The sequence below is a fragment of the Psittacula echo genome (assembly GCF_963264785.1).
Source record: "Psittacula echo genome assembly, chromosome: 6".
Classification (NCBI taxonomy): Eukaryota; Metazoa; Chordata; class Aves; order Psittaciformes; family Psittacidae; genus Psittacula; species Psittacula echo.
In genome coordinates this window covers 72993947-73138125 of record NC_137743.1, presented here as the reverse complement: position 1 = coordinate 73138125, position 144179 = coordinate 72993947, and the positions used below count along the sequence as shown (strand labels likewise).

At 42.8% G+C, this 144179-nt stretch overlaps 2 protein-coding genes across 17 annotated transcripts in view; both read left to right on the top strand.

Moving 5' to 3' along the window:
* CARF (calcium responsive transcription factor) overlaps positions 1-43982 on the top strand; it is a 56230-nt gene extending 12248 nt beyond the window's left edge. For 5 of the 16 annotated variants that reach the window (XR_013957254.1, XR_013957259.1, XR_013957260.1 and 2 more), the window contains 13 exons: positions 2920-3109; positions 6630-6750; positions 7621-7764; positions 8201-8434; positions 8830-8992; positions 9984-10059; positions 14426-14556; positions 15477-15843; positions 18055-18733; positions 22956-22999; positions 24336-24403; positions 24955-25003; positions 25592-27405. Coding sequence is in view for 4 of the 16 variants with exons in the window: in XM_080621951.1 (XP_080478077.1) it covers positions 2920-3109; positions 6630-6750; positions 7621-7764; positions 8201-8434; positions 8830-8992; positions 9984-10059; positions 14426-14556; positions 15477-15843; positions 22956-22999; positions 24336-24398 (1533 nt within the window). In the remaining 12 variants the exon portion in view is untranslated. Of the gene's footprint in view, positions 1-2919; positions 3110-6629; positions 6751-7620; positions 7765-8200; positions 8435-8829; positions 8993-9983; positions 10060-14425; positions 14557-15476; positions 15844-16486; positions 16614-17062; positions 17166-18054; positions 18734-22955; positions 23000-24335; positions 24404-24949; positions 27406-39254; positions 39382-43929 lie in introns of those variants that run through there. The other 11 variants (XR_013957258.1, XR_013957253.1, XR_013957257.1 and 8 more) reach the window with 11 other exon arrangements.
* Positions 43983-55568: 11586 nt separating this feature from the next.
* On the top strand, positions 55569-125113 carry PLEKHM3 (pleckstrin homology domain containing M3; the record flags this gene model as incomplete). The annotated part of the gene is made up of 7 exons (XM_080621394.1): positions 55569-56184; positions 66127-67062; positions 79599-79744; positions 84451-84644; positions 96267-96330; positions 113173-113330; positions 124936-125113. The coding sequence occupies exons 1-7, from the start codon at positions 55581-55583 to the stop codon at positions 125111-125113; spliced, it is 2280 nt and encodes a 759-aa protein (XP_080477520.1). The 5' UTR covers positions 55569-55580.
* Between the last annotated feature and the right edge of the window lie 19066 nt (positions 125114-144179).

Genomic DNA, 144179 nt, shown 5'->3' with positions numbered 1-144179 from the left:
TTGGGGTTGGTTTTTGATTTTTATTTTTGTACCAGCATGATTACCTGTGCTTGTTTTCTCTTTTGTTAAAATGCAATCTGTCTTTATTCCCTGTGGTGGCTTTTGACCCAAACAGAACTCTCGGCATTTTGTTAGATGTCTGGAGAACTGTTCTGATGATTGGGATGTTATCAATAGCTAAAATGCATCATAAATCACTTAAAAGGAAGGGAAGGAAGACGGGAAGATTCTTGAGAGAATCTACTCCTTCCTCCTGCCACCAGGCTCTTCCTGATAGATGTTTATTTTACTTTCTCTTAATATTTTTTTAAAGGAAAACTCATGCTTTCTCTAGCTGATTCACCTCTGTAGATACCCCTACCATTTGAGGTTTTTCCTGTTGGCTTGGCCACCGGTAACTCAAAATTACAGTTGCGGGGACTTAGAAATTTAATTTCTTTCTGTATCCACTTAGAAATATTTTTAAAATAGGAATATTTTAAAAATTAACTATGTATAAAAATCTATTTTTATATATATATATACACACACCTTTTATTTCATACAATATATACATCCCGGGGAGCTGGCCAGTACTGTGCTCTGGAGGGCAATGACTACTTTGGCAGTTAGTGCTGCAGGCAAACAGAGAGCACTAAAAGCTGCAGCTTTCAGAGTCAGCACTAAGCTCTGTGTTTGGTATTGATTCGCTGACTGCCTTGAAATCTTCAGCTCACACTTGCCATGCCTACAGTGTAATGTCTCTGGTATCCTGCTTCTGTAGCTCACTCGAGGAAAACTGCAGTCTTGGTGTGTGTACTTTAGTGTAAGCTTTTATGTACCCTTACTGAGATGAGGCCAGGGGAGAGGAAAGGAATTGTCTCTTTTTTTGCTTCAAGCTTTACTGAAGTTAAAGGATTGGAGAGTATCTGATTACCTCAAGGTAATTAAAACACTAATAAAAAGTGGATTTAAAAAAATAGTTATTTTTCTATAACCTACTTAGTTTTCAATGACCTGATCTTTTGCATTTCCAGCATATATCAGCATACTGAAATAGTGTCATTAAAAACTACATTAATTAATATCAACCGTACAAAGCTAAGTTCATTTATTTTTCTGGAGCAGATGGTCTCATTTGTCCATTTGTTCCTACTTTGGAAGTCCCTAGAGAGCAGGGATCTTATGTGCTGTATGATTTTCTTCTCCTCCTACTCCCCTCCCACCAATTTTAGGAAAATGATCTAGCACAGAAGTAAAGCCAGAATAGGAGCCAGTGCCTTAGCTGGTATCACAACAGTTTTATCAGTCTTGTCATCTCCTTAGGATAAGGCCAATGACTTATTTATAGTAACAGGTATAAGACATGGAAAGAAAAATGCTGGTCATGCATTATTCCCTGTGTGGAGTGGTACTGTAGTCCCTCTTGTGAAAGGTGCCATCGCAGGTTTCTGTAAAAAAGGTACTTCTGGTACTTCTCAGGCTGCTTTGCTGCTTGTGGGTTTTTCAGATCAAGTTTTGGACAGAAATGTTCTTTATAATTTCTGGCTGAACAGTTGCCAACTTCTCTTTCTCATCACAGCTATGGAAGTGCACCTATAGGTGTAATAGCTGGAGCAGTATGCTTGCAGCAGCGCAGTGAGCTGCTGAAGAGCAAGAACTGTTATCTCAGAATGACTCATGCATCCGGTGCATATATAATCCTCTGCTTTTGGGCTTAACCTAACAGCAACACTGTGCTGGCCCAGCTCATTCACAAGGTGTTCTTTGTTGACTTTAGGTTTTGCTAACAACAAACATTATGTTTTACTTAGGTAAAAGGCAGGTTTTATAAAGTTGTCCCTAAAGTATTTGTGCAATAATAATCTTAGAGAGACACTGTTGCTGCTTTTGTTGTCAGTATTAAACAACAGGCTGCTCTGTCATTGAAGGTGGCAAAATAGATCCATCGGAGTTTAGTCACCATGCATTTGTCTTACAGATATGCTGTAAGACAGCTGGCAAACTAGTGTTACTCCCAGCTGCTTGTCAGCTTCATCCTGAACTGCATATGAACAGAAGTGAACATGGCATTAAGAACTCTGATGAAAAGCTCTTCTCTGTCCCAGTGCTTTCTCTGCTTGTTGGCGGGCTCTGGTAGATCAGCACTGAACCAGCTGTGATGGCTCTGAGTAGCTGAACAGCTGTCACAGGGGATCCTGCAAAGTCAGCAAGTTGTGCTTTTTTTTGTTGTGTTTTGAGTTTGTTTGGATTTTTTTACTTTGAGTCGAGTTGGATGCTTTTTTTCTGGAGTTGTATGCAGCTTGGTAGAGTTCACTGAAACCATCATCAGTCTGCACAAGGCAAATCTGGTATGCTGTGTTTCTGCAGAATGTTGAGAATTGAGAGTGCCTTGAAGACAGGAGGAGGTGTTCTGTGAGACATTCAATTTGAAGTTAGTGCAGTAAGCAGGTGAGGCAGTTACTGGTGGTATAAGCAGATGGATTCTTCTCCAGCTCAGTGCAGCATGTGTGTTGAAGTAGATGCATAGACAGTTTGTAGTGCTTGAGCAATTCTTAGTGAGAGTCAAGTGAAAAGGTTTGTCTAAGACAAACTTGTCTAGGAGCAACTGAAGCGTGTGTTGGGAGAAACAACAGGAATGAAGTTGTATTGTGGAAATCAGACAGGGTCATTAACTGTACTCTTCTCAGGGGTTCTTGGTGTATTTAGGGTCTTGAAGAGCTGGCAAACTCCTGACCTCAGCGGGGACTGCTCTGGTGTTAGATCCTGTGGTAAATCTATTTGTAAAGGATAATAGTGTGGGGAAAAAAATGATGACATGCCAAAAATCTGGGCCTGTGTCCTCACCTGCCAGGGTCCCTGACTGCTTTTGTTTTCTTGTGCAATGTTCAGCAGTCATCTGGGTGAATAATCCTATTATTTCACCTCCTTTCCATGCAGAAAATTGGGGACTCATACCGCGGCTATTGTGTGAGCGAGGCAGAATTAGAGAGTGTTCTAACGCTACACAAGCAGCAAACACAAAGTGTGTGGGGGACGCGCCAGTCTCCAAGCCCAGCCAAACCCGCCACACGGTTGATGTGGAAATCTCAGTATGTCCCATATGATGGGATCCCCTTTGTCAATGCAGGTAACTAACTTTTATTCTAATAATTGCTTTCAAAATTTCAACATGGGGTGCCAACTGGCCGTGAAGAAGGGTCTTTATGGTGTTCCTTAGTGCTGGTGAAGTCAAGGCACAAACATACAAAAAGAGCAGCTTGGGCTCTGTTGTGACACAGTCAGGAGGAGCTTGTTTCCTTGAAACCGCAGGGTTATGTTTTGCTGTGGTTATTTCTTTTTGTTCTTGAGAAATAAATTAGTTAAGTACTATTTGACGGGAGTTTTTGTGATGAGATCTTTAGGTGGAGGTCCCATCTGCTCTATCAGGATGTGAAAGTTCTTGTAAGGGTAAGAGCTTATTTGAGTAGTCTTGCCTAACTTGGAGGTCCTTTGAAGAGTTTGTTCCGTACGAGCCAATGAACTGTTTAAATGGCACCCTTTGAAAAAAACAAATGTAAAAGAACAAAATAAACATCAGCATACCTCAGCAGGCAGATTTTGGGGTTTTAAAATGAATGCGCAGATTCCATAGGTTGGGAATTGCATATTTAACTCGTGCAATGCATATGTGAAATTACAAAGAGATCATGCAGGTATCAGATAACCAGGTTTTAATTGTTCCATAGAGATCATGAATAACTGGAATGTAGGTTATGTGCATGTGTTTTGGTTCGGGTTTTTTTGCTTGATTGGGGTTTTTTTCTGAAAGTAACTGAGAAAGGGAAATGATAGCACCAATTTTAAAGCTTCAGCCATAAACTGAGGTATAAGAAAGCTAAGAACAAATCCAAGCCAACTTACACTTTTATTTTTTCCCCAAAATACTTTTGAGACCTCTTTAGCTTTCTGTTTTATCTGCCTGAGAGATGAGTTTCCCCACAGTAAGATATCTAGAGCAAAACCACACTTTGTTGGGTTTTTTCCTTTAAAGTTGTAGACCAAAAGAGATTGAGTTTATTAAACTAGTATTTTTTTGCTTTGCTCAGACCCCCAAAGAGGCTTTATGTATATATGTGAAGTGTTGTGTTTCCAATACGTTTAAGTTTAGTTTATAACTCTTCTATGAAAAGCATTCATTAAAATCCTTTCCACCTGTAAAGCAGAGGCAGTAAATATGATGTACTGAACAGCAGTTTAAATCCCAGATAACTGAATTCTAAACTGTGCATGACAAAAGTGTTGTTCTCCAGGAATTTATCCCTTTTGCGTAAGTGGTACCAGTCTGTAATACCTGCCCTGCTGTGCTTCAGCTGTGGGAAAATATAGAGAAGCTGAGTAGCTCCAGTGGTGTGAAACAGGCTGTAATCATCAAAATCTTTATTGTTTATAACTATTTTGTATAGTTGATACTTTTGTAAAACAAGGACCCCATCAAATTCCTTGAGATTTGTATTGGCAAGGACCAAATTAAAGCTCTGTAGTGGTTTAAGCCCAGCCAGCAGCTGCTTGCTTGCTTCCCCCCATCCCCAGTGGGATGGGGAGGAGAATCTGAAAAAAGGAAAAAACCCATGGGCTGAGATAAGAATAGTTGAATAACTGAAATGAAAGTTAATAATTTTTTAAGATGAAATAGTGAGGGAGAGAGGAAGGAATAAACCCCATGCCCTGAAAAAACCTCAACTGATGCACAGTACAATTGCTCACCACGTGCTGATTGATGCCCAGCCAGTCCCTGAGCAGCCATCAGTGCCTCCTGGCCAGCTCCCCCTGTTTCTATACGGGGCATGATGTTCTGTGGTATGGAACATCCCTTTGTCTAGTTTGGGTCAGCTGTCCTGGCTCTGCTCCCTCCCAGCTTCTTGTGCCCCTCCTCACTGGCAGAGCATGAGAGACTGAAAAGTCCTAGATCAGGGTAAACACTACTTAGCAACAACTAAAACAAGGGTGTTTTATCAGTGTTGTTCTCAGACTAAAGCCAAGAGAGCTCTGTACCAGCTACTAGGAAGAAAATTAGCTCTCCCAGCTGAAACCAGGACAGCTGTTGAAGTCTTTTCAGTCCTAGATCTTCAATTTTAAGTTTGTTTTTAAAAATGAAACAAGGTATGTTTGTTATACATAATTCTCTTAATAACTTTAATTGCACTGTTTTATTGATTTTTTTTTTTTTTAATTTTTAATTTTATTTTTTAATGTCACAGTCTAAAGCAATATATCATTGGATATCTTATGGAAACATATCATGTTGCTGTTGTGATACTTTAAAAGGTTTTGGTCGTGTCACATGGTATAGGCAGCTCCTTGCCTATGCACTGGAATAGATGAATTATAAACAAAAGATAACTAAACATGATGTGGAAGAAATTTGGCAGAAGTTCCTTTCTTGACCACTTTAGTGCTGTGCCTGTTACCCTTTTGTTAGAGGTCTGACTGGATGAAGTCACTTGCTTCAAGTTTATAGCTCAGCAGTATTTGTTTAAGCCTGTCTGATTTTTGTGTGTGTATGCCAGAATGAAACAGTGTTACTTAGCAGATAAGGTAGGTCAGACTTGCAGCTAAGATAGGCAGCATGGCCTGAAATATTCATGTAAGGCAAGAGGCTGGAAATAGCTGCTGACTTTTTGTTGTGGTTTTAACTCCAGCCAGCAGCTAAGCACCACACAGCCGCTCACCCACCCCTGCTGGCATGGGGAAGAGAATTGCAAGGGTAAAAGTGAGAAAACTTGTGGGTTGAGATAAAGACAGTTTAATGGGTGAAGCAAAAGCTGTGTGCACAAGCAAAGCAAAACAAGGAATTCATTCACCACTTCCCATGGTCAGGCAGGTGTTCAGCCATGTCCAGGAACTCCGGGCTCCATCACACATAACAGTTACTTGGGAAGACAAACCTGGAATATCCCCCTGCTTCTTACTCCAGCTATAAACAGTATATCACACTGTGCATGATGTCATATGGTGTGGACTATCCCTTTGGTCACTGGGGGGTCAGCTGTCCCAGCTGAGTCTACTCCCAACTCCTTATGCACCCCCAGCCTGCTCACTGGTGGGATGTGGAGCAGAAAAGGCCTTGACTCTGTGTTAAGCGCTGCTCAGCAGTAGCTAGAGCATTCCTGTGTTATCAACTCTGTTTTCAGCACAAATGCAAAACATAGCCCCATACTGGCTATTTTGAAGAAAATTAACTCCATCCCAGCCAAAACCAGTACACCTTTGACTTCAGCTGTGGATTTTCTTGGTCATTTTGGGTTTCTGCTTCTGTTCTGTTTGTTACCGGCATTGTGCTACTTTGATAACTTGCAAGACTGTTCATCCTGTATTGGTGTTCAGCAGGGCAGAATCCAGTATTTGCCATCATATATGCTGCAGGAGTGTTGTGAGGTATAGTAAGGTTGGGAAATGCTTTGAAAAATGGTCTCTCTCCTTTTCATGCTGTGAGAGTAGCATTTGTACTGTATTTGAGTGCTTTCTACACTTGAATGTTCTGCCTTCTGAAGAGTCTGATGGTAAACAAATAACTGTTTTGTAACTCTCGTCTTTCATTTAATGTTGTTCTAATGTAATAACTTCAGTGGTTGTTTGAATAAATAGAGCGCATTACTTTCTGTTCCCAGGAAGCAGAGCCATTGTAATGGAGTGCCAATATGGGCCAAGGAGGAAAGGGTTCCAGCCCAAAAAAGCTGGTGAGCAGGAAGGCACCTCTTGCCATCTGTACAAAGCCACTTGTCCAGCAAGGTAAGAATTGTCTATAAAGCTGGAAGAGCAGCTCGGCATCCTAAAAACGTTTTTTTTCTGTGAGCCTTGACAGAGCACTGTTTGAGGGTGGTAGGTGATACCCACTGTAGCTCTTAGCTTTGTCTCCTTTAACTTGAGGTTGATACTCCTTTAGAGGGAAGAAGGAAGTGAATAAGGCTGAGATTTGATAGGTTGGCCAGATGCAAAGTAGCAGTACATCAGGATATGATGCACAAGTGTGAATCGTTATATACCTGGATGTAGTTACTGTGGTGTCCTTTAGTGACCATTTTTAGTCTAAAACTTTATAGTCTATTTGTTATTTTTCCTTCAGGCTTTTAATTACACTTATATCAGTAATCCTAATTTAGCAGATGTCCTATTTTCTGAAGGAGTTACAGTTCTTCCTGTTCACTGGGGACTTTCTCCTTATCCAACACTAATGTTTTTTGCCTTATTCTTGGGCATCCTCCTGGGTGCTTGTTCAGTTCTTACTGAGCTAAGAGTGCATTTACCTGGACAGTTGCATCTAGGTATGTATGTGCTCAATTCTGGCTTCAAGCTGGCTGAAGCCTCTTCAGAAATGGTGTTATACTGAGGAACAGAATGTTTTTGTTGAGGTACAAAATCACTCTGGCTGAGCGGCTTCCAAACAGCCACAAAAGTTTTTTGTCTGCATCCGTCTGCATCCGTCCCTGTTGATGTGTGCTTAACAATTCTACAATTGTCTTTGGGATTCCTCACACCCTGCAACACTGTTTGAACTTTCCCTATACTAATATCTGGTATGAAGTAGGTGGGGCTTTGCCTCCTCCCCCTAAGGACGAGTGTACTGAAGGAGAATTTTTTTTCTTTATCCTCACCCCGAAGGATCTATATTAAAAAGGTTCAGAAGTTTCCGGAATACAGAGTTCCTACTGACCCTAAAATTGACAAGAAAATCATAAGAATGGAGCAGGAGAAAGCATTCAACATGCTGAAGAAGAACTTGATAGATGCTGGTGGTGTCCTCAGGTGAAACTTCCATTATTTTTTCCTTTATCTTGACAAATGAATCAAAAAAGAGCAGTAATTTTCTTGGTTTCCTTTATTTTTCAGTCAGTTTATTAAGGCTCTTTCTTAATAATTAAAAAAAAAAATCCCACAATGTCAATAAGACTTCTATGGCTCTGGAGTATTAACGTAGGAAATGTCTTAAGCACCAAGCTGTGAAACTTCAGCAGATGTTTTCATGCAAGGAATAGATAGAAATTATTGTATTATCTGGGGAATTGAGCTGGTTTATTTTGCATTGACAGGTGTGAGAGGGCTCTGAGCACTAAAATGCAGTATCTTCCAGCTCAGGGGCATTCTACTTAGGTTGATTTTGATTGTCAGACTGTTCCCTCAAGAGACTGTTTTTTTGCCTTTGCTTGAGAATTATGTGTAGAAACTCTTTCCTTCTTGCTAGGTGGTATGTACAGTTACCCACTCAGCAAGCCCACCAATATCATGAAATGGAAACTTCCTGCCTCCCTTCTTCACCCTCCCAATTTTCTGTGCCTTCTCCTGAGGAGGAGGATGAAGTTGTTAGAGATGAGAACTGTATTCTGCCTTCCCGACTTCATCCTCAAGTGGCAGACAAGATCCGAGAACTGGTGTCTCAGGGAATAGAGCAGGTCTATGCAGTGAGGAAGCAACTGAGGTACAAAACTTTGTCATGTTCTGGGTCTGTAGTGCTGTATCTACTTCTGCATTTGTTTAATTTGGTTTGCAGCTAAAGGGCAGTGCTGATGCATTACTGAATATATTCCCCATATGTCATGAGAACCTGTTTTTCCCAGCTTTTGTCTTCTCTTTCCATTTCATTGTATATAGCTGCTAAGAGCTGTTGTCCTTTTTAAAGTTAATTGAATAAATGGGGATTTCTAATTCCCTACTCTGTAGCAGATGAACAAGATGAACTGAGTCAAAAGAACATCTAGCTTGCTCTTGTCTTGTCATTACAAGGGGAGGGACGGGTAGAAGTGTCTATAACAGTGGGAGATAACACAGTGTATTTTAAATATGCGTATTTTAATGTCCTTTAACATGTGACAGAAAGTATGTGGAAAGAGAATTATTCAAGCCTGATGAAGTGCCAGAAAGACATAACCTGTCCTTCTTCCCCACTGTGAATGACATCAAGAACCACATTCATGAAGTGCAGAAGTCCCTCAGGAACAGCGAGATGGTGTATAATTCAGAAAGTATCCCAGCAACAGTATGTTGGCCTTTGTGTTTCTTTTTGATTTTTCCAGTTAAATACTGGAAATTGTATTTAATTTTTAACCACTTAGCTGTATTTCATCCAAAATTCTCTATGACTTTATGTTTCCAGCAGCAGTATTTTCAGTGGAATCTCTGGCTGAGCAAGATTGGATTAAATATGAATAAAACCATCTGATCTTATTCGGTATTTATCTCATCAGCATTAGATTGCTATTAGTTGATTGACAGATTATACAATACCAGCACTTCATGATGCTGCATGAGCTGGAAACCACATGATGTAGAGAAATAGACACGTCAGAAAATCTGGTTCATGGTTTTGTCATTGTGTTTTGGATAAGTTATTTTTCCATATCTGAAAAATAGGGACAAAGTTTGTCTCAGGTCTAGTCTAAATTAGGGCTTGCACAACATTTTGAATACATAGATATTAATAAATGCACTTACAGCAAGTGAAGTAAGCATGAAGTAGATACTTGAGAATGGTTGGTAACTCTTATGTGGTGTTCCTTAATTTTCTTCCACCTGTTGAGTGATAAAGGATACACAGTGATCCTAGTTTTCCCAGTTACGAAGCTGACTACTAAGGAATTGCTGGTTTAAAATCAGCTTTGACAAACTGTACTATTAAATGATGTTGTGTCATCAGTCTTTCCCCTCTCCTTACACTGCTCTTGGCCCAGGTGAGTGAGCGATCCTTGTTAGTTAGCCAAATGGTTTGACTATTTTCTATTTTAAAGTCTTTGAACTGTTATGAGCAGACTTTAGCCTTCCCTGGTACATTGTAAGTTGAAATATCTTTTACAGGTTGGTTTCTTTTTGGGGGGGTTGCTTGGTTTTTTCTGTAAACCAGGAGCTTCCAAATTGCTGCATTGTTACAAGAAAATTAATGTAGTTTCAAACTGTTTTCCTACGGGTCCTATTGAGCCTGTAAGTAGACAAGCTTGCACCCTCTCTGAAAACTGAGATTTTTTTCCTTTCAGCTGCAGTGGACCACAGACAGTGGGAATGTTCTCACGGAAACAGTGACTGTTACATTTGCCTCGCCACCTTCGGATGGTAGGACTGCATTAATAACTTTGCTGTCTCCAAACGTGGTCTGTTTCATTAGTTATGTCACAGAAGTTCCGTTTCCTTCCAGTGAGGTTGCTGCTGTGTTCTGCTGCTCAGCTGAACTTAAGAAGGGTTATTTTGGTGTATCTATTTTAGCATACTTTTTTTTTTTTTTTAACTCTATGACTGCATACGTCAAAAAATAAGTGTATTGTGATGGGGTTTCCAGAAGTATGAAAATTATAAACTTGGCTTTTGTTTAGCATCCTAAAGCAACTGAAGATTTTAATGGGATGGTTATTTAGAAACAACATTTTACCTTGGATAAAGGTGCTAATAACACCTGTGTAAAGATAATTAAATTGCTACTGAACAGATGCATCTGTCAGTACATACAATACCCAGGACTCATCTGGGTACTTGGGTTCCTTGATGGTTTGTGCTTCACATGTGCTTAACTATCTTGATAAAGAGGACTTGAATGCATATTGGGATTCCTGCTTCTTACAGAGTCATTAGCTTGAGTTCTGCTGCTAGTACGAGGTCCTGAAAAATGAACATGATATTTCTGTTGTCAGGATTGAGAGCACTCTTTTCTATTTTTCCTTAGTACTTAGAAATAGAAATAGAAACCGTGGTTAGTGGCAGCAGGGCTGTGAGAGATGTTTCATCAGTTTTTTACGTGGTGTAATGTCGTTATTAACATGTGAAGCCGAAGTAGCATCTCTTCCCAGCAATTAACCTTCTTCCCACTCTGCATCAAAACCAGAATGTAGATAGTGTAGATTTCGGTAGAAACTTGGGTTTATGAGTTCATGGTTGAAGGTCTGGTTATTTTGAAGATGCTAGTTACACTATTGTCCTTTGTTGAAAGTGGGTTTCTACTACTATTATTTTGACTTCAAAGTATGTGCTAAAACAGATCTACTTGCTAGCTAGTGTAGTTAGAATTGCACATGGGCTGAGATGCTCCATTGGATCATGGTGGCTGATAGTAAAATTATATTATTCTGCCTTTTTCCTCAGGTTTCAAGGACATTTTTTCTAGCGTGACACCAAAAGAACTTTCTGCATGTTTGTGGATGCTTTCCCCATCCCTCAATTAATAGGTTGTATATGAAACTCATGAGAAAAGTTGTTGGCTTTTAGTAGGGATATGATTGCAGCAAGATGGACGAGTCTAATTGTTTGCATGCATTAAGATAATGCTGCAGGCTTCTTAGATGTTTTTAATCTCAGTGGCATTGCCAGCTTGTTTCCCCACTTAACTGGAACATGGTGGTGGGTACCTTTTGTTCCAGACAGCTGATAGTCTACAGGGACCAAAGAGGAACTGCCACATTTTTCATGTTTAAAGATCTACTTCTGTCAGCAGTTATTTTCCACTGTGGTTCTTCCCAGAAGTCCTGATGTGTTTGGATTTCTTTCCACTTTGCCCCCTGTTGAGATAGGGGAGTCCTAAGATTTAAAACTGTTTGCTGGTTGGGTAATTAGTTCACATTGTTAATGTAATTAATGATAATATACCTTAATCGCATTGTTAGTGCAGCCTAAGGGTTAACAAAGCGTGGGGCTTAACACGTATGAAAAGTTAGCTACATTTGTAACTCTTGAGATAAGATCAGCCAATCCAAGAGGAGACTGAGCCCACAGGTGTAAGCCAGCTTTGTGGTTTGGACACAATCCAGGGAGTAACTGAGCCTGCTCAAGACCAAAAGGTTACTTGCGGTGACAAAGAGGAGCCGCTAGCCTTCATCCCCATAACCCCCGACCACCACCAAAAAGCATTACGCATGCACAGTGGGAGGAGTTTATGGAAATACTAATTATCATACGAAGCAGCAGGGACAGGTTATGAATATGTATAGGCAATCTCATGAATATGTAACCACAATGCTACATACGTTTGGAGGATGAGCGGCTGCGGCATGCACGACTTTGGTGGGATACCCCCGTGCTGCCCAGCGCTGAATAAACTTACCTACTTTACAACTCTAATTGGCTGATTGATTGTAAAGTCCTTTCTCCTCACATCACTGTCACTTCCTGACCTATTTCTTATCTTTGTTGTAGCAAGAAATATAAACCCCTAGAGGTTTAGTTCACTTGTGTGATTTCTCCTAAATGACTTGGTGAACCTGATTTACCTGATTTATGTGCCAGTGTTTGGGCTTTGTCTTGGGATTTTTTTAACTCTTATTTTAGCTGTTGCTGCAATGAATCAATTTGAACTGAAAGGCATCATGCATGCTTGGTGCTCTTAGGGTAAGAATTTTGTTATTGACAACTGTCAGAGGACAAAAGTTTTTAAGCTCAATTTGAATAGTGTCCCTCTTTCTTAAGGAAGCCTGTTTTAGGAAAAAAGAAGTCTGCAGTATGAGCAGACCTACTGTGCTTAAGCTTGCATGTCTGTGTTCGTCTTTGCATTACTGCACTTTTATGGAAAGACACAGAATAGTTGTGCCTTCAACAGCTGTGATAGAGCTCAGCAGGGATGCTTTTTAGTATGTTTGAATACTGGAGAAGATTCAGGAAGATCAATTATTGCTTTCTTTGTCTTTCACAGCCTATCAAATATGTAAGCGTCCATCTAGTGAATTTTAGAGGAAGCTAGAGAATCGGATTTGTTTCCCTTTCCGCACATGTGCACCAAGTCAGTAAATACAAGCAGCTAATCTAATTCCAGCATATCTTGTCTCCCCTTATATATGTGGGTATGTGTTTGTACGCATCGCAAACACATGTTTATAATCGTATTACAAGTCTAAGCAAAAAAATAAGCCTGACTGAAAAATTGAACTCTTGTTAATGTATATGAAGTGGTAACAAGGGAAAACAACGCTGGCTTTTCAAACTACTGCTTGTTTATGTTGGGTTTTGTGGGTTTTTTTGTGGGTTTTGTGGTTTGGTTTGGGGTTTTTTTTGTTTCAACTTGTGCCGACTGGAGACAAATATTTATGAAATCAAATGATAACAGAACTAAACCTAGCTGTTTGTTGTCTTGTTGAGCAGAACTCCCTATTTCCATAAGATACAGCTTTCTCTATTCTAGGTCTAAGATCCACTGTAATTGTCAAATTTGTGTGCTCCCTTTTACATCTTTTATGAAGTATAATGACAAGTGAGCTAAAGTACCTATTCTGTTCGTTTGTTCAATTCTGGCATTCATACTGAAAGCCCAAGCAGTGTAAGGAATGGGTAGATTAGGAGTTGAACTATTTATCTTTATTCCTAGGCATGTTGGTGTAGAATACAATCTAAGAAAAGAACTGCCATCTCTTCCTACATGTGAATGTTGACAAATGCATATGGAGTCTTGAATATTCACATAATGCATATGGGGCTTCTGTGTAGTATTAAAAAGAGCCTAAATATTGGAAGTAGTTGTATTGAAGGAGATTAGTAGAGTATGTCTTATAGTCAGTTATGATAAGGAATTAGAGTTTGCAAATCAATATATATGTTGAAAAATGTATCTCCATTCACTTAGATTGCTGGAAACTTCTGTATGAATTCCTGTTACAAAGCCTTCTGCAGTTGGCCATTCTCATTTTTTTCCATTCACCAAGCTAATCTACATGCTATGGGCAAGCTCTTCTTTTACAGTTACAGCAGTGAAACTGAAATAAAAGGCTAAGCAATGTCTACTTGTGTCTGGATAAATCTGAACCAAAATGTTCTAGATAGATCAAACAGGAAATGGAATTGATTGCATGGAAAGTTTTCTTGCAGAAATCGCTGCAAGCGAATCTCAGTTTTTACAAGTCATTAGGAAATGAAGTCTGTCCTTTTGCATTAAAGAATTTTGAGGATATGATGTAATCTGTAGGCCAAAAGACTTCCAGATAAATGGACTTTTGGTGTGATACTGCATAGAAATTGCCTTAATTCCACAAAGATGTTTGGAAGGGAGTGATGAGACTTACAGGATTTCCTGTGTAGGCTTTTATTTTCAGAGACAACCCTTTCTTTTTTTTATGCCTGTTTATTAGAGCCCTTACTGAGGTGTGTGTATTGTCAAATTGTTTGATTGTTGCTTTGATAGTAAACTGACAGCTTTTATGTTATAACTAGAAATTCAAAGCACAGTGTAGAGTGCAGTTACTTTGCTCTTCAAAATGGATCTGTCAGTGCTTCTGTTTTGCTGTCACCAGGCACATACAGTCTTCCTACAGTATTGTCTTTTTCTCATACACAGCTTTTTTAATTTAGCATCTAAGTTCTTATGCAAAGAAAACAGCATTTATGTATATATGTTTCTTTTATATGTCTATATTGAGATTGAAGGGTTTTGTTCAGTTTGCAGAGGAGACTTTTAAATGAGAAGAAATAATCTGTCATAACGGTCTGCCTCCTCTCTGTTGCACTGTAGGGAGCTCAGCAGGGGAGTCACTTGTCACCAGAGCAGAAGCCAACCAGAGTGGGGAGTCCTTGCTACCAGAAACAGCTCAGCTATTGTCTTCCCTCTCTTCACTTCAGCCCAAGATATTTGCACAACTTCAGGTACAGTCAAGTTGTTTACAGAACGTCACACGTTCTGCACTGGGAAGCCGAACTGAGAACAGCAAGTTCCATCTCAGCTAATGAACCCAAACACTGGCTGGGTAACGCGGCTTTTGAAATAGCTGTCAAGTCTTTTTTTTTTTTTGGCCTCTTTTGCATGTCACATTTAGCATATGGTTGTGGTGCAGGGGACCCCATTATCATCTTTTGACACTTTGAAATTAGTTAGGGTCTCTAGTGAAGTCAAATCAAAGATGATGAAGGTAGTGGGCTTCTGCCTCTAGCCAAGCACCTATTTGTTTTCTACATGGTCTAGCCATTTAATAACAAAAATGCTGCAAAACTGAGGGGAGGTAAGTCAGTCTTATTCCTTTTAAATCCTTCTCCAGCCTCTTAAAATATGTTAAAATCTTAAAACTGCTCCCAGCTCGGATCTGTAAACTTCCAGTTTGAAAGGCTGAAGACTGGGGATAAGAATGTTGTGCTAAAAGAGCTGCTTCTAAAGCTCATCTCCCTTTAAAGGTGGCTCTCTTCTTTTTGAAAAGTTACCTTCATGCTTCCTGGACCCAGTGAAATGTGTGTTCTCTTCCCTAGACATACAGTCTGCAGTAAGGTGCTGGGGTTTTTATCAGTATGCTTTTAGTACCTACCTCTTGTGTGAATGGGCAGTACTGGGAAATTATTTGAAACAAAATCAATCTGAAATTAGAGCTTTGTGGCTGTAAGTAGTCTTCTAAGAGGCTGCTGGATACCATTGTTCTAATTGTTTTCTAATACAACTTTAGCCTAGGGTTGCTGGGATTGACTGTTGAAAAGAGATTATGTACTATCCAGTTCCAGCATTGAAAAATAAATGTCATTAAATGCAAACTTCTGCTGTAAATACTGGTATGTTATTTCTTCTGCCTTCTCTTTCACAGGGATTACAGCTGCAGTCAACTTTTACCTCCACAAATGGATCAACAGCCCTCATAGCTGTAAATAACCATTCCCCTCCCAGCCCTGCAAGTGTCCTAGATTCCACAGGGAGTGCAGTAACCAACCATCCTCTATTACTTAGTCAGGGACACAGTCTGCAAGCAGGTGCTGGCCTAACACAGCATAGCACTACTACCTCTGCTTTTGGGACTCCACCTGGCCCCGATCAGAATCTGGTAACCATGAGCCAGTTGGTAGCAGTTGGAGGGGTGAATGACTCCAGAAGCGTAGAAGGAGGAGTCCATCAGATTTTCCTGGGAGATGTACAGACTATTCCAGTACGGATTGTGGACAGTCATCCAGCACTTGGTAAGTTGCAGTCTTGCCAATCATATGTAAATATAGAAAAGAAAATAGATTTTCTTCTGTGTGTCTTGAAGAAAGAAATGTGTTGATACTGGGGAACTCCAGCATAGACTTCTTTCAGCTGATTCGAATTAATTTCTACTGTGAAAACAGGAGGGGGAGACGGTAAGGGAAGGAAGAAAACCAACCCAAGAGCTAGGTTTTGCTATAAAAAGATGACTTTAGTTAAACTATGCATTACTTACTTTGACCAAATAACCACTTATTCAATGAACACAATTTTTTTGCCAAATGATATCCATTTAGTTAAAATAATCTTCAAAATATTTTTAAAAGGAAAAATAAGAATAGAAAATAACAAATATTGAATCTAGTTAGAACTTTTCGGAAGGGAATGTGGGGGGTTTGATTACTTCTTTCTTTGAACCATCTCAGAGGATTTCTGAATTATGTTTTTTACTAAACTTTTGCTAGGATCCTGAAGTCATCCGTATGCTTTAGAAGTGATCAGTTGGAGTTGTAATTTATTGGAATTTCAGGCTTCTGTTTGAAAATACTCTTTAAAAAATAACACAATAAATAACTTTTTATCAAAATAGAAGGCTCCTTAAAATCATTGTTAAACATACAGTCTTTGGATTCTCAGCCACGAAACCTGATGGAGAATGGAAGCTTGCATTCTCAAAGAAGGATTTCTGATTCTTCGTGAAGAAAGCCTATTAGATACAGAGCATATATAGATCATTGCAACATATCCTTTTGACTATCCAGAGAGTCTAAATGCTAGCTTTGTTATTTCTTTTTATCTTTTCTTATCATCTATGAGTTCTAAAAGGATGACTCTTGAGTAGTTTTGCAGGAACATCCAGGTAAAGATGTGCTAGATCATAGCCTGCACCTTCCTAATGCCATAGGGGTAACTATTTCCATGTGCCCTGGTGACTTTTGCAGGTCAGCAAAACTGAATTTGTACTAAATTCTCTAATGGAAATACAAGACTACATGAAGAAATGAAAAGGAGATAAACAGTATATGAGGGAATGTACTGAAATTCGTACATGTTAAAGTAATATTGGGATATTTTACTGTGATAGTATTGTCAAAGTTAAATATAAGGGATTTTCTGCCTGCTGTGTACTCAAATGTGTAACTGTTTGTGTTTTTTATTCCCCTTTTATAATTGAATTTAACTGCTCTCCTGAAAAATTCTGGTTTTATTCAGCGTAAAACAAGCTCAGAGGTTATCAAATGCACCTTCTTCATTCAGTTGTTTAACCCGTTTGATCAATCTGGATGTTGATGTTGATGCCTCTCAAAAATATTTTGTAAGTGATGAGTGTAGTAAGTGCATTTTAGTAGTACTGGTTTACATAAAAAGAAATGTAATCAAATATGAGATTATATATAACTGTGAGGACTAAACTGACTGTTCCTTTGGGATTTTCTTTTTCTGCTCAAGGTTTCAGTCGTCACCAGCCTAGATTTGGAAATTTTGAGAATATTGGTGCAATTTCTAAGTTATGTTGTAGAGGAGTTGCCTATAAAATGAACACATACCCTGTACACTTGAATTTAGCAGTTCAGTCACAGTACATTTCAAGGTGTTTTTTTTCCCTCCTGTGTGTATGCATTACATTTAACACACATATGGGCTTGGTTAAAATTATCCTGTATGTTCTAGACTTCCTCTTGTCCAAGTGCTAACTGAAGAATAAGCTATTTGCTGCTGGAAATTTACATGCAGTCACTGTAGTGGCCAGTCATGCCTGAAATGTAAGTCACTGAGTTAGTTTTCCATTCCTCTTTTCCCCTGGAAATGAAAAAACCAACCAAATAGCACCAAGTAAGCGGGTTGCTTTATCTTTCCATGGGAAAGAGGAAAGACATGTTGCATGAGCATAATTTTATATCTCCAAATCTACTGGGTTTTTATGGCTTTTTATAAAATGTTTTAAATATTCTCTCTCAAGGGAGCTGTTACTGCAATAAATTCATATCAACTTGCCATGTCTTGTAGCACAGTAGATTAAACTAAACAGCAGTTAAATTTAGTTTGACCTACTGTTTGACCATGAAGCAGTTAACTTCACAGATGCCTTACCTATTAGCTTGGGTTCCTGAAATACTTTTATTTTAAAAGAAAAGTAGCTGAAGCTTATCAGTGGAGTTTGAACTTCAGTGTTTAATTATTTTTTGTTTTGTTTTGTTTTTAAGCTGAAGAAAATGCAGAGGGAGTTATCTGTGTGAGCCAAGTTAAACAAGAGCCAAGAGAAAAAGTATTGTCTGTGGAGCCAGATAAAATCAGAGGCTGCCATAGTTCCTCACCTGTTTAAATCTGTGAAGGCTGGAAGGATTTTTCAAATCAGAGAACTCCACAAGGAAGGTGCTCTCAAAGTAATGCCATTTTTTTTAAATTGTATTGTGACATTCAGACTAGGCATATTTTTACAGTAGTTCTGACAGCTGTTTTGATTTATGACTGATGTGGCTCACTGCCAATGCCAGGTCATTCAGCTGCCCTGTGGAACAGCACCTCTCTCTTCTGTTTCAAGCTTTTGAGTAATTGGATGTTATCCAAATGGCCCATTTCGGTCAACATTTCTGAAGGTCTTCCACAATTTAATTCCTTAGCTTTAGAATATGGATCACAATGCTGGGTTTACTTTTCTCCTTGAGACTTTCGACTGTTATGGCACTACAGAGACCATAGATTCTGCCAGCTCCAAGACCACAGAATCCACCAGCACAGTGTATCTATACAGCAGTGGTTTTGTGACAAAATGAAGGTCCAAGATGCTAAATTTCGAAGTGATGAAGGACATAGATGCTTAAGCAAATGCAGCTTTGACCTGATTATAATGTTAATGGTGTGAAGATCAAGGAGAGGAGAAAGGTGAGATTGCCAGGTGAATATAAAGTGGTATGATGAAGAAAAGTGTGTGAATTGTAATGGTGAATGTTTTCAACTTTGACATCTTTGAACTTATGTTCTGGCTTTATAATGAATTTCAGTGCTGCATGCAGCATTTGCAGTGGTACCGTATTAGCAGTTGGTCATAACTAAATGCAGGAGTCTTGTGTCATGGAAAATGATGCTGTTGTTTCAGCTTTTATCTACCTTTTGCTTTATGCACTTAACGCTGTTAGCTCAGATAAATATGATTTAACGTGCTGCCACTCATGATGTAGGGCTTATGGATACATTTCTAACAAAGAAAGGCCCAAGAAAACAAAGCGAAGTAATATAAATTCAAGCAATGTGTGCAAGTGTGCTGTCACTGTAGTGTTCAGAAAACAAACTTATCTTTTTCAACTGTGGCAGGTCCTAAGACTGGAGTGGTCCATAATACTTTAAATATTACCAGGGATCTTTATAAAAATGAATATGATAAGGAAATCTCTTTTAGCAATACTTAAGCCAGAGCCATAATAAGTGACAAGCATTGAGTTGTGTAATGTGTGAGAGACGTGTTTCTTTAAGAAAAATAAAATGTTCATGTAACTTGGAATCCATGTAAAGAATTAAATGAAACTGATGCCAACATAGATATCAAATTAGACAATGGCATTGTTTACTTCAGATATTGAATTCTTAGAGCAATATTCAGGTGGTTTGTATACAGCAATATCAGCAGTTCTGTTACTGCTTCCTACTAAATGGTTGAGATTTTGCTCAGAAAGTTAGATTCTTTTTTTATTGTTCACATGCTGCAGAAGCATGCAGCCTGAGGACTTAGGAATAAAAATAAATAAACCAAAATACACAAAAAAAATCTGAACAAGATTGGTCCGTTTATGTAGAGATAAAATGTTAGAAGTGTTATGTGACATAAAGATTAAATAGTTAAATTTGTTAACGTACATCAAGCATCATCTAAATAGTGGCAATTTTCTTTTGAGTATTGAAAGCTAAACCTTTCAAAAGTCTCCCACTGAACTTGGGTTCCCAGTGCAGCATCTGTTAGGTGAGTGCTATATCTAGTCTTACCTTAACATATATTAACTTCTGTGAGGTTAACTAACACTGTTAATACTGTTCATTTAAAGCTAATATATATTGGTTAGCTTAAATTAGAATTCTCCCACAGAGTCATGCTCTTATTAAATAAGAATCAGTACTTTGTGATGCAAGTGCATACAGAATCTCCAGTTCTTTGGAGTCTTTCATATTTTGTTTCTGCACTAACTTGCTTTGTGGTATTTCTGGGTAGGTAAAATCCCACAAGGTTCACACTTTTGTTAGTTTTATAGTTGTTAATTGTGAAAATATGTCCAAAATGGATGTTCTCTGCTGCAGTCATAGTTCTGGAGCACACAGGCAGCAGTCACCTTTTCTTTCCCAACTTGGTAACTATGTACCAGAACAGGTACCTGCTTTTACGCTACTGTGTTCAGTGACTCCATCACCTTTGTATTTTCTTAGAGTTTAAACTAACGCATTCCAAAGTATATTCCTCTTTCTCAATAATACTGATTTTTTTTTTTTTTATAATCATTCTGCATTTTTGAGAATGTTTATTCCCAAAATAATGAATTACAGCTAAAGATTATCAGCAAGAGGTTATTTCAGTTTTAGTTCTCTTCAAAGCAGACAATATATTTGTGGTTGGACTAAAAGCTTGATGAAAGAGAAGTTTCATTTTCATCAGTTCTTAGTTCTCTCATTAACACATCTGTTCTTTAACAGTCACTCTTCATCCCAGCACGGAATGAGCTACAGTCTCATCCTGTGCTGAACAATATTCCTGATGGTACTTTTATTTTTGGTTTAATGGTCACAGTTGGAGGAAATACTCTTTTAGAACATCTTGAATTACAGGCTGAGAAATCAATTTTATAATCTACCCTGATTTGCACAGTACCATGAAAACAATAGAACAAAAAGTTGGGAGAAATTTAAAGAAGCAGTACAGAATTAGTTGTTTTTAAAAGCTGGGGATGAGAGTTGCTATTCTGTTCATTGAGCAAAGTTGAAATGCTTCTTCAGGCAATACTCAGATTTTTGGTTTCATTTCCTTCATTTTCACAGCATTTCAGTTCTTTGTCTTCCAAATTCCATATTCCAGTTTATTATTGTGTTGGTGGTTAATTTAGAGTAACCTTTCCTCTTTAAATATGTTTACATTTGCTTTGTGCATGTTGATAATGAAGGAACGTGAACTCATTATCCATATCCATTCTCTAATTAAGCTTAACACCAGTGTTCACTAAAGTCCACCTGAATTTTACAGGAAAGAATCTTACGTGTATTAAAAAACCCACAAGTAAGCAATAATGCTTTCAGATCAACTAAATTTGTTTGAATCAAATACGTAAGGTTGATTTTTCAGAGAAAGCTGTGTAGCTTGGTGCAAAGTGGTTGATTATTACTGTGTTGGAATTGTAGGTGTTTTTCAGATGTTTACTTTGTTTTCTTGTGGTTATGTTCAAATGTTTATTTTGCAAACCCGGAAATCCTGAGCTCCTGAGTACTGTAAATGAACAAATTCTTCTCCAATTTATCCTCATTGTTGGTTACCCATAACAGTGCTCAGTTGGCTTTACAAGAAGGGCTGTGCTTATGTATGTGCATACAACAATAATTTTTTACTGAAATGTGCAGAATACATAAAAAGGCACAAGTCCATAGCTCTTGTTCAGGGCTGGTAGCCTCTTGGATGGAAACCAGTAGTGTTAATGAGTCCTTTTTGTGGTATAAAGGTTGTTGCAATTTGTACAAAATTTAGAGAGGAATATATCTGTATATGTATGTGTATATCTATATTTATATAGTAACCTAATGTATAACATTTCTGTTCAAATGTAAACTACTTTTTCTTTTAAAGTAATGGTCTGTGTTGTGGTTATGGGGTCCCATGGGGAGAAATGCAAGAGCTACGTCAGGGCAGTGGTTTCTGGGAATGAAGGAGAACAAGTAGGACAACACCAGGGAGACCAAACAGAAGTTCCTGAAGGTGTGTGAAAAGCAAGGGTCCTGTGGGGAAGGGCTGGAGTGGGCTGTGCTTTGAGGGTTCTGGGGCCCTGGAAGAGAGATTGTGAGCACATTGGGAAGGCTCAGTGCAGCTCCTCAATCTATGCCAGCAGTGCATAGGGTGAATTCATGGTAGGAATTTAAAGGAATGGAAGAGTCCTGCCCCCAAAACCTACGAAGCTGCTTGAGTTTTGGGGAGTGCTAGAGGCAGGTAAATGACTTCCTGTAGTCTGAGCCTTCTAATACGAAGAAAAAAATGCCTCTTGGAGCTTCAACCCTGCAGCATAGACTCTTTTCCTTTACACGTTACTACAGAAAATACACCTTTTCTTCCCAACTGAATCAGCTTGCTGCTGTCATCCCTCTGGCTGCAGCTCTACCTATCTCAAGCATGGACCACCCAGGTCTCTTTTCCTTCACACTTTGTAGGGTTTCCACCCAAGCCCTATGCCCTCAGGCCCTCTGCTTCTCCATGTTTCACTGTTACACTGTTGGAGCTGCTGGTGAGTTCACAAGTAAATAGTGGTGACATTTGCTCCTGTAAGTTTTTCTTCTTGTCTCCCCAGGATCCTAAGTGCCTATGTTCCTTTTAATTGGATTAAGTATTTTCCTTGCTTTGGGGCTTATCATCCTTACCTGGATGAATATCAGGCAGCTACATTTCACAGGACACTCTTTACATTCACAGCAACTGAAAAAAATTGAGAAAACAATGAGAAAATTGTAGCTGCTGACAGCTCTTAAGACTTTGTATTGAGAAACTGGCCTCTTTCACATTTGAGTATCTGATTCTGGCTGTGGATAGTAGCTGGCTGTTGACTTGTCTGTTGGCAAACTCACAATTTGCTGCCTTAATCCTGTTTGAACAGATATGTTCTCAGAAGATTAGGGAGGAATAATCTGTTCTATTAGGGATAGAAAGTGCGATACAGCTGAGGATGGTGCTGTGAAAAGTTACTGCTCTTTGTGGGTCTCTGGTGAGAAAATTCTCCTTGAACTGCTCTTCCTTTCTGAACAAGGCTTTCACAGGAATCAGCTTCAGAGCCTATCCCATCAGTAATGATCATCTTTTCCCAGCAACAGTGCACTTCATTAATGATGGATCCAGCATTGTGTAAAACAGGCTATGTTGATGTTTTTTTAGGTCAGAAGCTACCCAGCAGGTCTCTCCAACAAGCAACAACTAAGGTATGATGTGGTGGAAGAAACAGGGCAAAGCAAAAATCTCATCACGTGGCAGGAGTGCATGTGTATTTGGGGTTTCTTTTGCAATGTAAGCTGTTCCACCTTAGCATCTCAGTGCATTTCTAATGCACGTGACAGATGACATGTTTATTTTCTGAAGGGACTGGATGTGTTTTCTGGAGAGTCTTTAAAGGAGTGATCATAAACAGTACTTGCTGTATCATAGAAAGTATTAGTGGGTGTTTGACATCTGGGACCCTACGCTGTTCTAGTACAGAAGGGGTTTTAAAAGCATGGAAAGCTTTCTGAGGACAAATACTGAATGTTCTTGTCCTAAGGAGTCTTCCCTGCATGGAAGAATAGGAGCATTGGATGCTGTGGGAATAAGTCTCATCAGTGGTCTAATAGCCTCTGCTAGATAGAAGAAACATTGCAATAAGGCATATGTATGATAATCTCTTTATTGAAAAAGTTACCTTTGGTTCCTTAATAGTTTTAAGTTATATATGCATATGAGATTGTATGTATCTGAAGGAAAAAAAAAGGAAGAGAAAATGGAGATATGAATATAGTTGTTTATGTGTAGTTCTTTAGTTTTAATTACACTTAACTGTGGTTAAATGGTGCAGATATTTTAGGGCACATGTAATCAGATCTTTTAATATGGATAATTGGAATTCATGTTTTTACTACAACCATCCTTAGCTGTCTGCAGTGCAGCTCAGTTGGTCATTAGGCATGTATTTGGCTTCTGTAAATGAGTCTGCCTGCTTAAACAAGAGCATGCTGTTCTAAGCAAATTAAATTTCTCCCTCTTCCTGATTTTTTTTCTAATAGAGATTGATAAGTCTTATAGGAGAATGAAAATCTGCCCATAGCGTGCTGATTTCATAAGAATTGATTTCTGGGTCCTCAGTACAAAGGAATGAGAGAGCAAAAACATACATGCTATTGGATGTGCCATTTGGTCATTTTACTAATGTACTTGGATTTCTACAGCAGGGCAGTGTCAAACCAGCATCAACTACCACTAAAATATTGTTAAAATTTCAGCTTTGTCATTTGGTTAAATATGATAGTTCAGTGGCTCTTGGGAAGAGCAGAGGCTTGCTCCTGCTCTTTGTAGAATAGTCTTTTTTTCTAGACGCTATTTAAAATGTAATTGGGCATGGCAATCAAATGGCAGTAGGAGAGCCAGAAACAGAGAGGTGTGTGTTAGCAGATCAGTGGGAGAGGGAGTTCAGTCCTGGTGTCCTCATTCCAGACTAACTTTCTCTATGCTAGTCCTGAATGCACCCTTTGAGAAACAGTGATTGTTTGTCTTTGTGTTCTGACATAGCTGTTCTCTCTGCTTGCCCACTCAAGAAGTTGTACAAGCCTTCAAGGGACATGGAGCTCATGAAGAAGGTATGTAAGATCTTGTGGGAGGACGTGCAGGAACAGAATGGAGAAGATTAAAAGTTGATGACATGACTTCGATAGAGCCCACATTCTTTGGTGGAAGAGGATTTTTCAATAACGAATAAAAGTAAATCTTTTCAGAAGTATTAGGCTTATTGATCTGCCTGACAAGATGCCGAGTGTTTAGACAGATTTCAGTGAGTGTGTACCAAAATATTAATGAATGTTTATCCATGCGTTACCACCTTTGCATGTTATACTGAAATTGTAGGCCAGTGCTGCCTGCTGATCTTTGTGTTGTCTGTGTGTGTTTTCTTAAAGTAAATGAAAGCTTGTTTTATTAGGGAAAAAAAAACCAACAGTGGAGAGTTTTTGTCTGAAGTCCTTTCGTATGTTCTTTCTCTAGAGTAAGCGTTAACTTGAAGTAGGTGATGATGTATTTCTGCAGAAATTCCTCATGAGGAAATATCACAATATACAAGGGTAGAAGTATGTACTAATAACCTAAATCAACCAAAGCCTTTTCCAATTTTTTTTTTCCTTTTTATCCAGAACAGGAATCATTCCAAACTGTCTTCCAAAACCACCGTGTTCGGAGTCTGAAAGGTGTGGCCCTTTTCTTCCTTTATAGGTGATTCCATCTATGCTGCAAATCACTGTGTTGAGGGTCTTCCACAAAAATAAAAGAAAAGCAATTATAGAACCAGACTCATAGCAGGGGAAGGGGTGGGGCTAGGAACAGGGATGACACCAGAATCTTTACCACCTCTCTCATTACATGAGGGCACTTCCTTTTCATTTGCATGATCTGACCTGGTTACTTGGCAGGGTGTCAGTAACAATATCTGCAAACCATAGTTTGTTTCTGAATGTGTTGCATCAAGGCTAGATGGTCAGCAGTGGGAGGAAAACAAATCTCAGTTTCGCCCTCCCCCTTCCCTCACCCCACCCCAAATTTCTGCTGTTAAACTGTTCCTGCAAATTAGCTACAAGTTTGACCTAAGGATTATCTTCTATTCTAGATCTAAGTGTGCAGTGTTTAATTCCTAAAGGACCATGCTGAAAATTCAGTTGTGCTTTGTCAGGTCACTGTTCTGTTAGACATAAATGTAACTTTTTCTCACAGATATTTCTCGTAAAGCTAAAATTAAATAGGAGAGAGAATTGGAAATTAATTATTTATGTTTCTTACAGATGACACTCAAGTTTCCTGAAGTGTGCAGGTGTTTCCTCCTTGGCTTCTACTTTTAGCTGCTAGTTCACTGTGTGTTGGATGTTTTCTTAGGATCACTTAGCTCTGAGGGTACTCCATATAACTGGCAAGAAACCAGAGCCAAGAACAGAAGAGGAAGTGAAGTTGTAAAAAGCTGCTTGCAGCAGATAGAAAGCTCTCAAAGTTTACAGCTCAAGAGTTTTTTTTCTGGCTGAAGTGGTTCACTTTAAATGGTAAACGTTTTTTCAATATGTAACTTTATTGTTTATTTTGATGCTATTTGTGCTCTGAGCTCACTTCTAATAGAAGCTAGAATGCTAATTGCGTATATTTGCTTTTATCTTCAGTGCACTAGTTATCTTCTGAATGCAAACGGGTGTAACATCTCCATGTTCTTGGCTGTTGTTAAAGTTGTTATTGCATCTGAGGTGTTTTGTACATGGAAGGATATGGAGAAAGTGGGAACCTTTGTGACCTTCTTACTTCTGTTGAGAACAGATGATCTGTGGAAAGAGGGCTTTGCCAGTTTTAAATCATGTTTTCACAGTAATTCAGTGGGTGCATAGGCTTTTCATGTCAGGCTCTAGTGCATGTCTTAACTTTCAACATAATACAAGCCACAAAATTACCTCTCCCTGGCCTCCCCATTCGTTCTTTTTATGTTTGGAGTGGGGGAATTGTTTGAACATGTTCTCATCTACCACTTTTCTGCCTTTCTCCCATTGTCTTTTCCATGCAGAGTAGCACAGAAACAAAAATTTCTCCTTAAAACACTGTTCTATCATCTTGTTTCCCATGTTTAGGGATAAATTTCCTCTCAGCTTTATTGTACTGGAGGTTGATTCCTTGCATGACTGAAATATAAGATGCTGTTATGTTTTCTTAGGGAGGGACAATACTGGGGTGAGCTCCCCTGCCCACTTTGCTACAGAAGTTCTTGCAGAAAGCACCTGCCACAGGTTCTGCTCCTGTATCTATATCCCAACACAGGCCAGTACAACTACAGAGCTGCGGTGATGGTAGCAGTGTCTTGCACTGTGTGTACCATCAAATTACCAGTATGAGCAACTGTCCTTCACCCCCTTATATTGTTTTGAGTCTATACTGGTCTGTGGGTCTGGCCCATTGTGCACCCCACAAATGACTCCTTGGGTACAACTTGAAGGGAAGCACAGGAGAGGGTCAGGAAGTTCTTCATCTCCAGCTTTTATGTAATACTTCTGTTTTGGTTGTGGGTGGCCCTGTGCAGGACACTGCTGAGTTCCAGTCAGCTCTGCAATGGTCGCACTGTCAGACACATCTGAGCTCATCCTTTAATCTGGTGGCACCTCTGTAAAAGCATGTTAAAGAAAGGACAAAATGCTGCATTGTAGAGAGGAGTGAGGAAGAAAGTGAGAGAAACAGTCCTCTGAACACCAAGGTACAAGAAGAAGGTATTTCCCTGCAGCCCACAGAGGACCCCATGCTGGTGCCGATGGAGATTTCCTGAAGAAACTGCAGTTCATGGAGAGGAGCCATGAAGGAGCAGGTTCATGATGAAGGGCTGCAGCCTGTAGAGCAGACCTGTAGGAAACAGGGGAAAAGTGTGAGGAGGATGGAGCGATACAAAGGAGCTGTTACAGACTGATTGCAACCCCCTCTTGCCTGTGCTGCTTCAGGTTGGGGGAAGTAGAGCAGTTGGGCATTGAAGGTGTGAAGTTGGGGAAAAGAGAGGAGCATGAGCGGAATGTGCTAGTTTAATTTGTATTTGTTTCTCACTAATTTTGTCTGTTTTAATTGGCAATAAATTAATTTTCTTCACATCAAGTACTGTCTGCTTTGGTAGTTTCTTACAGATGTTAAGGATGCAGCATCTTCATGACATTGTATCTAGCTGTGCTTCAGAAGGAGGGAAAGTTTGGGAGTGTTGCATCTTTGGTGAAAGTACTGTTAATCTTGGGGAAAATAAAAAAGTAGAGTTTGGGAATGAGACATATTCCTGTGCTTTTCAGACTTTATTTTCCTGAATGAGAAGGGAACTTCCTTTAGAAGGTAAGTTTTGTATGTGGGTTCTTAGACCACCTACCAGAAATACCTGGCACTGGTCGCTAAGGGTATATAGACAGGGTATTTTGTGACATGTCACACTGGAATACAAAACTGATGGATAGCTTCATAGCATTAGCTAAATTAATCTTTAATTTCTTCCCCTTTCTCTACGTCTTGCTATGGAAGGAAGATTCTCTGTTAAAAGGAACATGGTTGTCTGTGAATGACACAAAGCTCTTTGCAGTGGATGAAGAAGACTTCTTTGACTATAGATTAGATGAACTTCAGAAAGGATTGCACTGTCATAACTTCATCAAGTAACTTCTTCCAGTGACATCACTCACTTTTGATTACTGTTATGGAGCAGATTACACGATAAGCTTTCCTAGCTATGTCAAGGCATTAGAAAAAATGCATATAAAAAAATCCCTTTTCTCTTGAAAAAGAGAATTCCTATGAAAGGAAAAGGAATTCCCCATTTTCCAGCTCTTGGGAACAGCCATGCTTGCTTAGCCACCAGCTGCTCTGGAAGAATACATGATTATCCACTTCCCTGGCTACGAAAAAGTCCTTTTCACTGAAGTACTCCATAAATTTGTGAAGTTGAATCAGGCAAAGGGAATTTGGCTTTTTTATTTATTTATTTATTTATTAAAGGCATAAAAGCTACCCTGGAACAAAACTAACTCTAAAAAGATCAATGTTTTCATAGTGCATTATGATTTTATTCAGCTAGTTCAATCTATGACAAAAAAGTGTCTCCATTCCTTTTATTTCAGACTTGTGAACTTCTTTGCAAAATGATCTAAGATCACTAGTGAGATTAGCTAATAACTGCAAACTGGAGAAGTTTCACTATGGAGAGGTGGTAACAAAAGGTACCATAAAGTACCATAAAGTCAGCCAGCATAATTTATCATTAGTAAGGTAAGATTTCAAACATTAACCACAAGGTAATACTTTTGGTGGTATGCTGGCATTTATTCACATCTTGCAAACAAAAAAAGTAATTATGAGCTGTGTCGTACTTAGTATTCAGCTGCTTTGTGTACCCTGTGTGGAGTCTGTTTTATCCAATCTCTTATGCAGAATAAGTTAAAGTAAGTTAAGGGTTAACACATAGAGCATAATACACAAGTTCTTCATGGCAAGCTTTGTATCTAATGTATTTTCTAACATAAAGTGCTTGAATATTACTGGTAATTATGAGAAGATATTTGAGAGAAACTTAAGTTCAATGCTCTTATCTGTGTTTTGCTTTTGGAATTGATAAATTACATTTCTTTGCGAGCAGTTATTAGCAGTGAAGTGACTATTTTCACATGAGATAAAGGTTCCTGACTGCAGCAGAAATGGGTTCAGTTAGGGAAACTGGAATTGTATTCTATTTTGAGTGGCTGGAATTTCTGAAGAGGCACGGGAGTCCACCTCTGCATTCACAGAAACATCACCTTTGGGGCATAATGTTATAAAGATCAGCAATGTTTCCAGTGAGGTTTGGCTGGCATTATACACCAATACAGTATTCTGTGAGACAGTGATGCTTCCTGCTTTTTTATGTGATGCCTAAAATATTGTGTGTTTGTGATGTAGTGTCTTGCTGCTGATGTGCCAGCAGGATGATACAAAGAAGAGAGTCCACAATCAATGTTTTGTTTAAACCCAAACAGAAGCAACAGCGGGCACATTTTTTTCCTATGGGTGCGTGTCTTGAGATATTTGAGAAGTAAAAAAACGGTTTGTTGGTTGTTTTCTTTATCACAAAGAAAACATGCACCAAAAGTAAGTCCTGCTTTTGAAAAGCCCATAGAACATGTTCGTAAGTCCTGGAGCATGAACTAACCTGGCATTGTGGACCTGAGTACACTCTTGCCACAAATCTCCAAAACCCTCTTAGCAGCACCCACATGTTTGTTCCTGTTAACCCAGACCATGGAAAGAGGTGCCTAGTAAAGCCACTTACTGAGTTAAAGTTCATTTTTAGTGTTGTTTACCACATCCCAGTATTAATGGGTTGCATGAGAAGGCAGTTTAAAAGTACTACTGCAATCAAGAATTGAAACTCCGGGGTTTTTTTAAGTAGAATTTGGCAAAGTAAATCTGTGTTCACATTTGTAGTTCCCCATTTTGCGTTAGAAGGGAGACAGAGGGGAAATAATTTTTTGCTTGACTGTTGCTACTTTCTTATGCCTGTCGGCCCTCCAGGACTGCTGCTGTGAACTGGGTGTAAATACTGTTTTTTTTTTCCCCGCTGGTAATTCTCATTATAAGGAAATGTGTCTTATGTCCTCAGCCATTTTCAGCTGGGTTTACTTCTGTGGAATACACCTTTCAGATGAAATATTGAGAGGCTTTTTAAGATTCCAAGATACTTTCACATTTTCACATCCATCAAATACAACTAGGAGTAAAACTGAGTAAAACTCATCCCTCTTTCAACTGATAAGTCACACAACTGTGTGACATAATTGCTATCATATTTAAAGTATGTTGATTTCTTACAGCTGTAATAAATGCTATAGTCATAAAATTTATGCTTCCAGGTATTTGGGAGATTGATACTATTGAAACATAATTGGAACCATAGCACTGTGTTCTGAACATTGCCAGGGTAAGCTGATTTTAAATTTTGAGTGAAACATGGAATAGGGAGTAGATACTTCTGGCCAAGTTATTGATTAGTCTCAAGGGTTGTTTTTGTAGCACTGAACTTAAAGGTAAGTAATCAAACCATAAAGACATGCTCTTCCATTATATTACATCTCTTGAGAAATTTTGATACCTACTTACACTTGCAACAGGTTTATGCTAGAGAAATGTCTGTGTGGAGCTTTAGTGATATTCCAGAAGCTTAATGATCCTGTAAAAAGTGATGCTATGGAAAGGGAGACAGCTTGAAAGAGGTGTTTAGTGGAGATTTTCCTGGACTATGTATCCGTGTAAACTACTTCTGGAGAAGTCTTATGCAACAGGAATACAGTGCTGGAATTTTCCTGTGCTTAGATGAGAATCTGTCCGTGACCTTAGCTGAGCTTGGGCCACTCAACCTGTGGAGGCCCTCTCCAGTGTGATTCTGTTCAGCCAGTCTGTGTATAATAGATTATAGAAAACAATCTGTATGTGTATGGAGTGCACTAAGAAGATGGACAGAGTTGCTGTAACTTCTGATTATTCCACATCTTTATCCTCTCCTTAATCCAAAAGTCATTTATTGTAGAGTATAAATTGCAAGGAGTGTGCTGTATTGTGCAAAATATCTTGATGTAGGTTTTAGGGTTTTCCATTTTATTTCACCCAATTTTGTGCCTGAGCAATTAACACACTTCTAACATGCTGCTGTCTGAGGAGAAAAAACTTATACTGAGAGGTATCTATTTAAATGTAACCAGAGGGACACTGAAGTCTCTTACCTTGTACCTTGAAAGAAAAATGAGGTAATGAACTGTGTCTGGAACGTATAAATTGACGTGAGGTTCTGCAAGAAACCGTGGAACTTAATCATTCATAAATGATGTGCATGTGTAGTGTAGGTACTTACAGCAGCAAAAGCACCAAACTGATCTCACCCACTTTCATCTGTTGTGAATTTAGCTTCTGCTGTAGTAGGTAAATATGATCATTTTCATTCTACTATGCTTGTCATTTAACAGAAAATTATTCTGTTTATTAGGTTCTCAATACATGCTTAACATGTCTAGAAATAGGTCAGATTATTGCTTCAAACCCAAGCCAACTGCTGATGATCTAGAAATTTGCTTACCTATATGGTGACAGAATCTAGTTTTAGGTTGGTGCCCGAAAGTAATAATGCCTGAGAACAGAAGCGAGCATTAGCTGATACATCTTTCTTGAAAGTTTCCCTTCTAAAGCCAACTTCCTGAATTGCTTTAAAGCATTCTAATAGGAAATGTGAGGAAGTTTTTCTTGCTGCATTCATTCTCAGGGTGATAAAGGTACACACACAACAGTATGGGTGCTACAAAGAAGATAAATTTGAGAGTTCTTCCATTCTTTTTGAAAAAGGGACTTCCAATTAAAAAATGAAAACAGTGATTTAAAGTGGAGAAAAAGAAGTCATTCTTTCCAAATACATTGTTAATCTGTAAAGGACATGTCTGCAAAGTAGTACTTAGGTTAGATGTTATTTAAAATGGTAATTTAGAATACCTATAGTTATGTTGCTGTTTTAATGTTGGAGTGATGTAAACTTTTACATAGAGAGTACCACCATGAACTCCTGAGATAAAGAATAACAGGATATTTTCTAGGGATCTGGGGAGGGTATCATCCCTTGCACTTCATCTGGAAATAATCCATAACTGGCAACTTTCAGTGACAGTTTATTTTACTGAATAGTCCACCAGTCCCATTGATTCGTGCCAGAAAGGAGCATTAACACTGAGCTAAACTACTAGTACCATTCTTTGGGGGATTTAAACTTATTTTTTATTTTTATTTTTTTATATTTACATTCTCTTGACCTGGTGTTTTAATATTTTGTGTGATGAAAGCAGGCAAGGTTTTGTTTTTTTGGGGTGGTGGGTTCTTATTGCTAATTCCCATATTGAAGTTATAATCCCTATTTATGGCATTATCACTTCCACAGGGACAAGCGGTATCTGACAAGATTAGAGAATTAGCACAGTGAGGCATCCAAAACCATTTCTGCTGGCTTTTATTAGATTATTGCTTGGTCTGAGTGTCAGTAGATAACTGACTTCATAATAATTATAGGGTCTTTAGAAGGTCTATGCCCTGCTGAAACATTTGTCATCTGCAGGGTCACACAAAAGAGAGGCTGAAGGTGCTGCTCTTTAGAAAACAATAGCTACAGCGCTACACATTGAGACACAGCAAGTTTAGGAAGTAGCTTTACTTCTGAAGGCTGCAAAAAGAGTGAAGTTTGTGTATGTACAGCCTCACACAATGCACACATACATGTAACTATCATTTTATCAGACATTGATGATAACTTGCTATAAACTGTTGGCACAAAGCCGTTTTCAGTCATCCTATAAAAAGCAAATAGCTTGCTTTCATGTGATAGCTTGATGAGACAAGAACCTTAGAAACTGCTTATAGTATATACAGCTGCTGTACAGTCATTTAAAAATATGTATTTCCTGAAGCATTAACGTGTTTCTGTGTTGAAAGAACTTTAAACGTTTAGCATGGCTGTTACCTTGAACTGCTGCTTCTGTATTGATCAGGCAGCCATTGAAATCTACAGTCTAAGTTAGTCACATACTCAGCAAATAGATGTTTTTACCTTTGAGTAGAATATAGAATCCAAGCTGACATGCATTATAGAAGAATCTGGGGGCTTTTTCTAATTAAATATTTAACTTTAAGAAATGTTAATAAAATCAGGAATGGCTGTGGTCAATGACAGTCTTACTTCAGTGAATGTAAAGTCAGATCCTAGGAAGGGGTCTGAATGGTTTGTGAATCATTAGTAACTCCTCCTTTCTCCCTCCAAATCAAAAGGATGCTTCCAGCTTCTATCAGATAGTGTCCAGACATTGCTTTGCTCTGCAGACAGATCACAAAAGAGGGATTGCGGTGGGGTGGCCCATGCAGTCATAGACAGAGAAAAGATAGTGCATGTAAGACATCAGGAAAAGTAAAAATGAATGAAGGAGAGGTATTGCCAAAGTTGTAAATGTAGATGAGCACTAAACAATACCGACATGCACCACTTCTTCTGGAGCATACGCACTGCTGGGCCCGTGCTTATCTAAGCCTGGGCTGACCTGGTTCTCCACATTAGCTTGTTCCCCTGCACTTCACCACTTCACTCTTTGTGTCTTTTCCCCCTGCACTGGCATAGGGAGGGAAGGCAGGAGGACGCTTGCTCCTCTTTCACTATCCCTGCTCAGCACCCTTCTGTTCTTTTCCTAAGAACATGCACAACAGACTTCCCATGTTTGAGGATCCTTGGAACAATCTGAACACAAGTGCATGAAGATAAAGCATGTCAGACTGTATGAAGGAAGAAGCAGAGGTTCTGCTGCTCCCTTCATATAGTCTTATTCTGTAACTTGCAGCATGGAACGAAGTCTGTGGTCCTCCCAGCTAGATTGGACCCGTTTGATAGAGACAGATTGCTCTTGCACGTCCTCTTCAAAACTGAAACTTTGTAGTGGGCTTAATAGGTACTTGATCTTTCTGGAATATTGGCAGCATGAAGGAATCCTTTCACTGATGACACGTTATATATGTCAATGACAGAGCTTTGATATCAAGCAGAAGAGACACTAGTGCAGAGGAGCCATTAGGAAGTGTCGCAAACAACTGAAATCTGAAAAGCCTACCTGGATTAGAGAGTTCTTGTCCTGGGTTCAGCTGTTTGGCTTTCTCCTGAACAGGGAGAAGGAACTCTCTCTTTTTAACTACTGAGCACTAGTGTAAAGGTTGTTTCTTCTACATACTGTTTTGACTTGCAATTTTGGCCAGTGACTATGTGTAGCTGCCGATCTATTTGACCTTGCCTCTCTCTGCCAGAAGTTTTGCCTCACTCTGTTTGATACTCTTTGCCCCTCCTGTGTTTTGGAAGAATTGCTCTGCCACAAAGAGAGGCTGCTTGAGCCCCTGGTACAGTACAAACAGTGCAGACAGTAGAGCAGAGATACACAGTCTTCAGCACATGTTTGTGTTTGTCACCCCCCACCTCTAAAACCACTCTCAGATGCCACCAAAAAATGATGTTTTCTACATCTCAGTCTGGGAAAGAAGATGTCATGCAACACACTCTTAGGTCTTTAGGTGTAAGATCTAAACCCTAGCAGGGGGTTCATACACATCATTCACTCATGGGACACCATTTAGGTTTTACTCTTGGGTAAGAGGAGCTCTTGCACAACCAAAAGAATCCTCTGTTTTGCTCTCAAATGCTGTAAAATGGAAGTATTGACTAGAGAAAGCATCTTTAAAAACCCAACATTAATACTGTGGTCTGAGATACCTTAAAGGATTATTTTACATACCCCACCCCCAGTTACCCAAGTTCGTTATTTTGTGTTACCTTCTTTTTACCTCCTTGGTGACAATGCTCCTTTTTGCAGTGAGCACACTGGTGTCTCTCCATAGAAATCTTCGTGTCCAGAATCATCAGCTTGCCAGCTTACACTGTTTTCCTGTGAAAGCTGATGCCCAGGGTGGGCTTCTGCAATTTGTACCTCTTTTTCATGGATAAGGATACAAAATAAGATCTGGCCTTTTCTTGGCCTGTGGACATGTTTGCCTCCTAATTCTTAAGGTGCCAGTGTTTAGGTATGTGCACCCAACTTCAAGGATTTTTATTTTCTTTTCTTTTGCCAAAATGAAGAAAAGGGGCAGAATTCCCTCACCTTACTGATACTTCCTTACATTTGTTCTCTGTTCCTTTAGGGATGGTAAGGGTACCAACTGCATTAATCTTTTTAGATGCTAGAGGGAGCTCATGGCTTGAGCACTCAGAGTGAAACACGGTATCTTGGACAATTCTTGAGGAAACACAGATGGGAAGTAAAGTGGCACTGATGACTGTAATGCACCTTTTTCCATCACTGGCAAAACTGGAAGGGCTGAGTTTGTCCGCTTTAGGAAATTACACATGGCTTTCAGAGACACTCAGATAATTAAATGCTATAGCTGCAATTTCTTCTGTATCCAAGCACCTTTCTGTCATGGCTGGATTTTTCTGCACAACTTCCTTAAAGGAAATAAGCCCTCTCATATCCCTATTATTACATGCAGGACTGTAACACTGGAAGCACTCATGAGAGTGCAGCTTTCAGACTATACCTGCCATAATGAACTCAGTTGTGCATCAGTCTTGCACGTAGGCATGAAAGCATCACATAGTGTTCTTGAGAAGTCCTGATGTGCTGCGTTTCTGTGCTCAGCCAGTTCCTTCAGGCACAAAGGCAGACCTGTCACAGTACCTTCTTGCCTGATCTAGTTAATACTTCAGCTGGGAGAGGCTGCTGGGTGGACACAGCTAAGAGATGTGCTTCGTAATCCTCTCTGCGTTGTGCCCTGTCCTGGGTTCAGCAGCAGCAGTCAGTTTTTCTCCTTCTTAGTAGCCGCTGCAGTGCTGTGGTTTTGACTTTCTGCCTGGGAATAATACTGATAAAACCGATGTCTTCAGTTGCTGGTCAGAATGTTTACTCTGCCCAAGGACTCTGTGAGTCTCATGCTCTGCCAGGGAGGAGGAGAAGCCGGTAGGAAGCACAGATAGGACACCTGACCCAAACTAGCCAAAGAGGTATTCCATACCACAGCACGTCATGCCCGGGATGTAGAACTGAGAGTGACCCGGAAGGGCACGCTGTGCTCGGTCGGGCTCGTTTTCGGCAGGTGGTATTGTATTCTCTTCCCTTGTTATTTCCCTTATCATTATTATTATTGGTGGCAGCAGTAGTGATTTGTGTTATACCTTAGTTACTGGACTGTTTTTATCTCAGCTCGTGGGAGTTACATTCTTTCAATTCTCCTCCCCATCCCTCGGTGGCGGGGGGGAGTAGAAACTGCATGGCTGACTTGCCGACTGGCTTAAACCACAACATGCCCTCTCCCCAGTCTTAGGGCTGGAGGGAGGCCACAAGACTGAGCTGTGAGTGGCCACTGTCTCAGGGTATGGAGGAGCTGACAGCAGATGTCTTGTGTGCATTCCCATGAGGTACATTCTCAGCGAACGACTGCTCAGTGGGTTTGAGACTGTGAAAGGCAAATGCATCTTGGACTTGTTAATCTCTCCTCTGAGACAATGAAGGCTGTGCCAGCCTGGTGGACATAAGGCATCCCAGAAGCACCTCAACAAGATGAACAGCCAGCAGCAGGCTGTAAAGAAGGCTGTTTCTCACTTGGCTGGAGCTGAGGAGCACCTCACCAGGTTTCCACAGAGAGCATTAGCCAGAACAGAAGATTGGGAAAGGAAGCTGGTAGGATTTGTGCCCTAGAAGGGCCCTAATATGGGAAGGAAGTGTAGAAAGAGCATAAGCAGCATTACAGTATTGCTGTGTGTGGGGCTGGATGGTGAAAGAAGAGAGTGCCTGCATGTGCAGACAGATGCACTCTGTGTGTGTGTGTGTACATGCACAAAGAAATAATCCAAGGGGAATTTTCCAAAGTACCCAGGAAGAGACTTGAAAGCACAAGGTAACATCCTGAAACATGTTGGCTGACTCTTTTGCCACCTCCTTCACAGTGTTTTTTTGCACTAGGGATCTATCACTGTAATGGGGCAGTTGAGAGCAGATCGGCCATCAGAACGTCTTTGGAGAGGTTAAAGCACAGCCACACTTGAAATGGGCTAGCTTAAATATCTTAGTTAAGGTAACTTTGTGTAGAACAGTGATTTAGTTCTAGACATGTGAACTTCTAATCCTAGTGAGCACTACCTGTGTCCTGTTTAATTATACCTTAACAAATCCTTATTCCTTTAGAAGTAGCTCAGCTGTCGCTGTGATGCTCAGTGAGGTTACTGAAAGTGTCACCGCGATGGTTAGTAAGTGGGCAATCATATCCCTCCAGAGCCTGAGGCAAAGCAAAATTAAGTGCTCTGCTAAGTTTTGGGAACCAGGGCTCTGTGTTTGTGATGGGGCAGATCTGCCCGGGAGAGGGCAGCGATGCACAGGTGCACACTCCGGCAAGGTTTCTGGCGGCTTGCATAAACACAGACTTCTAATAGCCATCTCCTGCACATACAGCTGAACTGCTCTTCTTCTAACTTAGTTTATTCTAAACGTGAAGTGTTTAATGCAAGATAAACAAGTGCCATACCACTGGATGGAAGTGTGAGGCTGCTTTGACCCTTTCCAGTTCAGCGGTGAGAAGCGTTCAGTGTAATTTTTCTCCCTTTTTCCACATCAGGAAGGAGGGAGCTGTGTCCTTCTGAGGGACTTTGGGGTGCTGTCAGGCCAGCATCAATATAACTGGGAGCTTTTAGTCTGCTTTTCACTGTAACGGCCATGGTGGTGAAAGTACAACAACATATTAGATAGGGAAGGCATCGCAGCATGTTGACTTCATAGATACCTGGGCTTAAGTACTACAGTTTCCCCAACATCACTGATCACTAGTATGGTTAAGAGCTCAGTCTAGCTTATGGAATAAAAGATACTAGGCTACACCTGGGTGCAGAGGGCTGAAGTTTTTTCTTCTTGGTATCTTGTAATGCAATTGCATAAAGCTAGATTACTTGGGCTTTACTCTTAAAAGATGCAGCAAGTACCAAGTGATGCTGTTACCTGTTTTATTGTAGGTGACACTGTAAAGAATCCTCAGGCTAAGGTGGTCATGTTCCTTTATCACGTCAGCAGTTTATCTCCATGAACACCAATGGCATCGCATTTATTCTGCTGGATTTCCTGTAAATGCTGTCAGCCTTTTTTTTTATCCCCTTCTTTTTATCTGTACCCCAACAATAGAAGTGGAAATTGAAAAGACTGAGACTGTTATAGTTCACTGAGTTTTCCTTCATACAGGATTTACAAAATGGTTGATCTTGTTCTTGTATGAATTCTGAACATGAGTACAATGATGGGTACATGGAGTAAAGAGGATTTTAGCTCTCAGGACAGTATTTGTATAGGAGTTTCAGGCTATGGAGAAAGTATACCTGTGGGTCACATTTATGCCTTTCCTTCTCATACCTTAGAGAAAAAGAGCCTTGGGGCTGCTCTAACTCTCATCTAACTACAGCTGTACCTGAATGGCTACAGCACCAAGCAGTGTTCTCAGGAATGCAGCAGCAATGACATCTTGCTTCTTTTCTCCCTCTGCTACTTGCTAATTGAATTAGCTTTAAGATGAAGAGTCACTCACTGTAAAAGAGTGCCGAGGCAGACACTGAAGGTCGGGATGTAATTTTTGAGGAGAAAAGGTGATGGTTCTCAGGCTGAAACTTTAATTCCAAGACTCTACTCTCTGTGTTCCTATCTCTTTCACACTAAATGCCTTACCTTCAAGTGCAATATTCTGGCTGAAGTTTCAAGAAACCGTCCAACCAGCCTCTCATCGCTCATCCTACCTCTGTCACTGCTGCAAGCTCTCCTCCCTTCTATCATAGGGCCATTCAGCTGCCATGCACAAGCTGCTCATAAAGTTTTCCTTCATGTGGGGTCTCAAAACTCCCCAAATCTCCATCTGGCTTTCTCATGCTGCAATTGCTTTTGTCTTTTTCTGTTGTACCCATATCTTCTATGCTATGAGCTAACTTCCTTTCTTCCTTTTTATTGATGACTCCATTCGTTTCCCCTCACTTTGGATGGTAACAAGATCTCAGTTCTCTCTTCTGAGTCACTCTTGATTTTGTTCAAATATTGTCTTCATTTGCAACAAATCTGACTGTATTATCTGCTAGTGGCAAAGAAGGATGACATTTAAAAACACTTATAAAGCAAAACCTGCATCAATCAGATGCCAGATCATGCGGGCCTAGTAACCCATTGCTTTACACATCAGTGTATTAACTTCCTCACTTAAGTTGCAAAATCCATAGGCAAAGGCAGTTCCTCTGTATATGTTTAATGCTTATTATTCTAAAAAAAAAAAAAAAAAGAGAATATGAACAGAAACTGTGATTAACATGAAGAATTAAATGCTGAAAACAGGACTGATTTTCTGTTTTAGGACTGTGATCCTCCAGACGTTTCAAAAGAGGGAGGAGAAATACCACTAATCTTGGAACACTGCAGTAAGACTCTGGAGCAAGAACGGTATCCACTTCCTAGCTCTGCCATGGCAAGAATGACCTCAGGTATTGTTATTTAATTTCCCTGTGACTTAGCTCTCTGTCTATAGAGGGTGATTGCTCTCTCTTTGACTTGCAAGGTTGTTCTGAGATGTTTTGATCCTATACAGATGAGTCAGAGAAGCATCTATGAAAAGTTTCTTTTGTTACAAAAGATGCAGTCACTGGTGAAATGTTGAAAGGAAAAGGCCAAAATCATGAAAACTTCAAAACTAGCAAGCCCTCAGGAAACAAGGGTGAAATCTTATGGAGTCTGTGTCTTCAAACCAGAGCCTTGTGGCTTAAACAGTGGGGAGTTTCCACATATCTTTCTTTTTCTTCTTGTGATAAACCTTTAGCACAAGGACATCTGCCTAAATGGAGAGGGTTGGGTGGGTTCCCGTACAAGGAAGTTTGTCATTCTGTGCTGCAGCTGAATAAAACCATTACTCATAACAAAAGATGCAGCACTGACATTGGGTGGCTTCCCAGTTCTTGAGACCACTGTCATGTGCAGGTACACAGGCACTGCTTTGTCTCTGTGGTCCATGGGGTCATTGTACAGTACAACCTTCTGTGAGGGGTGTATCATTTGAAAGTGAGGAAGAATAGCACAATATCCAGGGCTTGGCTTTAGTGAAAGACCTGCACAAACTCGGGAGTAATTTCCTTTCACTGTTCTTTGGTTTTCTCATTGGCTAAAAATGAGTCTAGCAATTCTCCATCTTGTATCCACAACACCTTGAATACTGTAGCTGTATCATTCATGATTCACATGTGCGAGTATCATGACAGTTCACTGTTTGAATGCTGTCTGTTGCAGCGACCTCCTGAGACCTCTTGTCCACATTTCACTGTTTAAGGGACCAGTGTGCGTGTGATCCTGTAACACTGCAAACTGACTCTGAAATTTGTCCCTTACAACTGATATTTGAAGATGGGAGCAGTCTAAGAACCCTCAGAAGAATTTTAGCTCCATCTTCCTGAAAGCGGCTCTGAAGGATCTCAGAAAAGTGATCACTGCCAGAAGGCAGGAGACATCGGCCTGTGCTAGATCCCAGCCTACCTTCTCCAGTGCTATGGGGAGCAGAGGCTGCTCTGGTTCTGCATTCCCAGCAGCATCTCCCAGTCACAGCTGCTGGATAAAGGACAGCAGCCCCAGGTTTTGCTTCGAGAACTTAATCTGCACTGTCGTCCCTCATTACTGCCACTCAGCGCCGTTGTGTCCAGCCATGAAGGGTCACAAGATGACATGAGAGAGGTCGGGCGGGGGGAGAGCATAAAAGGGCCTAGCACGCACCGGGAAATATGGAAAGGCTAAAAAGAGAACAGCTACCCAAGCGATGCTCCCGGCGGCTCGCTGGGGATGGGGCTGAAAGCGGCTGGGTTCACACCAAGTTTTCCCGGAGGTCACTCTGCAATATGGTAACTCCCAGCTCTGCTGTCAGTGCCCATAAAGGCAGCTCTCCTCACAGGGAGTGGGGGGGGAAGGGAAGGAGGTTTGTTTAGAAGCATTAGTGTGCCCCTCCCCCGGCCCCATTAGCGGCCCTTATTAAACCAACACAGACAAAGAGCAAAGATGCCCTCGTTAATGGAGAGTCTCCGATAATTACTCTGCTCTGCCGCTTCTTTTGGGGCCTGAATGGCCTTTGAATAATGTTTCTCTTGCTGTGGTTGCAGACAATACCCTCGCAGACCGCTTTAAGCGGTGCCAATCCCATTAGCAGAAGAATAGCAGGGCTTTCTGGTTGCGCGGGTGTATGCGTTCTCGGAGAGGACGGCAGGCTCGCAGTGGGAACGGGGCTGCGCTGCCCACCGCTTCCCTCGCCTCTCTTGCCCTCCACGGCCGGAGAAAGCAAGCAGGGAAATGCTGGGCGAAGCTCCATCTCTGCAGCAATCTCCCTGTTTAAGCAGGGCCCGAGCCTGGGGCTTTGAGAGGGCTGCGCTGCCCCTCGCTGCAGGAGCGCGGAGACGGGCTCGTCTGCTCGCCAAAAGGAAAGGATGGGAAGAGCAGGGAGGTAGGAGCCCCCCAGGACTGAAGAAGAGGAGTGCCTCCAGCCTTTCCTGGGGTTCCCCAGGATCAGCTCTCCTCCTGCACCCACACAAGACACCAAAGGGGACAGAGGCCTAAGAGTCTCCAAAATCAGACTCAGGCTGTGCTGCTGCTTTACCATACAGAGGAGATTAGGTGATGGTCATCCCTCTGCATCCAGTTGATTACAGAGCAAGGAAATGGCTATACTGGCCAATTTTGGGAGGGTTAATTTTGTGCTGCACACCCCAAGCAGGAAGCTAATTAGTGTGTTCAATAGGTAGCTATCAACCAAACTTGGAGGAGTTGGAATAACTCTACCTGAGCCTTTCTCTTTGATCTCCCCTTCTGCATGATAAGTGAAAATAGTGTATAGCTAGGCTGGCTGCGGTGTTTAATTTAATCATCTGATGATATTTATTTTCACAAACATGAACTCAAGGAACAATTATCGGAAAAGCTTCATCTTGTGCTGAACGTGCCAGTTAACAGCCTTTCTGTGAGGTAATAGCTTCTATGTAGGGAGTCAGTAATTAAAACGTGTGAAAAAAGGCTCCTTCAGAGGCAGCGGGGAAAGACAGCGGGTCTAACGCTCAGCTGGTGTGAACTGGCAAGCCTGTCAATGGCCACAATAAATGGGCATTGCTCCTTCCACATTATGCCAGCAAAGGATGCTCCCGAAGGATTCTTGAGAATTTTCCCAGTTTGAGCAAGATATTTGGATTCTTATCACAGGAGCCAAACTTGGGAATGCACGGTACAATTATCTGGTCTTTGGGAGGTGATTCTGCAGTACTCATGGGAGATGTTCAGATCTGAAGAACACTTGGTCCTTCAAACTCTCCCACAAGGAGAGCAGCTAAGTTTCTAGTGTTGATTGATGGAGCCATTTTCTCCCTCTTTCTGTGTTAACTCTCTAAACTTGCAGAATCATAATCTAAAAGCCAAGAGAAAGCTGACATTTGAGACATTCCAAGCAGGAGGAAGATGACTTCCTTTATGCCTTCATTGTGTAAACATAAAGGGCACAATTTGTTTGCTCGTCCAGTTAACCACCAGATGGCTCTAAGCACTCTGCTCAGTTTTGGGCCACATGTTGATGGTTGACGAGCAAGGGGCACAAAGCTGGAAGTCAAGCTGCTTGGAAGGTTCTGTTGGATAGCCACCACCATGTCTTTAACCAGTATATCTTTAACCAGTACATCATGGAACAGCTCATGATTTCATGTTGGAGGAAGGTGATATGTTTCAATGATGAAAATTGCAAAATCTGGAGGTTGCATTTTTAATTATATATGTACATAGATATATAGTAATAACAATTTTTGTCCAAGGTTAATATTCCTTCAGAATTAGTGTGTTATCCTGCAGCTTTTAAGGGTAATGGTGGTCATTTATGCTCTTCCACTGGCACAGAGAGTGCAGGAAAATAAATCTCTACCAGACTAGAGGAAGAAAATGTAGGTTCACCTGTTCTCAGATTCAGTTGTTTTAAGCTGTGGTAGAGGGATATGTGATGGATCACAGATATAAAATGTGATTTAGGAAGGGGATGGCATCTTTTCCCCCTGTCAATAAAAAGGGTGACAGTTGTTTAAAAAATGCTTCTTAGATAGAATTTAAAACTTTAACCTAAACTGTTCCCTAGCAGCCAGTATAAGAAAGGTGCATGTTAACTGCATTTTGCCTAGGAAATGGAAAGCATTGCCCATCCCAGTACATTTGCAAAGGGTTTCCAGCAGGTAAGAACAGAGTTAAGAACATGTAGAGCTGTGAAATATGCTCCTTAGGGAGCTGAGAAGGACAAAATATCAGACCAGTGTCAGCCTCTTTATGTGTTCCTTCTCTTTCTTCGGGGAACACAGTGTTTCCTAGACCCTACAGTGCACCAGGCAGTGCTGTGAGAATGGAGCAGGGAGGAGCTTGGTGCTGGCTGTCCCCAGGGAAGCATCTGGCAGGGCACGAACCCCTGGCAGGAGGTGCTTTTCCCGTCTCCTGCACAGCAAAGCGCTGGGGACTGCACAACACGAACCATTGTAAATGCCTGAATGTGTTTGGCAAATGGGGTCCTGAGGAGCCTCGAAGGACATGCTTGGGCTGTAGGAAAGAGAGAGGGCAGAAATAGTGCCTGGCTGCGCTGAATGCCTGGGACTTGACTTGGCTGCTAAAACAACTGAGATTGTTTTGGGTTCATGGCATGTGGTTACTGTCCTGCTGGATTTAAGGCTGCCAAGTGTCTCTGTGAGTCTGTTTTTGAGTAGAGGGCTGATTGTTCTTGACCAAGGCCTCTCTGCTGTCCTCCCTTAAAAAGAAATGCCATCTATGTCCTCCTGCAGCCTGAAATCACTTTTTCCGCTACAGGTGGAAAATGATATATGGGCCACTTCCCAGAAAACTATCTAAGTATAATGTAATGTTAAACACAGGCAATTTCTCTTCAACACAGCAGTGAGATCAGAGGGAGGGATGGATTTTACACTTCTCTTTGAGCTCAGCCCACATTGCCTACCTGCTCTGCTTCCGTGACATTCATGTCCCCACAGGTGATGGACCAGCGTGCCCTGTGCCTCCTGCATGAGTATGCCTGGCCTAGAAGGGGACTTGTACTTCATAGTTGGCAGAGAGGCAACATCCTGAAGCATCGTCAGACCCAGGAGACCTACAGATCCTCTTTACTTCTGAGGAGCCCAAGAGATAAATGGCTCAGTATCATTTGAGGAAAGGCTGGATGGCAATAAATAACATGGCAACTGATGGTACTGCCTCATCCTTGAAGGCTTGCAGTGCAAACAGTTGAATTAGAATTAAAAGATCAATCTTTGACTGTTACCCAGTGAAGAAGCCATTCATCTTTAGGAGCAGGACTTGAGATGTATGGTGCTCAAGTAATCCATTATTTGTAAAGGCCAAGATTAATTAGTTTTCAGTTGGATAACCAGGTATTTTCTTCTGCCAAAGGCTCTCATTCCTCCTTGCTGTCACTGAACTGAGATAACCTGTACGAGCACCACTTTGTTAATTGTGCCAGTCACGTTTTGCAGTCTACATGAACTGGTTGGTGTGTGAGGATGGACGCTAACCTAACACCTGCCTTTTGTTGTAGGTTGTGAATCCTCTGTATGAACTCAGCTCAGCACCATGTTTTCATCTGAGCACTGCCCTTGCCTCTGCTGCTCAGCTCAGCGCAGTACCACTGGCTGCCCTGGGCCACAGTGAAGCAGCACAGTGCCCGTGATTTTAGATGTGTACAGGCAAAACTCAGAATTGGTTTGTGCACCCCAGATGTCAAGGTTCAGGTACATCCCTAATGCACACGTGGGTATTTCTCCCAATGAGGTTATTTTTGCGTTGCCAGGCAGGGTGCCATGCCACACACCACTGAAATCACATATTTGTTATAGTTGTGTCACTTTTTTCTTTTCTTTGGGTAACACGTCGTGCCTCAGCTCTTTTTGCTGCCCTGTGGCAATATGAATCCACACACTGCCGTGCTGCTCTCTGCAGCCTTCACGCCTTGGTAAGCGTGCTTGCACCTGGGACGGGTAAAAATCCGTTTAGGAGTTTGTGTTATCCATCTCTCCTGAAGTCACAATCAGCCCTCTACGAATCTCAGCTGCTTGAAGCATGAGAGGTGCAGAGTTACCCCTTCTGTTTATACGGGAAAACGTGAAGGTGTTTCCATCATTACTTTTAAAGGGAAGTAGGACCCGGTGCGCTCCTGCACCCGCGGTGCCGCCGAGCGGCTCTCCCTCCGCCACCCGCGCTGTCGCCGGGCCGCAGGGGATCGGTCGCCGCTGCGCAGCGCTGCCCGCGGTTCCCCGAGCGCGGCGGGCGGCGGCGGCGGCAGGAACCTTGGTGCCGCGGAGCCGTTTCCCGCGGCGGCCGGGACGGCTTTGCGGCAGGACGCGGCCCGGCAGCGGCGCGGCGGCGAGGAGGGGCCGTGGGCTCCGCGCCGGCAGCCCCTCCTGGGAGCAGAGGCAGAGCGCGGCCCCCGGGCGGCAGGTAAATACTCGCTTTGGTCTGTGGTCGGTGCTGGGCTCGAAGGGTCGGCGAGGTTCCGCAGCCCCCCGGGGCGCGCAGCCGGCCCGGGCTCCCCGCAGTCCCCGCTGTCCTGGCTGCGGGCTGTGTACGAGGACCCGGGCGCGGCCGTGCTTGCGCTTGTAGCACAAACACGCCTGTAGTCATGTGTCCATCTGGAAAGGCACCGATGTGCACAGAAAGGCCGGGCTGCAGTTTCCCCCCACCCATAGCTGGTCACGATCCCAGCAGGAATTTTGGGCTGCTCCCCATCGGTGGGATCATACTCCAGTATATGTAGGCACAGTGTGCAGGCGTCCCTCTCTATTCTAATAGCCCAGAGAATGACATAATGCTGTGGCCTTCTTACACTGCGGTAGAATTGCTTCTTTTATGGAGCAAGCATGCAAAACACAGCCAGTGGAACTATACCTTCTGGAATCAAATAGGCCTGACAGGAGAGTCAGTTCTGTGGCAATGTGTGCTAGCAGGAGTGTCAGTGAAGATGCTAGGATCACTGGCATCAGAAGGTAAGATATAAGCGAAGAAACTCAAGCTTGGGTTTGTGTAAGGAATGATGACTTGCTCCTGATCAGTTTTTGGTTCTGCACTTACACCCCTGATCCCACAAAGATTTACAGACAAATCTAATTTTAGGCACTGCATAATCCCACCAAGTGCCTACAGAAAATGACATTATGTAAGAATAAGAAAGCATCTAAATTTTAGCAGGACCTTTTAGCAACAGTTTTCATCTTGCCACTTTCAAGGTTAATGTATCTGAAATTAGTGAATTAAATTTGGGATTAAAATCTCCTGTAAATCTGAAACGTGAAACACAGCACTGCATAGTGGAATGATGGATTTTATCAGTCTACAGTAGCTATGAACATCATTCCTGCAGAACCTTATCAGGTTGAAGTCACCTTATGTGTTAACACTGCAATTTCATCAGATGTTTTGAGGCTTCCACTGGGCTTCTGCTAAGATCTCCTGTAATAAAGTTATAGTTCAGTTTAGAAATCAGCAAGTGTTTGTGCTGAGTAGGACTGTAGCAGTACATGTGGTTACAGCCAGGCTGCAGGGTTGGCTGTTGTGGCAGGGCTGCCAGGACCTGAGGGTTCCGGCTGCTGTGGGAATTTGCCGAACTTCAGCATTATTTGGATCATTGCTTCCCTTCCTTCCACTGCCCCTCTTCCCCTGGAAGAGTGCCAAACCACTGTGGTCCTGGCTGTTTGGAAGACAAGAGGAGGGCTTAGTTTGAGGTTCAAAATGAGTTTGTTATTAAACACTGTATTTCCATCAATGGCAGCATTCAACCACTAACAGTTAACAGAAATCCAGGTCTCACTGTGGAAAGGCTTATACTGTCCCAGCCGAGCTCTTTGGGTACCATGGTTAAGAGAGAGGAGTTGGCTACACTTGCACATCAGGGCTACTCAGAAAGCTGTGTGCTGGGCAGATTTGGGTGTCAGGTGTATTTTCTTACAGCCATGGCATGACCTCGGAAGGAATATCTCCCATGTTCTTGTGGAAGATGCTGTGTTTCTTACCCTCCTGGCCTCTGGGGCAATGGCAGCTGTTATTTCCAGCTGTGGGGTTATACTGGGCTATGCTAGAGCCTGGTCATTGCCTCCTGCTTGCTGTGCCTCAGAGAAACTGCCCTGCAGAGCTGACTAAAATTGTGTAGTCTGGCATAGATGGTAAAGGATTCAGTTATATTGCTATTTATACCAGCTACTGCTTCTTCTAGAAAAGTCCCCAAGTGTCTTCTGAGTCCTAGGTATAAGGAAATAAATGTCTTCATCTGGCAGCACCCCCTCTCTATGTCCTTCATTGCTTAAATGCAGCTACCTTGGGGTGCAGCAGGACATTGCTGCACACAACAGCTGAAAGCTCAGCAGGCTGATTTCCAGCAGGCTCTGTAAATGAGTCCTGGAGGAGCAGCATCCCCAAGAACTAAATTTGCCTGTTATTTCTGTTCAGAACTCACAGGAACAAACTAATAATGTCTTAATTTCTGACCTCTTGTCTCCTAGCAGAAGACAAGCTGGTGCATCAGGGCAGAAGTATTAGACTGAATCATGTTGGTTGTTGTTTCTTGAGTGTCCAGTTGAATCATCTTTCCTTTTGTACTGGAGGAGGTTTGTATTGCCCCTCTTGGATATCCTGCTCCCTAACAGTCTCTGTATTCTTTGTGCTCAACTCAGGAGGTACCAGGCTGTTCTGTGGTGTCTCGTCTGCCTGGCAGAACAGGCAGGAGTTCTTGTAGTTAAGGACAGCATGTAAAATGCAAGTTACACAACTTTAAACAAACCTGTACACACAAAGCAAACAAACCCAAGCATGGAAGTCACTCACCCTCCCTTAGGTTGTTATTTGGTCTTAACCAAAACCAAACATCTGTGCCTCAGGCCAAATCACTGCACTGGTTCATTCTGTTTGTCCACCTGGATTTTGTGTCTGAAATGTGAGTTTGAGGTGTTTGCATCCACAAGATCTACAGGGCTGGTGCTAGGACTCAGAAGAGCCTCTCTTCCTCTACATGCCTGACTTCCTTCCCTGTGAAGTCAGCCAGCCAGCAGCAGCATGCACAAGGGGGTAGTCTGGGTTCTAGTGTGATGTGACCTATGAAGGTGCCCACATGCTGATGGGTTTGGCTGGCCTGCAGCCTGGGCTGATATCAGCTAACTCCCTTCTGGTCAGTCTGCTTTGCTTTCTTTTCCTTTCCTTGCCAAGGGTCCTTCATCCTTTCCCAAGTCCCAGTCCAGCTACTGACATTTCAAATGGTTACTCATCCACGGGAAGTGATGCAGCCCCTCATTAGTGGTACCGCTCCTCAGCTAAGAGGGATGCGTGTCAGATGGCTGCAAAGCAAAGGAGTCAGTGGTAAAGATGTGGGGAGAGCTGTACAGCAGTCAGTCTCCAGAAACATAAAAGCTTTCTGTGGTCAGTATTCCTCCACTTCTGGGTCCTTCTCATCCTCTGGACCCACTTTGTTCTGGTGCAGCAGGCTGTCACGTGCTTTTCAGCTCAGAGTTTCTTGGATTTAATTACTGTTTCCAAAATGCAGTTCAAATTAAAGATAATATATACTATAAGCACTGTTTATTATCCATTACTGCATGCTTATTACTGGATGAGCTGTTCTGTAGCAGTGATGTGTTAGTTCCCCACACAGGGAGGATGCCTGGGGAGCTTGCTTGTTAAAGGCACTGGATCAGATCAGCAGCTGGGGAAAATCTATGCTTCACAGAGGGAGACGCATATATACTCGGTAAGGGTCTGCTTCACCTCACAGAATATGGCATTCGTCTTCCTCCCTGGTTTTATCCCTTTCTTCATTTCATGTGTTTCCAGTTAGTTGTTTTGTTTTCTGTAGTATGGAGGAGGTTACTGCTGCTTTTTAGCCTGTGGTGAGGCACCAAGTTAATTGCAGCTGTTCCTGCCCTTTCCTTCTCCCTGGGTTTAGCAGACAGGATACAGGAGCTGTTATTCACTGATAAATGTTGACATTCAATTCCATCCTAAGGGCAATGAGACTAGCAAACAGGTGGGTTGTAACATGGAAATAGTTGGGCTTACAGTCATCCTCTCTAGAGCCTGCCCTTACAACTAAACATTCATGACCATAGAGCCTCTTTTTCCAGTTTTTGTGAACTTTTCCTGCATATTGTCAGTGGTTTTGTGCAGGAATATCAGTCAAAGCTATTTATGTGGGACACTTTAAAATTGGGATCGTGTGATAATTTTAAGCAATTACTTTCTTGGCTGTGTTTTGGGGAAAAAGACTTTTGAAGAGGGGCTTTAAAAATGTGACCTATAGACAATTTCCAGGCCATGTTGAACCAACTATTGACTGTCTTGTGACAGCATCTTTGAACCTGTGATCCCCTGTTCCCTGTGAAAAGCTTCTTGTAGTTTTATCTTCTTTCTGAGGCACTGTAAATTTCATCCAGACATTTTAATGATGAATCTAACAAGCCTGCGTGCTGCGTTGCTCACTTGGTGTACACAGCAGTAAATCACCTGGAGTTTTGGAATCACTTGGGGAGAATGCTTGCCTTGTGCTGAGGGAACAAAACACAGCCAAAATACAAGAAAATTCAATAGTTTGCAGAGGGACAGTGTCCCAGCTGATGCTTGCTCCCTGCAGCCTTCTGTTATGAAATTCCTAGTTAGCAGTTGCTTCTCCAAATAGAGTATGAGAGACAAGCAGGAGTGCAGCTTTCAATCATGGCTCAGAAAGCTGGCCACTGTATGCATGGGATTCGTAAACACTAGGAATATGAATGTTTTGGACCAGGGCTGCTCTTTGGCTGTATATGGATGTCACACAGTACAGTGGATTTGACTGGGGATGTTGTAAGCTGAGGCTGCAACCACAGGAGCTACGATACTACTCTTCCTGTACAGCTAAGGGAGAGAAGGCTTGGACTGGGAGAGAGACCTAGATGCCATCACGCTTTCAACAAGCTTCTGGTCAGAAAAAGATGGAAATATTTGCTTAGTAGGCCTTGCTGTGCTGTAAATAAATACAGCATCTTCCACATCGTTACAGCAGGGGGCTGCTGGAAAGAGGGCATTCCACAATCCCTTGCAGTGTGCTGCCACTGTGTTTTTCAACCATTCTGTGCCAGCGATGTATAGAAGTGCATAGGCAATGGTAAAGACTGCGTGTGTGTGTGACAGTCAGCCATCTGTGCATCCTCATTCTCTCTTCTATCCATTCAGGTGTGCCTACCTGACAAATACAGCTCCACCTCTTAGCTAAGAAGTAGTATTCGTGTCTTCAGCTTCATAGCTTTTATCAGGGATTCTGCACAGCAGAGCCCAGTTTTCAGGGACTGTAATTGATTTAAGTGCATCCCTATTAGATTCTGGGCAATACTTGCCTGTGTGACCCACAGAGCTATGTCAGAAATCCTTGTAGCAGCAAAACCCATAGGCTGTGATTGGTCAGGGTGCCACCGGAAGACATTCAGGTCACAGGCTGAGGTTGCTCAATCTAAGAGAGAAGCTCATTATGTACTAGCTGCTCAAGCCCCAGTGGGTTGTATTTAACGAAGCTGTACATCCATCTTTTCTTTAGGGGACCTGTTGTACAGACCAGGCTTGTCACAGCCCATAAACTGGACTGTAGTGGTCCAGGCCTGCAACATAACAGAAATTAAGCTCCCTGGGGCTACTTGAATGTGCTCTGCTACCAAATTGTTACCTAAGTGAAAGAAAGTCTCTTTCAGTTTTCTTGTTGGCACTGGAGTTTCAGCCCATGGTTGCAGTGCAGCATGAGATAAGCAGAGCTGTTTCCCACAGCAGGTTCCAGGGTGCTGAGAAGGGGATAGCACAAGCTCTCCAGTGGCTGAGGCACCCCTGCTCTCTATTTGCTTGCAGGTAACTTGTAAAACTCCTCTTGTGCTCTTGAGATAAAATTTGAGACCCAAATCTTTGCCAGGAATTTGAGCATAAGAGTCATTAGGAATCAATGGACTTGGGAGATTTTTAACTTTATTATAAGCCTCTTGCTATCCTTTGCTGGCTGAGAGCTGTTCTCATTTATACTTTTCCTTCTGAACACACTGCTTGCCATCATCTTCGATTGTTCCTTTCTAATTCTCTCTCCAAATACAAGAGAAAAGGGGAAGTTCCTATTTATGTGTTGTTTTATGCATCTCTGTTACCTGTGTACTGAAGAAGAGGTCCCGTGAGCACCAAAATCAACAAGACTTCTTATCAAGCTGTGTGATGCCTCCTATTCCTCCTTCCTGCTTTCCCCGTGTGCTTCCCAGTGCTTTTACATCCATCTCACACTAGCCAGTTGTGCTGTGGAGAGACCCATGTGGTAGCACTGGCTTCCTAGAAAGGTTAAGGGAGTGAGTTTTGCCTGCTTCTCCTTTAGCAGGAGGGTGACTTTGCCGTGTTTCCTGTCCAGGGTTGAACAACAGTTCAAGAGCTGCATCTTCAAAGACACTTCTGCTTTGTCACATCCAGTTGAAGTTGCCTGTATACCTCAAGAGAAAGAGAGAGGAGAATAAGTGGCAGATGGGGGGGATGGTGGCATAAATCCTATTTCCTTAGGACCAAACTGAAGGTCGCCTCTTGTATAAACTTTTTGTATGAAGAGGTGGGCTAAAGATTTCTTCGCTCACTGGTTCTTAAACAGGTGCTGGCTCTAGCTTTCTCTCCTGAGCTACGGTGAACAGTCCTGAATATCATGTGTAAGCTGGGGGTACACAGTGAGTGCCTGTTGTGATGGTGTGTATCACCTGCAAGATTGATTTCTACCCTTGCCTTTTCCATGCTTTTTAACTTTTGTCATGCAATGCCAGGTATTTTTCCTGGCCTGTGGGGGTCCAGAAAAGCACATCAGTGAGTTAAATGGTCAATTCCATTGTACATTCCTTGGCATTTGTCATCCATGACTTTGCTGTCTGACTGTGCTGTCACCTAGGTTAAGTCCTTGTGGCTTCTCTAAGGGGAGCAATCTGAACTTCTGTGTCTCACGTGGCATGACCAGCAGTCCTTGCTCTTTAACTCAGCCATATGAGTAACATGGCCACTATAAGCTCATGAGAGCAAAGATTTACTCATGTTGTAAGTGCAGACTAATTATCTGACTGCTGCACGATCCCAGATGAAAGCTGTATCTGTGCTAAGCAGGCATTAGAAAAACATGTTTTTCAGCTGCTGCAATCCCTGTGTCCAGCAGTTTTTGCTAAGTACAATGCACCATGTTCCTTCACCTCTTTTCCTAGTAAGAGTAGGGGCCTAGATGAACAAATAGGTGACTGCTTCCCATAATAAATCCCTACTTAAAGTTGTGTATAGCTTTGGCAGTTTCTAAGAGTTTGGGCTGATGCTTCTTTTTTCCTATCCTATGCACTGGTTTAAGCTGAATGTTTTTGGAAAATTTCAGGTGTTTCCGAGTTAACATACCTAAGGCAATGCATTTACAGCAATTTAAAAGGAGTTCATCCTATCCTATTCTTTGACTTTTTTTTCCCCTGTCATGTGTAGGAATTGATTTCTGGTCCTGGAGGAGATTTCGATGGAGCTGTTTACTGCCATGTCAAAGTTTGCTTTCATTTGGCACCAAATCTGTACAGAAGCCTGAATCAAATGTTTGTTGTGTACCACTGTCAGAAAATGCCAAATTGTTTATGGAGGATATGTGATTGCAGAATCCCAGCACCCGTGGGAATTACTGACACAACTCTTTCTTTGATCTAAGGAGTTTCTTGGTGATGTAGGAAGGAATTGAGCCCATCGCCACTGAGGTCACCTTTCACACCTGTATCGAGCAGGGCAAACAGACTAGTTTGGAAGGTATGAGTGCTGCAGTTTGTGAACTGTGTGATGCAGGGGACTGTCATCTTCTCATGACCTTATGATTCAGCATCTTACTGGATATGAGGTCAGTTAGTTTGACATCACCATGCTTCGCTGCATGACATTGGATAGATCCAGACTCGCAGAATCCAAAGAAACATGCAGCCACATGAAGCCTCCAGCATTTAGAAATAAACCTGTAAGTATAAATCCCTCCCACTTCCCCCCATCCCCCCCCCCCTTACTTTCCACTTTTTCTAATGATTTAAAATAAAGAACAGAGCAACACTGCATCTGCTACCACTGAAATTCTTCCGTGCTTGTCACAAGCCCTTCTGGAGTGATTGCTGCTCCAGTCCCTTGAGTGATAGCAAAGCTATATTCTCTGCCAACCCCTGTGAAACAGCATCTTTGAATGGGCCAGTCTGTAGCTTTCACTGCTGGCATATGATTATGTTAGTTCTGGTTTTGTTTGAGTGAATGCCTGTTGCAGTTTTGCAACTTTAAAATATCAGTTTTGCTGTAAAGACATGTCATAGAAGGATGTAGAATAAGTGGACTGTTTGCATGTCCCTTAGTCTGTTCTAGAGCTACCAAGGTCTAAGGTGCCAGGGATAAGAACACTGTTCTGGGGTTACTGGCAAGAATGAGCTTCGAGAGTGAACTCCCTGCTGCATTAAGCTGACACCGCAGGTGTGCCCAGGATGACTGTTTCTCGCTGCCATCAGCTGGCACAGTTGCCCAGCTTTGCAAAGAGTCTGTTCCCATACTGCTCTGATTTGAAACTGCTCCAGATCTGTTTTGTTCAGGCCACTGGTTCTGGTTCTGCCTTCAGTGTCTTACTCTGTTTACTTTTTAAAGCTGATCCTAGTCGTGGTTCACTATGAGGTTGGTGAAGTGAATCCTTGCAAAGAAATAAGGGGGGAAAGATCCCACTGTAAAGTCTTGATGTTTCCAGAGTTATGTATGTGATTTTTTATTACTTTTCAAAGTTATTTGCTTGGATTGTGTTTGTGGACTGAACTGCTGATCTGTTTGTTAGGAGGGAGAATGAGCTGCTGCTTTTGAACCTGACTGTGTCATGGCTGATCACAACTGAAGCAGGGATGGGAGGAAGACAGATGATGATTGCAGGAGGGGTTGGATTGTGCTATGGGATTCTGTGTTCCTCTTCTTGGGGAAGCTACTGCCCTCCTTTGTCCTTCTGGCTTGCTATAGGAAAGGGTGCCTGTTTAAATGACTTTGCTAATAGAAGTTTGGCAAATAGACTGTTCTGGATTGAAAAGAAGAACCTTAAATAGAAGTATTTTCTGTGTTTGATGCTGTTTAATAGATGTTTTTTCCTGCTAAGTGTAAATCTTCATGGGTCCTGGTAGCACTTCAGCAGCATTGGAAAGCTAATGAGCTGCTAATTATCAGCCCTGCCCAGGCTAATTAGTTCTGTTAAGAGAGGATGAATCTAGGCAGAACTCTGAGCTAATACAGCTTTGCTGCTTCTAGGACTTGAGCTGATGTGTTCAAACCTGGGATGTAGTTCTCTGATTTATAGACTGTTCTGCGTGTACAACCTCTAGATATCGTGATTTCTTCTAGCAGCCGTGAGAGTTGTTTTCCCACTAGCATGAATGCCCAATCTCCAGGTGCCAAGAACTTGGACACATTTGACTGGTTTCCCCAGTTTAACCGTGCACTGTGGATGGAGCTTCAGCCAGGAGAGGTTAGAAGGCAGCAGGCTCGGTGTGACAGAAATCGGTTATGAGAGCCCCACCTTATTGCACCACAGGGAATAGAAACCACCCTTCCTCCTCACAGGTGTGAGCTCATGTGGTTCAATACAGCTCCTCAGTAGTGTCAGCCTTAAAGCCCTTTGCCACTCTTATGTTTTGCCCAGTGCATCAACAGCTTGGAAGGAAAGATCTGCAGGTTTATGACAGTGCAGGATATGGTATATTTTTGTTTTGCTGGTAAGATGCATTGTCTTTCTGGGGCACTGGTTTCACTTAGGTTCCTGATGATATGAGAGAGAGGCTCTATGTGTGGTGCTCTGCAGCAGCCTAATAGTATAGATTTATTAGGCAAATACTATAGTTCTGTTTATGCAGACAAGTAGGAAAAGTAGCTACTGTAAAACTCATGTTGGTCTCCTAAAATTGGGAGTGCAAGCAATCTGGGACAAAAGGGCAAACTATTTGAGGTTGGTGGGCCTATTTTACTAACCCTTCGTTACGGAACTTTTTCTTACATCCCCAAGGGAACCTGTTCTAAGCATTCCCTAGGTGGCTGCATTTGTGATGCTAGTCAGTGCTACCTCTCAGTCCAGCTTCCTAAAGCTTGGTTAATAAATGGCATCGCTTTGGTTCCCCTATATCTGGTGCTTCATCCTGCTATATGCAGGTTGCAGTTCAAGACGTGATAATACACAAAGTTCACACATAGTGAACAGCAGGAACCCCAGAGGGGTTGTTCATACACAATAATGTTGGTGCCAAATGAAGAAGGAAGTAAAATCAAAGGGACTGTGACTGAAAGAAGTGATGTGATTAAACGTATTCATCTGGGAAAAGACCCTTACTGATCTGATGTTTTGCTTTGCTTTACAGGTACTGTCAGTCACTGAAGCTTATTTCATAGAGGGACAGTAGCCCACTTGATTCAAGCCTTCCATCTGAAGGCAGATTGATTTGGTTCCTTTCTACTACTAAGGATTGTAGCTGGTGAATGTATTTGCCCCACCACCCCCAAGTTAATGGTGTGCCAAGGACAGATGAGAAACAGCTCTTTGTCTGGATATTGATGTGTTATCTTCTTACAGCATTGCAACAACTCGTGCCCACTGGCAGCACAGGATATGGAGGCTCTTGAAGTTGATGACATTAGCCCTGCCTTGGAAGTGACTGAAGACTTTTTCAATAGTTTTGATACAAAGCTTGAAAAGATTGCGCAGCCCTCTGAGGTGTACGGCGTGCATGAGGTCCCCGAACTGGTTGGGCATGAGGTATTTGACCAGATCACAGAGAGCAGGAACCTGAGGAACGTCGCCTCCTTAGCCAAAAGTACCCTCATCTGGGATCACTGCAAAAATGGCCTCTTGGAAACCAAAGCTCAGACAGCATTCCCTGCCAAAGACCCGTGTGTGGTACAGAAGGGAACAGCTACTAACAACCTTGCTTGGGCAGGGGAAGGGGAGACCACAGCTTTTAACATCTTCCATATCTGCCAGCGGAGGAGAGACAGGCCTCGCTCGGTGAACGACATCCTGGTGCAGAATGAGGAAGCCTCCACATTCAAACCAGGACACAACAGGTCACGCTCTGATATCAGCCATGTAAACTGGGGAGTGGTCTTCACGGGGACCTCCCTGCAGCAGCCACCTGCGCCCGGTCAGGACAATAACTGCGCTCTGCTTTCTTACCTGGCACTAACCAAGGGAGAAGATATCCAAGGAAACACAGGTTTGTGCTGCTGCTTTATTGTTCCTGTTGATATGAGGACTTTCCTATTTGTTTCTGGTATTTATCTTGAAAGAAGAGCTGGGTGTTTAAATAAAACCAGAGACCCCCCTAAAGCAGCAAGCCTGTGAGATAGCTCTTAAGAGGATAGCAGTCAGCACAGTTCTGTTGTCTTTGGTGTGTAGCTCTGTCTGTCTGCCTAAGGATCAGTTTTTAAATCAGTCTTGACTTCTGATTCATGGTTTAAAAACCAAGCTTGGTTCACTTTTTGCTTCTATTTTGTTGAGTTTGACTCAGGAAAAGAGACAGAAGTTACGTATTTCTGACCTTTTCCTTACCTGATGAAAAAAACTTTGAATGCTAAAGATAATGGGAGAATGGCATATCCAAACAAAGTCAGTTTTCAGTTAGAGTGACCATTCAAAAGGGGGCATACAAAGCTTTACTGTGAGGCCTGAGACCTCTGCTCTGTTTCTTTAAGAAATGCTGGCTGTTCAGTCCATAAACAATTAACAAAACCTCAAGCATGCAATTTGTGCTTGTCACTATTAAGGCATCTCTGCCAGCTTTGTGTGGGCTACAGGAAGTCTTGTTATCAGATGGAGGCAGGCATCTCCAGTGGGCAGTATGAAGCGGTGTTTCAGCAAGCAATACTTCTTCCTTTTCCTTTCTCAAGTGCTGCACTGGAAGAGGTTGTGCTCAGGGCTTCAGAAACACTACCCCAGTGTCTCCGTGTCCATGATTTATTTTGTAGATGCCAGAAGTGGACGGGGCACTTATGGAAAAGAAAAGCAGCCAGTGCCACCAAGATTTTTATAATCTAAATAAAGGCAGGACTTAACAAAGGAATTTATAAATCAAAGGGTTGTGAAAGCAAGTGTGTTTGCATGCATGGTGGAATGACTCCAGTTATGAATAGGTAGCCTATTCAGAGTTAAAACATGCCTTTTGAGTTAGGTTTTCTAGATAAGTCACCTATTCTGGAGAATGAAAAGCAGGTGCCTATATAATGTGTAGGTATATGAATGTGTATATACCTACACAAACCTGTAGGTTACTGTGTTATATTGTGATATAGTTGCTGTATCCCAGAGAAGGGTGCTCTTGGTTAACAAGTATACTTGCTGCTATTTTTGTTCAGGGAGATACATTGCTTCTTGTAGAGTGGGGTCTCTGTGCTTCCTGTGGAAGGGATGCAGGACAGGAACACACACAGAAGCCTGAAGACACAGCTGACAAAACCTGAGAGCTCTGTCCTGGGCATCTCATGGGTTTAACTTAACATGTAATAGTTTTGTATGCCCTTTGACCCTGGCTCCCACTTCAGCTGGTCCAGTCCACTTGGCTTAGATCAACAGCAATTAATTGATTCCTTAAGCTTAGTTGTGTCCAGGCAGTCCCTATCACAGTGAGTACCCAAGGTGTGCTGCTTTGGTGATAGCAGTGAAGTTCGCTTATACTCTCCCCAGCCCTTCAGCAGGCACTTACACTTTTTAAATGCAGTTAATCCAGTGAAGTCTTTCTTCATACAGAAAAAGTGGACAAACTGTGTTAAGAGTGTGATACACTCTTTATCATTATGGTTTCATGTTAAACAGTTCGTAGTTGCACGTTGTAACTGTGAAGACCTCACACCTGTAAACTAGTTTTGTGAAGTATAGCAATATCAGCACTCTCAAGCAAAACAGAACTTGACAGGTTTCAGTGAAGGAAGCTCTTGGGTATAGACTGTCTGCAATAATGTCAGGTACCTCATAGCTCATCTTTTCCATGACTTCTCTATGGTACCAGGAGCAAGTTGCATTGCTGTGCTCAGTGCTGCCCGAAGCATAGATGTCTTCAAAAAGGCTTTTTACAGAGTACGGTCAAGTTCTGTGATCTGAGGTGAACTGAACAAGGGGAGAAAATGGATTAGTGAGAGTGGCTGAAGAACCTCCCCCAGTACTCACCCGTAGCCCATCAGCAGTCAGTAACTCTGAAGTGCTCAACCCCATTTCTTCTGTTGCCTTTTGCAAAGGTACAAGGCGTTTGTCAGTGCTTGATGTGTGCCCTCCAAGAGCCTTTCTGCATGGGATGTTTGAAGGCAGAGGTATGTCTTTGAGGAAGGAGAACTTCTGTGCTCTGAAAATGCACTCTTTTAACCTGTTTCCTTAACCTGTTCAGCTGCTGTGCAGGTTTTAGAAGGTAGCTGTGGTATTTCTTCCCCCTGTGTTTACAAAAGAGGCTGCTAATAAAGTTTGCTGCTACTGGGAGCTAAGCTGAAAAGAGAAAAGCAAAAGCAAGAAAGTAGGCGTTGCAAGTGTGGGTATCTGGGACTGGTCATCATTCTCCACAAAAGACTGAAAAATGGGCTTTAAGGTTGGCTGCAAGCCGCTGCAGTGGTTGAAGGGATCAGGATCACAGTGGCCACAGCCTGTGGAGACATCCCTTTCCCGGGCTTTAATGCAGATTAAATGGATGCGTGAGATACTGAGTGCAACTTCAGCCACTCCTGTCAGTCCTCATTGCAGTAAAGGACTTCCCTCTGGAGCCTGCAGAGGTCTCCCAGTCCTCCGAGGCTGGCCAAGTTGCTGCATAGATTACCTCTTAACAGGTTTTTTTCCTTATCTTCATAGTATATTTATTACTATGAGCTTATCTGTTCCTGCTGCTTGCTTTCTTATAATACAAATAAAATTAAACTGGATCTTTTCCATGTGCTGTGAAAGAAAAAGATCTGAAAAGAAGCTGTGCCTTTTGGGGCAGTATCTGCATAGGCCTGCTGGCAGAACAGCTAGTGTGCTAGAAATGAGCCCTGTTTGGACTGCAGAGCAGTGTCAAGCGGGAAGTGGACCTAACAAAGATGGAAGCTGTAACCATATCCAAGTCAGGCTTCTGTATTTCTGGGTACGTGGTCTTGTAAACAAAGGGAGAATGCAGCTTCTGTAGTATCCAGCAAAAGCTTGCTTAGATCATTAAAACACAATGTATGAGCGTGGATGTTTTCATTCAAACACAGCCACTTCTGAGAGCGTGGGTGCTATGGTACTTCTCCTGCATGGCTGTTCTGTTTGCCCGCCATGCCTGTGTGGGAAACTGTCATTTGTGTGTGCACCTTGCACCTGCCCAGTGACACACTGTCCTTGCTGCAGAAGGCACCTTGTGCCCCTCTCTGACAGCAGCTATGGAGGTACTTCACCCGCCCCATTGATTTTGGCAGTATGTTCTGTCAGGAAGCTGAGTCTACAGGGTTTTGCAGCACTGTGGCAAAACAGACATATCACAGAAAGTGACTGTCTTAAAACTGGCCAACAGGCTCAAATTCTGCTGTGCCTGATTGAGACCAGGATTTCACCATCTACCTTTGGCAGACTGATTTAACAAAATGTCTTCCCCGCCCCTTCACATCTTTGTTTAACTGGCTGGGACCCTAGCCATCATCTGGGACATTTTCAAGGTATGATCTTGTACTCAGTTTGTGCAGGGGATGTTTCAAGAAAGGCTTGGGGTCCTCTTCGTATATACTGGTACATACTACTTACTTTTCTTGTGTGTTTTTATAGAGGTAAGACACTTAAACCTGTATTCATGAGCCACACACCACTGATTCGCAGGCTGGGGACTAGGGGTGAGCCTTGCGTTCTGAGGAATCATTTTACAGTGCTGCTTTCTGTTACTCTGATGACCACGCAGGCTTTTACATCAGGGTGTTTGTTTGCCAGCTGTCCTCACCTTCAGCTTCAGTAGTAGTGGCTGGTACTAGCCAGGGAGGTTTCTGAAGCCTAATTGCCATTTGTGACTTTGCAAAACACCCCTGTAGCACTGTTCTTTATGGTGTGTAAGAAGCTACACGATCAGGGCAGACCAAGGGTATTAATTGCCACTGGGATGGCAGAACATTATAGGTCTGTGGTATTGTGCAGATGATAATGGTGCTGAGAGGCAGATGTGTGGAAACAACACTTCTGCACCTTCCCCTGTGGAGAGCAAGAAGCCTCAAACCACTTGGAAATAATCCCAGAGGTATCAGACCAGTTGGAGAGCTGATGGCCCTGTTCCAACCCCCACCCCACCTTGTGGCCAATTTGTTTTCAGCATTAAAAGGTAGTCAAGGAAAAGGTAACCGTACTGCAGAGATTTGGGGCCTATCAAGATTCGAGGAGGCAAAAATGTTATTTAAAATAGAATGTGAGTTGGATGCCCTTCACTGTGGAGGTCTGTAAGTGCCAGGGACTGTCTGTGCACCTAGCAAGAGATAGTCCCTTCTCTCCCGAGTTTAAATACACCACACAGTAAGGATAGGGAGGGTGAGCAGGGACAAAGAGAGGTGAGGCACTTTGCCCAACATGAAATGAGAGTATAATTTAGACTTCAATTTATCTGCTGGATGATGCTAACCCCTCTGGCTAAGTCGGGGTGTTCAGCACTTGTTCTCTGCAGGCTCACTCTTGATTGCTCCTTGGGCTTGGGCATCCTTTGAGCTGCAAGGGCCATGAGGAGCTGGCAGAGAGCAGCAGTAGCAGTGGAGGGGATTAGACTGGGCAGCTACCTCCTCCAGTGGAGGGAAACATGACCTGCTCCACTCCCTTGCCTGGGAGGCTGTGGAGGGTGCAAGGTGGAGTGCAGAGGGAGGTGATGGGAGGGCCTCACATATAAATACAGTGGGTAAATTCACAGAGCAGGAGGATTACAGTAAAAAGCACTGATGAGTTTTGGTTGCAAAGCTGTTCTGGTTGGGAGGGTCATTCTTTGTGGAGATTTTTGCTCCAAAATTATAACGCTCCATAAAGCTGATGAACAGATTTAATCTCCTAGGGCAGTGCTGATTGCTTCCAGTGATGTTGTGATGACTTTCATAACTGAATTTTCAGCTTAGTTGGTGTCATTCCCTTAGTGGTGTCAGCCAGCTCTCATACCCTTTCTTTCAACTTTTTAAAGTTGAATTAAGTGAATTTATAAAAACATCAGTGAATCTATCCTCATTTGATATTCTCACTTCTTTTGCAAGTACTGCTGTTTCATGCATCTCCTAACTGGTAGTAAGTAACCATCTCTTTCAACTCATTATACTTCTGTCTCTGCCAGAGTTGAGTCCTGTTCTGGGTTGGTCCTGCACTTTGACTGAATCCAGCCTCCTTCTTTACAGTCCCCTTCTCACAGGCTCTGTGTTAGTATGCACACTATACAAGTGTTCCACTTGCTGCAAAAGGGATTGGATGGAGTAGCTGGGCAGCCAGGATCCTATAGACATCAGCAGAGTTTCTCATGTATTTCTCATACAATGCCACACCTGAAGGGAAAGACTATATAATTTGTTAAGGAATAAATTGTTGAGGTTCTTTATCCATCTGTTTCAGCAGTTCCTTCAGTGAGGAGCTTATTTTTGGTAGACAGCAAAGCCGGTCTCACTAGCAATGCATAAATCTAAAATGAAGAGCTTTCAAGTTCAACATTTTCAAAGAAGGTTTTGCTTCCCCTAAGCTTAAGGAAGATAATGGAGTGAATGCCCTTATGGTGGGGAGAGATGCTGTTTCTTTATATAAATTAATGCAAACAGCTACCTGGTTACAAGTCCCACTGCTGTACTGGTCTCTTGAAAAGAGATGGCATTGGAGGAAGCCAGATCTGGCTAAAATCTGCTGGAAATCTGTGGCTAAATATGAATGCCATTATTTCAGGACCAAGTGGAATCAGATATACTTGCCTGAAAGAGAAATACCTGCGGAACCAGATGGGCAAATAAGTGGAAAGAAAAGACTGTATTTTTACAGTCATTTACAGGGCATTGTAGATCTGAGTCACACTGGCTGAGGCACAATTTGCCCCTGATCTAGCAAACCCCATCAAGCCCGTGATTAGCCCAAACCAATTTGAGAGCATTTTAAGTCCCAAAGTTTCTATGTGAAACCTAACTTCTATGGAAATCAAATTGGAGAACCATTCACAAGAGCTCTGTAACATAAGGCTCATCTCTTACTAAGCACTAGAGAATCCAGAGAGGAGTGCCACCTCAAGAGACAAACCCTCAGAAAGTAGGCATCTCTGGTTTTGCTCTTTTCCAGGTTACTTGGTATTACTGTCATCAGAAATGTTTCAGTGCTGGAAAACAGCTCAAGTTTTCCTGCCATACTAACAGGGATGAAAGTACAGTCAGTTCTTCAGGAGCATGTAACTTCTGGATATGCTGAGACATTTGGACTCTCTCCTGGGGTGCTGGTTGCACAAACAGCCCCCAGTGTGGAGAGGGGTTGGTGTGTTCTCTGTGCAGAGTTCCTAGCTGGGACAAGTGGGCAGTTCTCAAAGGAGAGGAGAAACACTGAGGAAGATACTGCCCTGTCCCTGGCTGCTGAGTCTTTCTTTGCTTCCCTCTGCTTTTTTCCCCCTGTTCCCTTGAAATTGTAACTCCAAATGGCTCAGGCATGGGCCATTTGCTGTGATTATTTCCCTTTTCTCACTCTTCCTCCACTAACTCCCCTGTCTCTGTAGGGAAGTAAAAGAGATGCAGTTTCTGTTTGGAAGGCGGACGGGAGTGATGGTAACATTTGCTCTCTGAGTGGAAAGGTATTATCTGGCACACTGCGTGTCGAGGAGATAAAGGAGCAGAGGGCTGTAAAGTGTGTGTATGTGTAGCATATGGATTCAACCTGTCTCTGCCAGCATCTATTGCCCTGACCTAAACAATACGAGGCATTTGAATTTTAATCAAGTTGGCTTCTGGTTCTGTCCCAGTTGGAGTGAGAGCCGGCGGAGCGTATTCATGGGAGCTTGAAGGGAAGGAGTGGGGCGAAGGAGGGAGAGGGGTCTGCCTCTGTGAAAGGCAGGGGGAGATAAACCTTTCTCTAACTCAACAAAAGACAAGCAAACCTGTGTGCAGATAAAGGAGGGGTGGCTGGGGGAAGGTTATGAGTTGGCTTATTATCAAGAAGCTTGAACTGTCATCTGTACTTGATGGAAGCGAGAGAGATTGCAGTTGGAGCTGCAGAAGCACTGCCTCCCTGATTGGATTAATCGAAAAGGAAGATGACTCTAGAATGGCTGCCCATTATCTGCACTACAAAGGGATTAGTGTGGGTTTCAGAGAAATTAATGGCTTTTGAGTTAGCGCAGAAATACTAATGAATGTCAGGGCCAGAGATGTACGATGAACAAAATTAGTTCTCTTTTAGTGTGTGAGTGTGCATGTGTATCTGTCCATTTGGGCTATGAAAGTGTGCTTTTTCTCTACCATTTTGAGTTTTAGATTAGGCTTTCAGTTTCCATATTTAGCTGAAATACTCTTGAGTAGCTTGTTTGTCTGCAAGACACAGTTACATTGATTTCTTTTCTACCTTTTCAGACCTAGTGCCAAAGTAGCAAATTTTTAATTGCTGTTACGATTTCAGTCATATATGCAGTAAATTTTTGTGGGTGAAGTGTAGAGTGCTTTAAACACTGTTAAATGTGGGCTCCCTTCTGAGTATGTGGGTGATGTGGGAAAGCTGAGGCTGAGCTGGAAAAATGAAATCTGGGTGCATCCTTTTCGTTAGTGTGGATGGGAGGTAGCATCCTTGCCCTGTTTTTTAACCTGCAGGAGGTTTGCATACTCACATTAAGTGTATCAAGCAATTAATTCTCATGTACGTTCATAAAGTTTAACTGAAGCTTGTCTACTTAATCCTCATAAATCCTTAAAGTTGGTCTTCATTGAAGAGCTAGCCGAAGCTTTTACACTGTTGCTGTTCTGAATCTTCCTCCTGCTCATCCATGAAACTCTTGCAACCAACTGCAGCAATGCTTTCAGCCAAGGATGGGAGCATCTCCTTAGACTGTAGGTTACAGCCCAAATTCTGCTTTCTCACCAGCTGGTATCAGAAGCTGTTACTTCTGATACCAACTGTCCCCCTCATACTGAGGGACAGTAACTAAATCCCTCAGAGATATTCATAGTCCCTGACTCTTCTTGTACCTCTGGGAGGGCAGATAGACTCATCTATTAGGCAGCAGTAGTTACAACAGCTTGGCCAGCAGTTCTGGCCATGTTAGCTGGGAAACCCAGTACAGATGGGGTTGCAGTAACTTCTGTGCATGTTCATCTTTGGCTCTTAGTTTTCAAGCTTCATCAAGCCCAGATGCTTCTGTTTTCTTATCTCTGCGTGGAAGACACCCTAGGTATACTTGGAGGTGATCATGTCTAAGACTTGTTAAGGAGTGTGACCTGTTAATGTGAGTGGTAACTGGTTAAGCTGAGATGCTGAAAATATTTTGCGCCTCCAGCTGTCTCCCCTATCCCTCTTTCAAAGGCTGTCAGCCTGAGGGCAGTGACCATGAGTGAAACAGCTCCTGTATTGCTGCGGTTTGTGACGCTGCTGAGTGTTAAGGTCAATTGATGCTGATTTCGTTTTGACCTAATTGTGCCTGGCAGTGGATGAGGAGCTGTTCCCAGGTGGCTGCCTTGCTGCTGCATCAGGAATAGCGGTCTCCAAGGGAGATGGACAGCTGGAGGCAAAAACCTCTTCGCTTGTGTCTGTAATTCTGGCACTGTTTGTAAGTCAAGACCCATCACAGATACCTTCACTGGGAAGATGAAGTAGAAGTCAAATGGGAGCAAGAATTGTTCCTCAAGGACATGTGGTTTTGGGGTGCCAAGTGTTAAAGTCAGTGTTAAACAATTGAATGCCACAAAATTTACCCGGGGACCAACAGAAATAGCATGTCCAGGCCAAGGTGAAAATACAATGTCTGCATGTATTAATGGTGGCTGAAGTGGTGCAAATGAGATTGGAAGAAATTTTGTAAGGAAACCTTCTTAGAAAAATCAAAAAGCATTAGATAATTCCTTCTAAATCTGTATCACTTTGGTGGCCAGAGTGACTCATGTATGGCTGGTTTTCTGGGAACAAAGAGAATTACCCTCAGCTTCATCTTAAGCCAAGGGTTGTGGAAGGGTCTGCTCTGAAGCACTTGCAGTGCTGAGGTGCTTAGATGTATGTGTTTGAGACCAAGCAGCCTCTGACTTTTCATTTTTGGTCATATCTGCTGGTCCTGAGCCTGATTCTCATAAATCAGCAAAGCTTCTCTATATTAAACGGAGCTGTGCAAAATGTTCTGGTCCTGGATCGTGCTGAAATGTGGTAAGAAACTGCTGTTGTTGGGCACAGTTCCCCGTTCCCTGTGTCCTGGGTAAGTCCAGGCGCAGTGCCTGAGTGCTGTTCCAGCCAGTTCTAGTGGCCCAAATGCAGGGATTCCCTGGAATCTGGGGGGAGAACATAGTGGAGCAGGTATCTCCCTGCAGCCCCATCCAGGACCCCATACTGGAGAAGGTGGAGATTTCCTGAATGGAGTGCTCATGCAAAAGTAGTTTATCCTGAAGGACTGCAGCCCCTGGAGAGGACCCACACTGGAACAGGGGAAAAGGGTGAGGAGGAAGGAACAGCCAGAGGAACTGACCATGACCCCCCATTCCTCTTCTACCTATGCTGCTTGGGACAGAGGGAAGGTAGAGGTGGCATTTGTGAAAGCACAAAGTTGAGCCTGAGAAAGAGTGGGGCAGAAGGGGAAGGTGTTGTTTTAATTTGCATGTGTTTCTCACTGTTGGAATCTATTTTAGTTGGCAAGAAATTATTTGATAATACTGTACTCTTCTGGACTAGGTTCTGGGAGACTTGGAGAGTTTTGTTGCTTTGTCACTGTTCCCCTGGATAATCTCAGGAAAATTGCTTTGGTTCTCTGTCCCTCTCTTTCCCTGTCCCATTTTGTAAAGTATTTTGGTACCTCTGCATAAAATAGTGCTATATTCTCGTTCACTCAAATGTAGTCAGTGCTTGTGTTGGATAATTATAACCTATTGGGTGAACGCTATTTCTGTGGTCCTATCCTCCAGATACATCATGTAGGAGTAGGCAAGATGTATAAGCCAGAATGACATAGCAATATGAAACGATTAATTAAAAAGAATTAATGGTAACATTCTCATTTTGTTTCCTCCAGAACACAAGCCAATGTTCCCAAATATTCTGAAGAAGGGATACTTAGAAATTAGAAGAGGCAGTGACAGCTACTGGCAAACCTGTTACGCTGAGCTCTCCCCGTACAAACTGTACCTGTATTGCTTGGACAGCAGTGGCAACCAGACTCTTCCCAGCGTGTATCCACTCATGCATTTTCAAAGGGTCACTGTAAGTGGTTGCATTGAAACCAAAGTGGTGGATGCTGTCTTGTCAGACAACTCACAGCTACAGCTGAAGGCGGAGTCCTCATGGGAGGCTTTGGACTGGGGACAGAAACTCTGGGAATTGGTGCGTGCTTCTGTGCCTGTTTTCACAAGACCACAGGAGAAACTGGAGAATGTGCCAAAGCCTGAAAATAACGGTGACCTTTCCAAAACCAATGGATTGTTAGAGAAGCCTATGGAGCTCTTCTTGTCCATGAATTTGACTGAAAACACTAAGGAGTACCAAAATATCCTCAAATCAGGGACTCTTTATAGGTTAACCGTCCAGAATAACTGGAAGGCATTTACTTTTGTCTTGAACAGGTCTTATCTCATGGCATTTCAACCGGGTAGGCTGGATGAAGATCCTCTGCTGAGCTACAATGTGGATGTGTGCTTGTCAGTCCAGACAGATACTCAGGATGGCTGTGACTCTTGCTTTCAGGTCATTTTCCCCCAAGATGTCCTCCGCCTGCGTGCAGAGACCCGTCAGAGGGCCCGGGAGTGGATGGAGGCACTGAGAGCAGCAGCCAATGCTACTAGAAGTTTAACTCAGAACCCACAGGTCACGCTTCGGAACAAACCTGGAGATCGCCCCTTTGGAAATGATCTTAGGAAGAGCAAGCGCCAGTCTGTGACCACCAGCTTCCTGAGCATCCTGACCACGCTGTCTCTAGAGAGAGGGCTCACAGTTCAGAGCTTCAAGTGTGCAGGTAAGCAACCAGGCTGCAGCACCTGCACCCACTCCCCTTCTGCATGAAAAGGAAATCGCTCAGAAGAGCATGTATGTGTTTTAGCAGCACACAGCCGATCCCTGCATCTCGTTATGGCCATAAATACTTTGGTGTGTTAGGCTTTCTTTGCACATACAGCACTACATGAGCCAGGGCTGCCTTACAGGGCGGTTCAGCCCTGCCTTACAGGGCAGTTTTCTTGATTCAGGACACTGGAAAGGTGGTCCAGAATCAAAGAGATTTGAATTCTGGATATGATGCAACTTTCCAACTCTGAGCGCTTTTGCTTCCTTTTTTAGTACATCTCCAAGTAATTTTTGGAACTCGGTTTCAGATCTGGGCCTTCTGAGGAGACTCCTCAAAGCACTTATGCTTCCCTCAAACGCTGTCATTTGGCAACTTGTGTTCCAGCACTGAGGTTCAGGCATAAGCTCATGTGCTTGGTTCTTCCCTTGAGGCAGGGATGAAGCCATGACCTTAAGCCTCTGCATCTAATTGACAATTTCAGTTCATTTGACTGCTGATTCTAGTCGTAGACTAGATCGTGATTTTACCCAGTTTGGGGATTAAGTGAAAATAGAGAGGACCCGTGTAGATACATAGTCCTTTTACTTCAGCAAGGGCAACATTGTGGAACAAATTTGGACACTTTGTGCCTAAGCTGTACTCTCTGCCTGGCTTTAGTTACAGTCAGAAGTTGTCAGCTTTTTCAGAAACAGCTTTTCTGGAGGGTTTTCCTCCTTTGTTATGGGAGCTAGAGTGCCTCTTCCCCACTCTGCTCTGGGATAGGGGTCTGATGTGGAGGTCTCCTGTTGCTCTGGAACTGTGCATGGCTCTGGGGGCGGGTGTTCCAGGACCTGCTGGCTGGCCTGAATCCCTTCCACAAGAGATCTGAGCCCCAGAAGTACTGGGCTGCCCTTGGAACTTGCTGTGAGTGCAGCTGGGTTTGTCCCTCTCTAGTAGTCACCCATGGGCAGTGTTCCTGGTCACCTCTCCAGTGCGTGGCACCCACCTGCCATCATGAAGCATCATGAAGATTATCCTCACTGCAATTAGTGATTTGGTCACGATATTTGGGCTTCTGCCTGAACTCAGTTCTGTTCTTGGCTACATATTCTTTGTGTGACTGCACATCATTTGTCTTCTGGGAGTAGTTATTTGGCAAACTACTGCTGACACTGAAGGTGCCTGGGTCCTGTGATAACCCTCGTTACCTGAACACTGTTGGACAATGGTCGTGTCTTACTTTTAAGGGTTGTTGTGAGAGTGAAAACTGAAGGAAGACTCTGGGAATGGGTCAAATAAATATGCCCAAGATGAATGTAGCCCAGTGTTTTACCCAGTAGAGAGCTTTACAAAATTCAAGAGGGCAGTGGAATTAACAGCCTCATTTTAAGGGAATGTCCCAGACAACGTTGAAACTTTAACCCTGTCTCCTAATATCCTTTATTAAGCTCAGGAGAGTAAAAATTCATAATTTTGCCTTTTACTGAGGTCCAGGAGAGTTTCAAGGGAGCATTTCGAATGACGCCCTCAAAAATAGGATCAGGCCCTGGGCTGGGAACAGAATGCATGTGTTCAATGTGAAAGAGGTTTTAGTCTTGCATTATATAGTATGGGAGCAGACTTTTCTGTGGAAAAGGATGGATTTCCTCTCCCGAAGACGGGATGATTGATCTGCACACACTCATGTGTTCCCTGCAGAAGTAAGCTGCTCTGGCTGTGTCAGGGTTGCATGGAGTCTTCCTGACACATGTGAGGCATTCCCAGTGCTCCTGTAGCCTCCTTTTAGGCTGCAAAACTGAACAAACACTTGTGCAAAGAACTGTGAGTGGTGGGGAGGCTGTGAGGAGCCAGCCACTGGGATTCCCTGCACCTGAGGGTGGGGATGCACAGCACTTCCTGTGGTTTCGGACCCTTTGCCATCTGTGTGAGACCCTTCGAGCTGGTCTTTGAGAGGTGCCTGGAACTTGTTGCTGTTACCACGGTGCGAAGAAATGAAGAATTGTAATTATAACTGGGAGAAACTGGGGAAAGTCGTCTGGCTCAGAAAAGTTTGTGTGAGGAGCCTTTGGAGGCACACCAGCAAGCTGAGACTCTCCTTGTACCTTGCTCCCTGCAGGCAGTTTGCTCTGCTCCTCCTGATATGGGCTGCTGCTGTTTAACCTAAGGGGCCTGCTGTTGGTAATTACATCTTGCAGGCATTGAGAGCGGTTTTCCCCAGGGCTGCTGGGAGGGGTGAGCTTGGAAAAGGATGGGGAGGGGGGAGGAAGAAAAGTTTTGCTGTGAATTCTTCAGCCATTTAGTGCAAATTCCTGTAATTACCGTCTTTGTGTCCTGTCCCAATGGCACATAATACAGCAGAAGCCTTTCCTAATTGAGACCTTACAGGAGGTACAAATCCCTCCTTTGTTCGGCCTGACAAATTAGTGCCAGAAAGTGGCAAGGTCCGAGTGGGAATCAAAGGCAAGCAACACAAAGATGGAACTTAAGGCTACAGTAATAACCCTCTCTAGTCCTGCAGGGGTGGGAGGGAAGGAAAAGTAATGACCAATGAAAAATGAAGGGTTTTTTGTTATAAATTCCCTTGACATGACAGCACCTCAGGGCTGCTTTATTTATTTAGGAAAAGTGATTAAATAGTAATACAACAGGGCAGACCATTGTCTCTGGAGCTACCCCCCTTCCTGCAGACCCCTGCTGCCTTGGCTAATTGATTGACAATGAACCTCTGATAAAGAAGGTTGTTGGGAGGACCTGATGGGGACAGTTTTTGTGGGGGTTTTAGTTTTATTTTCTCTTTGCAGTCTTTGTGGGGTTCCCCTCCCTGATTTTCTTCCTGTTTGAAATGCCCTCTGCATCCCCCTTTCCTTTTCTCCCTCAGTAAAAGCTTTTCAAGGGGCTGCTCCCAGACAAACAGCTGACACAAGCAGGTAGGGAAGAATGGGAATGTCTGTGCCTCGCTATTGACAGGTTTATCTTGGAGTCTGACTAGCACTTTTCAACTCATGATAGAAGCCAGGGCGGTGGTGTCAGATGTAGTCGTGGGGCAGGGGGGACAAACTGTTGATACACTGGAGTCAGAAGGGCAGCTTGGAAAAGGTTTTCCTTTGCTCGCTCAACGCGTACAAACATTTTCCTCACATTTCTGTCTTACTGTGGAGGGCAGGACATTATTTCCCATCATTTCCAAACGTTAATGAACAGGCCACTGACTAACAGTGGAGAGGCATGTTTTTTATAAACACTTACCTTTCCTGCCATTACTTATATTTTTTTCTTTGGAATAGCAATACATTTTGGAGCATGAGGTTAACTAGAAACTGCTGGCACTGGAATGGCAGCTTCCTCTGTCCTTTGCGTGTTCGTATAATTGCAGGCTCAATCGTGCCCTGTTGCTGGGGTACAGCAGTGTTCCCATGGGAAATGTTTGGGACTTGGAGAAAGAGTGGCATTTCTGAGTGTAGATCTGCTCAGTGAGACTTTGGAGGGACCTACCCCTTCTCTTCAAATGGATATGAAATTAAAGTTGGTTGCAAGTCCAAGCTCATAAATACCAGGTTTTAACATTTGTTCTTTAATACGTAGGAAATGAGACACGAATCATGTTAGGATGAGCTGTTGGGAGAGCACTGTTGTTATTTTCTGGTCTGAATTTCAGCTGAACTCAAGAGAAACCCCCAAACTGTTCGTGGTACAAATTTGGGATGAGATGCCTTCCATCAAAACATGTTTGGCAAGTGCAGCATCTTGCAGACAGACAGATCATGAGTGCTGCAGTGGCTGTCCTCTCTCCCTCTTGGGCCATCGCAGGGCTCTTTGGGAATGGCAGGTTCCTCGTCTGCTGGAGGAGCACTCCTAGAGGGATCTGTAAGGAGCAAATGTCCTCAGGTGCCCTTCACTATTGCTATTCCTTTGGCATGTGCCTTCACATTTCCATAGATGGGGAAGACAAATGGCCTCTGCGCTTGCCTCCTGGTTTGTATAGCTCCTGTTCTTTTGATGTCTCTCTTCCTTTTCATCTTCTATTTTTGCTCTCCCTGTCATTTACTGAAACAGTTTTTTTTAGAGGGGTCAGTTGTGTCTGCCAGCAACTCTTGTTGCTTAGACAGCAAGTCCTAATGGATGGGGGAGTTCCTGCCTTCTGCAAAATGTGCTCTACACCCAAAACACATTTGTCTCTGTGGCTTTCCTTGCTACTCTTCTGGGGTGCCTTCTGTCCATTCTTCCCTGCTTTCTCCGTGTCTCCTCACTTGCCAGAAGGATAAATACGGCTATTAGGGCTTCAGCGACTTGGCTGGCTGAGCTGAACACTAGGGTGCAGAGAAGCCAGGGTTAGTAAATGGGCTATTTCCTGAGCTTCCAGCCCTGTCAAACTGAGCAGCAGGTGGAAAGCTGTTGACTTTCAAGGAGTCATTCTGCCTCTAGTGCTGTGATCATGTGCGTAGATGGAGAACAGTCCAGTGCAACGCGCTCAGCTCGTGAAGCCTGTGCTCTAGCTCACCCCACAGATCTGAAACTAGCCCCTACTGTGGTAAAAGTGAAGTTCCTTTCATTTTTTTCCCCTCAATGAAAAGAAAGTATTTTCCTAATTGATTAAAACCCCAAGCCCCCCAAAACCAGGTGCGATGCTGACTTTGTTCAACTTCTCAAAAAGCCATACAGTTGAAACTTCCCAAGTCCAGATAGTTGAAAAGCATGAGTGCTCCTTCTCTGGGTTTAGCAAATTCTTTGTGAGCGGTCATCCCGCCCAGTACCTATTTGTAGCATGACACTGGAATAGAAACACTAGGGGACAAATATTAGCAAACACAGCACAATAATAAAATACCAGAATGCCCTTTGAAAGGTTGTCAGCACACTTGTCACATTTTTAGTCCCAAATAACAGTTGTTCTCTCCTGTCCAGGGCTGTTAGGGTTGTGCTTTCTAAGTGCTGTATATATTTTGTGCTTGGTTTTGTTTCAGTTGATCTTTGTTCCAAGACTTTGGCAGCTTTTTGCCTTCCCCGTATTTGGGTCTCTAAAATCCCCTGAGAATTTGTTCTGCAAACAAGTAAAAGTTTCAGTGTTTAAGCATCATCACTTTAGACCACAGTCTTCCAGTCTTGCATGTGACTTTCAGGCCCTGTTTCCATTGATTCAAAAGTAAAACTTCCACTGCTAGCAGTGGTATTTCTAAACTCTTATTCTTTGCTAGCCAGAGCCAGCTGAGCAGAAAAAACATCATCCGTGTCTAAATTAGTATTTGGAAAATCCACTGTGTCTAAACAAGGTCACTGATTTGTTGGGAGAAGCAGGGGGAAGGTTTCCAGGCAAGGGTAATTTGAATTTGCATAGCAAGGAGTACTTAATTTGCAGTGGACCTGCATATTTCAAAACACGTTGTTGCTGGTCCACGGTGCTTTGCCATGTGGCAGCTCTTGTTTGGGGAAGGATCAGACGATGCTGTGTAGAATCTCTTTTACTTGCTCGGGTTGATCAAGCCTGTTAGCAGTGATCAGTTACAATCACGGAAGACCTTATCTTCAGGGGTAAAGTGAGTGATCTCTTCAGTCTGGTTTGAAGATGGCTTGACTAGGGGAAATGGCAGTGAAAACTATTAGCTTTTTCTGCACTGATAGAAGTTAGGTCTTCCACCTTCCTGGGATTTGGCTGGCACATTTGCAGAGTGGGATTTGCACCTTCATAGGATTTGGTTTGGAGTTGACCTGTTGCTCTGATCACACAAAAGGCTGCTCTGCTCTTTGCTCTGTTCTCTTTCCTACCTTCTCAGTATAAAAATACAAGCATGAGTGTAATCAGCTGTAGGAATGGGAATACCATTATTAATTATGCTCAAATTATCTGCTTACTCCTAGCTGGCAGACTTCAAGAGCTGGCCCGGAGACTGTTCAGTTCTCATCCCTCACTAAAGAGCTGGTGAATTACTGAATCCTGCCAATAAGTCATTCCATGGGAGCTCCCCTTCCCTTCTGTCAGGCAGTGCTTCGAGTCTCAGCAAAGCACCAGATATTGCAGAAAACAATCCCTTAAGGGCACGGGGGAAAGAACAGCAGATTAGCTTGAGGTGTATGGCATTCTTTCTCAGTCCTTTTGTCCTGGGAATAGGGAGAAAGGAGTTGAAAGGATACAGTACAACTGTATGTCATGCATATCTGCAGAGCTGTTTTTAATTCCCTTGGAGCAAGTTCTCTGGGGAAAATGGCATCTCAGCCTTTCTCAGCATTTAACACTAAAAGGGAAAGAACCTACAATCTGGTGAAATTCAAGTGGGGAAATCCAAGCAAATGAAAAGCTAGTTTCCAAAAGTACAGTTTTGTTGCAGCCATTTGACACACAGCTGGTATTTTTTGGTCCTGATTTATTGATGAAATGTTGCTGTGGACTTGTATATGCAAAGTGCAAGCTTACACCTTGACATTTGTCTTTTCAGTGTTACATTTGCAGGCTTAACTAATATTAGTTTTATTGGGAAGTCAGAATTTAACTGTGTAACCTGCAACATGCTGTATGAGATCTTCTACAAGGGATAAGTGTAGCACAGACACACAGAATGTTGTGTGTGATGTATGTGTGCTACCACCTGGCTTGTTTCCACCACTGATTTTTATTTTTCTTGATTGCTCATCTTCTTGGTGAGGGCCACAGCTCTGTGTGTTTGGCATGACTGACAACAGGGTGTTGTTTACTTCACCTACCCCTAGCAGGCTGAGTATTGGATGTCTACGCTAATCCAGTCTTCACTGATAGGAAAAAAGCCTGGGTGCCATGGGTATGATTCATCTCACCTGCCTTGGTGGGATGCTCTGTGGCAGTGTGCCTGTGGGACATCACTAATAGGATGAGATGGGTCACTCTGGAGTGGTCTGTCTCCCCAGCCTAGGCTACAGCCTGTAACCAGCAAGCCTAGACTAACTTAGCTGAGCTTGCAAGACAAAGGCAGAGCTGTGCATTATATCTTCATATGGCACAAAGGAAGATGGGAAAGCTGTTAATTTAGGGCTTAGTCCTGAGTTCCAGCTAATAGTCAAGGTTTCCATTGATTCAAAACAGTTTGTCCATCCTTTGGAGTCTATTAAAAAATAAAAGAGTCTAGGAGCTGGGGGCTAGTGAACCCTTCTTTATTTCTGGAGAAGCTAATCTAGATTATAATTAAAGTGGGATTTGTTTTTTACTGACATAAATAACATGGGATTTATACATTGCTTAGATAATTATAACTGGATAGGGTCAAACCCACAGGGAAAATCTTATGCCATTAATGGGTTAAGATTTTGTTGATTTGAGTGTTTTTTTGTAGTCCATAAGACTCAAAAAAGTAGGCAAGGTGAGCGAAGTGTCAGGCTTTGCTTAGAGGTGTGTGAGGTTTTTCTTTCTTCAGAAAGAGAATTGCAAGTTCAAGAGAATTGCAAATTCAGAAAGGAATTGCAAGAATTGCAAGGAAAAAAGCAGTGATGCTGGGAGAAGGACAAACTAATGCAAATTCAAACCTGGGTAGCCATGAAGGAGAACTGAGCTGGATTATCAGTCTTCCTTGTGAACTGGAGTCTTCCCATGGTGGAGTGAATTGGAATAGATGCACAGAAGCACAAGGCCAGCAATTGAAGTAATTCTCACCTTCTCTGTGTTTGTGCTGAGCAGCTAGGGCAATGTTGTGTGTGTGATCTAACACTCTGAAAATTTGTTGCTGTGCTCCTTCTGCTTAGTCTGCGTTATGGCTTTATCATGCTGAAAGCCTTTTGAAGTCTGTGGGTCATTTTCTTTTCTTCATATTGTATGTTGTTTCTAAACGAATTAGCTTCTAAGCTAATCTGTCACAGATTTAATTATGGTACACAATCATGAGGGAGTTGCTTTTTCCTGATACTGAGCAAGGAACTTGAATAAGGAAAGCATTTGTGTATTTAATTCTAGTTTGGTCTGTGTTTCACTGTAAAGCTGCTCCAATCTTTTCTTGCTAAAAGATTGAAGAAAAAGGTATCTGGACAAAAAGGATACTTACGTGTGTCTTCCTTGGCTGTAACAGTATGGAGCACCCTGAAAGTGGCAGAAATGGGGTTTTCCATACTTTGCAGGAGAGGAATTGTATTCAAGAGTCTTGGATTTCTCTTTCACACTATCCTCACCACCACCTGAAGTCAAGAAGAGAGACTCATTATAACTTTTTAACCTTATCTTCCTGTGCTACTTTCTTCCCAAAGTCTTAGCACTTGGAAATGAGCCTCTTGATGATACTCCTGCTCTGGCCACAGAGATGTCGTAGAGAGAGATTCATCTGTGCTCAGCAGCACTTTCTTGCTGCTATTTTTCTAACCCCTATTTTCTTTGCTTGATTCCAAGGCTGTTTTGTTATATTTTCTGTGATTAAAGGTTTTGGATTACTCCTTCCATCTCTTCGCTAACAGTGTACCTACAGCTACACTTCTATCCTCTGTAGCTTGCTCTGTAATGTCCTTTAGGTAGGGATGATTTGAAATGCTAGTAAATATGACAGTATTTTCCTTCCTCTAGGCTCAGGGTTTGCCAGACCTTTGTGTGGCCGTTACCTGGATAATGTTCTATGTAGGCATTAGGAGTAGGTGAGAGAGGCTTGGTCAAAGTTGTGCCACGTTTTACCCCCATCCTTTCTCTAGCTATGGGCAAGTGTTCTCTCTGCAAACATTAAATGGTCCCTTGCCTTACTTTAGACTATTTGTTGAGTTGTGTTACTGATCTCTGAGGTGGTCAGCTACATCTTACTCTCTTGCTGGGAGGGGTGCTCAAGAGTTTAAAGCCAGGAATCAATACTAGCTTTGCTTCTGGTAAACATGATGGCAACTTTATGTACCTGAACGTGCAGATGCAGGATTTCCAAGGGTGTTAAGCCACAAGCTATTCCTTCCTCCTCTTCTTTCTCTCTCACTTGTGCTCTATTTTTTTCCCATCTTAAAAAAACAAAGTAGCATAAGTGGTCTGTGCCACAGGAATATGTTTGTCGCACTACATCACTTTGAACTGCATAACATCAAAGAAAATCAGTGCTTTGATAACTTGATTTGAAAGGATTGTGGAAATAGCCATCATTATGAATCGTAACAGATGGGAATGGAAAAGATGGTGATTTTCAAACAGCAAAGCTTGTAAGGTAAGGGAAAATACAAAGTAGGTGCCAATGCCACATTCTCATCTAAAATACCCCAACCTTACAACTGTTGTGTAGCTTTGCAGAATATGATTTACTTGAGAATATGAAGAGGAATGAGAAATACTCTATGTAAATATGTGTTTCTGAGGAACAAGGAAACAAATGTGGGCTCAGAGAAGAGCTGGAATAAGGGAGAAATGCTGCTCTGGTAGGAACTTCTTCCACTTTTTCCTCTTATAAAGCCACCCTTCCTGAAGGGAAGGGAATTCAAGGTTGCTTGCTGAGACCGTTTTCACCCTGGAGACCTTCAGTTCTTATGGGCTGGACATAGGAGGAGGGGGGAAGGCCCCCCAGCACTTCTGTGCTTTGGCATTTCTCTCCTGAGTAAACTCCATGAACTGGAGTGAGTTTCTGGCTCTAGGAGATTGCAAGACATTAGGCCTCAAAATCATCACTTCTCAATTGCAAATATTTTAGTTTAAGATTATGGCTATTCAAATCGGAGTTTAGCTTATTCTTGCCTTCAGTCTATGAGATAGGAGTTAGGGTACGAAGACAGACTGTCAACTGCAAGTTATCACACTGGCCTGTGCAGTGGACAGCGCGCAGTAGCAGTCGGGTTAAATCAGTGCGTCCTGTCCCATCCTCATCTCAAGATGAGTAAGTGTTGGCTAGTGGGGAATGTTTATAAAGATTTCAGTGGTATTGAGTTAGGACACTTCAGTCTCATTCAGACACAACTCTACTACTAGTACTTCCTCAACTGGTCCAAACACATTGATCTAGAAAATACTGCATGTCATTTAGCAGTCTCCATTTTATCCAATTTGAGGAGATGGCTGTATGTAATGAAAGCTGAAGTTGGAGCCAGTTGAGGTATAAAGATGGATGCCTCAGTGCTTTTCAGTGATAGGGAATTCAGAGACAACTACTGAGGATAAGATACAGACCCTTCACTTCCTTTAGCAAGGCTGGCACAGAAGAATGTGCTGTACTGAGGTATTGCTAATAAAATCATCCTTTCTGAGGGCTTGTTCCCATTTAGCTTGGGAAAAGGGAATGCTCTCTTTCCTAGTTTTCTTCATCTTGCTCCATGAGGAGAGGATTGGGTATACTTCTCTGTTTTCTTTACAAAGGGGCAAGACTTCCCCCTCTTGTGCTTTTAAAAGCATGGGCTCCATAGCAACAGTGTGAGTACCTTCTGCAAGCGTCTTCCAGGGCTACTACTCAGGCAAATGTAATGTCAAACAGGACTGGTATTTCATGTCTCATAAGCTGTTCAAAACCTTCACATTTATGTGTGAATGCATTTTAAATATTGAAAGAATAGTTCTATATGTACTACAGAGCACTGATGCTAAGCTTACTTACCCGGTGTGCCTGACTTCATCCATGACAGCATAGTGGAGCAGGACTGCATGGAAACTCTTTTAACTGACTTGGCAAAAAACTGCTTTTTTAACAAAGGAAAGGAGCAGGAAAGGAAATATGGGAAAATGCCTGCTTTGCACTGAGGGAAGTACGGAGTTGTTGACTCTTGAATTCTAATCCCAAGCCACAGTCAGAAATGATATTTTTTTGCTAATATTTGCCATACCAGAATTGTATCTACAGTGATAATAGTTTACAGTCATGATGTTTGGGTTTTCTATTCAGTTGTTGGCTGAGATCACATTTTTGCATTACGTATGTTACACCACTTGAGATAGATGTTTGTACTTCCGCTCTGATCTTATGAATGGCAAAAGAGGAAACATTAATAAAAGTGTCTCTTTCATCAACTGACTGGTTTAGATATTTTCCTTTTTCAAGAAACTGCATATCCTCACTTAAAAAGGGGAGAAAGAGACAGGACATGTCTCACACTGATTCACTTGAGAGTGAGTATTGCAGAGAGTCAGTGCCTCTGGAGTGTGGAAGAGAAGGAAGTGAACCAATTGTACTGGTCAGGTTATTCTAATTATTTTGATTAGAGCAGAGGGGACATGGTAGCATCAGCTAGTGGGGAGAAGGAGGAGTTCCATTTATGCCTACAGTAGTTGAGCTGAAATCTCTCCTAAAATAAGGATACCTTCTCCTGGCAAAATATGATGCCTTCAGTGTGAGAAGTTACATGACTAAACAAATTCAGTTACATGAACAAAAGCAGTCATTCAGTTAAATTCTGCATTAAAAGCTCTGTTAACCAACACTTCTGCCGTGAAAGTGATGCACAAGGTCTCTAGGTCTCTGCTGATCAGTATTGCGAACCAGTTCCAGCAGAGACCTTCTGAGCATACAGCACGTGCTGGAATGAGTCTCTGGTGCTAGTTGTGTCTGTAGCTGTCAGGAACACTAATATTTGAGGGAAAAGAGAAATGCCATCATGTGTGCTGTGTTAAAGAGGTGTTAATAACAACCACAGACATCTCATTGTATTTTATCCAAACATTTTTAGCCTCGCTTCCTGAGCAGGTTGCTTAATGTGACTGTGCTGTCTGTCTTCAACCCTTCACTCTAATATTTGAACCTGTGGCTTATTTTAGTCACAGCTGAGAGAAAGAGGTGTCAAATTCATTGAGTTTCTGTGTGGTTTTGTGGTCAGGTGAAGAAGAGCTCTGCATTGTTCTTTCCAACTAAAGCAGCAGCTTTTAAATACATTGTTTTACTCCAGGGACTGCACATAAGAGAGTACGGGAAGAGGCAAGGGATCCAGCTGTGAAAAAAGTAGCAGGCAGACTTCAGACCTTGTAAGATAGAGGGCAATCCAATTGTAAGGAAAAAATAACCCCAAAACCTGCAGGAAACTGAGTTGTGTCACTACTGCTAGTCAAGGGCTACTCATTCCCAATGTGACTGCTGCTCAGAGTTATTATTCATGGCCTGACTGTGGTTTGCTTTGGCTATGCTAATTATGTGGCCCAATCCTACCTGCCAAGTCAGCATCCCTTCTGGCTGTCAGCAGGAGCTGGCTTGTGCTCTTCCAGGCAGCCAGTGCACCCATTCTGTTGTGGGGAAAATGGAAGCTGTCTGGAGCAAGCACACAGTAATTCTGCAGTCTGGTGTTCTCTATATAAGCTTCAGGTCACGGTTTTCAGATGGCCATGGCTGTTAAATGCCCAGTAGCTCAAAGCTGGTCTTCTGCCTTTGTTTCTTGAGAAATGCTAAGTATCCTTTCACTGTTCTCTGAACTCTTTGCCATAAATGCCCAAGTTAGTGTATGCTTGTTCAGCAATAGGTTTTTTAGTATTTATATATTTATTATCTTTATTCTTCTGGTTTTTAGGGATTGAGAAATGGCTCATTGGTAAAATAAATAAAATTTAAAAAGGGTCTCATAATTACTTACCTCGAGTGTGTACTCTGGCATGGTGTACAAACCCAGGCTTTTACCCCCTCTCTCTTCTCCAGGCTGTCAGCGCTCCATAGGCTTGTCCAATGGGAAAGCCAAGGTGTGCAGCTACAGTGGATGGTATTACTGCAGCACTTGCCATGTGGATGACACCTTCCTCATCCCTGCACGGCTGGTTCATAACTGGGACACTTCCAAATACAAGGTAATCTCCCTGCGGGTTGGCTTGCTAGTGAGTGAACAGAATTACTCTTTAGATAGAAGGACAGACGTTACAACAGATTGAAAGTTACAGGCCTTAACTGCGAATACTGTCATCTTTGTGCCTTTTTCCAGAGTGAACCACCCTCAACAAGGCAGATGTTTTCATCACTTTCCTTAGTCGGGCCTAAGGCACCCCTCCACGGGAGCAGCCATGCTTCTCTTTCTTGGTGGCATCTTTTCCCTCATTGTTTATCTGGTTGTTCAAGAGACAGGCTCTTTTAGCCCTAATCTTTGCACTTACTGGACCCTTGAAAAGTACCTGTTTCACGAGCACAGGGGACTATGAATTGGCACAATGGACTATAGATGGGCACTGCTTGGTGATAGATGCTAAACTGTGGAAATGCCTACAGGAAACTGGCATTCCTGAACACGGTGTTTGCATGGCCCAGTATGTCGTGTCTCTTGGCATGAACATTTCAAAGGCACTAGAAGGACATTGCTATAGCACTTGTTTGGACCTGACAGACAAAAGCAACGTAAAGAGAAAATCCTATAGTTGTTCACTTGCCACACAAGCAGCTTCTCTGAAACTTCTGTAATCTGCTATTTGCTACCGCCTTGGTGGCTGGTTGCTAGATAGGGGCAACTGATTGCATGCCTCAAAGCATTACACCAGCAAACACAGTAGCAGTGTTGTTTTGCTGTCTTGGGGAGCATATGCTGGAACAATAACAGACTCATAATGAATCCAGACCATGCTAGAGCTTCAGACCTAGCAGCCACTGTTGGGAGAGGCTGTTTGATGTTTTGTGTCTGCAAATATTATTATTATGGGCTATTTGAAAAGGAAAAAAATAACCAGTAAATGCCCTATTAGAGGAAAAGCAGCCAGCTTGAAGAAGAAAATTTGTCAGGAAGGGAGATTATTAAAAGGTAGCCAGAGCCTGCCATCAGGAAAATTATAGTCTTCCACCATAAAATGCAAGATTCTTCCGAGTTACAGAGCTCTTACGTGTGGGGACAAATCTCCTTCCCTTTCCTAGAAGCTAGGAATAAAATATTTGAGCATTCTTCCTTTGGATGCTTCTACAAAGGACTAAACTTGCTAGCCCACGGTAGTATAGGTAGCCCTGATACAGACCAAGTGGATGGTAAGGCAAACTCATATCGAGTGGTAATATTGCCAAGAAAATAAACTGGTTTTCTAAACCTGCAGGGTAAAAACTATGCTTTATGCTCTGTCTCCTGTGGTCTTGGTGTAGGCAGCTGAGGCACAAAAGGAAATGGGACTTTCAAGTTTAAGCATTCACTGAAAACTTAATCTAGTGTAATCTCACTGTAATGGTGAGAAGTTATCAATTTGCACCTTTTATAGACAGGCAGAACAGCTATGAGGTGGCTTGGGAGCACAAGCAAATTCTGTGCAGATACTTTACCAGTCTCTGTGCCTAAGTGCTCAGAGAGTTGGATTTAAGAAAGGAACGCTGTCCCTAAGGTAGGAAAACACAACATCCCCAGCTATATGAGCAGAGAACTAAGGCAGGGAGGGAAGGTGAAGAGGACATCATGTACCACAGTGCCAGTGTGACAACTGAGCTGAGATCACTGGTTGGATCTCCTCAACTCCATCCCATCCATGTATAGCATTAAAATAACAAGTTGTTCTCTTTTTTTTTTTTGTGAAATCTTTGGGGTTTTCCCCTTTCTGTTCAGTTCTGCATACATATGCTTTTATCCGTGTTCCTCCGATGCCTCCATGGAATGACGGAGTGCTATTCTGAGGTAGAGCGCATATTGCCTGCGCTTTTACATCTGCCTCTCCTTTCTCTGTTCTGAGATAAAGCCTGATGTTTATTTCTTCTGTACGTTCTAAAAGGCAACTTAGTGCTGGCTGCTGCTTTTAAGTGTTACAATGAAACTGCATGATTCCTGATTAGTGTATTAATTAGATGTGCTGATTCGGCAAACACAGATACACGTCCCACTTCCTTGAGGCTATCTAAGTACTAATAATTTTATTTGTGCTCACTTTTAAAGGGATTTCACTTAATTTGTCAGCATTTCACCTCTCATAATTGGCCAGCGCGCCCACACAAAGCTGTGCAGGAACATCCCAAGTGAAGCTAAACAACAGAGCTTCTCCTAAGTGTGCAACCCTACCCCTCACAGGTAGTGCAGCAATGCCTGAAAGTGGAGCTTCTGTGGTGGTGATTTGCTTCTGGCTGGACTCATGGCGTAGGCTAGATTGGTTCTGCAGGAAATAAGCACATAGCACCTTTGATGGACAGAACTCAAACACGGTTTCGGTCTTCTTCACACAGTCTGAAATGTGCCTGTCAGTCATGGCAGCAAAGGGAATGAAGGGTTTGAAAACCTGCACTCCATCCCACTGCCTTTGCAGAGGTTTCTGGGGTCTGTTCTGTCTGTCTCCAGCAAAGCAAGCACCAATGGGTACATTAGGATATAAGCTTTTATAATGACACAGTAATTGGGCATGTTTCTCTTTTATGTTTCATGGACTCCCAGACATCTGAGCAGCAGCAAAACTGTTGCATCAATTAAGCAGATTTTGGAAATGGGGAGGTTCTTGTCTGAGTTTGGCAAGACAGGTCATGAAAAAACAGAAGCGGTAGAACTCTGTAGAGCTGTGATGTCCCACACTTGGGGCTTAACACCTGAAAGCACATGGGTAGGAGAAGAAAAATCCCCTTGACTGCAATAAAAGCTATTTGGAAGGCCTTGGCAGTTCAGCATGTTTCTTCTGTCCCAGTCAGAGTAGGAGTTCAGTCCCTAGGTTCACTTTTTTTTCCTGTCTCCCTACTGTTCTCATATTTGTGTTTTACATGTGTTTGTGTGAAGGGAAAAGAAAAGCGGCGATCTCATGAACATCTTTTCTTCCTTTTACTCAGGCCAACTGTTTTCCCCGTTTGCACACAAAAAACAGTAGGTATTGCAGTTTAGTTCAGGTGGCTTCCAGCAAAATGCCGGACAAACACAGCAGGAAATGAACTCACTGTGCCAGAAGGCTTCAAGGGAGGCTGACTGCTGGTAAATTGAATTCTGAACTGCGAGTTTGCAGCCGCTAGAAAAGAAAGGTCTGGAAATGTCAGCATCCATCCTTGTATAACATTTAAAGCTAAAACCTTGTTGCATTTTCCATCTTTTCACTTCTCCTGGCTTATGTAATAGAGGTGTCTAGTCTGCCCAGTTAAATTGAGGGACTGTAAGTATGCTTGTAGATGTACTAGAATATTGACTGGTAGCAAGCTGATTTATTGTGACTGCCTGACCCTTCTCATTATAAGACTACATTTCAGCTTTTTGTAACTTAGCTATGGTTGATTATGTGAGTTAATGTTTTACGTGACCTGTGTGCCTGTGTCAGGCATGCAGAGTGAACCAACACATACCTGTCAGACAGTGATGCTGGGCAAAGTACCATTTTAGGGCCTGGGGAACCTGTGAAGTTACGCTATGCTGTATTTAAAATTGCACATTGTATTATCTGTGTAGTTATTTGTGGGAAGGTTGGCCTTGGCATTATTTCTTACATTTGTATTATGCATCATGAAAAGGTTACATTTGGGGCTGGCTTTCCCTGTAAAGTAGCTAGTGAGTCTTGTAGCTAGTAACTTGTGCTGGTTTTGGAAGTGGTGCAATTTATAAGAATGTCTATTGCTTTTCCCTACTTCCTACCTTAGAGCACCAAAATGGAAATAACATCCTAAATCTCAAGAGTCTATGATGTGCCCTTTCTCCTTTTGTTAGCCTAATTCGTCCCTCCCTCACTCAGTGTAAACACTGATTTCAAGGTCTGGGAGGGCTAATTGAATTGTGGAACAAATAGTATTTCCGTAGCACAGTTTCAAGTGATTTGCAGCTCATTTCGGATAATCCCATCTTCTCTTTTCCAGCTGTGATAAAATACAGAAATAAGGAATGAGGGGGGATTTGGCCTACTCACCTCAGAAACAGGAGTATCTTCTCTAGTGGGAACAAAAGTCCCATTAATTTATCAAGATTACAGTAGCTCTTTGCAGTTGGAGATAGAACAGAGCACTATCATGAAAAAGGCCTAAGAAAAATTTGCAGATGAAATAGTGGGAGTGAGTAATACCAGACATTATTTGTCTGTGTTTAAAAAAACCACAACTCGATAGATATGCTTCTGATTATTTTCTTTTTACATCATTTTATCCCTGCTGGCTGAGTATGAAACAAGTGGGAGTGATACTTTACACTGGAGTTCTATACTCTGGACTAGTACAATGTGATTGGGTTTGTGGTGTGTATGTTTCCTTTTCTAATGTGTTTTGGCACTTACCTCATCACTTGCTTCCTGTCAAAAAGAAAGCAGCAAACAAACAGGAAAATCTTAACAGGGAAGAGACTTGGTAATTAGTTTTTAGACTTAAAAAACATCTGATAAGCTATGTTACCCAGCAGTGAAAACATGTATGGCTGCAGATATTGCTGTGTATTGGGTAAGTAAGCAATTATCTCACATGCTCAACTTTGACGGGTTTCATGAAGTTTGACTTGGCTATAAGCAGAGACAGTTGGATCTCTCTCAGCTCTGTCTTCATTTGTAATTGGTAACAAAGTAAGTTTTCAGATGCAGGGAATAGCTGACAGATCACAGAGGGGAGGATCTGCTTAAAAAGAGTTGGGAGGAAAGCCTAGCTGAACGGCTTTATTTTTCAGGTATCAAAGCAAGCCAAAGAGTTCCTGGAATATATTTATGAGGAGCCATTGATCGATATCCAGCAGGAAAATCCCATGTTGTACAAGCACGCTGAACCTCTGGCAACTGTTGTCCGCCTGAGACAGCAGCTAAAATCTCTCCGAGCCTATTTGTTCAGCTGCAGAGCAGCAGTGGCTGAAGATCTGCGTAGAAGGTAAGAACCACAAGACAGTGTACAGCACAACAATGTTGTTTCCTTGTCATGTTGCTTTTCTCCATTGTTTGGTTTTTTTTCCCTCACAATCTTGTTCTGAAGGTGTTACCATTGAGAAAGCTGTTGTGCTTGTATCTGACTTCCCTGAGCAGCTGGGTTATCTATTGCCAAAGAAGATGGTTTTATAGGGTCTGAATATATGAAATTGCTCTTGGCAACTATTAGCCCAGGGGTCACACATCGTGGTGAGTATCTTTTACTGCTCCTTAGGCTTCCCGGCTGAGGGTGACTATTTCCAGTCAAGTGTGATACCTCATGCTCCCTGCCATGGCATCAGAATGCCAGCTTGGGGAGGCACTGTTGAGATCCTTAAAACACCTCAGAGTATGGCAAAGCATGGGACAGCCCAGAGCCAACTGCCTGTTCAGCGCTTCTGCCCTCTTCTGTGATATGATCTGACATGAAGGCGGAGGCCAGATGTAGCCTCCTGGCATGTGACCCAGGATGTGATTTATGTGACACCAGAGCAGTTGTGCTCTTGCTCAGCCACTGTCTTTTCCATCCATAACACGACTGTGCTGAGTGTTTTGTTTACCAGAAAACACATCACAGCACAGCAGAAGGTGTTTTATATTGAATTTTCTGCAGTGGAAACAGTAGTTCTGTGAAACGTGAGCTTCATTTTGGAAGTGCTGTATCTTAGTCCATTCAGCTCCTGCTTCATTTTTTCTAACAAGCTGAAAATTAACAATCTTCTGAAAACTATCAAGCCACAGCTGTGATCTTGAAAAAACCAAACTGCTTTTGTTGTGGATCTCCAAAAGAGATGGGGAGATGTCTTTGCCCATGCCATATTGTGAGGCAAGTGGCACCAGGTACAGGCAGCTGATCTAATGGTAAATGCATCTATAAGCATTTGTATACCTCAAGTTTGTAAGTAAGACAAGACTGCAAATAGGAAAGCCACTGCTTTGAAATTGTGAGCCGTGAAAAGGCAAGGAAGCAGATGCCATCAGTGACTGTATTTTGAGCATGGTGTTTTAGGGATGGGGAACCTGAATTCTCTGGGAGGGAGAGGAGGATGCACTAGTGCCTTTATCCCAGGTAAGGAGCGAGGCGTTCTGCTATTTGATGCATAACTTATGTCATTGCTTTGATGAACTGCCTAGAACAACTAAGAGAAGGATATAGCAACAGGTTTCTGGAAAGCACTGCTGAGTTCTTGTGCGAGACGCACTATGCACTGATATGTGTTTGTGTCTTACTGTTTAATTCCTGTTACTTGATAGGGCAGCTTACAGCATTTAAAAAATAAGGATAGTTTCTCTTTTATTATAGAGGTTGGCATTATCTTGTAGAGCTCTTTTGCTGCTCAACTGTAATAACTTTCCTATGCCATCCTCTTCAACTGCAATAGAAGTAAAAGGAAACTGAGATTTGTGAAGACTGGGATTCAGAAACAAAAAAAAGGCAGAAAAGAAATTATTCTTTCTGATTAATGCTGAAGAAAAGAATCCCCTGATTAAAATAGACAGGAGGAGGCACAAGACTGAATGGACTTGGGTAAGAGTGAAAGAAGAGAGATCAAAAGAGGCCTCAGCAGAGAAATCAATGGATTAGAGACAAAGAGATGAGGGAAAGCCAGGAGAAGGAGGAGACTCAAAGAGGGAAGGGATCTCAGGAAATTAAGAGTTAGTGAAGAAACCAGGACAAAGGGGGAGCTCCAAAACCTACCTCCCAAAAGGGGAGGTGTGTTAAGGAAATGGAGAGAAGAGAGAATGAACAAAAATTAGCAAAAAATGTGTGCATAATCTTTTCTAGGATGGGGAGGAGAGAGAAAAAACCTCCCTGTATTAAACTGAAACACCCAGAATGGCAGAAAGGGGAACTGGGAAATACTCGAAATGCTCTCTTTTCTTATCCAAGTGTTCTTTCACACTCTGTTCAATTAAAACTCTCTGTGGTGGAAAGGAGGACACAACCCAAGGAGTGTTTGGTTTTGTACTAGGGAAGCATCTCCAGTTTGGTAGAACTTGTTAGAAGTGCTGTAAAAGCCACTGAAGGAATGTATAAAACACATCTTAGATTTCAGCTGCTCCTTGGTCTGTTGGGCTGGGTTTGGTGCTTAGCTCGTTCCTCAGATCTCCCTTTAGAGGTCTGCAGAGATGAAAAGGAAGAGAAGTTTTCCCAGAATGAGCTATTGCTTGCCCAGAACAGTCCCAATGGCTTTGCTTTCTGCATCTGGTATCCCAGTGTGCAAACCTTCACTATCAAAGTGATGGCTTTATAGAGCACAGATGAAAAGTAAATAAATAGGTGATTTAAATTTCCCTTTGGCTTGTCACATGGGCAAGTTGCAAGAAAAGGAGGAGTTTAAACAATACAGTGAGACAGCACTCCTAAATTTAGTACCTAGTTAGAAATGGAGGGCTGGGGGAGAGAATCCAGTTATCTGTCCAGCTCTAAAAACATTCTTTTTCTGCTTGGTCTTCACCTTAGCATGTGAATGACTGTTAATCACAAGAAAGTGAACACAGCATGTTGAAGACCTGTCAGACCCATATAAACAGACTGAAACAAACTGTTAATACTGCTGTCTAGGGAGAACTAAAAACAGACTGATTAATTATATTGGCACCTTGCTGCCTTTGGGACACTGATAGAGCCTGCCTTATTAGGGAAAAGCAGATCACTCTAAGGTTTCTTTTATTAATACTATTTGCATTATCATCTTCTTTAAATCTATACCTAGCTCTTGAACCCAGATCACAAAATGAAGATGGCAATGAAGTTAAAAACTCTTGGTGTCCTCTGGGAAGACAAAACTGTTTACAGGGCTTACAAGTCACTTTTTTCTGAAGAATTCCAGATGGCTATGAACTAGGTTAGCTCATGATCCAGTTGGCTTAAATGTGGAAATGTTATTTATAATGCTTGGTGTGCACAGATAGGTACTTTGGGAACTTTGAAAACTTTGAAACTTGGCATCTAGTAGAGAACTCAGGGCTGAAACACATTGTGAACTTTAAAGAAGCAAGTGACTATATAGAAAGAAAAGAAAGAAAAAAAAAGCAGAAGAAATCCTAAAAGTAGCTAGAAGGCTCACAATAAAAGTGGTGGTCTTCAGTTATAATGATTTATTCTTACCTGTTGCTTCACCAGATTCTAAGCTCTTTTTGTATTTGAAAGGGAAAAAAATAAGGAACTCGCACTTGGCTGGGAGGAGGAATAAGGCCCTCCACCAGTTGCGTATCAGCAGTACTCCTCTGAGATTAGCCAGCTGAGACTCTGAGCCTGTTGCTGCGCTCCCTGTTTTACAAGGGATGTTGTTATGCCTAGTTTGCTGTGGCTGTCACTTCAGTATTGCAACAGACATAATTTGCCTCAAATGTCTTTACTCAACAAGTTCTTACTTGTTTTGGTTGTCTTGCTTGTGTGGATGCTGTTCAGGCAGAAACTGCAAGACTGAAAGCTTATGCCAACATACAAATCAGTACAAGTGGAGTTGTGCAGATCCCACCGCCATCACTTGCAGATTGTGGGATGATGAATGAATGGCACTGGCAAACAAGATAGAGTCAATAAATTTGATAGCTAAGAAAAAGCAAGAATTAATTAAGTCCATTAAATCATGAGGTAGGTTATTCTGTGAAGTTATGCTGAATGATACAAGTTTTATTCTGGTTGTGCTTTCTTCCTTTTATCTCTAGACACAAGACAGACTAATAGCATGTCCATGTGCCACAGCCTCTTTTCCTCTGTTCTTGTCATGGTTGAAGGCTCTTCAAGTCAGAATGATTTTTTTTTTGGGGAAGTCTTCAGGCACCCCCCCATCTGCAGGGTGGGCTAACCCGGGTCAACCCTCAAGCTTCTCTGGGCACTCTGCTCTCTCAGCTGTACACCTCAACTTGCAGTTCAGGTGCTGCTAGCCCAGGTATTTTAAACAGATGGCAGTGACACAAGGTAATATGTTCTGCAGTACATTCCCGTATACATTAGTGCTCATTGCAGTCTTCTGAATGGTAGTGAGAAACCGTATGGGAAAAATTCCCTCTTGTTACTACTCGTCTCTGCCTAATACCATTTGTCTGTCAGCTCCAGAACAGCAATACATCAGTTTCACCCTAGCAAAACTCCAGTGCTGGATACATTACTTAGCATCTTACACGACAAGCACATCTGAGCTTGCTGTTGCAGCAGGAGGTTAAAGGTACACCTCCAGTGCTGCAGACCTGTGCTCCTGACTGAGCCTGCCAGTCTGTCAGCATGATGCGAAACAAGCCCAAATTCAGTTATGCTGAACAATAGAGTCCTGTCACTTCCTACAGTGAGGCCTTAGACATATCACTTCTGACACAGGAGTAGATTACTTTCAAAATATTTGTGTGGCAATTGGGGAACCTGTCTAAACACGTCACAGGAATCCTGATTGATCTTATGCAATCACTATACCACCAAATACCTCACGTATGTGAAGCTGGAGCTATGTCATCTTTCAGGCTAAGGACAACAGAAGGTCATTAAGTCATGTCCCAACTGTCAAATGAAACTCTTTTCTCCATTTTCTTTGCAACAGGTAGGCCATTTGGAGACTAGAAAATTGCAGAGCAGGAGAACAAAGACACATCTTGTGAAAGCAGTAGACTGCAGAAAGAAAGTTTGAGCAGGAAAGGAGCAGAAAGATTTGGTTTTCATAGCACTTAGGGCTCTGAGTTAATGGCAAAACCAACAGAAGAAGAAAATTTGTTGCATGGGCGATTGGGAAGAGGGCAAGAGAGAAACTCATTCAAAGAGGGTATCTGGGTATCCTGAAAGGATCCAATGTTAGGACTTAACAATACCCGAAAGTGAGGAAAGAGGAGAAAATAAATGCAGAGATGTGCGCGTTAGCCATTTGTTGTTTTATATAGATCCTGCATGTGCGTACTCATTGCAGTAGCTGAAATAAAGCATGCCTATTAATGGAGCTCTTACATACAAACCACATCTTCGCTTCACTTGTGTCTTTGTGAAGCAGTAACTGTGCATGCGGGGTCCTTGCAGGCTAACATCTTAAAAATCAGAAAGCAGATGGCTTAAACTGTAGAGGGTAAGGTTAGGTTTGACTTTGAGCTTTTGTTTCAACTAGGGGTAACAAACAGAGCTGGAGCAAGAAGACGTGTGCCAGAGCAGCCAGGGTAGGGGCAGTACGCCTAAAGGAAGGTTAAAAGCACAAGCCAGTGCTCTACCATGGTAGACAACCAGCTGAGGAGCATGCCAACAGTATACATGATAAGTTTTCCAGAGGACTGGATCTTGTAGCTCAGTTTAAGAACACACCTGCATCTCTTTGTCAAATAGATCAGTAATATCTTTCAGAATGGTAGTTTCTATTCACTTTTTGAGGCTACATTTAAAAAAGAAGTTCCAGTTAGGTGTGGATGCCATATTAAGTACGACTTGTGCCGGTTTTATCCCTGTGTTTTTGTAGCGGAAATTCCAACAGCAAAATGCAAGTGTTCAGAAGTGCCTGACAAAACCAAAGAACATTTTCTTATTCTTCAGTGCAAGTTAACTGGGGATCTAAGCTATTTTGATTTCAAAATGAAACTCTATGCCTCTCATTCTCTGCATCCTTTTGGTAACAGCGGTACTTGATTGCAAACTGGAGTTTGATCTGTAGCAGTTCTTGTCTTTCACAATGTTACTGTAACCTTGCTCAAGTAACTACAGAGGGGAGAGTTAGCATACTGCATTTTATAGCTAAAAGTTTATATACTGGCTCAGGGTTGCTGATGGATGATAAGGGTAACTGTTTTAAGGTAGAGGTGCTCATGGGGAATTTCATAACAGCATGGAACAATACCTCCCCTGGACATGCTTGCTAATAAATCTAACAGTAGTCCACAGTGTGGACTGAAGATACATAGGAATCTCTGCTCCCAGAATCAGAAGAGTTTTCATACCTCACGAATGTGAAATGATTCACAAATGCTTTTTTGGAATGAGAAAAAGTCACCAATCTGGTATAATACCACAAGAATTAAATAACTGGTGTTTTGTCTTATTAATTTATTCTTACTTTTTGACTTTCAAATCGCTGGGTTTCCCAGGGCCCCACTTCCCTAGGTAACTTTTTTTGCTGGTAAGTTAGGGTCCTCCTCTCCCAACACACTTTCGGGAGCTGAGATTTCCAAGGTAATGCAAAATCAAAAGCTGGAAAAAAAAAATCCTACCTTTCCCCATCACCTCCAATGCTGTTCTTTGTCTTAAATTAACAGATTCCATGCCAAATGATTTCAAGCGATAAACCTAGCAATAGGTGTTGTTTACCCTGCCATATACATTTTGGATAACTCACATATATTTGGGATAACTGGCTATTCACTGATATCCCTCTATAGTTTTTAAATCATATAGTAACCCTGAAAAATGTGAGCTTCTCTCAGTGAGGTTGGAGTGCACACTGGTGGGTGCAGTCGTGCATACTGCTAGGACTTCAGAGGTCCTCTTGCCACTTGTCTAAGGGATAACACTAATATGGGAGCAGTGGTAATCATCATGTGCTTGTTTGTCAGCTCCTTTAGTCTGCAGCGTGGTGCAGTGGCTTAAAAGTAAATTGGTGTGGTGCAAGTTGCAGTGCCAGGGTATGACCCATGCTGACTGAGGAAGTGGACTTGGTACCCGGGGTGCTGTGCCAGCTGTGGGTGTAGCAGCTTCCTGCAGAAGAGGGGTGGAGAGGCTGCCCGAGTGTGGCTGCGTGCTAGACTGGTGCATCTGCCTCTCCCGTGAGTCACAGCCCGGTCATACAGTTCTCAACCTGGTCAAACAAGACACTCCTGGCTGGCACGTGAAATCCTGGTGTCAGCTTCCCCTCTCCTCCCCCCTTCCCTTCCTAGGTTTCAACAGGCTTTTTGGTACAAAAAAGACGTGGTTGTGCCCACCTGCCAGCTAACTTGCTTTCTTTTGATTGCACTGTAAAAGGAAGATTTCGCTCTGCTTATCACGTTTGTACTTCGGTTATAGTGTCAGGCTTGGGCAGATTAATTGGTTGTAGCTTTAGCAGAGCTGTCAGGGTATTTAACCCATTGAAGAAAAATTACCTAAGCTGATGATAAACAGGCTTTAAATGCAGAGCAATTACTTAGTGCTAACAAAGCACCATGACTACATACTTTGTCCAGATGCAAAAAGCAAAGTCTTATCAGTGATTCTGTTTGCAGGAGGACACTAGCAGATAACCTTTATTTGTGCAAATACTTACCTGACAAGATCATCCAAAAGGGAAGAGATGAAATTTCTGGTTCTAACTTGCCTGAAGGTTATGCTTCAGATGACAAAGTATCAAACAAAAAGAATAATAATCACAAAATAAGAATGCCCAATTCTCTCTTTTAGTTGATCAGAAAGTCTCCTACAATGGGTTTCTGTCCTGCTTGCGTTGATTGCTTTGATTTCTAGCACATAACAATAAAGCAGTTTAGAGACCTTTAACCAGTAGGACTTTGGATTTCATTGTTAACAGGAACTGGCAAAGCTAGAGGGCTGGTTAGCATTGGACTTGGTTTGTTCATTGCAGGCTTAACCCTGACTGGTGGCCAGGGTTTACAGCACAGCAATCTTGTGACTCACAACTGTTCTGTTTTGCATTGATGGTGAAACTAGTCTGGGAGTTTCCAAACTGTGAAAGCTTACCAGGTGCTTTTAGTGGGATGTGCGCTTGATACCATTTGCCTCTCAAGGGTCACAGGTCACATTCTGAAGCAGCAGAGGTTTGAGTTTTTATTGTGATGAGTCTTAACATATAGTGTTTGACCTCTGTCTAGCTCACTCCAGTTTTTTCTGTGTTAAGATTTGACTGAAAGGACACTGTTTATTGAATGCTTTCAGTTGACCAACTTCTGAAAAAATCCAGTTAGTTATAGCACATCGATCAAAAGATTTACAAAACTGTCATCTTTTATTTTCCTTTCAAATAATTTACCAGAGATTTCCCATTTGGGGTTTGTAAAGGACCTTTATGTCAAAGGAAAAATAGCATGCAAGCACATGCTCTGGTGGTTTTCATTCAAGGCCTTATATTAACACAAGAATGCTCAAAGCTACATCTCATGCAGAAAGCAATTACATATTTTCTAGTGAAATGTTGCTAAGTGCATTTGTCTTGGCCTACTCTGTGGTCTCTGTCAGATTTTTAGACATGAATGTGATTTTGGGTTGATTTGGTTGCCATGTGGTGCTTTGTCTGAATGCTAATGCAATGGCATGGTGTTTGTGTTAGCCCCATCTTGCCTGCTGTACTTTACTAACTTTGGATTCCTTCAACCAGTTTCAGTTGCAATTGACAGAGGGATGGAGATGGTAGAGACATTATGTTCCTACTGGGTACATGAGGGGAAGTGTCTGGGTCAAAAAACAAGAGGCTCTGAATTAGTCTTGTGTGCCTCCTCCTGAAAAGGATTTTGTACAAGCCATCACCTTATTAGGCTAAGAGAACCTCTGTGGACAAGCAAGCCACTGGACATCACTCATTTTCGTGCTCACTGGATTAGTTGATCTGCGTGGATTTCCTGTCCCAACTGATTCGCTTGCATTTTATGATGAGTTCTTTGAAAATGCCTCTTGAGTTGATGTTCTGGTGTCTCTTATTTTCTTGTTCCGCAGCCACTAAAGGCTGACAAAACTGTCAATAGACATTCATTTCTGGGAGGTGTCTTCACAAGTTACGTTCAGGTAGCTGTTGAGTTTCCAAATGGGACTAACAGAAGTTTTCTTGGAAGAGATCTTAATTGCAGATGTGCAGCACAACAAGATGTGGTTTTGAAATAGCTGCTCAGCTCACCACAGGTGTGGTGACCATGCATAATTTGTATTTTAAATGGCAGAGACTGAGCTGCCTACTTCTAGGTGATTTCAGGGGTTTCCCACTCCTGAAGCTGTGTACTCTTCACCTTTGGAGATGTGGGCACCGTATAGGGATGGACCATATAGAAACTGCTCCACTGGCTTCATAACACATTTTGTGAATGCTGTTGTACATGCAAGCTCTGGCTGCTCAGCTGTTTTTCTGTGGCCCACCACAACCAAATTGGGATTTTACGAGTCAGTAGGACTGCAAATCTGAAGCTGGACCAGCCTTACTCACTGAGGGGTTTTTGCCCCTCAGTTTCAGGTTTTTGCCTCAGTTTGCATAGCAATTTCCATTGCACTCCTTTGACATGAGTGCTGGGTATATATGCATGTATCGATGTGTCTTGCATAAGACTGGGAGGGCAGCGCCTACTTCTTTTCCTGGAAATAGATTTGGGAGGAATGTTGGATGCTGGTGCTGCAGAACTGCTGCTGCAGACTAATGTATCTCGGGGAGGGGGACAGGTACAGGGAGAGGATGACTGTCACCAAGGCCAGTGCTGGCTGAGACCCCCCTGACAAAGGAAGTCCCTTGATCATGAGTTTGCTTTTCATCTGCACACTTTTTATTAGGGGTTAGAACTTGCAGGAAATAAAATGCAGTCCTTGAAGGTGGCAGGGGAACGTGATGTTAGTCATCGATATCGGTCGTTGACAGTTTCTGCCTTATGGGCTATTCAGGCTATTTCCTGAAAAAGGAAATCTTTCATTAGCTAATTATTTTCTTTAGCAGTGCTGTAGGGGCATCAGCAAATAATCACTCCTGGCAAAGCTACCGCACCATTTAGTGTCTGCTTGTGTGATCAGAGGAGAACGATGGGGAAATTTTAATGACAAATTCTGTCAGAGCTGAAAAATACTAATGGCTTCAAAACGTTGTGCAGAGTTGACTCCTTAGCAATCAATTTTAATAAATCTCCTATGTGCAAGTGAGAAACCCAAATGTCATATGTTATCTGATATCTGCATTGTGACTGTTTTCTAGTGGTCTTTGACACCGTGCCAAACGTATTATGAAGGTGTGATGCAGCAGAGCCACTGAAGCATGTTCGCCTGTAATAGGAGCGATTGTATAGCCTGCAGAACTAAAAAGGGAAAATGCAGTATCCCAGTGAGACTGCAGCTGAGAATTAGGTGGGTAGAGCAGACATGCTTGGAGAGTCAGAAGGAGCAAGGGCACAGTCCTGCTCCAGAAGAGTGCCATGAGATTGGTGGTGCCCAGTTGTCAGTGCCTTGCTTGCAGGACTCTTCCCTTCCCACCCCAATAAAGCTTAGATTTTTATCGAAAGTACAAAAGGAGTATGAGACTTTGTGCCACTCACCTTGACAGCAGTGAAAGGTCCTAGTCCCTCTAAGACAGCTTTGAAAGCAGCAGTTTAAGATAGTTGTTTAAGACAACTAAGAATAGAATGAACTGAGGTGCTTCCATTCTTTGATTCAGTGTTCTGTCAAAGGTTGCAGTTGGTACTGTTATCCCTGTTGATCTGTGTTTAGCTAATTATGTTGTCAGAGCTTCTAAAATGTCTTTTTTGAGTTCCTGTGTACTTTCTCAGTAGGCTCATAGCATGATCATCTAGGCCTTTCAAGTATCTGGTTTTTTGGGCATGTCCAGTGGTCTTTCTGTTCACTGCCATTCAGTTCTGCTATTACAAACTAGTCTTTGCCAAAGCTTTGTTCATGCATTTAATAATACCAAGAATTTTGTTTTCTGTATTTCATTAAAATCACATGGTTGTAATGCGGGAACTGAGTTCACAGTTTATTCTCTAAGCACCATGTAGTGTAAAGTAGTTGCACCTCTTGAGATACTCGGTTGCTTTTTTGCAGGAGTGGTGTGATTCCCTGCTCCTGTGTTATATTTGTTCTGACTGGAAAATAAAGCTCATTGACTGGTTGTTTCTCTGTGTGTGCACACAAAAGTAGACATTTTAGCTAGATGCAGTCTTCCTGACATCTTTATGGCAGATCCATAGGTTTTCATAAACTTTTCTTGCTGATACCCGCTTACTTTTACTAGGTCCATTTTCCTCTATAGTGTTGCTTTAACCCAGTTTTTCATCTTACTGCAAGTCACTTTAATTAGGACGTCTCTTCTCTGTTCAGGTTTCTGTAATTTAGCTTTCCTGAATAGGTCTGTCAATTGATAATCAATGGTCTCGCCTGAAACCTTGGTTTATATAAGGAAAATATGCCTTTCTCAAGTAAGTCATTATAAAGTCTATACCAATACATTTATTTCTGTATGCAGAAAGGAATTTATGCGAATCAACTTGATGTTGGAAGAACAGTATCTGCATGGCATTTCTCCCAATATAATTATTTCAGTTACAAAACCATAAATCACAGCTTTCTAGGAGACCAGCAATCTTGTACTAAAAACCATAAGAAATACTACAGATATGTAGTTTGGGTTATTCAGTTTTGTTACTGGGTTAGTTGTTTAAAGAAACACATCTGTGCTCAGGGTGAGCTTTCTGTGGCTGTAAATGTTGTGGTACATGCTTGCCTGACAGTTGGAGAATGACACTGGCACAACATTTGTTCTTGTTGTGGAATTGCTGTGCCCATGAGGAATGCTGTAATAGTAGCTGGTGCTTACAGGATGGCATAATTCCAGTTTCTGACAAGCTCTGTCTCTCTGGCATTATTGTTCTGCAGTCTTTTGGCGAGGAGAGGAAATCTTTGAGTTTCATGGTCAAAAAGGTGTGACATATCCATTTTTCTCTTTTCCAGGATTTTTCCCAGAGAGTATCTTCTCCAGCAAATCCATCTTTATTCTCTCGCAGACCTTCAGCAGGTAAGTTTCTTCAACTAGTTCCACCTGTTACACATCAAACCTGTTCTCATCTTCAGTGCTAATTGTACATTCCCCCTTCTAGCTAATCGTAGCATAAATAGCTTTACTTCTAAGACATCTCTGTGATTAATAGTTAAATATAAAATGAGTTAGTGAGGCATTGGTCAGGGATGAGAGGCAAAAGCTTAGAGGGTCAGTGTTGAAATGGGGCTAGAAAGAGGCTGTGAAAGAAAACTGTAGTCTGTAAAGGGAACTTTGCTGTGAGGTTTTTCATCTGATCAATGAAGGCCCATCTAAGGTTCAGCCTACAGGTAACAAGTACAATTTATTTCTGTGTTTGAAATAATAGTGGTTCAGGGATGGATGAGTTTGTACAGTCCCTAGCACAACATGCTTATTTACAAAGTCTGCTAGGCATTACCACAAAAGAGGAAAAAAAATTGCATTGATATTAATTGAACTAAGCGGACACCTTTGCAGTACATCAGCCTAAAGAGCAGAATTTCATTACTTTCCGGATTAAACAAGAAGAATTTGGCGAAAAGAGCTGAAAAAAGAGGATAGGCAATCTAGGGTGAATGTGCTGCAGTGCTCAGATGCACAATGGGAAAAGTGATGAGGCAAGATGCGCTAGCTGACCTGAGCGCTTCTGTGTTCCCACTCTAATGCCATTGCCGGTGATATGTAAACACTTTATTTGAAGCTTCTTCCACTGATGTTTCCCTTGTTCAGTGGTGTCTTTTCTGCAGGATAACAGCACAGTCAGTTCTGAATGCTCAGGTGACTCATTTAAGTTGAGGTAGTTGAGATGCCCCTCAGAGCTGGAGACTACAGTACTGCAGGAAACGTGGTTTTTGTTGGCTGGTGAAGTCGCAGGGTAGAAATGATTCTATACATAAAATAAAAAGGCAGTCATCTGAGCTCTAAAACTGTTTCCACATCTTTTCAGCATGTTCTGCTATCTCATCTTTAATAATCAAGCCGTGAAAAAGCAAGCTACTTAACTCCAGAGCTGCAGTCCCCCTGGTGGGTCTGTCTATTAGCCCCCAGTGCTTTGTAAGCTGCTTAATCAGTTCCTAACATTGGTAGTAGATATTTTAGAAGCAATCAGCAGCTTATCAAGCACCCTCTGGGAAGGAGGGAGGGTAGAAGTCACAATTCATCCATTGATTTAGCAGTTCGCTTTAGCATGTTTCTTTGTGTTTCTGTTTGCAAGACACCTTCTCTTCCCCTGAGGGCCCAAGCCCCAAACTTATCATATTTAGAGGCAATATAATTTGATTACCATTTCTGCTGGGGTGGGTTAAATTGCATTTACCTTTTAATCTAGCTATATCCTTGTCAGCCTGGAGAGGGTTTTCCACATTTCAGAGGCTCCAAGTTTGAAATTGGATTGCCTGTTTTTGTCAAAATGGAACTAGAGTGGAAAAAGGAGGAGGGCTCCATTGAGAAAATTAATCCAACAGCCAGAGGGACACTAATACCCTTACAGCCCCTGACTCCTCCCTGGTTTGCCCCTTACAACTGCTTTCTCCCAGTTGCTCATCATTTTCTACTGACCTGCGGTTTGGGTGGTTTTTTAATCCTAAAAGTTTCCCCTCCTTTTGATTCCTCTGCTGCCTATTTTCTCATATCCATGGACTGCTTTCACACTGTATCCTGCTGTCATGTAGATTGCATGTGTTTGGGGAATTAACTAAAAGGTTTATTAAAGATTAATGGAAAGATAAGGCATGGTGAGTAAATTAGAAAAGCAGAGAGGGGTAATCTGCAGATGTAAGCAACCTTTACCCTGGTTAGTCGCAGCTCAGTTCTGATTTGTTTCCTAGCCAAGTTCTCCGTGGAGATCCTAGAAAACATGGGTCATTTCTTCCCAAGCAGCTGGGATTCAAAAACAGAGTATGAGGGTCTGTTCTTAGGTGCAAAAAAGTTGAAATGTCTTTTTGCCAGCAGCTGAAGCAGCAGATAATGCTATTCCAAAATTAAATTCAATCTAAACCTCTTTCCAAGCTTAACAGAGCTTCATGCCTAGACCCTGTGGGTATGGCAGGTATATACTTGAGCTATCTGATGGTCTGGGGATGGTTGTCACTTGAATCCATTTGGACAGGGCTCTGCTGGGGGAGACTTTAACTATGAGGTTAAAAGCAGAGTGGAAAAAATTGAAACAAATTTAATGAAATCTTTAACTTTGGGAACTCACCAAATCCTGGTGAGGCAGTGGTTTTGCTAGCGCTTTTTTACTCAGTAACAAATGCTTGTAGTACAGATGTGAGTAGGCTTGACCTTTAAGTAAAGAGGCAGCAAGTGAAGGTCTTTATTTGCATGTGCATGTTTATTTAAAGTGAACAATGTACCCCAGCAAGGTGTCACTGCAGACCAGGGCCCCAGGGACTGCATTAAAATTTACAGCAAGTCTATCTATGGGCATTCCCATGGGGTACATATTCTTAGAATCCCCTTGTCGTCGTTGTTGTGGGAGGTGTTAACAGATGAGATAACTAATTAGGTGCATTCAGATGTAACAAGCAGAAACTCTGAAGTGTGACAGCTTGCCTATTCTGCCCCACTGGCTGCACTGGCTTTCCTTTCCAACCCTCCGTGGTGTCATCTGCCCAGAGAGAAATCTGCCCTGCGTCACCTATAACACCACTGCATCTCTGTTAGCCGGTTTTTGAAGGCTATTCCAACCAATTAAAGCTCTAAAGAGGGAGCCTTCCAGTTGTTAAGAAGCAGGTATTCACTCCTGAAATTGCTGGGTTTAGTAGACACAGCATAGGGCAGCTTCACCCGAAACCTACTAGAAGTATGAACTCTGTTCTCTGCTGACACGACTAATGGACATATATCGCTGTTTTTGTGGATGTGTGGACACAATTCATGCAAGCTGGCATTCAAAACCGTCCATTCATTTTGTTTGACTGTGGGGCTGCTTTTGTTGAAACTTAACAGTATTCACACTGTTAAACATTGGTTTGGACAGAAGCTGGCTCAGACAAAACTTTGCATTTCTTAGGGAAAGTCTTGCTACTTCTGCTAGATTCCACACAAATGGGAGCTTTTAAAGTAAAAGACTTGAAATAGCTGTTGTTCAAAATTCAGGTCCTTAATCCACACAGAGAGGTAACTAGTATCTTGCCTGTTTTTTATGTTAAATAGCAAGACATACAAGTGTACAAAGTTTATTGCAGTGATGGTCTTTACTGGAGAAACACTCTTAATCATGGCAGTTATTTCATCCTGGTAGTACGGGCCCCAGATGGTATGATAAAATAAAAAGAATCCATGTCATGTCAGAAGTGACTGGATGTCAAGGATGGAAATCATGACCAAGATAGGAGATTTAAGAAGACAATTAGTTGAAGATTTGTTTACGTGGCAACACTAAGGGAAAAAAAATGAAGTGACAAAATATGGGGATTTAAAATGATGAGTTCAATTACGCTGAATCACTGTGTAAATACTGTTATTCAAAATATAAGTGGCTTTCATTTGATTTATCTCCATTTACTTTGGAAGCAAAGTGAGCTGAATTATATTAAGAGTATTTTTATTCTGAATGTCTCTGTCCATACAGGGATTTAACGTGGTATAATTTATTCATTTTAACATTGTAGATAAACTAATCTGTTAACATTTAATTAAAACATCCATTTACTTCAGATCAACTTCCCTGACTATGTACCTGTAGGTGAACCTACAGACAATTTGAAGAACAAAGGAGATAAAGGATGAACAGGAGAGCCCTATTCTCACAGTAATATAGCACAAGTCATACAGCAAATATGAGATATGCATAAAAATCCCTAATAGAAATGCGTCTTTGCAGAGCACACAGCAAGCAGCAGGAACTTAATGTCACAGTAATATTACTGAGGCCACAAGTTTATCATCTTTGAGAGGATTAAGTATCCATGATGAGAATGTCCACAGTTACAGTATGTAAGATAAAGAGATTATGAGGGTTCAGAATAGACATATTATTTACTGAGGGGATTAGGAAGATGACTTCTCTATTGACAGATGGATCAATGATTTCATCTTCCTCTGACGTAAATAGTACTGATTACGGCGTCTGATAGCGTTTCAGACTACGTGAAGAGTTGGCCTAAGAAGCATTGCCAGTATGAAAATCTCAATGTTTCTGTTCAAGATTTTGTGCAAATAAGGTTCCCTAAGAAAAAATTGGGGAATAAAAGTTACTTCAATGAAATGTTAGTTCCATTTAATTTGAGCCTAGTATGTTGTTAGATCAGGATTAGGAAGCATTAGAAAAACAAAGAAATTGTTAGGTCTTGTTCACATTTCCAGACTTTTTACCCATGCTGTACTTTCATCACATCTCCTTTTCCACTGGCAAATTTAAGTCCTCCCTTTATTTTCCCAGACTGAGATGGAGGAGGAGATGGGAAATGCTTTCATATGTGTAAAACTCAAGGGTTATTTAGACAAGTTGTTTCACAAGTCCCAACAATAGCAAAGACTGCATGGACATGTGGACTTTTGTTTTCTTTACTTTTTTTCAGAAGTGAAACTTGTGTTCTGATCACTCAGTCCTCATACAATTACTGAGAAATGTTCATCTTAAATTTGTAGCATACAGCCTCTTGACTTCCAAGCCCATTGGTGGTGGTGTCCTTACCAGCAGTTCCTTTTTATTCAAGCATAAAAAGCATGGGATGTGGCATCTAGCCCACATGCCTATGCTAGTGAAAGCTAGTATGTGTATGTATATTGCTTGACAAAACTGGGTTTATATACTGGGCTAATATACTTTGGGCTTGCTCTAGTTTTAGAAGTGTTACTGGAATAGGTGCATGACAAACGTCGCCCACCCTGCCTCTTAATGGATGTAGCCATACCAGTAAATGCATTAGTGCAAACTTGTTATATCAATGAGAAAGCCTTTTGCTGTCATTTCTTTCATTCAGTGATTCAATATAAGCTGTATCAGCTTAGAGTGTTATTTACCAAAGAGGTTTACCCATGTAGCTGTACCAGCAGATTCTTTTAAGTTCAGGCAAGCCTTTTTTTGCTTGCGGGGTAGGAGGTGGCAAATGAGAAGGAGAATTAGGTTTTTGGCAGCCCTGGCAGTGCTGAGATGGCTAAAGATTTGTCTGTCACAGTTCTTTGTGGGAGTTTACTGTGCTCAACAAGGGCAGCAAAATGCCAGGCATGTCAGTACCATAGCTGCCACAGTTCAGAGCTCAGCACCATAGTGAAAGCACTGGTTTACATCCCCAGCCTCCCGAGCATGTGTGATGGTGGTGCAAGTCCTGCAGTGCATTACTACCAGTCAGCTGACCACGGGCTGGAAGATGTTGCTCCAGAGTAGAGCTGGTTTAAAACAGCAGTGGGTTTTAACTGGCATGTCAGATACAGCCCCAGCTCTTAAATATTTGGTAGGAGGTAGGTAGAAACAGATGGTTTCTACAGGTGAGAGGTGTACACATTGTGAATTTGTACCAGTGGAACAATTCTCATCCTAAGAGCAGGGACTCTTCCCTGCTCTGCTGCAGGCTTTCTCTGACATACAAGACAGACAATTTTTAATGAGAATAAGGTAAAATGGATCCCACTTTACTATGTGTATATTTAAAATAGGCATCCTAAGCACAACTAAGTTCAAAAGAGGGAAACCAGCACTTTGGTGGGCTTGTTTGTTTGACTTATATGAAATATATTGTACAACTTAAATACGTGAAGATTTTGAGGCACTTAGATAATTCTGTACTTGAACTATGTGAACGTGCATCTTGGACCATAGCAACATAAAGCTAATAGCCATCTTTATGTCCTTCCTTTACGATCTGTGCCTGTATGACTGTGGTAACTGTGTTAGCAGAATATGAAAATAGTCCTAGGATGGGAAAACCACACACTATACATTTCCATAAATATTGAAAGGTCTGATAGCAAAAGAGCAATTAAACAGCTTGTGTACTTTCCTCAGGCTATGGCTCCTTTATCACTCATTTCTGTCACTCCCTGGAGTTTGCTGGCAATGAGCTGCCTTTCAGCAGAACAGGAAACTTCAGGTTAGCTGATATTCCAGGTGTGTGTATAATTCTCCAAAGTGCTGACAGCTCTGCTTACAATTAGTGGTAATGGCAGTGATCTTACTGGCGTTGCCTTTTTACAGCAGCTCGGCTGGGGAAGGGAGCTGCTGTCATTCAGAAAGGCTCGTGGTCAGGTAGAGAGTATGGCAGGGCCAGCCAGGCTCGTGGGTGAAGAGCTAGCCAGGAACATTTTGGCAAGTGACAAGTTAATCTGACTTAGGTGCGTTCAAGTCTTGAAAGCACAGAGTGTGGAGATGTGGCAAGATTGTTAATAGATATTTTTAATAGCAGAACTGGGTTTTGCCCTGATTGAAATTAAAGTTTTCAACAGGGCTTATTAAATACGTGTGTGCTTTTCCATGTGAATATGTAATCTAGGCCTGTAGGGTTTAGTGTGGCTTTTCAGAATGAAGCTGTTTAAAACAACCAGCAGTGGTGCCAGTGGCTCGCAGGAGTTTTGAGTTGCAGTCTCCAGAGATATTTTAATGTTTTCAGCCATGGAAGAGGCAGTAGCAATATAAGCTGCCCCTTTTCTAGTCCATAGTGCTAACCAGGCTTCTTCTGTTCTTTGGGGCTTTTGCTGTGCAGAATGAAAGGCCCAGTACTGGAGATCAGGGTTAGCAGCGTGAAAGATTGGGCTCTGATCTCATTGCCATACTCCATATGGACATATCTCAAAAAAATAACATGTCAGGAAAACCAATTTCCCAAGGAAACAAAATACTGTGTCAGCCCTACCTGCTTGAATAAGAGAAGCAAAGGGTTTTTAGGTGTTTTTTTTAAATATACTTCTCATTCACAAAGGGTTTTTTCAAAGTAACCCTATCCCTTTTCTTGGTGTGTTGCTTTCTTGTTCTAAAGTCCTTCAGAGGACTCCTCCTTAAAATGCTCTTATCCAGTCCTGTGCAAAGCAAAAGTTTCTAATGTTGTGATATCAGTCATGAAATAACATCTTACTCAGTGGGCATGTAGAGTCAGTTAATAACTCTGCATGCAGTTGCCTGCTTTATCTTAAGAAAGAAAAAATCCAAAGCACATATGTACTCTCTGCCTGAATGCGTATTTGCTTGCGTCTGCATTTGGAGTCATGTATGTTTTTAAGCTAAGGAAAGTGCTTTCTGTTCTCTACCAACCAAATTCCTGGTACTCTTTCAACCTTGTTTGATTAAAGCAGCCTTTAACCTTTACTTGAATACCTGCTTCTTAAAGCAACCTATAATTCATCCCTGAAACAAGATTAGGAGAACTTGGGGTGTGACAAAATTGACATGTAGCTGCCTGGAAACCTTGGGGGAAGGAGAATGGAGGAAAGGTGATTGAAAGACAGTGAGTGTGAAGGCAGAAGTTGTGGGGCTGGAGTCATGTTGCAGGGCTGGCTGAGGAGCTGGCACAAGTGATTCCCAGGCATGTTGTTTGTACTGAGCCGGTTCCATCTCTTTCTCACTTGTGTCAGCTTGTACCCAGAGGCTTGCTGAGATTTCAGGCTTTTCTGTCTTGCCATGAGAGCTGTTGGAGAGGGCCTGGAGGGACCTTGCCATCCTCTCTGCCTCCTGCTATAAATTCACTTGGACTGTCACTAGTTTGTTCCTCTTCCCCAACCAATGTAAAACTCCATCCTCACCTTGCCCCCTGCCTAATAGTGATTGTCACAGATTAGCAGTATTTGTTCTTGACCTTGTCTTGTTTTAACTCCTCTTCCCAGTGCCTGTTATAGTTGTTGGCTAATTTATGGAATATCAGTTTAAGACCAAATTAAAGTGCAGCATGTTGAGTGGTCTGGTTTGGAAGGTCCACAAACAGCAAATGGCTTTGCTGTCAGTGTGGACTGCCTGATGCAAAGAAGTCAAAGGGAGCTTGTGATTTCTGTTTATTCAAATTCTCACTCATTTCTGTTTTTGTTTGATTTATTTCGTGGTTGGTTTTCTGGGATTGTTTTGTTCTTCACAGTGTTTATCGCCAGGTTTCCTTTTCGGTTGCTCTCTGCCCTGTGTGGGGGATGAGTTAGCACAGCACGATGTACGGCTGCGGGATGTTGCTTTGTCTGTGTCAAGGTCAGTGAGGGCAAAATGCTGTCATGTGTCGAAGCCAGCACCTTGCACTGGTGTCAGCACTGGGTGAGTCCCTGGCCTCACCCACTCCTGTCCACCCTGCTGCCACCCCGCTACCACCAGCCAGAGACCTGCAAAAGCCGCAAAGGAAGAGGGCAGAGAGGATGGGGTGGTATCACTTACTGTTGGGAACTGAGATTGACTGTAGCAACAAAAGATGGGGCTCTCCTGAAGTTACTGCTGTGCTCTTTTTCAATTGGTTGTACAGTGGTGCATAGTCAGTGATTCTGGTGTGCATGCACACATGTATTAAGAAATCATTCTTCCCTTAAGTCACTTGCAATTTAAATAAACAAGACAGGCAATCTGAAAGAGATGACTGGGAGTCAAAATGGAGCAAAGCAAGCTGACCAGACCAGTATATTGCACAAAAGATGGGGCAGAGCTGAGATCTGATATCTGTCTCCCTGGGGCTTTTACCTCATGATCATCCTTCCTCCTTCCATTTCCCTTTCCTCTGAACTAAAGATTAATTATGCATTGAAATCATAACAAGAATTCATGGTGTTGAGAATGTGGTGAACGGAAGGGAAAAAATCCTCAAGGAAATTAGCAATCCATGAGCATTGTCTGTTCCCTAAATATAAATGATGAGGAACTTCCCAGCCAGGGAATAGGTTTTCCCTTTCTTTTCTCTGCAGCTTGCATTATCCTTAGCTAAGCATATTGTACCATGCTTGTCTTCAAGTCCACGTTTTCATCACAGAAATCCCAACCCTGCTGAAATCTGTCACAGGGTGGAGATTCTATTTGATCTTTGTGCTTTAATGCCCAATCTCCACGCCTAATGCATGCGAAAAATACCTGCTTGTTCTCCAGTTAGCAAATAAGTAAAGGCAACCATTGTAGCTTTCCTGCACCCTAAACTGCTTTTGCTCTTCCTGGCTTGTGACAGAGATCACCTGTGACAGAGATAAGAACGCATCAAAAATGGTTTCTGAAATAGGTTGTACCATGTAAGGATCAAGGTAGAGCGTGAAACAAAGATTACTGACTGCAGCAGAAGAGCAGGCATTGGGAACAACTTTCCAGCTGTTTTGAGCACCGGAGAGTTGGGGGGATCTCTGGTGAGAAGCTTTTACGCAAGTCAGTCATCAGTCGGTTGTGCCCCAGGGTGAGGAATAAACTGGAGGTCTCTAGAAGTGGTTCTTCTAGCCCTGTTTTCTTATATCGTTGGTAGTTCTTTCAGAAGCGTATTTCTCATCTATCCTGAAGGTGAAGAAAGGTCATTGAGTGTTTAGTCCTCCACAAAGCTTCCACCAGTGGCATCTGGAGGGTAGTGAGCACAGTGATGAATCCAAACTGATCTGTTCAGGAGATTTCATTTTCCCTTTCATTCACTCCAGGAAGTGAATCCTCAATGGTACTCTGAAGTCTAGGCAAGCTGGAGCTTACCTCTGAGCTTGTTAGCAGAAGACTTGTTTCAGACTACCTGCTTCTGAGAGGTAGAAAGAAACCAACCAGGAAGAGGCAGAAACCTTGCCTTTCTAGGATGGTGCAAAGCTGTGCACAATTGTTGATCATTTCTTCAGATAGCTTCTTTCTGCCAGACATGCTTCTGACACTAATCCCAATAATTAAAGTACTTTCTATTCCTTCAATATATATAATTGGTGATGGTGGATGAGCTTCATGTCTACCACCCCTCCTGTTTTCTCAGTGCCTCTTGGCCTTTTCATGTCTTTTCTGCGTTGCGTCAGTGCCTCCTGGCAAATTCTGTCTGTGTCTGCCTCTCAGATAGAGCCAAGTGTGCGTCTGGCCTTGGGAAATAATCATAAATTTTGTCCTGTCAGAAGGAGAGGCCAGGACTGCCCAGCCGAGATTTGAACCTGTAGTTCAAGGTGGTTTAGGGATTTTTGTATCACTTAACCCATCCCCTCCAGGCGTCGCTTGTGTCTGACATGTAAATCAGACTGGAGGATAAGTAGAGCAGATTGCTTGTCCTCCAGAAGGAGGTTGCAAGGCAAACCTGTGTCTTTAAAGAGTGCCTTCAAATAAATGTTATCTGCAGAGAAGCACACCAACCCCTGCATAGTAGTTAATGTTACTGCTTCAGTGTTGGCTTATAAACCAGCTTTATCACCTCTCTGACAATAATGATTAACAAGCTGATTTACAAGGGTGGGGTCACAGAGCCAGTTGGCAAATTTAGCTTGTCTCACAGTGGCAGTGATACAGAACCGGAGTTTTACAGCATTTTCACCACTTCACCTGGAATACTTAACCCTGGTTGCAGGGCTCTTGAGCAGAGCGGTAGCAACAGATGCTCCTTTGTGAGGTTAGAAACAGGGTTTAATCCTGTGCTTCTGGTACATGAGGAATTAGAGGTCCAGATCTGAGGACTCAGGAGAGCTGGGGACATTTGTAGCTCCCTTCTTAGTGTTTATTTCCTGATCACTTAGCCACAGTGAAGTGATGGTGGTTGTTGATTGTTGCTTGTGCCAGAGTGGCAGAACATCCACGTGTGGGTAGATTTCTCTTCCTTCTCTCTACTGCACTTTTAGAAGTTGGTAAAAATGCACAAATGGGGTAGGAGATTTGATGACCCTCACTCAAATTCACAACACAACCTCCTGCAGGGATGGAATCTGACTCCTTACCTTTTGCTTCTTTAGCTAGCACTGCTGATAGGAGCCCTGCCCTCAAAACAAACACTGCCCTGAGAAATGGCTGAAAACTGTACTGCTTTTTCTCTCCTGTCCAGAAAGTTCATTACGTTTGATAGATTTCAGTGTTGATTTATGCGGCCATGATGCAAAGGTTGGGTATTTCTGTGGACCTGGTATAATAGGTGGGTGGAAAGCTGTGGAAGCATTACTTGGAGCAATAGTGCATTACAACTGACTCATTTTTCCTTCTGTTTCTGCACATTCCTGCTCTAGTTCCCCTAAAGTCCTCGTAATATCACCTGTTTGGGAATGACAGTCTGAGTTTGGAGGGGACTTCCATACTTACCTTGTCTAATCAATGTTAGATTCCTTTTCACTGACATGTCTTGTTCTGTTTTCAAGCAGAAAGTTATAAGCCATGAGTTTAGGTTACCATCTCTCTGGTTACCATCTCTCTAGGTTAGAACTCTCAACAGAGACAAGAAGTTCTGCCACTTGGGCACTTTTCTAGTTTGTTTTTTTCATGAAAACATGTATATTGCAACACTGTGCTCACTGCGTTGCTCTGCTGTGGGACTTGTTTGTGCAACCCTCCTTCATGCTGGTGAGTATGTTCTCATACAGGAGTCTTTGTTGGCTGAAAACGGAAGACAGAGTGGCTTGACTGCTCTCTGCTGTGGGCTGGGGTTTTGGACCCCACTGTACTGTGCTGCATGGGAAGAGGACGTTTAGGGGTGAGGCTAGGGCTGGAGAGTGGGGGCCTTCAGAGATGGACTTACATGAGCATTGTGCTTGGTCCATAGAGCTCAGTTAAGGAGTGGTGTCAGGACAGAGCTGTAGCTCAGCTTGTCTCAGAGGTGAGGGGACTTTCTCCTCCAGTGCAGGGCAGCTTTGTGGGCTCAGAAATGTGTTGTGAAGGCAGGGCACAGGGATATCAATGAGAGTCACCTCGGCAATTTGAGCTACTCCTTGAAGTTGTCTGTGGGTGATGGCCCTGTTATGTGCATAGTACCGCTGAGTAGGATTTCTCTGCCTGTGGAGGATGCTGTGTGGTCTGTGGCCTTCCCAGTTATTCTCTGGAGATAGCTGGCTGCCCACTTGCTTCCGAAACATCACCTTGGTCAAAGAGAGTACTATAAGTAGTTTGCAGTCTTTGGATAAAAGGATCAGGAAACCTCTGGGGGCCAGCCGCCCTCCTGACGAGGAGTTAAACTTTGACTGATCACACATTGCCCTCATGATCGTATTAGTGTGATGTATCCGAAGGGATTTCAACTTATTCCATAGCCCCTGCTGCCTTTCATCTTCTGTCTTCTTGCTGAATCAGGAAAAGCATAGCCCAGTGCATGTGAATCGTGTTTTCCCTCCGCCCAGGGCTCTCGGTGCTGTTGCCAACATTGGCTTGAATGGTAAAATTCGGCAGTCACCATATTTCCTCCCCACCTCATACAGAGCGTAATTGTTTCTTTGGATTTATACTGCTACTCAAGTGGAGGGTAGCACAAAGATACATAGAGAAGAAAGTTTCACTTACCTTTATTCATAACTTGTATGAAAAGCTTCTGTTCTAGAAATTGTCTGAAATGATTGTCCCAGCACCCCTTTGGCATGTGTTCAGATACTGCATACCCCTTTAGTTTCTTGCACTGCTGCAGGCAAGTGTCTGCCTTCCCCTCCTGCTTCCCAATACCACCTCAGCTTTCCAGTCCAGGTGTAGGAGGCTGGGCAATGGGGCAGGTTGCTGCTCCTGCTGGCTTTCCTGGCTTCTCCTCTCACCTCCCCAGCAGCCCTTGCCCCTGCAGCCGTGCTCTGGCCAGAGGGATGCTCTCTGCAGTGTGGGCAGGGAGCATGTATAGGATGCTCCTCTAAAACACGGTTTGTCCCACTTAGGGTGGGAGATACATGGCAGTTAGTGTAAAAGGTAGTATTTGTTTTGTTGATTTAAATTACAAGTGCTTTGAGGGCAGGGCCTGTCTTTTATGTGTGTACAGGTGGGTGTGTATTTTTATACAAGTCCTAGTGTGAGACATGCAGTTAGGAGCTGCAGTGTGCAAAGCCATGGCTTTCTGTGCTGTGGTAGCTTGGAGAAGTGTTTTTGCAGATCCGCAGAGGTGAACAGTGATTCCGATCTGAACACTGGAGCCATTCAGAGGCACAACTTGCTTTCAGCCTCTGAACACAACTGTCACCAAGCAGCATATCCCAGTATATTCCAGGTGCAGCAGTGGTAAGCTCACTGTAAAAACATGGCCCCATGTCCAGAATCCTTTAGGGATAGGTTCCTTGACTAGTTTAGGAACAAAAAGCTGCATTGCACCCTCCATCAGTTGATGACCAGGACCAACCACTTTTCATCCTTAATTTTGGTCAATGAAACAATTACTTTCACTATAAAGAATTTGGATTAGAAAACAGACCTTGCTCTTCATGTGAGCTGTAGGTAGAAAAAAATCTGAACTTCGAAAAGCTTTAGTTTAAGCCTGATGCACTTTTTTTTAGGCAGGAATATATTTTTAAGCCTTTGCAGGTATCAAGACTGTATTATGTTTCAGGGAGAAGTCAATGCTGACATTTTTGGTTTCTATTCCTTTGGCATATTCTTAACTTACGTTTTGTGCTAAGTTGTCACATTTCCTATGAAATGTGATGGACTTCTGCGGTTTGTAGTGTGTGATTTCACAGTTTCTCTGCTTTGTAAACTTACTTTGTAAACTGAAATGTCTTTAGGAGAGTTTCGGGTCAAAGCTTAGGAGTGCCTCCAACAGTGTGAACAGGAGCATGCTGGGTTAGACAGCATGTGGGCTGTGGAGTCTCTGTTACTGGAAGGCTTTAGTAACAGATAGAGCTATAAAGAATGACATAGATGTTACTGGCTCTGCTGAGATGTCCCCTTGAGGTCTTTCACATGTACACCCCACTGCCATGATTTCCCTGATATCTGGATAATGCATTGCATTCATTTAACACACTTCTATTCTTTAATCACTTGTGTTTCCTTTAACTCAAAATCACATTCCAGCATCAACTGGGAGAATGTCCTGGGACTCTGACATCGTGGTTCTGGGATGTCTAAACTGACTGACCCTGGTCCTCTGGCTGTAACAAGAGAGTGCTTAGTCACAGGAGTGTTTTTGTCACCTTTGATTACATGTCCTGTGCTCCTTCTCCTAAGCCATAAAACACTCACTGTGGAAGTGTTACCATGAAACTCCTCTTGGGGACAGCAGGTAGAAATCTTCCTTTTTGCTTGCCAGGGTAAATGGATATGAGGATTTTATTATTCTTAGCTACAAACACAAATGAGAGAAGGTGCTGCATGGAAAAGTCACATCCTGTGCACAGCCTTGAGGTCTCTGATGAAACAAAATGACACAAAATTTACAGATGCTAAAAATAGTGATAACATCAGTTTGATGTTGCATTTTGTGTTCCTCCTATAATACAGTAAAATGGCCTATAATTCACATTGCAAAATTGGCATGCATGTCTCTTTGAAGATATCATCTTCACTGTATGTCTGCAGTGGCCAGAGTTACAAACCAACCCTCTACAGTGCTACAATGAGCCATACGAATAAATAAATCAATAGGAACAGATAACACCAGCTCCTCAGGGACAGCTGCCCAATCTCAATCTGTCTTGCTTAGGTTGTGAGCTCTTTGTAGGAAACCTTGTACAGACTTAAATTCACCCCTGGTGCTTAGGAAGGTAATATAGTATGTTAATTTTGTTTATTATATTATATAAATCATGATTTTAATTCAGAGTTTTAACAAATGTCCTTGCTGACTGTGATGTTAGTACAGACTCGGAGTTTGTTTGCAGCTCTGTCTTCAGCCTGGCATTTTAAGCTGAGTTCTTGTGGCCTGTCAGAGCTGGTTGCTGTAGCATGAAAATGCTTTGGGAAATATGTTTTTATTAGCTTTGTATGCATACTTCATCTGTTAGTGCTAAACGGCTTTTTGGAGGGTGACTGTCACGCTGTCACTGCCTGGGTGGCTTCATTGTTTCTTTCCTCCTGTTTATTGAATACTATCAGCTTCTGTGTCCTTCCCCTTCTCCCAGCTTGTTTGGCTTTCAGACCCTCTGTAACACTGGAGTCTGCAAGCAGAAAATTTCTTTCTCTAAGATGAAAGACAAAACCCAGCCAAGGGGAGCTGAACTGACTTCTGACTGTCTGTTGGAAGGTTGGTGATACCACTACCTTGAACTATGACTTCATATTTCATGCAGCAGCTTCTCTGCATTGTTTATATTCTGGTTGAAGGGGATCTTCCTATACCAGGATGCAATAGGAACGTCATTTTTCCTCTAACATGAGCAGATCTCCTATCTGCAGTACTAGCAATAACATTGCCACTTCCTGTTGTTGCAGATGTTGTTAGCAGGCTAGAGCTGAAAGCAAAGAGGGGACACAATTCAGTCCATGCTATTCGATGCTATCAACATCAATGCTACCTCCTTTTCCATGTGCCCTCTTGGCTACCCTGGAACACAAGTTTATTTCTGTTTTATGTTACAAAGGGAAGGAGTCCTTCCAAAATCTCTGTTGTTGTTCTCTGCCTTGACCTTTGCTTTCTGTAGATTTGTTTACATTGAACCCAAATTACAAGTGGTGTGTTACGACGTTTAGGGAAGGGGTGCCTGAACTGAATCTGGCACGTTTAAGTGTATATCTCCCCATTCTAAGGCTTTAGGGCACAGCCCCATGCAAGTCTTCAATCAGCAATTCTTGTGTTTCCTTTCCTTTTTATAGGAATTCACTATCAAATCCTGCAACACATTTCTATCACTAATCTCGCGGGCAGCTATTCAGACCACAGGAAGCTTAGGAGAGAAGAATATACGCTTGGGGCCTTATTCCATCTTCATTATTCCCTACACCAGCAGAATTCCTTAAAGTCTCTGGAAGTTTGATGTGAATGGAAAGTATTTTGCCTGAATAGCACCCCTTATTGAGGCATTGTCACCAAGTCACAAATTTCGATGAGTGTTGTGGCTAGCAGTTTAATCTATACTGCATGGCCGGTTTTTCACACCAACACTGGGAGTGCTAATCACTTCTAATGGCCTAGGCAGGATTGTCTGGCACTGAGGGACTTCTCGATTTGAGAGCTGGACACTGAAGGGGAAGAAAACAGTTCCTATTCAAGACTTTATCTGAGAATTTACTCATTTTGGCAATGACAGGAATATTGTATTTTAATGGTTTTTAATGGGGAACACAACATTACTAAAGGAGGAAACCCAGGGTTCTGTTCACAAAAAGATAGTTAAAAACTTGTGGTTTGGAGGAAAAGGAACAAAGACAAAACTGTGATGTGTGCATAAAAAATAACAAGAACTGAAAATCATAAATATAAGGCAGTATCCATTGCTGACAGTTAGATGATAAGATGGAAGCCTTTAGCTCTTTCTCTAGCTACTTTTTTTGTGCCTTAGTATATGTATATTATATTTTGTGCCTTAGTATATGAGTACTAAGTTCACAGTTCTGGTGTCGTCAACATAAAAAGGACATGGAACTGTTGGAACAAGTCCAGAGGAGGGTCATGAGGATAATCGGGGCTGGAGCACCTCCTGTATGAAGAGAGGTGAGAAAGGTGGGGGCTGTTCAGCCTGGAGAAGAGAAGGCTGCATGGAGACCTCGGAGCAGCCTTCCAGTATCTGAAGGGGGCCTACAAGGATGCTGGGGAGGGACTCTTCATTAGGCACTGTAGTGACAGGACAAGGGGTAACAGGTTAAAACTTAAACAGGGGAAGTTTAGATTGGATATAAGGAAGAAATTCTTTACTGAGAGGGTGGTGAGGCACTGGAATGGGTTGCCCAGGGAGGTTGTGAATGCTCCATCCCTGGCGGTGTTCAAGGCCAGGTTGGACAGAGCCTTGGGTGGCATGGTTTAGTGTGAGGTGTCCCTGCCCACGGCAGGGGAGTTGGAACTAGACGATCTTAAGGTCCTTTCCAACCCTAACTATTCTATGATTCTATGAATATATTGTTGTATTTAAAATGACTACTAATCTTGCACGTTATTGTCAATCAATATTGTCTTCTCCTCATTTCAGGTTATTGAAGGAAAGCTGGCTCCTTTCTTGGGGAAGGTGATCAAATTTGCCACCTCTCACGTGTACAGCTGCAGCCTTTGTAGTCAAAAGGGTTTCATCTGTGAGATTTGCAACAATGGAGAAATCCTTTACCCCTTTGAGGACATTTCTACAAGCAGGTACTGTCATGTCAGTCATATACTTGACTCCTGTATGGTATTTTTCCAGATTCTCAGCCTTGTGACCTCTTATTTAAATAACTGGGGACTGGATCCCACTAATGCATGTTTCTGATCAGCTACACTCAATTACTGGTTCAGGGAGGCCACCATGAGTGGACTTGGCAATAGGTACAAAGAGCTACTTCCCAAAACCTTGTGAGTCTCAGAACAACTGTTGAAAAAGGGAAATGATCCCACTAGCATGGCACAGTATGACCTGTCCAAAGCTGTTCTGAGTTTGCAAAGTGTCCTAAAAAGCCAAATGGCTTCTCCAGAGTGATCCCAGACATCCTTCTGGTATCTGATGACACTGGGCCCATGAGGTACTGGGGTTATCCATTATAAAACAATAACCATCTATTCTGCAGTGTTTTCCCCATGATGTTATAGCTAGTTCTCTGCTTGCGGTGTGCAGACTCCTTCTGTGCCTCTGTATGTAAGATCTTATTTTTTGTGAACGGCTTTGCTATTCTCAGGTGGCTACAAAATAACTGCAAGTGTAAGCCATTCCCAAAGTAAACAAAAGATCCTATATTTCGCATTATACGGAGTGCTGGATGCCAGATCAGGGACAGGAGTTGCATGGGAAACCTAGAAGCAAAATGCAGGAAAATGGAGCAGTCTCGGCAATGCAGCAGTGTACTACTGCTGCATTGATAAATGCAATTTGCAATTGCAATACAAAACACAAGACATTTCAAAAATGTCTTGTATTTTGAATAAAGGAGATTTTTTTCTTAAACTCACCAGAAGGACAGTCCACCTGACAGCACAGCATTCCTCCATAGATAAGTACTTTTCTGGCTGCTTCAAATACAGTCATTTTAATTTGTTCTCCAAAGTGTTCCATTGAAGGGAAAAAATATTGAAGAGCCACCTTTGGAAACAATCAGGACCAGCGTGTTGAAAGGGCTTCATTAAGAATCTCATTCCCCTGTGTGCACAAAGATGTCAAATTACAAGTAACCAAGCACTGCTCTTTGGGGATTTTCAGCCTGACCTGAATTTCAAAGACTGTTTGCACATTCTTTTTTTTTCCACCCAGACTCTCAATCTAAAACCTGCATTGACAAAGCAGTGGACATAAGCTAAACAAGGTGTGCAGCTGAGCTCTATAACCGGTGTTCAAGAAGGAATGTATCTAGGGTGCATGGTAGTTAAAAAGGCTGGGTTAAAAAGAGACTAAGATGACATAAAACGTAAGATGTCTATTTAGACTGTATAAGGGGCAATTGAAGATATTCCCCGAAGATTGATGAGAACGTGTAAGAGCGTTTGGGAAGACAAGGAGACAGGTTTACTTGAAATGTCTGTGCATTTGATTTGTCTGGAGGATTTTTGGTCACAAAAACATTGTTGGGTGTATATTGTTCCCCTGCCCTTCAGCTGAGATCAGACAATACCTTGCAATTACAGAGTGTAAACCCTTCTGGAATCAAATATTTGTCAGCAGCTCAGCAAAAGCCAAAAGAAGCTGCTCTAGCTCCTGGTTTTATGTGAATTAGAAGCCAGAAAGGACTTTTGTTCTTGTGTCACAAATACGGAGTCATGGTTGATGTCATGCCAAAGACAGCGCTCTTTGTTAATGACTTTAATTAGAACACAATCAGCACGAAACGTTCTCCTGTATTTTTCTTTCTTATTTTGTCAGGGGTCATTCTGCTTACTAATTTTGTGCTTCTTGTCACTAAATCTTGATTTTATCCCCAGCATTTTCCATTTCCTTTCCTAGTTAGTTTTCTGGTCTGTTTGGTACTGGTGTGTGCACATGCACCTCTGTGAAACTAACCAGATTATTTCAATTCCATGTTTTTGCTCTTTTACACCTTCAGGCTGGAGGCAAGTAATGCCATCAGAGGAGTTTGTCTATTTTACTGTGCAGCTCCATCAGCCATAAAGCAGGGAGGGAGAAGGCCAGATAGAGGGGTTTTGTGTTTGTTTCCATGTCTTACAGATAAGAGATTTTTGAGGTAGGTGTGCAGACTGCTACAGTGACAAGTGTAAGGTGAGGAGGCTAGTCAGAAATAGGTGAATGTACAGTGTAACCTCTGGCAGATAGAATGGCAACTCACAAAAGGTTTGTGTGAAGACTTGAAATTATACCTGAAATTTCTGATGATGTGTTCAGCTTTCCTTGTTAGCTAAGTGTTCTACCAAGCTCCGAGTGAACAATTAGGTCCGATTTGTCATTTGATTGTACTGTTTTGAGTCCAAATGTGCAGTGAGAGTTGACTGTGATTTCTTTTCTCCATGCTGGTTTTCTGGATTTGCTGTCTACAGCACAGTATTCACATTTTGTACTCAATAGTAGACAGTCAAGTACCCTGGCTGTAGCTGCTGAGTTAAGGAGGGAAGAGCAGCTGAGCTCTGAAGACCATGTTTTTCCTTTTTGGTTTTCAGTGTTGCTCATTCACTTTTGAGCATGCTGCTAATTCTACCAGCAAACTGAGCTGTTTGGTTAGAAATACTCAAAAGTGGGTGCATGACAGCTTTTGCAAACTTTACCTCTCTGTTTAATGTTTGAAAAGCAAAGTCTGTGTGTGTGTGTGTGTGTGTGTGTGTGTGTGTGTTGAGTTGGCATTTGTTTCTCTGGCTACCTCCCTGACCTTTCTTGCTCTTTGAAGAGAAGAATGACAGCTGTCAGAGAGGCCTTTTAATTCCAAGGTGGTTCTCAGCTCGCTGTTATCTTTCCGTCTTCATGGGCTCTTAGGTCAGCTTTGAGGTGGAGAGATTGCTTCTCTCCAAACTATTCTCAGCAGTTTCTGGAGCAGTCTTCAGTAGGAATTTTTGAAGGATGGGTCTTCTTTAGATAGATGCAGCTGAGAGAAAAGGAGGGCCCCTCTTGAGGGCTGGAGTTTCTCTTTGGTCAGGTTATTTGCTTGAGAGTAATTTTTGTCAGTCCTTGAGCAAACAGAGTGAATACCTGGGTTATGCACTCCTCAGGGTTTGAATGCACATATATTACATACCCTTCTCTCACTAATCAGCATGACACATTCCTTTGTTGGCAAACGGTTCCAAAACAAACACAATCAGTTCACTTAATTAGCGGGTCTGTGGGCTGTGCTTGGCAGGCTCTTTACATCCTGCTCAACAATACAGTGCAACAGTTTGCTGCCTTGAATGTAAGGATGGGCTCACAAAGTCATAAGCTTTCTAATGATATTTCCTTTCTGTGGCTTTTCTTGGGAAGTGGCCATTCTGTACAGCTTAATGAAAGCTGTGATTCAGTAGTTAAACAATTTCTTTAAAATTGTCCCATCCGTTTGGATACCTTTTCCAGTCACTTTGATTCCTCTGTCCCCTGATTTCCTCTTTTCTGCTTTACTTGTATTTGTATAAGTGCTCATAAGTGTTCTTCCTAAATTTCACGATTTTGGCATTTTATTTGGGGGCCTTTAAGTCATGAGAACTATATTTAAAGCCTCCTGAGTTCATTGCACATTTCATGGAGCAAATTGCCGGCTAATGTAAACTCCTACAGCTCTGCCTTTGCTGGAGCTCTGGCAACCTAAATGATGTGAGCATCTACCTCCTGTTTTATTTCGTGGACAAAATTTGCTCCAGGCTTAGATTTAGCAAATAAACTTAGAAGATTATCCTATCACTAGTTTTATTTTTCACGACTGTTGTGAAATGAGTTTAAATACCCCTGGTTATAAATTGTCTTGTTAGCAGTATTCTTGCCCATTTGTTAGCAGCCAGGCACTGCCCCTCAGATTGTTCTGATATTGCTCATTCTTCATTACTGTGGTGAAGAGTTATTGTTTCTTTCCCCTAAAATAAAATGAAGAATCAGAAATGTAAAGAAAATGCCTGTGGAGTGATACAACTGTCTGTAATATGTGGCTGGATTTGTTTTATAACCTAGAACAATTTTTAGCCAGTTTTAAATCTTAAGGAATACTGAGGAAAAATACCATTGGAATGAGAACAGAATTACTCATTAAAAAGGGGGGTTCTGTCCAATTAAATAATCAAGTAGTTATAGCTATGGTTAACATTATTGTATGTTACCCTGCTAATAAAGTTTTGGGCTTGCCTGAGTGTCAGCATCCCAGTGACTACTTTCACAGGCAATTTGTCATGTTTTGCTGGTAAAGCTACTTGCTTGGTTAAGAACGATTCAGTCAATTCCTTGCCTTTATGTGGTGACTGTAGATGTATGTGAACCATGGAGAGTTGCTCTTTTGTGTTTGTATTCATTTATCAAGGCTAAACTGTTTTCACTTTGCAAAGTTAATTTGTTCTGCAGATCAGTTAAGACATGTAGACCTTTTAAAACACAAACCAGAAGACCGAAGTTTAAAATAGACGTGCCACAGAACAGGCTTGACTATATCAACCAGCTTGGATGCCTCTATAATCTTTGGCCACCATCCTGATAAGACGTATGAATGTACTTAACTTTAGACATACTGAGAAGTCTTACTAAATGCTCTGAGGTTGTGCTTAGCTTTATGTGCATGCCAAAGTCTTTGCAAGATTACGGCTCGCTCTGTTATGGATGCTGTGTCACTGGACAAAACCAGCTTTGAGCATTTGGGAGAATGGATTTTACGTGGGAAGGCTGAAATATACAGTATAGAGCATTTCCAGGAAATACCTTGGCACAGGTCAAAGGCATCACTCAAAGTACATAATTTTCCCTCTTGCTTTCATGAGTTTGTTTCATGCTAGTCAGCCTTTTCCCAAGCCCACCTGAGCTGTGGTAGTAGTTTAGTACCTAATTTCTGAAAGAGCTTGGCTTATTGGATGTTGATAGTTGGTTCAAAGCACCTTGAAATGAGCTGCTCAGTACTTTCTTTAAAGAAACCTGGGCACCTAAGTAGATGTTAAGTTCTCTTGATAATTTAATTTCACCTCAATCTGTCAAAGCTGGTCAGAATCTTCTGGCACAGATCGAATTTTTGTCTGTACAGGGTAGAGCAGTAATGTTATCTAGAATACATAAAAAGAGATAAAATATATTCTTTTTCATCAAGCATTGTATTTCAGAAGTGTATTAGCTTTAGAGGTTGGTTTTACCTGTCCCATGTCAGAGTGGTAGTGACTAGAATGTTCACTGTAAAAGCAGATGTTTATTTCAGGTAGGAAGGTCTGTGCAGTGCTGCCTTGTGCTCCTACCTGGCCGTGGCAGCCATCTCACTTCCAGTTTCTATTTTGCAGCTTTCCTGCTGTGCCTTGTTCCTCACACTAGACTATTTCCAACTTGCCATTTAATTCTTCTTCCTCCTTCCTCATGCAAATTCCCCTTTGAAGAAAGGCTCAGTCTCCCAAATATGGTTCCTGGTAGGCCAGACAACAGTTTTTCAATTGCCTTTTAGCCCACTAAAGCCAAAACTGCCTACTCTAAGTGCTCAGAAATTCTAAGATTGCCTTAAGAATCTTGTTGTTTATATACTTCATTTTTAAGAATGGTAAGTTCCTTTTTTCCATCTTGGGTGCAGGTAGTCTTGTCTTAATGTTACAGCACAGCCATGAAGTCCAGGTGCCTTTGCCTTTTTCTTTTATTAAAAGCATAAATCCTGATTTAATCACAGGTTTTCCAGACTTGAGACTTACAGAAGGATGCTGAATAGTAGAATCATCCAGTCAAATTATAATGGCCTCTCCATTGGTTTGCAGGTAACGGATCTACCACGTGTAGAGCTTTTCCCCTTTCCAAAGTAACTCAGCTCCACTGACTAAAGTGTAATCACATGAGTTTCAAATTAAGTGTTTTAATACCGATTTTAGTGTCCCTCTACTGATTTCTTGAGAGCTGCTTTGTACAGGCCACATTACTTGGTCTGAGGCCTCTGAACTTGGCTTGGAAAGTGCAGTACTGAGGTTGACAGTTTTTAGTTCTCTCCTGACAGATGCAAGCATGGAAATACACATACGTAAGCGTAGCATAAATCCCTGCAGCCACAGCCAGAGGGGAGCTGAGGACACTCTTCTCTCCTTAGTCAGGAATGATGGAGCTCTGCGAAGAGAGGTCTGGGGGCTGCAGGGTCTCTTTGCTTGACCCTGCTGCAGTGCTCTGGTGCGGTAACTGCCTCTTTAGACAGCTGTCATGGGAGAATAGCTGGTGGTTAAATCAAGCTGTTCTTGGTCTGCTCTGGTCTGTAACAAATTGTTCTGTGAGCACCCAAAATGAAGGCCTGCCCTGCAATTTCTGTGTGTGTAGCAATGTAGGGATTGACAATGAAGCTGCTCTCACACTGGCAGAGCACCGCTATTTTTATCTCCCTTAGTGGGCTGCCCGCTTTCCCCCTCATTTGTCAGGCTTTAATATCACTGACCACCTTGCACATCTGTAGGATGTAGCTTACCTTGGCAGTGGGTGCTAGCATGGCAGGACCAGGGGCAAGAGATGGCTTAGATGAGGAGGCACCATTTGGGTTGGTCCTTGAGGCTGTTCCAGAGGTGTGAACCGTGGGCACCCTACTTGGCAAGTCACATCAGCCCAAGACCCAGTCGTGCCATTATAAATGAAGAGTGTCTTCAAGCTCTGCTGGCATATCAAGGATAAGCCCTGTCTGATGAGCAGGTGTATGGAAAGGAAAACTGCAATTATGCTTTGAGTCACTGCTGGCTCCCTGAACACTGAATTGATCATTTAGAGTGAATTTCAGACGTGTAGCAATTTGGAGGGCTGGGTAAGTGGGCTCTGTTCTGGTTTTGTGTGGCCTTTTTTATTCTCCTTTTCAGAGGTAAAGTTTTCAAAAGCAAGTCTGAAGTATTAACAGGTTTTAAGTATGGTATTAAAAATAACCCACCCGTGTCTAGTAAAAACCGTATGTCATACAAGTTATTATCTTAACAAGCTCCTTATAGGGACAAATCAATGTCATACTAGTGCCAACTTTCTTCCATTCATTTACTGCATGGGCGTCCCTCCTTAGGCAGGCTCCTTGTGCTGGTTCCTAAGCAACTGTAATAATATTGCTGCACGTGTGTGTCAGGCATTGATTGCCTTTGGGGCTTTTTTTTGTGTTGCAGGTGAACACAGGCTAGTCCATTTTCCTTCTCTTTGTGTTCTGCCAAAGTCTCTGAGAGTTGTGAAAGGTGTGTCACAGCTGGGAAAGAAATACTTGCAGACAGGCACATGTGCATAGTGTGGGATGGTGGTCATGCTGGAATCCCTAGGCAAGGCTTACTTCAGCTACTGCGGTGTTTTAATAACCAAGTTACAGGTGGCTTAGTATTTTGGATGCTTGGTGGATGTATAGCATCATCTAAAAACCATAATGAAAACATAATGAACAATCCCATTTTATCTTGGATTTGATCTGCATGGAGGGGAAGAAAAAACCTGAAAAGTTCTAGTCAGTGAAGGTTCAGCCCTAAATCAGTTACTGAAATTCCTTTCAAGGGATTTCTCACTTGAGCGAATGTGTGCAAGGTCTGACACAGAGCAAGTGGGGGTTTTATATGTTCTAGAAAGAAGCTGTTCTAATAAACCTTGCCAGTCACAGCAGCTTCATCCCAGCGTAGTCACCCTGGCCAGTCTGTCAACATATAGGGTTCCTAGGAGACAAAAAATCTGTCTTTCAGAGGAGGTCCTGGGCCACCAGTTGATCATCCCTGGTTGATTTTGTCTGCTTAATGTGGAAGGTCATTGCGGCCTCTTTGTGTTGCCCCTTGCCTGTTTGTGCACCCCGTCTTACCCACGGGCACCTAAATGATGGTGTGGTACAGAGGAGAAATACAAGTATAATCAGTTGGTTGTGCAGAATCTAGAATTACTTGAGCCATAAGCCTGTGAAATACATGTGGGAAGCATGAAAATAACTTGGCAGAATTTAGAATTTACCAAATATTGATATGTAAATGTTTCAAATGCCCAGACTTCATGGGTGATACTAACATGGCGTTTCCTCAGTGTACAGGAATGATTTTATGCTTTTAATGTAGAAAGGCTTTTCTTTTGTAGCTGGTAATGATAATAATAAGAGCATTATAGTGCCTGTCTGGCTGTGGAGAGCTTTGCCCTTTCTTCCTTACAGTTTTCAGTGCAATAGAAATTATTTAGAGGATTGAATAATTCTCTACGTTTTTGTCACTCTGATGTTCAAACAAGTGAGACATCCTTAAAACATAAAACACCCCCTGTAGTCACAGTAGAAATTGAGTTGGTCAGGAAGGAGAGAAAAGAGAGAAAACACTGAAATAGAGAGGAAGGTATTTCAGTTGCCTTCTTAGAAGACGGAAAACTGTATGAAAACAACATGCAGTGTTCACCAATTCTTCAAATAATATTTCAGAAATAGCAAGATGCTGTTAATGTGCAGTATTTCAGTATCATTCATTAAAGAAGGAAACATGAAAGGCCTGAACAGCTATGGACTGATCAGCTTATTATCAGTGGTGAGTGGAAGTCTCACAAAAGATGCTTTGGCCTCTAGCCAGAGAAGTCAGGATTCAGAAGTAGTACCTGAACTGTGAATTACCTGTGACAACAAGAAAGGTTAAGAGAAAGATAACCTAAGTGTAATGAAATATTACATGAGCCTTCTATAGACTATAAAATGTACTTTTTTCTCCAGAGAAATAAATGCTTTTTGGAATAGAGAGGCTTGAAAGCGACGGTAAAGAAAAGCTGTGACACTCACACGTGGAGTTAAAATTAATTGTCAGGATTAAATAAGAGGCAACCTGTTTGTAATATTCTAAGAAGGAATATAATTTTGGTGGGATTTTTGGCATCACTGGAAAATTTCTCACAGTGAGATTAGGAATGGTCAACCAGTTGACATTTCCAGGGTCAGTTAAAACTGACTGTATTTGATTTGATGAAAAGCAAAGCAAGGCTTGGGGTAATATAGCTCCATCACTTTAAAGGGAGTAACTTAACCATTTGCACAAAGGCAGAGTAAGATCAGCATTCCTCTCTCCCTGCCCTGGTGACTGAGTTTCTTTAGCAATGAGAGGATACAAGCACATGATGAAGGCTGACTCAGGTATCCTCTCTACCTGTCCCTGTGGAGAGCAAGAGGCAGCTTTGTTCTCCAGCTCGGAACACTGTTCTTCCAGGCTGTTGTTATCTGCACCCCACGGCTGGGGCTAGGAGTACATCAGCCTTCACTGGAGAAAGCAGAAAATAGGTCTTCAGAGCAGCAGTCAGGGTTGAGGGCATCAGAATGGACCAACAGTGGTCATGCTGGCTGCCAGTGCAGTGGACCGTGAGGCCCAGGTCTGGCTATTTGGACTGCCTCTGGTAAGTGCCCGACAGCATGGGGTCCCGGTCAGAGCTTTCGCTATGGCACAGACTCTGATAAATGACAGTGCAGACATTTCTTCTCTCTTTTGGTTCTGAGCAATGTGAGAGAAGTTTGTTAATTTTTTCCATGCACTTATTTCTGAAAAATGAATTAATCATCATTTGAACACCATCAATCTTTGTTTTTAATGCTGATGGCCTTTGATATTCTCTAGTGGGAAGAGTAGGTGTGCTGGCTCCTCTGTCATCCTGCTCCATCCATTTCAGCAGCAATTTCTGATAAGTTTTATCACCTCTGTGCATACTGTGGAGAAATATTGAGCGAGGGTAGGGAGTGGCAACGTGAGCACACAAAATTACACTTCTCATCAATCATTGCCCTCTAGCAGCTTTCAGGGCACTGTAAATTGCTGACTAACAAGGGAAAATTAGCTTGATAAAATCACCATTAGTGTCAGATCAGAATGGTGTAAAGTTTTAAAGACACTGCTGTCCTTTCTATCTTTCCCTCATCCATTAATGTCTGTTCATGGAGTTTCCAATCCAGCAAAGCACGTAAGTACATGTTTAATTGGAGGCAGATCAGTAATCCCAAGGAGATCACTGGGATATGAGTCCTAAGCATGTGTTTATGTGCTTCACTGGATCAGGGCCATAACATACACTCTCTGAGCACAGATATGATAAATATCTCTGTGTGAGCCAATTTCCCAATTCAAACTTAGGTTTATACTCACTAACTGGATTTAGAAATACGACAGTCAAGTTTTACTGCAAGAGAGCATAGAAGTTCGTGGATATACAGCATTATACTTAGCCTCTTTAACCTTCCTTTTCTTACTTGTTATTTGGGTTTTATCAGTTTATGCTAGCTAGAAATGTGCCTCTGTAACCTCTGCATAGCTTTCTCAAAGCTCTGCAGATACTGAAATTTAGACCACATTTGAACCCATGCATAAAACTGGAAGTACAGCCAGATCAGGAACCAGTTTTCAAAAGTTACAGGCGAGATGCAGATGCAGCTCGTACAGCCAACAGGTTGCATTAGCTTATGGATTTGTCTCAGTATTGTCAGACTGCATGCCAAATGCTACAGTTTGCCTTATGGCTTCTCAGTGTTGGGGGTTTTCTTCATAGCCTTGAAGACAAGAACCTTATTTCTAACAGCAACAAAAAAAAAAGGTCCAAAGAAAATAACAAAAATGTCCAAAGAAAAATACTTAACAAAAAATCTCAAAGCAAAAAGGCAAAAAAACCATTAAAGATATAACAACAGGCACTTGGTTTCTCCTGTAGTCATTTGATTACAGTAGCTGCGAACAAGGGAAAGTGCAAGGCATTTCAAGACTTCCTTACAGAACCACCTTGGTGGCCAGAGTCCCTCATTTCTATTTCAAATCAGTCTAAAGTTTGATGTTTTGTTGCTTTGATTATCTGATTATCCAGCTGAAATCTTAGACTTTGTACCTCTGACACTGTCGTCCTTTTATTAATTTCATTTTCTTACAAAGCTGTAGAGACTTAACTCATCTCTACAGATAGTTACAGGCATTGGAAGGCTGAAAATGTTCAACTGTTCAGTGGTAGCCCATGCCATGATCACCAGATGTTTCATTGCTTCACTGCTATCTGGAACTGGGGCTTGATCTGTTGTGACATTACATCCATTGCATCAGAATGCCTCAAGAGTAATCCAGTCATCTTGTTTGAGCAGTTGATTTGTTTGGAGTTATGATATCATCTTTTAGAATGGAATAACATGGCTTTGAAAGACAGAAGCAATAATTGTGTTGTTCTAGTCTAGTCTTCCACAGGACACAGAGCAGAAGACATTACCCACCTCTGTTTGAGTTTTTCTTACTTCGTGGGGTGACTTCTGCTGTTGAAGTGGACTGTACTTTACTCTTTTCAGAACAGCTGACCACTGGAACATCAATGAGGAAAATGTCTTATCTTGACTGTTACAAATGCTGAAATGTATCTTGATGGAAATGAATATTGTTACCCTTCGTTTACAAACCAAAGCATCAAACTTGGCTTTCATTAAACAAAAATGTCTATTCTGTGATAGACCTGAATGCTAGTTAATGAGGAGAGATAAGTATTGGTGCTGGGACAGATCCTCAGCAGTGGCAGCAAATCAGCTTGTTCTAGTGGTCCTGAGTAGCTTTACACAAGCAGAGGTGTGGGCAAGCCAGTGTTTTTTACAGCTTCACTCTTTTGAAAGGTAGCGCTCTCTGAGCTACCGGAACTGTTTGAGGGAACGTCTGCTGCCCACAATCCATGTGAAGTCCATTGCATGCTCTGGTTGGTCCTATTTTATCATTCAATGTTGACACTGATTTGTGTTTGCAGGTGTGAAAGCTGTGGTGCTGTCTTCCACTCTGAGTGCAAAGTGAAGGCTGTACCATGCCCCAGGTGTGTGCGTAAGGAATTGCAGAAGAAGCAGAAATCCTTCTGGAGGCGACTGAATATGGATGAAAACTTTGAAGAGCCTTGCAACATGTTTGAGTTGTCATATCAGAACACATGAGCTCCTCGAGGCAGTGGCCAGCCTGAAGAGAATCCCTTTCCCAGCTGCCAGCTGAAGCAACTTCTCGGCTTAGCCAGGCAGAAGTCTTCTTGCAAAGTATTATCAGACCTTCTTCATCTGTGAATAGCAGCTGCCAAAGTGGCCGTAAAGCCTTGTTGGCTTTGAAATACCAATGGCTAAACTGCATTTTGCATTGAAGTCCAGCCGCTAGCTCTCTCATGAAATGTGGTTTACTTGAAATGCTTTAGGTCTAGCTAATTAAGCACTCAACTTTTTCTTTTCCACCTCTGGAGAAGACTCTTCTTGAAGGCATAAAATATCTGCTGCCACGACCACATTAATTTTATGTTGTTAATTTAGAATTGATGAACCATCTACTTATTTATATGTATTATTTATTTATTATTAGCCTTGGCAGAGGTTCTGGTGAGGTGTTTCACAGAACCCAGTGGGGTAGGAATGATTTTAAACCCACCTGCTCTTTCTAATGTGGACACATGGATCCATTTTCTCATGTTTCCAGAGAGCTGTTCTTAAAGGATTGGTGCATTTACATGTCACTTCTTAAGGAAAGAATAGTATCTCCCATCAAACCTTATTTGGGGTGCTTGCAATCATAAGGTACAGAATAATTCCTTCAGCTATATTTATATATTTACAACCAACCCAGTGATCTATTCCATAAGCAGATAAGCAGGGGACTTACTACTTCAGGCTGGGTATATCAGTAAAGCTCTGTCATTGAAGCCCATTGAGTTTTACGCTAGTTAATCTCCATCTGTTTGAGACCATGTCTTCATCGCCAGTAACATGATGTTGGTTCTGACCTCCTGCTAGTCTCACATTTCAAGGCATTTTAAGTGTCCACATTGGTTTTGGTTTTATTTCATGAAGTTTACTTTAAGTGTTTCTCTAACCTGAACTTGTTAGACTCATAGTCAGGAAAGTGCTCCTGCCCACACTAATCAGAAAATACCTCCAAAATTGTGAAACACTCATTTGTGGTGTTCATGTGCAACTTGTGTCCTGCATTCTCTGCAAGCTGTAAGAGATTTTATACTGCTGTAGTGACTTCCATGGTGGAGAACGAAATTCCTTGAGGTGTGGTTCTGCTCCACACACCTGTAACACAGGGAAGTATTGAAAGCAGTGAGTTGCATGTATTGTAAAAGGGAAATACATGATGGATTTAACTGGGGAGATGTGTCATACTGACAGTATGTTTGATTCATTGCAGCTTCACCTGCAGTGAGCACTTAGAGATCATCCTGCCTCCAATCCACAATCTTAAATCTTTCTCCAGACTGTGCAATAATATGTGTATTACATACATATGAAAGTGTTGACATACACACACACATCTATATACAGGAAGCAAATATGGTTTCAGGAGAAATAAGCCAGTCATATATGTATTTTTACTCTCCTCTGACATAGGTTTGTGAAAATGGGAATACTTTGCTTCTTATATTATCTGCAGGCTGTTGTATTCAAAGCAGAAAGCAGTCTTGATTGTTGAAGCACCTCACTAATTGCTTAAGTATTTTAAATAAAAGAACAGGGTACATCATGCTTACATTAAAAGATAGAATGCTACAATGGGTTGCCTTGTTCTGGAGTATATGTGGTTACATTTTCCAGCCTCCAGTCAAAGAAAGTAGGTGAAGCTGAGCTTTCTCAAATTGAGTGCAACTACTATGTATATAGAAGCATGTTTATATCTGTATACGTTAGACAACCAGTGCCTTTCTTTTTCTGAAGTCCTTCTCTCAGTAGGATTCTTTGGAAGGAAGTAAGGATTTTTCCATGTCCTTGGCAAAGTAGTATAGGGATTCAATTGTTTAACAAACCTGGTGAATCATACACCTTTGTCACTAAAATTAATATTTCCCCTACAACAATGATGTCTGTCTCGGCTCACTGTTCCTCATGTGAAATGAGTTGCTTTTGGCTATCATCCTTAAAGATAGAGTGTTCCTTTCAAGTCTATTCCCATGTGAAGAATTCCCTGCATGTTCACAAGTGCAAACACTGAGGAAGTATTGTGGAATTAGTCATGCAAACAGGAACTGCAGTGCTACTGGCTGAATAAACAGTACGCTCCCATGCTTTTCAGCATGTGTCACCACAGCTAGTCCTGTGGCAAAGCCAACAGCTCTGAAACTTAGAATCTGGCAGGTACTGTTTTGAATTAACTCTAGAGAGAATGGTGGGTAATTAAAGAAAAAAAGACGGTGCTTTTCATATCATCCTGCTCTGGTATCTAAGACACCTTAAGTGCTGGTTCATGTCCAGCTCAGTTTAGAGGTGGCTGCTTGTGTGCGTCGTCAGAAACCCTACAGAGTCAAGGAATCAAGGTTCAGACATTGCAAACCACTAGTTACGTTGTCAGATGTCCTGATCTCCGAAGTACCAGTTGTGTGGGAGGTTAAATGTTCTGGTTGAATGCTGGTGTAACAGCATTGGAGTTACTCTGGCTTTGTACAGGTGTTACGGAACGGTTTCTTTGCTAATGGAGGTTTACAATAAAAAAGAGTTTGATGTCAGCAAAAGCACTGGAATTAGTCTTGGGTCTGGAACCACTGCTGTTGCTAACAGCAAAGAGCAAAAGCACGTTTTTACAATATGCTGGTGGCACCCAAAGCTTTATGTAGAAGGATGCTCTACAAGTCGGATTCATTTCTTTGAAATTCAGTGTTGTTGGAAACAAGCCAATTCCTAAAACGGACACACTTTTATTGCTGCTTTGGAAAAGTAATATAGCTTCTCATGCTAGCTATAGGAGCAGACTGTAATATGGAAGATGCTTTCCTCTCAGGGATGCCTAGCTTCTACCCAATAGAAGTTACTCCATATGAATGCATAAGATAAAGTCTTCTGTCACAGTTATGTAAGCATAATAAAAGGCTTGATCCTGCCCTCAGAAGGTGCTGATGCAGTAGGAACATGCTCTATTCATTTTTCTGGACTGCAAGGCCAAAGGATTAACTGAAACTACTGTTCACGCTGCTAACTCTCAAAAGACCCACCTCTGAAAGAACAGTTTTCCTGCAAGAGCCATCTGCTAGCAGGAGGCTCAGCCTGGGGTTCTGTAGATGGTTTGGGTTTCAGACAGCACTATGCCCTCGTGTGATCATCTCTGCTGTACAACAGTGCTGCATGCTGGTACCCACTGCTAGCTACTCATTTTCTCCCTTCTGCAGCCCACAGCCTGCACGTGGCTCTGTTCTGCAGACTTCTGGGTGAGCAGCCTCTGGAAAAGTACCTGAGGTCTTTCCAGATTGCACAGCTTTCTCCCCATACACACAGGGATGAAATTATGTATTGGTATTTCTAGTCTCGTCTTACCCATGTGTGAAATAAATTGGAACAATAGCATTTATTGTGAACTACGATACAATGTGCTGTTTGTCTCCTTCACAGAGAAGGTGCTTTCATAGCTGTCAGAGGAGAAGTTGGTCTGTACATTCAGTTACTGCTTTTGCTTCCACAGAACTTGTAATCACTGCAGAAATAGGGTGCTTCGCCGCAGTGGACTATAGCCTGCCCCTCTACAGCTGCTTAGAAACTTCTCATCTCAGTTTGGTTAGTCTGAGGTTATTTGAATCTAGGACACTGTAGAGATCCTTATTTAAGTCTCTTTTCCTCCAGCGTTCTTTTGATGAGACAAAGGACCTACCTAGTGGATGCAAACCGCAGCTTCTTTGTATATTAGCAACCTATAAAAAGAGAAATTTTGATCTCTTATGTAGAACTCCTTCTGTTGCTTTTTCTTTGGTCTGTCTTAGGTGATGAAAAATGATGGTTTTGGGATGTGGCACAACTGGGATGTGTGTATCCTGGCTGGCACATACCAATATGAGCTCATTGCTGGGAGGATAGGAATTGGCAGTTGTGAGGGTTTCTTAGATAAGTGAGAGAAGGTAGTTTTTGGTGAGGAACTTGAGTTTTTCACGGTACTCCACAGGCTCTGAAGGCCTTTTGGGAGTGAATCCTCAGGATTCCTCTGGTGCTCCTCTTGTCAAGGCTTCTCTTAATATCAGGATTATGTATATTATAATGGATTGATGATAACGTCCTGAAAGACTTAGAAAAGCAGAGGATGTCTTTTTACAGTGAGATGCAGAAGCTGCACAGTTGTATTTTGCTTTTTCCCTGTAGCAACAGAAGCCACTGAGTTTCCTGAGCTCCCCAAGGTCACGGCCTGGGTTGCAGACGACTGTTGATGTCTATAAAAGAAATGTAATTGAATAATCATCATCATCATCTTTGCTGCTCAGTTGCAAGCCAGTCCCCCCGCTCCCTCTGTCCCTGTCTTTGCTCACAGTGCTGAGCCTACAGCCTACAGCTAGACTTTGAGCTCATTGTATCGCTTTTGAACCAGTCGAGTCTGATCATTCTCTCCCTCCTAATTTGCCTTCCAGTTTTCCCTTCCCAGTAGGAGTGCCTTACAGTACGGTACATTAGTGTCCATCTCCTTGTTTTGGATTTCCTGACTGAATCTGCTGTTCCATTAACTTGTACACTTAAACTGAAGCTCTCCCGTGGCTGTGCATGCTGTTTTGCAGGGGCAGCTGAGTTCTGCTCTCAGGAAGTGAGCTCTACAGGCTGCATTTACCAGCTCTGAAGACACCACGCTGCATGGAAACCCCTCATTTTGATCAATTTGGTGCCTTAAATTTTCAGAAGTGAAAAATTTTGTCAGGAATGCTCTGCTATGAGGCAGCGTGTTTGGAGCTGGAGCTCAAACCCCTTCCTTATGGCAGTTTCCATCTCGCTAGGAGTGGTGACCATAAAATTTGTTTACCGTCTATGCTTTGAGAAGGAAATACATGAAAGGGTAGCATGGAGACGGTGCTGGTTTTTATTGCCTGTATTTTGGAGGCCAGCTGGGTTTGTCTTCAGCAGTTGTGCTTATGCAAGACCTTCAGGAGCTGTGCATATATAATAATGGCAAGCGCTGGGCATTAAAATGCGGACAGGTCACATGCAATCGTGCTCCTCCTGGAACCACTGGCCAGCCCATGCCATGTGGCGAGGGACTCCCATGCGGTGCTCCCTACCTGAATGCACAACTAGGTCCAGGGCCATGGGAGCGAAGGCGTTTCCTCAAGTCTGTCCTCAAGTAGTGCAACCTGGTTCCCTGAGGGCTAACCGGTGAGGGCTTGGTCAGCCTTACATTAGGAAAGGTTTAACCTGTTCAGATTTTAGCATGATTTGCTAAAGTATATGGCTGACTTCCGGCATGTGTCAGCCCTGGGCACATGTCCATACTGACTGTGATCTTTTAAGTGTGCATTTGACACCGGTGGCAGGAATCACATTTGACAGTGGCAGTGCTGTCACTGCATTTTAGCAGCGTAGTGAGGAGGCAGCCTGGATGATGATGTGCAAGGTCCTTCTTTACTTGAAAACCCGGGTGTGCACACACTGGCTGGGGTCATATCTTAAAATGCCAAATTCCTTAGGGTGGCCGTTAGTCCAAATCACAAAGGTGTCACTTGTGGGCAGCATCAGAGGAATCCAGGCCTGAAAAGCTCTCAGCTCTCTAGGGCCAAAGTGTGTTAGGCCTCATCTATGTGCACAAGTGTCAGTGACTTGATGATTTATTTACATGTGTCTAATTCATGTGTTGAATCAGTATAAATCCTTGAATACACAGTGTTGTTTTGGTGGGAAAGGGGTTTGTTTTGGTTTTGCTTACGCACTTGTCTATGAAGTTGATCTTGCTTTAGCTGGAGTGTGCTTTCAGACTGATTTTTAATGGCATTGATACCTGTGATACCAGGTTAGTTTATACCAGTCCATCCTGTACTTGAGCTAAGCAAAAGTAAGAATTCATGACCAAAATGTGTGTTTAAAGGGATTTAAGTGATAAAAGCACCTTCCAAACCATCTTTAGTTCAATTGAAGCAGTTAGAAGCTGGAGGAGCCAGGCGTGAGCAGCTTGAGCACGGTGGTTGATGCTGTCCCTGGCAGCCTGAGCACCAACTCACCTGCAGCACTTGCAATGGATTTCAGCATCACTGGCAGTGCACCCTGAGCTTTTGGAAAACCATTATATGTGTGTGCTATTTGTTAACTTATTGACAACCTCATTCTGTGTGTTTCATTGTTCTTGTGTTTGCATTGGGGTTTTTTTTTTACTTTTGACAAGGATTTTTATTTCATTATCTGCAACTACTAGGCAGTTGTCTTAATTTATTTTTGATGTGTAATAATGTTCTAATTTAAATTCAGTGGGTCGAATTGCTTGACACTTGAGCAGGGTTTATTTGGGTTCACTTGTGACAGCATCAGAGCACCAGTCCCTCGTGTATAAAGGCAACTCTCAATAAACACTAAGAAAAGTCGTTTGTCCTTTTTAATTTGCCTTCTGGTGGGTACTGCATTCCGGGTAGGACAAGCTTTGGAATGCTGTTTTCCTTAAAAGAGCTAATCTGCTGGTGGAAAGTCTTCCAAATCTAAGCAAATGATGATATTTACTGTTCCTGATCTGAACCAGGAGGTCTCTGGAAGTACTGTCAATGACTGCGCCAAGCTTTGCAGGTTTGGATTCCCAGTTAAATCTCTCCGATGTTTTTTGAAAGCCACAAATGCCTGGGGTTTTGATGTTGCTGTCAACAGCTTCCAAGGAAACTTGGTGGGATCTGTTGTTGTCAGGTACCTTTGGATACGGAGCTCCTAGGAGGCAGGAGGTATAGGGAGGCACCTCCCCACTGTGTGGCTCTCCGTGGACCTCTGCCAGAAGGGTCCAAGCTCAGGGGCTTGAGTCCTAAGCAAGGGAGGCATCTCCCAGCTGAAGGGAGCTGAAGGGACCACTGAAGGGCTGGAAGGGCATGACTTTGCCCCCATCATAAGGGCTGTCCAGCCAACAGATGTAGGAGCAGGCATGATTCCTGCTCCTCTGGGCTGCTTCTTGCAGTGCAGCAGCTGAAGAACTTATGCAGCTCCTTGGAGCTGTGGCTTTGGTGACCAAGGATTGCAGCGCTGAGCTGTGGTGGAGCTCATGGGCATAAACCCACTGCCTGAGGGCCCCAGAGAAATCCACACCCAGCCCCATGCTCCTGTGGCCTTCAAAGAGAAGGAATATCGCCTCCCTCACTGTCTTCCTGCTCCTCCTCAGAAAGACTAGAAATCCACCAGGAATGTCAGTCCTCTCCCCTGCAGGAACCTTTGGACTTCATCTCTGTGATGAAATCGGCTACAAGTAAGGAGTTAATATTTGACCAGGACCACAAAAGCTGTACAAGAAAACCACGGGCAAGACCTTCTCTTCCTCCTTATTTGCTTTACAAGGTGAGCAAATTCCATTATGATGTCTCTTTCACCATTCACTGCCACCTCCCTTCCTCATTTCACCCTGTAAGAGATGGTAGGAAAAGCATCAACACAGAGCAGAGACTGGGGGGTCTAGGGAGCCCTGGGAGGAGTGCTTTGGTTGGTTTTTTTGTGTCCTCCTGTGTCTGTATTTATACAGTTTCTTCTGTCCTCCTTGCCTGTGCCCAGCCTCCCTGTTGTGCTCTGTTCGAGTGTATGAACCATCACTGAAACAGCTGCTGACAGGACAGGAACCATCACTCCGATAGCTGTCATGGGCAACTGGGGGCTGGAGTTTCAAGCAACCTTTCCTTTGGTTCCAGTCAGGAACAGTGATGGGATTTTTCTCCCTGCTGTGCAGGGTCGCTACATGAAAGCTGTGCCCTCCTGTGAAGTGCAACTCTGCCAAAATAATCTTACCTTGGCAGCCCTGTTCTTAACTGCTGCATGCACACCCACACAGCCATGCTTTTTGGGTTGGTCTGTTACCCATTTGTGTTAATTTATCAGCTAGCCTTCAATGCAGCAGGCCACAGAAAATACCAGTCAGACTGTGAACTGCAGCTTCCCCTCCAGATCCCCTGGAAAGCAGTAGCAAAGGGGGACAGACTGGCACCCACAGAGCATCCACCCACCTTGTTCTCTTCATGGCTGATACTCCTCATGCTGGTGGGGCAAGGCAGTGGTTTATAACCATATAAGCTTATGTGTTTGGGAATATTAGATCACGGGCAAATCTTATAACCAAGACTGCAAGTCTTTTGGGCTTTGTACCTTCATGTTCTTGTTGCACGTTAAATGCTTTACAATAGGTAGAGCCAGGAGGGTTGATCATCTCCTATGGCCAAGTCCCATGAGTGATATTATGGTTTGTATCACCTGAGCATGCCAAGTCAAGCTCTAGCTCTTCTCTTAAAGTTGAGGGCAGTTCATTTGTTAAAGTTGCCCCTTGAGCTCTTAGACCAGAATTAACAGCATTTGGTTTAATATAGGAAGTTGAGTGGTTTTCTAAAAGGTGGCAGAACCGGAATGCAGCTCTTCCTCAGGGGGTAAGTGACAGTGTCCACAAGTCTATGAAGTCCTGAGGACACTGTCAAAATGGTACAAGCTCCTTGTCCAGAACGGTGCTCCAGGCTCAAGGAAACAAGTCCTTTTTTCCTTTCAAATTTTCCATATTGTGTACGATACAGTCCAGATTGCAGTACCGCAATAGATTAACCCAAATAGGTTCTTTCTTTAGGGATGGAGAGGGACCTTCAGGTCTGGGGCTTACCATACCTTTTTCAGTGAAAGGCACGCTGAGGGCAAATGAAAGCATTCTCTGTGTGTGTACATAGCGCTGGACTGTCTTTTTTAGAGTTCTTGTTTAACTAAATGCTCTCCAAAATAGAGGTCCCATCTAGAGGCCTGAGTATTACTACTATGAGAAGGTGGTGAAAAGCATCTCAGATAATCAGGTGTCACAAGTGAAACCAGACAAAGTCTCCAAGGCAAGCAGGAGTAAATTCCAACCATTTTAAGCATAGATAAATATAAAACTTGGCATTGCAGCTGTAAACATGCTAAAAAGTCAGTCTGCTCTTTATAGCAAGTGACTTGATTTTCTATAACTGAGACAGAGGCATTAGCCTCAGATACTAAAAATGAAGTTGTAAGGCTCATCTGGTTAAACAAGAGAAGGCAGATAAGAGCTTGTGTTAAGGGCTGAACTTTTATTGACTTGGGAGTTCCCAGATGTTTATTATGTAGGTACGATATGATGTACTTAGAGGTGAATAAGAAGGAATTGTTAGTAAAGTTAAGTATTGTTTAAAAATAAGATGGTACCAGTTGAAATGTCAGTCGTTGGAACAGGTTGCCCAGGGAAGTGGTTGAGTCACTATCCCTGGAGATATTTAAGACATGTTGACATGGTGCTTAGGGACACAGTTTAGTGGTAGACTTGGCAGTATTAGGTTAACAGTTAGACTCAATGATCTTTTCTAACCTAAACGATTCTGTGATTCTAAGTTACTGAATCTGTAACTGTAATCAGTGTGCATAGAGCACTTCAGTCCAAAGTGCTTGCACAGCACTAAAGATTATAAATTAATCTCATTTGTGACTGGCACTGGAGGCCGTTACCTAAAGTGCAATAACTAAGTCATGGAACATGATGAGTGTTTCTCCACTGACTTGTGCCTTGCCCTGCAAGTATTCCCACTGATTTCTGAGAGCAGGGTGTACTGATTCTGACAGGAGCAAGGTTAGGGTGAAAGAACTGAGACCCCAGCACCTTCTGTCATCAGACATCAGCACGCAGTCACTAGAGACACTGGTGGATGTTGTTTGTTGTGTACATACTGCAAAATGTCCTGTTCTAGCTTGGACTCTGCACTTCTGAAGAGCACTTGCCTCTGATTTAACAGACAGCATGACTGATCCTTTAAGCAGGTACAGGCTCTGTTGACTTCAATTAAAACTGTAGTTTGTGAAGAACCAGAGCTGGGCTCTCAGTGTTCAGAGACATGAGCTGTAGCAGTGTATAAAATTGGCAGATTCCTCATAAAATGCATATACATCTAGCACAGAGTTAACCCTGGCTGATAACAGGTAAAAAAGGGCAAAAGTCTAATAAAACAAGGGTCCCTACTGTAGGCATTTACACAGTATTGACATTGTGAGCCATGCTTAGGGATTTGCGTCAAGTGTTACTGAGCTGTCATAAAACAATAAAGTACTTCTGTGAAGGGCTTGGGGCAAAGGGGAGGCAGAGAAGTCTCACTATATAAGGCCCTCCTCCAGCACCCGTGGTAATCCATGGGAATGTTTCCATAGCTGTTGGCAGGAGCTGTGTGGAGGCCAGCTAGGGGAGGGCGAGCACAAGCAGCACGTTTACTATGTTTAGAGCAGGTAACTAGTGGCTTTGACTCAGGGAGGGTATTGCCACTACCAAGTTTCAGGAGCCTAATGCAGCTGACAAGTCCACCTTGCAACCAGTGGAGAGAGATGAGGGTTCCTGCCGGGACCAGAGATGTATCTGACCTGGATTATCCTCTGGTGTTTCATAGGAATGCTGACAAGGACCCATAAAAGCTAAGATGACATTAATAAAAATACTGTGATCAGGGCGGCCAGGAGGTGAAAAGGGCAAGAGTCCAGGGTCCCAGCGTTTCTACACGGCGTGCCCTGGACTCGGCACGCTTTCAGCTCTAGGCTGTTGCAGCTCCATCTCTCACACTGGGCTCGCAGTAGGCTTCCCCTCTTGGCTGCAGGACCAGACTTTGCAGCTGAGCTCAGTGTTTATATGTAGTGGACCAAACTGAAATGCCAGTCCCGATCAGTCAGAGCACCAGGGAGTTCAAATCCAGGCACAGTGCCTGCATGGCCATGGGTCTGTGGCTCCAGTTTGTCCCCCCTGCTCTTCATGAGGTTATGGCAAGATTTCATCTCCAAACCATGTATTGCTCTTCCACTAGAGGTGGTTCCTATGTGGTTGTTCCCTGGTTAGATGCCACTGCATGGGAAGGTGTTCTCTTTTTTCTTTCCAGATGCAGGAAGTAATTCTTTTCAATCACTGCATGTAGCAGCACTGTTCTCCAGCACAGCAGTCCCACAGCTGTCCTAGAGCTGTCCTACAGGGGATGGGAGAGTTACCTGCTTCCTGACCCTACTCTGGACAGTGCTTCTCAAAAATCAGCCAGCTTCAAAACAGAGAATCATCTCCTTTGAGAAGGGGCATTTCAGAGCCCTTCATAAACCTGAGTGTTGCCACAAGCCTGGCTTGCCTTGTTTTCTCTGTCAGGAACCAGAGTTCCTGAGGGAGCTGATATGGGCTGTTCGGAAAACAGTGGGTAGATGTTGAGCGCTTCAGCATCTGACCCCACATCTCTTAACTGAATTGATTTTTAGCCTAGGCAACTGGATAAATCCATAACTGGATTAACTGGATAAGTCTTTCTCCGAAACATTGTCTATGCCATTTCCTGACCCAGGTTTCATCTTAAAAGCTTATGAGTAGAGCTGAAGCCTGTCCCTTATGAGGTACATCAGCCCCCACACGCCAGGGCTAACTTTGCATTGAGGCAGCTCTGAGAGACCATGGACTCACTCAAACTGAATCTCAGTATGAGACTGGGTTGGTCCCTTCCTCTGAGTCCTGGGAGGTGTCACGGTGGCAATAAAAAGCCTCAGTCTGTGGCACACGTCCCTTTCATTCCTCCCATCCTCAGCTCAGCTGGTGCTGGAGATGTGGCCCAGATGTGTTTCTGTTCTCAACAGCTCTGCAAGCTCCTACTCTACAGGACAGCCTACCCCTGCAGAGCACTGTAGGAAGACCCTGTCCTTGCATCCCACTGTCCTTATGCAAAGAAAGGGGATTTCAGTTCAGTAAGAGGTGAGCTGTCTCACACACGTGCACCCAGAGCAGAGTGCTGCAGCATCAGCATCCCCTTGGCTTTGTATGTGATCTTGTCTCATGAATATCTCAGTGGTGTCCTCCTCACATGAGCTCCTCAGTCTCTGGGATGGTGAGACAGCCTGCGGGATGACACATTTACTTTACACATCTCTTGCTCTGCGTAGCCACCCATTAAAATCGCTCGCTTTACCCTTCTACGCAGGAATATGGGGGGAGCTTGGAGCAAACTGCTTGGGACTGGCAGGGCCATACACACGGGAGATACTGAGGAGAGCGTGTTTCTGGCTCCTCACGCTCCTTTTCACGGACCCTCCTCACTGATTGGAAAAGACCCATGTCCGTCCGTCCGTCCGTCCCCCCCCCCCCAGCCCCCTCTTCCTCCCCGGCCGCACAATTGTCACCGCCAATTAGTGCATTGTTAGGGCACACAATGGCGCTGTGGCCACTGGAATGGGACGCTTTTGTGCGTCTCCAGTCGGCTGTAGGGGCAGTCAAGATTCATTTAGGGCCTTACACAACATGGACAGAAAATACTATCAGAAAAGCAAAAGGGGGAAAGAAAAAGGGAGGGAGAGAGAGGTAGCGGGGAAGGGAGGGGGGCGAAGCCTGCTATTCAGGGGTTAGCCCAGCCGCATGAAAGGCCCAAGAAGTAGTGCCACATTGAAGACGCCCCTTGGAACACAAAAAGGAACCAGGGCTTAATAGTAATTAGTGGGCAAACTGCAAAGAGCGCCGTGGCTCTCCAGTGAATTGTTCCTGCGCTTGCTGCCACCGCTGCCCCTTCCCCCTTCCCTTCGGCTCCGGCCGGAGGGGAGCAGCGCAGGGATGGGAACTGGCAGCCCTCCTGTGCTCAGCACGCTCTGGGGAGGCCCCATCTAGCTCTTCTTTGTGGCAGGTAAATTGGATTTTGTTCCCTAAAGCTCGTAGCCAATTACAGGAGGCACTCTGCAGCCGGGGCGCAGGGGTATGGTTCTGGGATCAGCACTGTGCCTGTGTCAAGGACCTTTAAAGCAGTCCAGTCACTTTTTGGAGCCTGGCACAACGCACTGGGCTGTGTTTGTCCGTGAGCTGTCCCTCTTCCCCCAGCAGAGCCCTGGAAGTCACTGCTGCTGTTCTCGTCTGCTTCAGGTGTTCCCCTCTTTGCTCATAAAATAATCACCTGTATGGGTTTGTAGGATCTGTATAGGGAAAGGCCTGATAGCAGCTCTGTCAGCTTAATAGGTGTGAGGAATCTGCTCAGTCTGAAGACCAATCCTTGCCCTTCCTTCTCCACAGAAGTCTGCACAGTGCAAACAGTGCTTACACTCACCCTTTTCCCCTTGTTTTTGTGTCAGCTCTCAGTCATGCTAAGGCCTTCACTGGTATTTCTTAAAGCACATTTTGGCCCAGCACAGCCTGGGTTTGTCTTGGGTAGCTGCATTAGCGTGCAGCTGAGTATATTTAATCTCTGCTTCTGTAGAGATCAGCTAGTTGCTTTCATCAGTCTCAGCTCATCTCTTGAACTGCTCACACTAGATTTAGTCAGGAGCTTACGTGCCCAGCAGTTAGCTGTGTCTCAGGAATATGCCAAATTGAAAGATCCATAAGGCAGTGATTCAAAGAAATCACTTCACAGTACACACTGTAAAGTAAAGCACAGACCCTTATTGGCACTGGGAGCCCATGGGGTTCAAACCTCCATACATGTCTCCCAAGCACAGTAAATTTCAGGGGGGTTTATACTTTACATTGTCATCTTGATATAATTTTATTTAAAGCATTCACACATACAATTTGGTAAGTTATAGAACTGTAGTCCTCTTATCCTACTGCACACTTGGTTCTATGTGTCTACTGGCAACGACAGTCTATTGGTTAGCTTTTAGCTTTAGTAGTATTGATTAACTGCTAATACCTGAGAGCTATGTGCTTAGTTCTTTGTTCAAATTGTTATCATATCTTACCATGAGGGATGTCCCTGCTTAGAAGCAATTTACAGAAGCAGATGCAAGCGGTCTACAGGCCAGAGTTCTAATGCATTGTTTATCATGCCTCACCAGAAGGGCAGGTTCCCACCCTCAGAGGAGCCCCCTGTTGAGTGAGCATTCCTGTTTAGGTTCTAAGTCATACTCATGCTAAAAAGTAGTTATTTCAGCTCAGGCCTAATGGCTTGCTCTCATTATGTTGTCAGAGAATCTAAATAAAATCTATGGAAGGATGCTGCAAGGCCTGGTGTTGAGTTTGTTGGCTCTTCTCAGCTGATGGATGTGTGTTTTGGATATCCTTGGATACAGGGGTTCTGGAACAGGTGCTGATTCCAAGCAGACCAGACACAATCCCACAACTTAAACTGGACTCTTGCAGATTCAGCTCAGTATAAATTAGACCAGACACCAACTGATCAAATTTAGTAGTCTACGCTGGAAACGCATCTGAACTGCAGCTTATGAAGACGATAAACACACAGAGGTAGTTTTGGACCACTGTCTCTCTGCTGGTAGAGACTGAAAATACCTCATCATTGCCTCCGTTAGCTACAGGGACAACACTCTCCTCTCTCTAAGATACCTGAGAAATGTAAGAGATGCAGCTGCTTCTCCAGTACCAGTCTTTTCCCATGACCTGGAAGTGGCAGCCACTCTGTATGTCTATACAAAATGGGTTTGATTGTATTAGAACAGTGAAAATAAGATTCACAACCAAGACTTTTGGTCTGTCCAAAATCCCATCACGGGTTTCACACGAGGCTGAGGACAGCACAGCGGGCATCAAGGACTTGGCTGGCATTGCTGGGACGGCTCCCACAAAGCAAACAGGATCAGGGAGCTCACAGAGTACGTGTCTCGCAGATAAGAGCTGGTTGAAGGCACTGTCTCACAACACGGAACGTGCCTGTCTCTCACCAGCCACAACACGTCCTCTCTCTGCTAATTAGCAGCATCCCTGGCAGAGTCTCAGCTGAAAGGATTACACTGTCTTCTCACCTTGCCCTCTCCCTTCCTCCCCCAGAGAGGGATGTTCAGCCCTGTTGGGATGCAGCCTGGCTGGCACAGGTAAGGAATCAGCCTTCTTCCCCTCTAGACTGCACCTCTACCAGGAAGGGGTTTCATCTCCAGGACCATCAGCCTGGCCCTGACTGAACGGACGTGCAGCCTCACATCCCTGCAGTGTAGCACTGGAGGTTGTCAGCCTAATGTGCTCTAGTGGAATGGAAACAGAGGGCAGCGTCTGCAGCAGGAGCCAGAATGGTCTTTTTCCAGCTCAGGACTGGAGGGTTGATTTCCCAGCTCTATGTAGCCATAAGGGCAAATCACAGAACTTTCCTATCTGCAAAAGCAGGCAGAATTACCTGTTATTTCTTCTGTATTTTATGTTCCTTGGCTGCTCAACCTGAGAGCTGCTTGTACTGCAGCTGCGTTCAGCACCCAGCAAATAATGAGGTGGTGTGGCAGAAGCTCGCATGGTAGTTTTTCCGAGTGCACTCCGTGGGTCCTGTCTGTGTCGTGACAGTGTAGTGAGGGCTGGGGTCTGGCAGTGCCAGCCTCTAGGAGGCATGGAGGAGGGCTACTCCACCATTGTCATGCCATGAGGAAGATGCTGACCTGTGTGAACCCCATCTCTGCAGCGGTTGTGCTACCTTTTTTGTCAGCTTGCTGCTTACATACAACCAGTTTGATTGTATCAGTCTGGTGAAAAGAGCCTGTATGAGGACCACACAGCCTCACGTCAAAGATTTTGGCACCCCTGTGCTAGCACTTGTAGAAGGATTGAAGATATTTTAGGGCACTTTCTTGCACCAACAAGACATATCCCAAGCAGGGCAACATCGCTGTGCACTTGATGGTGCTGCACATGGCAGTGAAGTACAGGATATAGAGAATGTGTTCCTTCTTTCTCCCAACAAATCTCTTGAAGTGCCCCGATTCTGTGAGACTAGTCCCTGCTAAAGCTACTGCAGTTTAAAATTGAGCTCTGTGGATCACTTGCATGTATTAATTCTTCACATCTAATACCTGAATGTGAAGGTTTCTAGCAACATCCTTTGACCTGTGTATTACATTATCCCATGACTTGCAGGAGGAAGTAATCAAAACATGTATAATTCCAGCAAGTGCTAATTACCTTTTCATCTGTTTCTGCCTCTTTTTGCTTGTGTTCAATAAATGTTGATTATGCAGGGATTTAAATCTGTGTTTCAACATAATTTGGTTCATTTGATGTAAATGACACGCCTCACTAAGCCTTAGCTCCAGATATTCCTCCAGCCCTATGTCAGGCACTTCAAGGATGTCAAAAGCAGATATGGAGAATCTGAAGTGCCTGGTCTTAGCATGAATGCCTGAAAGGTCAGGGAGAGGACATTGTTTCAGCAGGTCTCTGGCCTTGATACCTGCTGGTTCAGGAAAACCTGAAAACACAGCACGTGTGTATTGCATATGGACTTCCTCCTTCTGGGGTACTGCAGATGAGTGTGCCTGCAGGATGAAGCTTTCAGATACTGTGTGATTTTTAATTGCCTCTGGTCTTGAGTGGGAAATGTGACATATTGTAAAGGAGTTCAATTGCCAGGGGATAGGTCTGTAACAATTTCTGGAAATAAAGATTCCTTAAGGTTGCCTCAAAAAGGTCCAGAATTGCTGCACTTGGGAAATCTGGATTATAGCATCTTAAGAGGTTAAGACAGACTGAACTTGAACTACTCTGCTCTCGTGAGACCTCACTTGGAGCATTGTGTGCAGTTCTGGTGTCCTCAACATAAAAAGGACATGGAACTGCTGGAACAAGTCCAGAGGAGGGCCACGAGGATGATCAGGGGGCTGGAGCACCTCCCGTATGAAGATAGGCTGAGAAAGTTGGGGCTGTTCAGCCTGGAGAAGAGAAGGCTGCGTGGAGACCTCAGAGCAGCCTTCCAGTATCTGAAGGGGGCCTACAAGGATGCTGGGGAGGGACTCTTCATCAGGGACTGTAGTGACAGGAAAAGGGGTAACGGGTTAAAACTTAAACAGGGGAAGTTTAGATTGGATATAAGGAAGAAATTCTTTACTGTGAGGGTGGTGAGGCACTGGAATGGGTTGCTCAAGGAAGTTGTGAATACTCCATCACTGGCAGTGTTCAAGGCCAGGTTGGAAAGAGCCTTGGGTGACTTTGTTTAGTGAGCGACTTTGGTCTGTGTTGAGAATACAATCACAGAATCATAGAATAGTTAGGGTTGGAAAGGACCTTAAAATCATCAAGTTCCAACCGCCCTGCCATGGGCAGGGACACCTCACACTGGAGCAGGTTGTTCCAAGCCTCATTCAACCTGGCCTTGAACACTGCCAGGGATGGGGCTGATAAAATATTGCTACTGTAACAGATACTGACTTAACTTTGGTGTAAAACAAGCAAATAGAAACAAATTTCCAAAGGCTGTGATGTGGGGCAGGGCAGGACAGGGCAGGGAAAGCATTGTGCCAGAGCTGAACTTCTTTGAGCAGTTTCGCCCCAAAGGTGTCTCATGGCAAAGGGGGCAGAAAAAGGAAATACCTGTTTAAGATGGCATTGGTTAAAGCACAGTTGGTCTGAAGATAAAGCAAGCAGTAATTAGTCTTTGTTGTTGTTATTATTACTGTTGTTGTTGTTATTTCATAGGGGCATTTGATTGCTCCCACGTGTGAGTTGGGGTTTTGTTTTACTTGCATTCAGAGTCGAAGCTGGTGTGAGCCAGCACCAATCTTTGCCAGGCAGTGAAGCCAAGATCCTTCACACCTGCTGAGAAGCCTGGCCAGGGGTTGGGCTTCTCAAATCTGCACCTGTCTTCAGAAGCCAACACTTGCGTTTCTGCATGGCAGTCCCCAGGGAAGTGGTGATGGTCCCACCTCAGATGCACATAGAGGTTAGATGGGCCATGGTGGAAGCCATGGCTGTTCAGGTCACTTTTGCTGGACATTCAGATCACACAGGGCAAAACTTGAGTGGTGCGTGGGAAATGCTCTGCTCTCGGAGCTGGGAAATGGCCTGAGCTGCTGAGAGCACGAGAGGGGCAAGCTCCGGCCCCTTGGTCAAGAAAAAATCTCAGATTTCATGCTTCAAGGTTGCTCATTTGGCAGCTTTCCTGAGAGCACAATTCAGTTACAGCTATAAGCATACAAATGTATGTGTGGTACAATTACCCTGCTTGGAATTCCCAGCGGAGCAAAGTCTTTAACACTGGAAAATACTTGGAGTAACTTCTTTGCAATGTGTAGAGCAGCAAGCATTTCAGGAACAATCTGACTGTGTATTTAAGCAGTCATTACTACCTTCTGGGTAAATAACACATGTTTTTAAAATGGTCTCTATACACAATAGCCTCTAACACAACAAATCCTAATTGCTCTGAAGGACCCATTAGGCTGTACCGGGTCAATTCATGGCAGAGTTTTGTTGAAAGTCACTCACCCTGTTGTTACATAAGCCACAATTTGAAAGTCCATAAATAAGTATTTGCCCAATGAAGAGTGAGGGCTTTGCCAGGGCCATGCTAATTTATCATGTCAGCTTCACTGTGAGGCTGTTTTCTTCTCAAGGGCCCATGTGAAAAAGAAAAAAGAAAGAAAAGGAAAAAGAAGCACAACGCGATGTGTTTCTAAACCTGCAGACCTGAAAAGGGCCAGGCTGCAGTGTGCTCCCCAAGAAAATCAAATGTAAAGTTCACTGCCTCCTCCCAGTCTCAGCATTGGACCCTTCCTCATCTTCAGCCACCCGTCCTGTGCCTTTGGGCCAGGGCCCTGATCCTGCCTCTGCCTTGTGCATGCTGTGGCGGTGGCACCCTGGGGCAGGAGCACCACTTTGGTGTACCAGCCTCACAGAAAGGGGTCCCAGTGCCTAGGGAGACCAACAGAAACAGATTATGTACATTTTATGTGCACTAGTATATACAGCTGTTGTTAAGTAATAATTGACGAGTCCAGCAAGATGAGTTTCAAATGCAGTCATTCTTTCTGATTTTACTTCAGTCTTATTTATCTGAACTTTGCATTTACAAGCTGCAGCACTTGTGTCAGGCATTACTAAAGTCTGTGTGCTGCTGGAAATTAGGGTTTTTTCCATTAATTCACTCAGAAGCCATTTAGTTCCATGTAGCTTTTTGAATATGGCTATAGTTTGGCATGGTTTGGTTTTCCTATTGTAAGGTGTGTAATTATAGAGGTATATATAAAACCAAACAGAATTGGTATAGGTCAGGAATTTTTAGGGAATTTCAACAAGGCATCTAAGGTGAAAAGCATTCAAGTGATTTAAATCTGGATTCCTGTCCCCAGCCTAAGTTTTAAGTCATTTGGGCACATGAGATAATGCTTTCCCTTGCTGCTGTTGCTCTTAGGTAGGATCCTGGTGCCCATGGTC